Source organism: Vipera berus (assembly GCF_964194415.1).
Source record: "Vipera berus genome assembly, chromosome: 2".
In the NCBI taxonomy this organism is placed as follows: domain Eukaryota; kingdom Metazoa; phylum Chordata; class Lepidosauria; order Squamata; family Viperidae; genus Vipera; species Vipera berus.
The window spans coordinates 24,310,769-24,435,098 of record NC_138203.1 but is presented as its reverse complement, the minus strand read 5'-3'; the positions used below and the strand labels follow the sequence as shown (position 1 = coordinate 24,435,098).

Genomic DNA, 124,330 nt, shown 5'->3' with positions numbered 1-124,330 from the left:
GGGGGCTACAACCTGGTGACATGGTCTGGGCCAGGAACTATGGACCAGGACACTTGTGGGTTCCTGGGAAGGTGGTTGACAAATCAGGGCCCCTATCTTACACAGTAGGGGTGGAGGGAGGGTGTCTAGTAATACGGCACATGGATCAACTAAGAAAAAGATTTCCAGAATGGTCACTAAGTGAGAGTGAGGATAATAATTCCTCCCATAGTTCTCAAGCTGGCACACAGGCTAGCTCTTATTCACCCTACCAGCATTTTCAGCACTCAGTTGAGTTCGAGTCTGAGGAGGACCAAGAGGGCACAGAGATGCAACAGGAAACCCCTGATCAATCGGATCAGCCAATCTTCAGTGACCACTGTGCTAATTCTGCTTCAAGACCTGACTTTGGGGTGGGCCTACAGGACAGGGCCAGCCAGGGCAATTCTTTGGAGTCTCCAGCTGAGGAGAACACAGATTCTCAGGGCATGCCTAATAGGTTGGTAGACTACAAACTGAGCGAACCGCAGAGACATTCCTCATGGCCTCATAGGCCACCTGCACATCTCGCTGATTATGTGGTCAATTAAGAGAAAGAAGTATGTAATGAATCACCAAGTGGGGTGGCATGCCTCTTGTTTTTTGGATTTTGTTAATTTATATGTGCATAGCATATTGTAAGGGGACTTACAGGAGAAGTCTATTCATAGACACATACTAGGTCATTATGTACTACTTGGTAGTACAGGTTTACTGGCAGAACAGCAAAATGGGTCTGTCTTTAATCTTACTGGCAGCAACCCTTACATTGCACGACCGAGAAGGTCGCATTGGAAACTACTACCTTGAGTGGGGTCAATCACTGTAACTAAATATTGGAGGGTTGGAGCAAGAACATAATCCCTGAAAATGGGTTATAAGGATATTTACCTTGAGTGGGGTCAATCACTCAGAATCAAATGTTGGTGGTTGGGAGTGAGTTTTATAATCCTTGAATAAGGGTTATAGGAGTATATAACCTTGAATGGGGTCAATCATTCAACTATGTATTGGAAGTTAGGAGTGAAAAAATGTAAGCTGTAATGTTATAAGAGTATACTGTCTGTTCCTTAAAAGGGGAAGGGGTGTTATGTATTGAGGTTTAGGAAACATCTATTCACATGTATACTGGGAACTAACAGCTCCCCTGCACTTGTATTGAACTCTAACAGTTCTGGCGGGAGCCAAAGTGGCAGGATTGTTGGGTTCAATCTGATTGGTTATATGAAGGTATATAAGAATGCATGTACACCCTAACGCCTCAGTACAGATATGATTGCCAATAAAGCAACTGTTCATTTGTACTCATCTGCCTGGCGTCTTCACTACGCTTCAGAACCCGATACACAATAATCAGGACAAAGAACTCAATAGAACTTAGAACAAAAATTAAAGTAATATTTTTAATTATTTGATCTTAAATAGGATTTAGATTGGTTAATTTTAAAGGACCAGCTGAGATTGGCTAGATGCTTCCCCAAGCCTTCCTAATATAAATTATATTTAATTTAGTCTAATTTTTAGGCAGCACAAAAAATAAGGCATGCCAAGTTAAAGTGATATGTGACATTTCCTTAAATAAACATTGAAAGTGCTTGTTCATATGATGACTGAGAGCATTTCATGCTAGCTATTCACAAACTGTGTGATGGAGTGCTGGGTGGAAAGGAAGTCTAAAATATAATAAAAGCAATTTCTTTATATGGCAGTTCTTGTTTGAGAATTCTGCAATATTTATGTTACCACATTGGAATAAGTGGATTCTACTTTTTGAGGGCATAAATTTATTTTCTCACTGACATCATGAGGTTTCCAAATAAGTTTTGAGTCCTTGTATTTGTTATTATGAACACTCAATGGTTTGTATAAATGTTGAAGAATTTTCCTGCCTGCTAATTAATAAAAAAACTGTGTGTCCTGAAGGGACAGGATGTTTCTGTCATAATTTCTCATCTGATAAAGCCAACCCCTGTTTGTATGTCAGATTGCTAATCTATTTGTGCATTTACACAAAATGTCGTATTTCCTGCATTCCTCAGGATGGTTGTTAGCTGCGTGGGAGAAACCTCTGAGTCATTTAGAAAAGCTACAGGGGAGGGAGAAGTTGGAGTGGTGAAAATTAGAAATAACTTAGCCAAATTCATTCTACAGTTCTTAGGCTGCACCGGAGAGGTGGTGACATTTTAACAATGTAGTTGTTGTTGGAAGATTTCCTCCTACTTCAGGAGCAGGGTAAGGCTGTAGTATGTAAACACTTGCCAAGTTTAACATTATGCTAAGGCATCATATCATTTGTCTGATTTTAGCTAGTGCAATATAAACCCATTGTGTGGGTACAATTGTGGTTTACAGATTAGTGTTGTGTGCAAGCTAGACCTCCATGGCTTTTTCAAAAAGCCAAAATTTTAAAACCCCAACCCTTACCACAATGTGTGAAATCTGCTACAAACCTTTTTAAAGAGATGCACACATACAGTGTGTTTAATAGTAAAATGCTAAGAACTGTGTACGTGCAAATCAAAGCAGACAACTATACAAAAATATGTTCTTTTCCTTACTAGTCTGTTTTTTTTTTAAAAAGAGACATCTTATATGAATACCAATGTTATACCTTAGTATTTATTTCTCTTTATTTTTACGGGTAGTGGATAACAGTTTTTATACTTACCAAGTTAGAAATAAAGAGAAATTTCTGTCAGTTAGAACAATTAATCAGTGAAATGCCTTGCCTTAGGAGGTTGTGGGTGCTCCATCACTGGAGGTTTTTAAGAAAAGATTGGACAACCATTTGTTTGAAATAGTATCGGGTCTCTTGCTTTAGCTGTGGGTTGGCTTTAGATGATCTCCAAAATCCCTTCCAAATCTGTTATTCTGTTACTTTGTGTTTCCTAATCATGGATATGACTAAATATTTGTTTTACTTCCATTAAACCAAGTGTGGATTCTTTTTCCCCATCTGTCTGTGTGCAGCAAGTTTACTTTGTGTAAGTGAAGCAAAATTCCCTTTGACTTGGCTGCTCCAAGCAAACATCCCAGAAGACAAACTCAGGATCCAAAAGATCTTGACAAACTTGAACAATAGGCCCTATCTAACAAAATGAGTTTTTATGTGGAGAAAAGCAAAGTTTTACATTTAGGCAGGAAAAATCAAAGTTACAAGTACAGATTGGGTGAAACCTGGCTTAAAAAGTGTAACTGTGAGAGTGACCTCGGAGTCCTGTGGATGATGACTTGACTATGAGCCAGCAGTGTACAACAGCAGCCAAAAAAGCTAATACAATCCTGGGTTGTATAAACAGAGGCATAGAATCAAGATCATGTGATGTATTAGTACCACTTTATAAAACTTTAGTAAGACCACACCTGGAATACTGCAGCCAGTTTTGGTCACCATATCACAAAAAAATGTTGAGAGTTTGGAAAAATTTCAGAGAAGAGCAACTAGGATGATTAAAGGCCTGGAGACTAAACCATATGAAGAAGAGCTGCAGGACTTGGGTTTGGCTAGTTTAAAGAAAAGAAGAAATAGGGAAGACAGAGCAATATTCCAGTATTTGAGGGGCTGCCACCAAGAAGAGGAGATCACATTATTCACCAAAGCTCCAGAAGGCAAGACAAACAATAGTTGGAAACTGATCAAAGAGAGAAGCAACCTGGAATTAAGGAGAAATTCCTGACAGTAAGAACAATTAAGCAGTGGAACAGCTTGCCTCCAAAAATCGTAGGTGCTCCAACACTGGAGATGGTATATAGGTCCTCCTACTTGAGCAGGGGGCTGGAGTAGAAGACTTCCAAGATCCCTTCCAGCTCTATTCATATTCAGTTTGATGTAGTGGTGCCAGGCACCAGACTTGTAATGAAACCATTGAGTTGTAGTTGTGCTTTAGATATGAAACCAGATGGATGACTTTGAGTCAGTTAATTTCTGTCAGCCCTAGGAAGAAAACCAAGAACAAACCACTTCTGAAAAAGTTGCCCAAAAAATTGTATTGACAAATCTCACAAGACATTATTAGTCAGAGTTGAAATATTGGAAGATTTAGGGATCTGAGATTTTGCTGACTGCAAAGGTTGCATGTGGTGATCATGAGACCAGGATGCTGCAAATATAACAAATGCAAGCCTGTTGCCAAGCAGCTGGATCACAATTACATGAATGTGGGGACATTGAGACACTCATAAGCGTGAGCATCTGTCATTACTTTTTAGTGGCATTGTAACTTTAAAGGGTCGCTAAAAAAATGGCCATAAGTTGAGGACTAACTGTAGTAGCTGTTGTTATATAGGGCCATGTAGCTGTCCAAAGGTAATAGAAAGATCAAGCAGCCTACTCTTGCTATAGCAGAGCTATAGCAGCAGCTAAAAAAACTGATTTAAGAGTATTGATTGAAAACATATTTTATGTTTTTTTTCTATTGAGTTTGAGATTGTTTACATGGTCATCAGAGTGTATGCCAATAACCTTCTAAATAATTTTATCCTTCTAAATAACAGGTGAAGTAAGCTGGGCTAAAAAAGGAAATGGCCCAAATCATCCAGTGAGAATCATAATCAAGTGGGGTTATGAACAAGGACTTCTAATGGTATCGAACTGAGTTCCTAACCTTACACCAGACTACACCAAATTAAAATGCCCCTAATGCAAATCTTACTTTTATCACATCTAAGGCCATTTAACACCAACCTTGTGCTTTAGTTATCCATCTGCAATATGGGGTTTGTTAGTGATTTACCTTCTAGAATTGTTAGAAAGAATATTGTAATAAGATTTAGTTTATACACTGCACTAAGCCATAATGTGGTTTGTTGCCATAATAGTTATAACTGTGGCTTAACGTGGTATATAAATGGAAATATATAGTTAATTTTTGGTTCCCCAGTTTGTTTGTTTGTTTTCTCCTTTTTAATCCTCTAGCCAATTATGTTTATGTAAGGAAGAAGCAGGTAATAAAGGAGGGAAAGGATACTAACCAAGAATTAGCTAACAAACTATGATTACTTTTCCTGCAAAACTTAGTTTGGCTTGTTATAGTCCCTTTTAAGAAATTGAGGTACCATGGCATAGAGTGATGTCTGTTAGTGGGCTCACCAGCCAAAAATAAACCACATTACAGCTTGCCATTCCATGAGTGATGCTAATTTGTCAGTAAAGTTAAATTACAGTTCACTTGTTCTTTATCTAACACAAAATAAGATGAATACCTCTCATAAATATACAAATCTGGGTCTAATAAAATTTCAAACTGTAAAGGAAGGAAATTAAGGCTTCTTTGTGATCCTATCCATACATGGATAGAATTAATAGAAAGTAGTAAATGTTTAATCAGCCTATCCTGAGGGACTTTTTCAAATGTTGGTCACCTACAGTCATTATTATTCATAGATCTTAAGTTGTATATCTTCATGTAGTGTCTGCTAAATTATGACTAAGCAAAGAGTTTTATTCACAATTTCAGACAGGATTGTGTAATTATATTAGTAACACACATATACATTCATATAATCTCCCCCACACAAATAATATTTACAGAAAAAATGGAAATGAATACATGGCATGTTACTTCTATCGATGCTGCAAGGCAGGAATCAGGCCTTTACCTCAACATGATATAATGGACAGATTATTTTTTTAAGCTCTGTATAAAATGGCATTTCACCGGGAGTTTTTGAAACAATTTGATGATGACTTTTTTTAAATACACAAGGAGAAGATTATTTTAGTGAAATTTTCTTGCATGGCATACAATATTCAGGAGCATATAGAGTTCCATGCTGAGCAAAAATCTTGTATGAATGTTCTGTCTTTATATAATGTCTGCTTTCCCCCCCCTTTTTCCAAATTATGAATTGAAAATTGTATTTTGAACCCAATTTTGCATGGATAAAAGTCAAGTTGGCAGCTGCAAAGTCCACATGTTTATGTCCTCCCCCCCCTACAAAAGTGGAGCTTTGATTATATTGTTATGTCCATCATCTTGATTTTTTTTAAATTGTGCCTTGTAGTCACTTCTGTGTCCAACACAGATTAGGGTTTCCCAGTTTGACTGCCAGTAATGGGGCAAAATTGGTTCTTAATACATCAGAAGAAAATTTATAATCCCAGTTCAAAACTAAATACTGTGCCCTAGAGATCCTTGATGTGCGTGGAGGTAATAATTATAGACACATAGATGAAACATTCCACATGAAAAGAAAATTAAATAGTGAAATTTCTATTTCAAAATCATGCATTTATCCATATGCTGCTCTTGAAATGACAGTTGCATGACAGTTTATTATACACAAAAATGACACAAGTGGGAGAAAAGGTATTTTTCACATTGTGTGGCATTGTACTCACAATTTATGACCTACTTTCTCTAGGGCATTTGAACAGTCTTTAACCAGAATATTTAAAAATATTGAATGCAATTGCTTCTAGGCCATGTTCCTATGAATATTTGAAACTAAATTACTTTAAAATAAGTACAGTGGCTACACCCTGCAATCACTATCTAAATAAAATCAGCTGTACCTTCAAATTAGCTGTGCCAGTAATATTTGCACAGCTAACATTGGACTTTTAAACTGGACTTTGTCACTCTTGGTTAAGTTCAAGTAGATTTAGACCATAGTGTTTAGTAGTGGTTATTAGTATTCTAAACTGCTTAAAATATTTTATCTAGCCCAGAATACTTTATCTATACACTGTAGTATGTACAGTACAAATTAATATTTAAGACATTAAATTTAGCCACTTAAATAATTCCTCAATTTATAAGTAGCAATTTAAAGTCCATTTGACAGTATAGCAGTGTTTCTCAACCTTGCAATTAAAAGAACAGTGGACTTCAACTCCCAGAATTCCATAGCCAGCCTTGATATGGGAAGACTGTACAACTCACAACGAAGTCACAAAATTTAAGGGCATCAATATGAAATACAAACATCCCTGTAATGCTTGAAAAGGGAAATACAATTTTGTTTACTTTTCAGTAGGGAAAACACTTTGTGCAAACAGTCTGGATCAGTGGTCCCCAACCTTTTTGGCACAAGGGACTGGTTTAGCAGAAGACAATTTTTCCACAGACCAAGAAGGGTGGGGGGGTGGTTTTGGTTTTGCTCACTGACTCGCTACTCACCTCCAACTGTGTGACCCGGTTCCTAACAGGTCACAGACCTGTTGTAGATAAAACTAAAACAGTTCCCTCGGTGGCTGGGGAATTCTGGGAACTGAAGTCCATACATCTAAAAATAGTTCTACAGGATACCTTGTTTTATTTCAATCCTGATCTGAATTCTTATTGTTTGTAATGCATTTAAATTGGAATTTTGTTGCATGCATGACTCAAAACCTCATCGCTGCTTTTCACACGTATTCAAACGGTTTTAATTCACGCTTGGGAAACATGTAAAAATAGAACTGAAATATTTGAAATAAAAGCTCTAGAAGCTCTAGTAGGAAATATATATGTATCCAAATGAAACTGTACTTCTGAGGAAATCCTGCTCTATCAATTTCATGATTTGCAGAATTTCCAATGTGGGCCATTTTTTATTGCCTTTGCTATGTAATTCTCCAATAATAAGTCTTCAGATATATTTCAGATTTGGATATTTTTTTTAAAAAAATCATAATGGTCTGTTTATGTACAAGAATTATTCAGCATAACATTTCCAAAATTCCAGTGGATTGATAAAATGTTAATATTTAACATAAATAACTAAGTATTCTAAAAGGCTATTTGAACAAATATTTAAATTACATCTATTGGCAGATCGATATGGGAAGATTGTACAATTCACAATAGAATTTATGAGCACCAGTATAAATTTCAAACATTCCTGTAATATTTGAAAAGGGAAATACAAAACTGATCACCTTTTCAGTAAGAAAAAGCATGGTGGCTAAAATAGCAACAAAAAGCATCTGAGGAAAATAGTGAAAATAAACCATTATGTGAATGCATAAATAACATCTGTGATGGTCATGCCATGTTGATTTTTTGTCAAAAACATTTATTGCCTTATTATAGTGTTTCATATTACAGTGGTCTGCTGGTTAAAAAAATGGAGCAGGGGATATTGAATTCTAGTCTTGCCTAGGACCCTGAAGCCAGCTGGGCTAGTCATTCCCTCTCAGCCTTGGGAAGAAGGCTATAAACCTTTGTCTAGAAAACTGCATGGACTTCTACACATAGTCACTGATATGAAGGCAAAAAAAAAGTATCTTATTTTTCTGCTAACAAATCTTCAGGGAAATTTATCATTAGTGACTTGCACGAAGATCCATGTTCTCGGTGTAATAAAGCACTATGATTTAACTTTTTCAGGAAAACAAAAATCATTCTTCATATTTTCCACTAAATATGAAGCAATGTATTTTCAAGGATTCATCATTAGTAATGAGAAAGCAGTGAAATCATCTGTGCAGATAGTTATTCTTAGTCTATTAGATTGAACACCAGGATTTTTTTCTTTATTAGAAAACCAGTATTGTACTGCCTCCTGGTGGTCAATATATACAGTACCTGAAAACATTGCCAAGGATATACACTATGGAGGAATAACAGCTGGTTCAGAGTTATGCATGATTGTAGTCTTACGACCTATTTCATAAGGGGAGGCTAATTTCCCCCTATATGAAGGAATGGCACTGCTTTCAAATTCATCCCTTCACTATAAATGAAGTCCTTTCTTCATTTTTTTACATGCACAAAATAGTTAAAAGTTTATATTTCTAGAAGTAAACTAAATATAGGACCCTGTATAGACTTTTCTCCACACACTTTTAATTTATGAGAAATATAACCTTTCTGGTATTAAATCATAACACATAGCATTAACTAATTCAGAGTGATGTATAACAGGTTTTCTGTTTTCTGAATGTGCATTTTTCCTTCTCAAATTGGAGATACCAAGGAATGTACTTGAGATGCTCTGCATACAAATATGACCTTAGTCATTAAGTAATAATTCTTCTACAGTTATACAAAAGGCAGGGAATTCCATCTGATGCTTGAAATTTTATGGTGTGCAGTTGCTAATTTCTGAGGGGTGTTTTTCCTCCTGGATAAATGTTTTCCAAAACAGTAGCATGCCCATCTTTGAATATAGGCTTCTTCCCCATTTAAGAATGATGATAAACCAAAGTTGCAGATGTTTCTTATGCATGTCAGACCTTGTCTGAAACCCTCAAATTCAATTCAGTAGGATGTATGCCCCTGTGCAGACATTAGAGATACAAAGCTGTGGGTTGTGTTCTAAAAATAAGTGACAATATTAAAAATAATGGGTAAAATCTGAGGAGTAAATTGTCTGTCTGGTATCCCTAGTTTTGAATACATTTTGGCTTCAGAGTTGCTTGTATATCCATGAAGAAAAAGTTATCTGAAAAAAAGTTCCAAGGTCAGAACAGTCGTACAGATTTTTCTCTTCTGTTCGCCTGTAAAAAAAGGAAAAGAAAGTTTCCTTTCAGGATTATTTTTTTCTATCTTTGGTTTGTTCGTTTTCGTTTTCTTTTTGCTTCCTTTATGGCTCAGCATATGATGTTGCCTGAAATAAAACCTCTGTGACCTTTCCTACATTAAACCAAGGATTTGATTTATAGTCATGTCTCAGAAGTCCACCTGAAGGCAGATCATTGTAGAACTGTTAAAAGAGGTTTTTTCCCTCCTTGTTCTGGAGTTTGTTCTCATTTCTCCATTTTCTTCCTTAAGGGCCTGTTGAAAAATCCAGCCTGCAAGGAAAGTAATGGAAAAAAAACATAGCTCAGATTAAAATTCACTGCATTAGACACAAAGGAGATAAGTGCAAAATCTTATAATGCAACATGTATAAATTCAGACTATGAGCTAATGACAGATTCCAGTTGTCAATTATTCCAATGCTCACCCCAATGCAAAAATGATTTTTTTTCCACATTTTTTCCCCAAAAGTCGTAAAAACAATATTAGGACAAATATAAATTGTGAAAAATCCATCAGTTAATTTGATAATATATACTAGATTTATTCTGATGGAAATATATAAAATAACACGCATGCTGCTTGGAATTAAAAACATTGTTTTTTAAAATTGTACTAGTGCCATTTATTTTTCTACCTTTTTCTACTATCCTCTACCTTTTATTTCTAATATCATTTAATATTCCATATCCTCCACTTGTCTGTTACTAAGGCGCTATCTTAATATTTTCTCTCTTCTCTCTCCATTTTATTATACTGATGCAAACTTGACTATGTTGTTGTTGTTGTTGTTAGCTATGATAAATGGGTCACTTTGTGGTTACATTAATAGCAGTTGAAACAAGTAATGAAACTACAGTGTATCTCCTAAGACACTAAAAGATGTTTCAAGTTGTGAAGATCTTATTTTCTTAGCTTTGACAAGGCTACCATTTATGGACAGATGACTAATAACACTTAGCTGTTTTAACTGTTTTAGACTACATCACTCTGTGCACTGTGTTTCAAACCTGATGAGATGAATTTATTAATATGACAGCAATAAAGTGTTTTACAGGGACGCGGTGGCTCAGTGGGTTAGGACGCTGAGCTTGTCGATCAGAAGGTCGGCAGTTTGGCAGGTCGAATCCCGAGTGCCACGTAGCAGAGTGAGCGCCTGTTACTGGTCCCAGCTTCTGCCAACCTAGCAGTTCGAAAGCACGTAAAAAATGCGAGTAGAAAAATAGGGACCACTACGGTGGGAAGGTAACAGCGTTCCGTGCGCCTTTGGCGTCTAGTCATGCCGGCCACATGACCACGGAGACGTCCTCGGACAAACGCTGGCTCTTCGGCTTTGAAACGGAGATGAGCACTGGCCCCTAGAGTCGGAAACGACTAGCATGCCTGTGCGGGGGAACCTTTACCTTTACCTAATAAAGTGTTTTATATGAAACACTGGGAAGAAATGAAAAAATTTCCAGTAGAAGAAATTTGTAAAAATATATTTATGAAAATTGAAAACAGAAAGCTAAATAGTTAGCTTTCATGAAAAAAAAGACACATGTGAGAAATAGTATTTAGGAAAAGCCAACTTTATAAGGAAGTGCAAGTTGAGATGAAAAGTTTAGCCTTATGTATTGTGTTATCTACTGTAATTCAGAGCACTGTTTTTCTCTTTTGGATTATCTTTCCATCAAAACAGATAATTCCATGATAACAATACCAATCTGAACAGCCACTAATCTAAGTCCAAAATATTTTGTATGTTTTTTATAACATTCAGAATCTGATTGTATAAATATTAATTGAAGACCATTTAATAAGAATATATACTCCAGCTTTCAAAATCTTGGCATACAAAAACTGTCTTCTGAACCAGTTTGTTTTCATTTGTAAGACAGAAAGCATTGATTTTTTTTTTAAATTCATGGGTGGCTCATCATTTAAGTGGCATTGCTTAAGCAGTAATCAGAAAGATTTTCCCCTTCTTGCCTTTGGCAACTCACCAAGGCTTCAGAAAAGGGAAATGTGGAAAAATGCATCATACCTTCCATAATGCAAATATAAGCAAGGTAAGAATCAGGAGCCCAGCAAAAACACTTAGCAGAATGACCCATAATGGCACACGGCCAGGAAGAAGCTCCTTTGAGATTTGAATTATTGTCTGAAAGATATTAAATCAACACAAGCATTCATGATTTCTCTAAAATAGAAACTGAGGCATCAAGACAAATAGAAATTACTTTTTTATTCATTAGAAACTCAAATTCTTTTGTTATCAAATACAACTTGGGATTGATTCAAGGGTTCCTGTTAGTGAGACAGGACCAATTATTTTTATCCCAGCAACTTTCCACTTGTCTTCAAAATCTGCTGCAGATGTTGGATGAGAAACAGCCACTGGAACTATAGATCTCCCTTAACTCTGACTCTAACATAGCTTTTTTAATAAATAAACCTGTTTAGGAAAAAGTTAAAAAGTGTAAATGTAAGTGTACAAATGCTAATGTTAGGAATATTTTAACTCTGATTCTCTCCATTCTATAGATAAATATTTGTGCCTTGGAAATAAAAGTGTGATAAGTCACATGTATCAACTGTTCATCATTTCAGGCATATTAATGCTCCAATTCTATACCTACATTATAGCTATAGTTCTAGACTTGCTGATTTGCAAGTTGATACCTAACTCTTAATCCTAATAGAGGGTTTAGATTTTTTCCAAATGAAAATAGGTTTTATTGACTTATTGATTAAATTTATATGCCACCCATCTCTGTATTGAGCAAGGCAATTATATTTTAGTCCTGTTTAATATGATGCATCACATACATAACACATACATGAAAAAGACGGATCTTCAGTTGTCCAATTGTGCCTGACAGTTTGACTCCTGAATTTAATGAAACTTTTTAATGTCAGTGAAATAGTAGCGAAAAATATAATAGGCAAGAAGTAATTTTATTTTATTTGTATGCCAAATAAAAATGAATACTTTCTGAGTATCTATCAAATCATAAATATTCACCGAAGTAATATAATGCATGGTTGTAAAGTTATTTTTTTAAAAAATGCATAATTTTAAAAAGCAACTAAACAGATAACTGCATGATATGGGCTGACATCTTACACATTGTACATCTTATGCATTATACCAATTATACATATCTAAATATTTATTGCCCTGTTCACCGCCCTGAGTCCTTTGGGAGAAGGGCGGTATACAAATTAAATTAAATAAATAAATAAAAATAAAATAAATATTATTTCTAGAAGGGCACTCACAAATATTTATTAATTTGTATAATGCCAACTGCTGTATTAAGGTTCGAGTAAAAATGCTAACTGAGTTGCTAGCAAATATATAGCTAATGGTCTGAATGGTTACTTATAAGTAATTTTTCTATATTTGTTGGGATTTTCCACCTAATTACAGGCAGATAATTTTTTCTGGCTAAATTGGCATGCAAATTGAATTTATGATATGCGAAATAAACTGCTAGAACTCACCTCTATTTTTTCATTTTCTTTCTTCAGGATCATTAATGAGTTTTCAGTCCTTAGACTTGCTTTCACAATGAGTTCTACACTGTGAATTTTTGCCTAGAATAAAATGGATTTGATAATGTTTATGCTTACGTTGATGGTTCCAAATTCAAAAGATGACTCAGAGAAGAAAATGATATTTATTGCTTATAAGAAATTGCAGGGGAAGGGCACATAAAGGAATTTGCCGTGATGACAAATAATTTGCTATTACACTCCTTTAATGGCCTTCATCAGGAAAATAAGCAGTATTTTGGCTTATTTAAGAAAATCTTTTCTTCTAGAGGTTGACACAAGAAGGGCCAAGGGAAAAACTATTGGCATCAAAATATTTGTGTCCCTCAGTGGACGCTGCAGTTTCAATTCATCTCAAACTCCACGATAGTCATCAAGGCATACCAGAGTTGGGAAACAAAATCTAGACTTTAGACAAATGTTGCCTACCATCTGGACTCACTTATTGTCCAGTGTTTTTAGTTGTTCCTCTCCTACAATTTCATGAGATGAAACTTTGGACCAAGGAGAAAAAAAATGCTTGCAAGCTGAAGCCAATGATAGAACATGGAGAGATTTTTCCCCCCTTTCTACACAGCTTGTAAGGCAATATCTTTGTTGTAAAAATGCTTACAGGAAACCAGAAACATATGGTTTATAGGCTGCATATAAAGATTTGAGTATGTGCCATCAAGCTATTTTCCACTCCTTAGCAACCAAATAGATTTTTTTTGCAAGATGATCTGCCCCTAACCTATTCTTCCATGTCTCCCAAGATTGTACTCATGACCTTGTAACTGAATCTATCTACTTTGCTGCTGCTCTCCTTCTCTTTCTTTCTAACCTATCCAGCATTAGAGCTTTCCCAGAGAGCTGGATCTTTACATAATGTGTCCAAAGTAGGATAATTTGAGCTTGGTCATTTGTGCCTTAATGGAGAACTATGTTTAATGATTCTCAGTAGTCTTTTCCAACCTTAAATTTCAAAGGCGTCAGTACTTTTCCTATCCTGCTTCTTTAAAGTCCAACTTTCACTTCCATAACATGTCACAGGAAATATCATGGCTTACAATATAATTCTGTTTGTAGATATAGAGACGTTGGAGCATTTCAATATTTTTCCCAAGACCTTCATGGCTGTTCTGTCAGACGGTAGCCTTAACTGATTGATCCTTTACTGTTGATGGTTGATCCTAAACAGCAGAAGCTCCTCATCACTTTGATACTTTCATTATCAATTTAAAGCTGTTGTTCTACCTGTTTGGTCTTCCTAATATGTAATTTTAGTCTTTTTTTTTTTACTGTACCCTTTGATTTTTTTTAGTCCTATCACACGTCTGAATACTGAGACAACATTCCTTCTTTTCAATGGTATATTCTCTTTTTAGCTTTAGCTCCCTGGAAAATTTCCCTGATGAATCAGTGCTCTAGTTTTGTCTTATATCACCTCTTGGCCTTGCTGGAAGAGGCTCCCTTATGGTGAAATGGGAAATCCTAGCCACGATGGAACAAATGGTTGCATTTCTGTTTAGGTCAGTCTCTGTTTCTTTGAATGTTAACAATATTAACTTTTACTGAAAAATAGTTAACTTAAATAGTTAATATAAAGACAATTTTGGTCTGGTTTCAAAATCAAGAATCCACCAACATCCATGAAAACTTTTAAGCGCTATCAATATTTTTCTTTTAGAGGAAAGAAGGCAATTTTTCTTTTCACTCTACTCTCTGTCTTAGTGAAAGGAAATTAATTACTACCTGGCTTTCAATAGAAAGAAAACTCTAAAGGTTATTGTTTTACGACATTACATGCTGTAATGTTTGATTGGCCTCAAACATATGTAGATGGGTGATATGTTGCTCATTGCTTTAGCAGGAAGAAAGGAAACAAGGATATAAGAGGAGAATTTAACACATTACTTTTCTTAAGTCACAACAGTATACAGGTAGTCCTCGACTTATGACAACAATTGAGCCCACAATTTCTGTTGCTAAGTGAGACAGTTGTTAAGTGAACTTTGCTATTTTATGACCTTTCTTGCCACAGTGGCTCAGTTTATAATTTTTTATTTTATTTTATTTTATTTTAATCCCATTGTTATCCCGCCCTTATCCAAAGACTCAGGGCGGCTTACAATCTAAGCACAAATTAATGTGCTTAGCAATAGCCTTCATTCTATGTATATGCCTGCTTATTAGGGCTTTCAGCCCCACCCCCCAAGCGGCATTATTACAAAGTCAGCTTATTGCCCCCAACAATCTGAGTCCTCATTTTACCTACCTCGGAAGGATGGAAGGCTGAGTCAACCTTGAGCCTGGTGGGATGCGAACCCATAATTGCAGTTGTTAAGTTACTAACACGGCTGTTAAGTGAATCTGGCTTCCCCATTGACTTGGCTTGTCATAAGGTCACAAAAGGAGATCAAATGACCCGGGACACTGCAACTGTCATAAATATGAGTCAGTTGCCAAGAGTATGAACTTTAATTATGTGACCATGGAGATGCTGCAATGGACGTAAATGTGAAAACTGGTCATAAGTCACTTTATTCAGTGCCATTGAAACTTCAAATGGTCACTACATGAACTGTTGTAAGTTGAGTACTACCTGCCGTTGTACACTCTGTGAAACTCAGTATAGTTTACTCTTCTATCTGTTACCATCGAGAGTTATTGAGCTTGAATTTCCAGACTCTCAGTATGGCTAACACCTGGGAATTCTGAGCATAAATGAAAATCAGTAACTCCATCAATTCCTCAAAAGTTGTACCCATATGCTCCGTTCAAATTTGGCTTACAGCAACTACAATAGCAATAAAATTACATGAAATTGAATATACATCAAGAAATAACTGTAAAAACATTTGCATCACAATAAAAAAAAACTTGCCGCCTGAACACATTATGTATTAATATAACAGCATAACAGTTCTTTCAGTAGAAGCTTCCTAGCCAGTATCAAGCAAGTAGCATGATGCATGTACCTATAATATGTATGTGTTTTTGACAAGATATCATTTAAAATTCCTAATAAATGGTAGCTCACTTACCTTTATGAAAGTAGGCTTCCAGAGTCTGAATGAAATATTCACATGAGTAATATTTGATGGGGCTATAGTGCAGTTAATGGATGCACAATCATATCTATCACAATTCTGTATAAAAGACCATAGACACATCTCATTAATATATTTGCAAACTATAACTACCCAAAATAGCAAAATTGTAGATAACCTGACACATTCTCCATGTCATGCTGAAATAAGTATGAAATGTTCTGATAATAACAATGGTGACACCAGTAAAGTTCAGTCAGTGTTTAGAAAACTCATCATTTTGCATTCAGGAAGGCCCTCACTGCAAGCTATAATAAATAAAATAAAAATATGTTTCTAAACCTAGTAAGGATCATTCTGCTAATGTTATTTGTTTAAATATACTGTATATGGCTGCACATCTGGGTGCCACTTACAACATATTAAAACAATTAGAAGAAATATTAGCAAAGAAGAAAAACTACAATGGTCACTGAGGATAAAGCGAAACAAAACAAATAACAAACAATACTCAACAGGCCATATAACTCATTGTTTCTCAACCTTAACAATGTTAAGATGATTTCCCATGCTGGCTAAGGAATGACAACAGTTAAACTCCACACATCTTAAAGTTGTTGACGTTGAGAAAAACTGATTTAATCTTCCAACCCTAGCCTCCCAATACCTAGGCCTTGGAACACATCCAGGTCTTCAATGCTTTATAAAAGCATTGTTAGGACCACCACCCAAAATCACTCCTGTACATAATCTGGTTCCAAGACATGAAGAACTTTGTAGGTGACAACCAGCATCTTAAATTGAATCCAGAACCATTGCAACTAATGGAAAAGCGATGTAACATGGGCATACCAAAATGCTTACACTATTCCTTTGTAGCTTTTGGATGGTGAAGGGCAGACTGCAAAAATCCAAGTGGGAGACGACTAAGGCATGAATAGTACTTCAGGTCCAGGAAGGTGCGCTCTTAGAATGAATTATTTTTCTCTGACAATGAAAATCTTTTGCATAGCCATGGCAGCCTTATTAACAGGCATCCACCAACATTTTCATGATAGGTAATTGTTCTAATTCAGACATGTCAAACACAAGGCCCGGGGGCTGGATGCGCCCGCGAAGTGGTTTCATGTGGCCCACGAAGCCATCCTGGAAACAGTGAGGGAACGGCCCCCACTGCCTTGGCCCTGGCCCAGGAACCCTCCTTCTGCGAGAGACCCTCAGATCTGTCCCACTCCTGCCCAGGCCCCCATAGGCACCCTTGATGCGAACGATGTAGAGCTGGCCATGCCCATCCAATAGGCCATACGCACTCTAGGCACGCCCACCCAGTAGGCCACGCCCACCCTGGCTATACCCACCCGGCCCCCTGAGGGCAACCGCAATGCTGATGCGGCCTTCAATGAAATTGAGTTTGACACGCCTGTTCTAACTGATGATTAACTGAAAGTTGTTTTTTAACCTCCTCATGTGGAGAGATGGTGAAAATCAAATTTCCAAAGCTAAACATTTTAAAAGTCTATGTTATAGATTTAAAAACATTATTTACAATTACATTTCTGGCAATAAGAATATTATAGCAGTAAGAATATTACGGTTGCATATAATTGCTCTTAGCAAAAGAAAAATATACATATGATGATCAGTTCAATCCCAACTTAATGTTGAATACTAAAATGCATTATTAACTATTAAAAAACCCATAAAATCAGGTATACATACTATGTTGGGATCTTTTAGAGGTTCTTGTATTCTTGATGTTGTGAATGGATTACCCATATCAATCTTTAACAAATCATTTGGGTGGCTGGATTGGCATTTTGCATTCTATCACAAGAAGAAAAATGTAATTTTATAAGTATTTTGCAATAATTTTAACAGAGAACTCTAAGTCTTTCCCAAAGATAATATCACCTGACTATTTTCTGGCCAGAATGCTTTAACTGCTAGAAAAAAAGGCATGATTGTCACCAAAGTTACTGTCCTCCAGCTGTTCTTAGAGTCACTTTTTCTAATGAGCCAGAAGGCCACTCAAAATATTGAGAAACACAGGAGCTGTGGGGGAGAACAAATCACTAGTTCCTTCTACCTTCATTTTTACAGATCAGAGTATATAAATTCTTAACCTCTGCTAGCAGCTTGGGGCTACTTTAGCAATTATTGTTTTCTTTTAGCATTACAATTTCTGGTGCTTATATATTTAATTTTGCAATTAATAAGAAAGCTTTATATAAAGTATACAAAAGGATATATTGAGCATAATATGTAACTTTAGAACACAGTTTAAAACTTGACCAAAATTAAAATATATCAGAAATATTTCAGTTTTTCCAGTTGTTATATTCATACAATTTCTTTTTTTGGAGTTGACGTTTGTGCATATTGAGGGATGTCCTTTATTTTTTATCACTGTTAAGTAGTTTGGACTGAAAGGTAATGACTGAGCCTGTTATCCAGTGAGCTCCATGTTTAAAACAGGAATGAACCTGGGTTCCTTATCTGCCAAATTGGCACCTTCATTACTATACCTTTTTGGCTCTCTGAAATGCCCAAGTGGGTTTGTATTCCTCAATTCAATGCCTAATTATTATACCAAAACTCCTTACTTGGTACGAGACCAAGATCTGAGCATTTGAGACATGAGCATTGTGCAATGGGGTGAGTGCCTGTCTTTGCCTAGCTCCTGCCCACCTTGCATGTTCGAAAGCATGCAAATATGAGTAGATAAATAGGTACCACTTTGGTGGCAAGATAACAGCACTCCATGACATCATGCGGGCCACATGACCATGGAAATGTTTTTGGATAGTGCTGGCTCATGGCCTTGAATCGAAGAACAGTGCCGCCCCCTATAGTCCTCAATGACTAGTGAAGTAAAATTTGCAGGGATTCCTTCTTTCCTTTCCTTTCCTTTCCTTTCCTTTCCTTTCCTTTCCTTTCCTTTCCTTTCCTTTCCTTTCCTTTCCTTTCCTTTCCTTTCCTTTCCTTTCCTTTCCTCCAGGTTATATCTCCAGTTATTCCAGACATGAGACCCGTAATTCCCAATCAGTAGGTTCAGCAGATCTCTTTTCTTTCAATGATAGTAGCTTGACATCTGGATGGAGTCAGTTTGCAGAAGCCTCTTTGATGTGGCAAACCATGCTTGAAACTAAAGGCAAATAGTAATTTGTATCATGGCACGTGTTTTCCATGGTTATGTCTTATGGATATAGATATTGTATCTCTTTGGATTTAGATTATATAGAAAAGGAGACAAATTGTTTACCTAAATTATAACATTAGATAAATGAAACATTTTTAGAAGTTAATTCCAGAGAACATTTCATATTTTATCTAATTTATTATAATAACCATTTCCCCCCATATAAATACCAATGGAAAGAAACACATGGAAGACTTACTCATTCAAAGACCTGTGTTGTGGAAATCAAAGTCTAATTTTGAACTGCAGAGCAGTGTTAGTTTATATATATATTGCCTATTTACCTCTGAATATGATATCTTGGTGAAGTAAAGGATTTGGTTTTCATCTGAAATATTCTTTGGAAATGAGATTTGCAGTGCAAGCTGTGGCTGTAAGAAATGTTCTCCTTTCTCAATCTAAAAAGATAAATGAAAGGCTAATTAAAAAATAACAATCCATAAATGTTTTTCCCCACTATTAACAGTTGCTATAGTCCCTACTAAACAAATAACCCAGTGTACAATTTTATTTCATAAAAGTAGATCTCCAACTTACCAAATTTGCATGCAAGGAAAATAATTAATTAAACATTATCTTAGAAATCGAAAGTCTATAAATTAAACCAGAACATATCTCTAAGGTATAGAAAATAAATGATCTATGGTATATTTCCAGTGGCCATGTTATACCGCACTGACACAATGACTTGTTCTGGTTGGTCGTAAATATGTTTAAATCTCAGTAAGATTCAAGATTCCTTCCCAATATGGGTTCAAGGGAAAAGATGAAGCAGGAAGAATAAGTGGCATTTATTTTTCAGTAAGGTGTCCATAACTGGCAAATGTTATAGTTGACTGGAAAGCTTCCAGATTTGAATGGATGAATTCTAGCTGTACCAAATGACTGTCACCGAGCTCCTGCCAGAAATGTGAATTCATTTTGACCTTCTATCGCAATGCCCACCACCCAAATCTGTCCTGAAAGTCTGGGTATCCTTTGCAGTAGATTTTTGGAGGCGTGCAGGAGAAAACACAGGATAGGAAAAATCTGTCAGGTAACCAGAAGCTCCATTTGCAGAAAGTTCTGTCAGGTTCATAGAAATTATTACAAACTGGCATAATAAAAATTCACCTGATTAAAAAAATACAGCACATAAATGTTAATTTTCAAAGTCCACAACCAGAAAAAGTGGCATTGTCTCTTACCAAGTAGTATATATTAATTTCTTCTCCAATACTATCAGTAGAATTAATTACTGTAGGTATTGTATCATTTGCAGCAATGATGATGTGATATGAACTAGGTTCTCTTAAAAAGAAATAAAATAATGTTCAGTGATTTAGAATCACAAAGAAGTCACATGTCTTATTTCAATTATCTATACAAAATGAAATGAAGCAATATGATAGTGTTATTCTTGTTCAATAAAATATGAATTTAATAAACCTGAGATTTTTTTTTCTGAATAATGCATAATTTTTCCCATTCGATTTATACAGTATGAAATTGTTAGAGTAATCCAGTTTAAACCAGATAGCGAAACACAATAATCTAATTCCATTCTCTTTAAATAGCAGTTTTCCCCCAGATTATTAAGAAATAAAATATTGATTAATTGAATATGTTTTCAGTGATGGAACAAGCCAGATAATACAGTATGCAATTTTTTTGTCATATATACAACAGGGGTCCCCAACCCCCAGTCCATAGACCAGTACTGGGCTATGGTATGCCAGCAACCGGTTTGCACAAACAAGCAAAGCTCCATCCACGAGATGCAGGAAGCACACAAAGCCACGCACTCTCTGGTCCACGGAAAAACCTTTCTCCATGGAACTGGTTCCTGGTGCCTAAAATGTTGGGGACCTCTGATATACAACATGTGGAACAGTTTGATTGCTCTATTGACTTATGATTGGTTGCAGCATTTTGATTGCTCCATTTACTTATGATTGGTTAATTATTATAACATATGTAGGGTGTTTTATGGACTGGTCATTAAGATACTGCGGTGAAGATACTTCTTTCTTCTTTTCTGTGAAAGAATCTGAAAAATGACAACACTGTATTTCAAGATCTTTCACAGAATAAAAACAAAAGCCAACTTTAGCACCATGCTTTGGACGTGAAATATCAGAAACAATAGAGTTTTTGTTTGTGTTTCTCTGTGTTTGTGTTCACGTGTTACATTAATGGATTCTGTATAAAATCAGGACTGGGAATAAAAAAAAGTATGTGCACTACCAGAATGGTACCATGGCCAAGGTTCAGCATCAGTCAGAATCAAGAGCCGTTAGTAATCCATGGTCAAGAGAACTAAGGAGCAAATTAGGAAGTGATGCTACCACATGACTCTTGTTTTGGGGAAGAGGGAATTTTTCCACCTACAGAACAGAAAAAAACCCTAGATGATCAGTATAAAAATAATTAAAATCTAGTTATACCTTTTAAATATTAATCCACTTTCATATTTTACTGGAATTGAAATAGTTCCTCTGTTATCTCCAAGAGTCTCATCAAGTTCATCACTATCACTAAAACAAAACATATTTTAAAAGTTGCTTTAGACCACAATCTATTTTAACTGACAAGCTATTATAATCAAAACACCCACCCATGCTTTGCCTTATTGTTATGTTATAAAATTATTTGATTTTTATTTGTAAAGAAAAGAACACCTGAAGTGGAAAAATGTGTAACTTAAGAATCAACTTACCGGTAATTTCTGAGAGGGAAGCCCAGATTTAAAATAGCCAATTAAGTATGGAATCCAAAAGAAATGTTTTTGGTGCAACAATTTTGGCATATAAGTCCCAATAATTAATAAATAAATAAATAAATAAATAAATAAATAAATAAATAAATAAATAAATAAATAATAAATAAATAAATAATAAATAAATAAATAAATAAATAAATAAATAAATAAATAAATAAATAAATAAATAAATAAGTATCTATGCTGGTTTATCATGATTTGTAGATGTAATCAGCTACCATTGTGAATTCAGACATGTAATGACCAATGGAATTTAAGGGTAACTTAAGAATGTCAGCAGCCAATCAGATATAATATAATATTTGCCATTGGTGAAACTTTGATTAATTTCAAATTTACCCTTTATTAATCCCTTTTAACCATTTATATTACCATTGCTTTATGTATTATTTTACTATATTGCCATTAATTCTCTTATTACATTTTAATCATTCAATGAAATTTTTTATTCCATTTTACTCTTTTTATATATCACCAGTTAGCCTTTTATTCCAATAAATTATAAACTAATTTTTCTTCTGTGCAATCTTGATTCAGTGGAAACCTTCCATAAATTCACTGGAGGAACCCAAAATACAGTGGGCCTTGATTCAATCTAAAGTTGTGTAGATATTACTGGAACCAACCTTGTAACAGAAAAGTGAATTATAGTATTTTCCAGGAGGTGGGACACATTGAACTGGAATCCTATTTCAAAGAAAATCTAAATAAAAAGTACATAAAACGTCAGTGATTATAATTAAATTAAATAAAACTGCAATTATATTTTCAACAAAAATTGAATACAAATCATCATTACATTTTCCCTTAGTAAAAGAAATGTTTTATTTTTATCTATACTGAGCAATAAAATGAAGAGGTGTCAACCATCTGACTTGTTGTTGTTGTTAGTTACAAAGTCATATCCGACCCATTGCGACCCCATGGACAATATTCCTCCAGGCCTTCCTGTCCTCTACCATCTTCTGGAGTCCATTTAGGCTCAAGCCTACTGCTTCAGTGACTCCATCCAGCCACTTCGTTCTCTGTCATCCCCTTCTTCTCTTGCCCTCAACCTTTCCCAGCATTAGGCTCTTCTCCAGTGAGTCCTTCCTTCTCATTAGGTGGCCAAAGTATTTGAGTTTCAACTTCAGGATCTGGCCTTCTAAAGAGCAGTCAGGGTTGATCTCCTCTAGGACTGACCATCTGACTAGCAAACTCAAATTCAAGGAATCTTCAAAGCTTTGAAATACCATAAAAGATAACATTTTATTGAGTACACATCTGATAACTGAAGTAGTAAAACCAGCTCTGATTTTCCCATGCAAAAATCTGCCTAATTAACAATAGCTTCCCTTAACCCCCACCCAGTGTTCACATTACCCAATCATATGTCTTTGGTTTGTTATGAGAACAGTCACCTCTCCATCAGACACCTGGGCTAGGGACCTTGGCATTTTTATAGGTTCTCATGGTCTGTGGACAGCTTCTTAGAATCCCGTTTCCTCCCAATGCTTTCTATCCCCTCTCCCATGTTTCTATGGCAAGTTAAGTGGTGATAGAAGTTATCAGGCATCTTAGCAATTCAACCTTGACTAGATGAGAATGTAAAGTCTGGAGTGTGTGTGTACACACACGCACATTATGAAGTTCTCATACACATTTGTAATGATTCTATGGAAATACAGATATATTTATATAAAGTCTGTGCATATGAAAAAGAAAGGCAAAATAATCCCAGTGCTATAATTCATTTGAAATTTCTGTTTTAATTTAGAAATATTACATGCAGGTATGAACATGGACTTAACATTTGAACATTGTTGCTTAAAATATTTTTATAATGCCCGTCACATAGACTACCTCCAACATATTATTAATTTAAAAATGTGGGCTATTAAGACTAAACTCTTTTTTGAATATTCCCCTGAAATGGTAGAGACACATCACCTTTGTTAGGCATATGGTGTTAGCCTACAATGTTGGGTTGAAAATATATTAACCATGATGTTATGTCTTTAAGAAGTTAATTGGCCAATGGGTGTGTAAGTGTTCTCATGGACATAAGAGGGAGCTAGTAACGTAGTTTCTCTCTCTCTCTGAATTCACTGCTCTCTACTATTACTGTTTTTGCTCTGTTACTGTGATAAACCTGAACTGTGTATTGACCTCTGGACCGGTAAGAAGACTTTGTATTTTGGATTACTCCTTGGACTGTTGCTATTGTGTATGACCTGGACTGTTTATTTTTGACTGTGCATTTTTGTTTTTACACCACCTTAAAGTAAACTACTTTTTGCTTTTACAACTCAGTGTACTCTTGTGGTTACTGTGTGACTCTTACTGCTCTCAGTACCCTTCCTTGTCTGTGCAACTCTTTGGTAGCACAAGGAGACCTCTGCACAACAAATTCCTTTAACAATCTTTATAAAATAACACAGGCACCAAAAGAAGGAAATATGCATGGATTAGAGGGTGTCCCTGAAACTTGAGTATAGAGATGTGAGATCTGAAGGAAATATTTTAAAGAATAAGGAAGACAACTTTAACAGAAATATGCAAGAACTGTTACCTAGGCAAATGATACAATACAAACAAGCTTGCAAGGTTCTATTACTATAGCCAATCTCCACAAAAAGCAATTTTAGCTTTCCTATGGGGTTGATTTCTTGGTCTGGTCTACCTTATGGCCAATCTTGCAAGTCTGATAATGTTGTGGACCCTCCCGTTCACTAAATAAGGTTGGCATCTGCCTGAGTCACTTCCAAATGTTAGATTATTACTGTTGATTTTAAAAAATGTTTCACTCCCCTTCTGAAAGCTCTTACATGTTTCTGACAAGCTTATGTCTCTTCCTGTCTACACATAAGAGTTAATTTTCCTCTGTTGCTTTAACACCAAGCAAACCAATTGTTTCTCTGTTCTATTCCACTGGGTTTCACTAGCAGGTTTTTAGCTTTCTTTAGAGGGTTTATATTGCATTAAACAGAAGGACAGCTTTGTATAAATATACTTCATGAACAATGCAGCAAAAAGCTGCAAGTAGTAAAGGTATTTTGCTTATAAGGCAGTGGAGAAGATATTGTGGGAAAGTTTATTTTTAGCCAAGTTCCTGTTGAGACAACTAAGCCAGATGACAGAATATGACAATCTGGTAAAAAGAACAGAATTCCACATAAATTATTTTTCTAACGTCTCAGTCATACAGAAAGACTAAGAAGAATGGCTGGATGATACCAGAACAGCTGTTCTGTCTTCACTGGTCAATGTGAGTGAAGGTAAGAAGTATATTTTAACATGAAGCATCTTTCATCCCATCATCCTAAAATGTTACAGCTGTTTTGGGCCTTGCTTTGCCTAAAGCAGGGGTGTCAAACTGCTGGTCCACGGGCTGGATGCGTCATGGTGAGACCACACCCACCCCATTGCTGGCAATGGAAAGAAAGTCACGATACGTCACGACATGTCATGTGACATTGCAAGTTTGACACCCCGGGCCTAAAGCATAACTAGTGGAACTCTGACTCATTCATTTGATGGCATCCAATCAAAAAGGATGTCTGTTCCAGAGCATCAGGGCATTTCTAGAGTGGTCCTTGGTGGTCTCTGAGCTTGCTTGTTTTCTTGCAGACGTTTCATTATCCAAATTAGGTAACATCATCAGTGCCAGTCATGATGTTTCCTAGTTTGGATAATGAAATATATGCAAGAAAACAAGCAAGCTCAGAGACCACCAAGTATCCCTATTGTCCTTTATCATCTCTAGAGTATTTGAAGCAGGTGGTATAAAATTGAAATAAGTATAATGCACATATAAATAAAGTACAAGGGTTTTTCTTATACTGGAAATATAGGTAATGGAGGCTCACATTTAATATTTCTATGAGTACAATTAATATGCAATTTTTAAAATTGTAACTAGCAGTGACTGGAGAGTAGGAAGGACTGGGGCTGAATGAGATGGAGAAGGGAAGATTCATTATTTTCTTTGGAAGAGAGAAAGTTCTGTTGATGATGATGATGATAAGTTGGAAGGGACCTTGGAGGTCATCTAGTCCAACCACCTGCTCAGGCAGGAAACCCTAAACCATTTCAGATAAATGGTTGTCTAGTCTCTTCTTAAAAACTTCCAGTGTTGGACCATTCACAACTTCTGGAGGCAGGTTGTTCCGCTAATTAATTTTTCTAACTGTCAGGAAATTTCTCCTTAGTTCTAGGTTGCTTCTCTCTTTGATTAGTTTCCATCCATTGCTTCTTGTGCTTTGGAGAATAGTTTGACTCCCTCTTCTTTGTGGCAACCCTTGAAATATTGGAAGACTGCCCTCATGTCCCCCCTCGTCCTTCTCTTTATTAAACTAGACATACCCAATTCCAGCAACTATTCCTTATATGTTTTAGTCTCCAGTCCCCCAATCATCTTTGTTGCTCTTCTCTGTACTCTTTCTAGAGCAGGGGTGTCAAACTGCCAGCCCGCGGGCCGGAGCGTCACGGAGAAACCACGCCCATCCCATTTTCGCCAATGGGAAAAAGTTCCGATACGTCGCGCGACATTACGTGATGTCGTGAGTTTGACATGCCTGTTCTAGAGTCTCAACATCTTTTTTACATCACAGTGACCATCTTTCTGTGTATCTCTCTCTCTCTCTCTCTCTCTCTCTCTCTCTCTCTCTCTCTCTCTCTCTGTGTGTGTGTGTGTGTGTGTGTGTGTGTGTGAGTGAGAGCAACCAGAAAGAGAATGAATCATAGTTCATATATTTTAAATAATGATTTGTTGAATAAACTAACATTAGTTAAGTTCACACAAGAAGTTAAACCAGAAGGTGGACAGCTCTGGTCAAAAATTCTGTTACATTATTTCTCATCATTTTGAAATGGGAAATTAAAAATTTGTGTAAATGTGTTTTTAATTTTAAAGACAATGGGTTTTTTATAGTTTTAATTTCAGCTATAATTTTATAAGATTTGGAGAGCTGGACCTGAAGATCAGGGTGGTTTTAAAGGTGGAGGAAGGAACACCAATATACTATTTGGTTAATATTTAAATTAGCTGAAAATGCAAGTAGTGCAATGTCTAATAATGAAATTCAATAACCCTGAAGGTGAAGACTAAGATTAAATATACAGAAGAGCAAGCTATGACAGAAAGTACATCCACCAGCCTTAGAACTGACAGTGAAGATACTGAAGTGGTGGATAGCTATTGGGATTGTCTACCTATTGGGATTGTCTATCAAACGTAAATGAACAGCAGTCAAAAATATGTTGCAAACTAGGACTTAGTAAACAGTAACAGCCTTGGAAAAGATATTCTAATACTGTGATATGCTTATGCCTACAAAGATCAGAATTGTTCAAGAAATGATTTTCTCTGAGACACTCTATGGAATAAAAGTTGGATTTTTAAGAAGGTAGGAAGAATGTCAGCTTTTTGGTGTTGCTTAAGATTCCTGAGAATACTACAGGTAGTTAAGGAACAAATAAATAGATTATACCACAAATCCATCTCAAATTCTCATCCAAGGCATGAGAGAGCGGGCCTAAATTATAATATTTTGGCCCCATTGTGAGAAGACCTAACTCTTTTGATAAGTCCACTGTATAGTGCTGGGAAAAGAAGAATGAAAAAGAAAAAGACGATGACTACCAGCAAAGTGGATGGACTCAATTACAGGGTTGGGGACAGATCAGTCTAAAGGAAATATGTCTATCTAGTTGCTAAGAGTCAACATCTACTTGATGACCTATGTGAACTTCATTATTATTTTAAGCATAATAGTTCTTCCCTTTCAGCTTTTATGGAACTCTGCATAAAAAATTGCAAAATAAAACAAAATATGCACATGCTTTAATTTCCTGAATTATGAAGAATCTTTACAAAGTTGCAGTATACATTGGTATTTTTTTCTAATGTTTTTAGTAGAGAGTAGTACTATACTACTTGGCTATTCCACTCTCCTGTTTTTCCCTTAAGGAAGTAGAATATTTATGGGAAGTTCACATGATCTCACACATAGGCCAGAGGCCAGGCTTCCCACATATCCTGTCACATAAACTTCAATTCTCAGAGGAAGATCTGAATCAACAGTCTTGTTGCCTGAACTTTGTCTAACTGAAGATAAACGTAACTTTGGTCACAAGCGCTAAGGAAGCAATTGCTCTTACGATCACAAAACCATTAAGGCATGCTTGACTGATTTCTGTAACCAGGTCCATTTTGCATCTGGGAGTTAATGATATATAAATACATATTACCCACAAAATGCAGCTTGGGGGCACTTTGACCTCTTGGAAAATTATTTATGTTCCCATATAGATTCCAGTCTGCTTTTATGATTTTCAGAATTCATATAAGATAAACCCTGTGCAAGCCATTTGATGTTATTGGAAAGGGACTTTCCGGAACTTTTGTATTCTTAAACCAGCATTGTTGCAATTTCATAAGAAAATAGCCAAACGTGGGGAGTTCTGGTATATTATAATAGCATCTGGAATACCCAGACTTCCTACCCTTTTAAATATTCTGCAATTCAATAAATTATTCTTTTTTTAAAAAAAATCCTTCCCTCTTTTATCAATTTATGATTAGCAACAAATAATCTACTGTAACCAAGGTTAGATTGTTGTGAAAATCAATCAACTAGGTCTTTACTTGAGATGGTTAAGTATGTTTCAAGGCCAACCTTCTGTTCTTTTCAAGATCCAAACTAAAGTCCCTTCAACTCTGAACTGTTATTTTCCTGTTACTTTTATTGATATTTAACATTTGGACTAACATCATCTTCCTATCCCATTATAGAAACTAAATAAGAATGCAACAACTTTATCACATCTAACTATATCTCATCACATCATAATTAAGTGCACAACAAGGTTGGATTCTCAAATGATCGAATTAATTAAGAATCTTCCTCATTAGACTTCTGGTTTTGTGCCCATAGCACATGCTATGTGAGAGTGGACTTCTGCTCCCCATGGCTAGTTTCACCCTCCTTGGGGGACCCTAAATGGATCCAAAGTTGCCCTGAAGAGGTGACCATGAAGGAGGGGCGCCCTGTTGATCACGTAGTGACAACAATTGCTTTGTTGGATCCGGGAAAAGCCCTTCAAACCCGACAGGAGAAAGGCTAGTGTGAGATCAGTGTCTAGCCCAAGCTACTTGCAGCTGAAGTCCCAGAGCACGAACCTGAACATCAGTTTACAACATACTTGGAATTGGTGAGAGTACTGATCTTTTTTCTTCTATCTAATGTCTAAGTCTTTGAAAAGATCCCCAAAGCAAGAAAACCTCCAGAAGTGAAGGGAGGCGACTATATCCCCATTCCCTTACAGATGGAAACGGTGAATTACTATTAAAGGAGGAAAGAGATATACTAAAATTTGATTTAAAATACTACAGTCTGGACAAATCTAGAAACTAAAAAACTGTCAAGATTATACCCTAAGGAATTTTTGATGGAATTATAAAAATATATAACAAAAATAACTTTTTGATTGAAAAAAAAACTGAAAAAAGAAATTACTGACATCTAGTGGAGAATCAGAGAATAGAACACTAACAATAAGGACTCAGAATTTGGCAGAATGCCTAGAAACAAAGAAAAAGTTGTTTCTTTGAATTGCAAATAACCTTGAAGACAGCTGGGAACAAAGGAAGAGCCAGCTGTAAGATTAAAAAGTGTCTGAAAGAAAAGAAAAAACACCTGGACTGTTGCTTAAATCTAAGAACTGTTTATGGAAAAGAAAAACCTTGGCTTTTTGGCTAATCTTTTAGAGGAGAATCTACAGGAAGGATTTAAAGTGGCCTAACACACTGAATTATAATTGTGACTGACTGATAAATTGACTTTTGAATTAAAACATTGATGAAAGATTATTTGAAGGGGGGGAGACAACATGGATATTACATACATATCAAAAAATGACAGGATGCCATATTCAATATTTTCTCCTGAAGGACTTATCCTGGAAAATCAAGGGCCTCCAGAAGCAATACTTCAAGGCAAGATAAATGCTTTCCAGGAGGCAATATATGTAATGTTAGGACAAATACAAATGAATATAGACTCAAACCACAAGGAAATCCGAAACAACTTTGATGATTTAAATAAGCAGTGGGTTAGGACGCTGAGCTTGTCGATCAGAAGGTCGGCAGGTTGGTGGGTCGAATCCCGAGTGCCGCGTAACAGAGTGAGTGCCCGTTACTCGTCCCAGCTTCTGCCAACCTAGCAGTTCGAAAGCACGTAAAAATGCAAGTAGAAAAATAGGGACCACTACGGTGGGAAGGTAACAGCGTTCCGTGCACCTTTGGCGTCTAGTCATGCCGGCCACATGACCACGGAGACGTCCTCAGACAAGCGCTGGCTGTTCGGCTTTCAAAAGGAGATGAGCACCGGCCTCTAGAGTTGGAAACGACTAGCACGCATGTGCGGGGGAAACTTTACCTTTACCTTTACCTTTATTTCCAATCTAAATCTACAATTAAGAAACACCCAGGAAATAACAAATGAACAAATAAATCAGACAGCAGACTACAAATTAGAAGAGTATGATCAAACTGATGAAATAACAAAAGAAAAGAATTACAATTTGACACAAACAGGAAAAAATCTACAAGGTTCTGATACGAGAAAAATGGATTGGATTATAGAATTATCAGGAGAACCATAGAAGTTTGGGAGACAGAAAGCATTCATCTTACTTACTTCATCTTTTGTATTCCCAACAACATTTGTAAAAATACAGGAACTGCTGGGTAAGCAGATTACATCAACTTGGAAAATCACTCGGCAAGAGAAGAAGACCAGAGACAGATACAAGAGATTTGATTCGCCCTACCAGATGGTCTATTATGTGAATAAACATTTGTTTGAATATGGCTATAAAAGAATAGAGAATTTTGAACATAAAGGGGCCTTATAACAAAAGGGTAAGAGATTTAAGTAATATAGTATGTTTTATAATATACGGGTTTGTTGTCACTGTGAGTTGTGGTGGTGGTGGGGCATGAAGGGAGGCTCAGCCAATCTCAATGTATACATGGTTGTACTTTGACAATAAAAGTTCATTCGTTCAAATGTTAAAATAGCAGGTTGATGCAACTTTTATTAATATAAATGAAACATAAACTGATTAAAAAGGATGCTATATCTAGATACTATAAGATAGATAAAAAGGATAGTATTTTTATAATGCGTGACATAAAATATTGGGGTGATGTACCTAAATGCGAAAATTTGGACAGTTATATGACTAATATGAAGAAATTATGACTGATAAGAATTGGATTGACTATAAGAGAATTTAAGCGAACAAAAATTATAAAAATAGGATGCATGCTGAACTAATGAGATGAAGGTTATGAGAATAATATAAGCTGAAAAAAATGTTATGTAGAGAGATTATTATTATATCTAATCATTTATATATTGAAAATATTAAGAATTATATTTTGGCTAAGGTTGAAGAAGGAGAATACAAATGGGAGAAAGGAAGATAAAAGAAATATATCATTAATTAATAAATGATATGATATTATATATTATATAATAATATAATATTAATTATGGAATTATCAAGTTTAATTATTATTGTCCTTTTTTCTTGTTAAAATATAAACCAAGACAACACACTCTGCACTAGGCACTGGAGATTGTTATAATTAAAAACCAAAAAAAATATTCATATAAAAAGAATCTTCCTCATTTGAGAAGGTGCTTGAAGCCAAAGTTCTAAATATGCATTCTATTTGTTGCTTCTCTATTTATTTCCTCTTTACTTTTAGTTTTTTTACATTCTTGTTTTGTTTCCTGTGGGTTTGAATTGAAAACATGAGATATATTAATGTTTTGCCAACTAGTAATCTCTGTTCATTGTAGGATAGCAGTTGAAGAAATGTTGAAATATACACTTTTAATTCAGACACACAGACATGTATGCATGCATCTGCTTACATATAAATTCATACATACTATGAATTCTTAAAAAAATGGCAATATGGAACTTTGAATGTTGGGCACTAGAGGGAAGCAGAAGGAACCAAATAATACAATTAAGGAGAAGAACACTTTAATTTGACTTACTAATGCAGAATGGAACATCATAGTGGAACACTGGACATATTGAAAGATATTTGTGAATAGTGGACTTAGAAGTTAATTTAAGAGTGCTTACCATTATAGATGATTATGTTTAAAAGACTGTGACTGATCTGAATGTGGATTTAAAAATGACAGGCTACCAGAATGACATAGAAAAAGATCCTACACTGGACAAATAAATGGACATACACATCACTTTTGGCTCAAGGTCTAAGCACCTCAAATTAAGTAGTGGTGGGAGGAGAACAGATATGTTCAAACATTATTTGTATTTGTTTATATTTACATATTTATAATATGTATACATCCCCACACATTTATTGATGACCTTACCTCCTCCTTGGGAGACAGGAAGGGATAGCCTACTTTACAAGTGATGTTATGCCCTGTATCACAGCTGTCTTTTGGTATTTTCTGTATATAAAATGATAAGAAATCAATTATTTAAAAATAGTGATAACAAAAAAATCAGTGCAACACATACCCCCCCCCCCAAATATTTGCACATTAATCCCATCATTTCTGGACCATATACTGTAGTCCCAAACTTTGTGAACCAAAACTGAATTTATCTCCCTGTGCAGCTTCATGCCTGAGCAGGAATTGAAATTCCTATCATGTAGGGTCTAGTCAAGCCCTATCTACTAATCCACCTTGCTCTGTCCTCTGTCCTACCCCAAACTCACAATTTCTTAAAGTGCTATTTATTTTAGAAACTTTCGTCAACACTAACAAGAGCTTCCTTATTGGAAGAGTAATAGCTGGGGATGATTTTAATTAGGACTCAAGGGTTCAGGAAAAGTTTGAAGGTCTCTCTTCATCTCCCATGGCCCTGATAGGGATTTATTCCTCATGTTCCTTATTCTTAAATAGAAATACAAATATTCACACATTTAACACGCAGGTCTTGATTTACTCTTAATCACTATAAGACAGTTTTAAAGAAAATAAAATCCTGCATGAGATTCAGTGCAGTTTTATACATAACAGAGGAACATTTCCCCTGAAAAGTGTGCACAAAGTGACAAAAAATGGGAGAGAAAAGTAAATTGTATTAATTAAATGCAACGGACAGGATAGCTCTTTATGTACTGCATTCTATGGTCTTCCCCTTAACATTAACACTAAACTATGGGTTCAAATTCAAGACTTTTTGGCTACCTATATCTGCTTCATATATCTGCTCAAAACTAGGTGTCAACTGGATTAAATAAGGTTTGCTGCCATGAATAGAACTCTGGCTTCAATCAATTATTTTTTTAATCAACATTTTCCTCTCCTGATAATGGTTACCAAACTTTGAAATCTCCACAGGATTGTTTGCAAAGAAACGACATATTGTCACATTTTGTACGTGTAGTATTATATTCATAGAATGGTTATTTTGTGAAGGGACTGTCTCCCATATGCCTCCTGGGGCTTCCTGAGAAAATATGTGGTATAAATATATAATAAATAAAAGTCAGTGTAAACCTGGAATGCAGGAAAATGAATTATGGACATCCCAGGAACTAATCCTAATTTCTCTAAAGCTATTCTAAGCAAATGAGTTTTGCATTACTTTTCTCCCTGTCACTGCCTTTTTTTTAAATTTAATTTAATTTTAAGTTTTAAGTTTTACAATAGAATATGCCTCGGATTTTCTTTCTTTGATATTCACCATACAAATGAACCACGGTCCATCCTCCTCTGGTTGGAATGTTAATTATTCCGCGACACTCCCCTCCCAGCAAGATGATAATTTAAAAATATCTACCTCAATTCCAGAAAAAATAATATTTGGAGAATGTTGCACATAGACTCTTGTATTGTAAGCACTATCTTTTTTATTTCTGACCAACATATGGACCCAGAACTTCAAATTATTCAATCTGATGATGAATGGAGATAAACTAAAAAATGTAAAAGATAAAGATAGCAGATCATAAACAAGTGTAAAACAGCTCTGGATTTTTATGTCTTCAACTATATCTTTTATTAAGTCAGCAGTATCCAAGAAAGTGATAGTTGGCTCCCATGTAACTTCTCAAGATTATGCCTAGTTAACCCATGTCTTGCAGATCACATGTGTAACTCTCAGCTGTTCTTTGTGACTACGCAGTTCTTAGGGCTACTGCTGCCCATTCCTGGTCGCAACCCAGATATCAGTGAGCACCTAAGTATGAATACATCTGTCCTATTCAGTTTGGCTGAATTTACCTTATCCCAAACATAAATCATGTTTATTTTTTTAATCACATTTATACAGCTGCCCATCTCAGTGACTCTGGATGGCATACATAGTAATAATCAAGAATATACAGAGACCACTAAAACAACCAATTTAAAATAAAATTAAAAAAACAAATTCATGTGTCAGAAAAAGTTGTCATAAATACTGGCTTGTACTTTCCTTATGCACTTTTATTATGTGAACACTGATTGTAAGTAACAGGGAAATGTATTTTGTACATACTTCTGATATGTACATTTTTAAGCAATTATTTTAAATGAATTGCTTTGCCACATTGTGAGACACAAATTTTGGCATGCATCTGCAATCCATTAGTGGCTCAAATATGAAAATTATGAATGGAATGATGGGATGGGAGGGAGCATAACCTCCCTAATGTCACAACGTTGCTAATTACATCCACAGAAGTACTATTGGAGAGAGGAGAATTTTTATCTTTTCCCAAGAGAGCCTAATGTAATTGAGATAACGGGAAGGAATTCTTTAATATTGCCCCACTAATGACCCCATATTTAGATCCATGAAATTAATTCCATATTTCAAAAATGGGTGTTCCTGCTACAGCAGTCTGGCTTTCTCAATGATAGCATGGAGAACTCTTAATTTTGCATGCATTCCCAATATGGAGATCTCTAGATAAAATTTTGCTTATGTTCAGCTTTTGTTCTACCTTCTGACTGGAAAATGTGCACCCCACTTCTAAAATAGGAATATGGTCGCCTCCAGCCTTCAATGCATAATTCTTGAAAATTTAGGAGCTGCAAATAATGGTAAGGAGGACTAAAGCTCCAAGTGACAGAATAACAGAATAATAGTTGGAAGGGAGGTCTTCTAATCCAACCCGCTACTCAGACAGGAAACCCTATACCATTTCAGACAAATCATTGTCCAATCTCTTGTGAAAAACTTCCAGTGTTGGAGCATCCACAACTTCTGGAGGCAAGTCATTCCACTGATTAATTGTTCTGTCAGGAAATTTCTCCTTAGTTCTAGGTCGCATATCTCCTTGATTAGTTTCCATCCATTGCATCTTGTCCTGCCTTCAGATGCTTTACAGAATAGGTTGACTTCCTCTTCTTTGTGGTAGCCCCTTAGATATTGGAACACTGCTATCATGTTACTTATAGTCCTTCTTTTCATTTAACTAGAGCAGGGGTAGGCAATCTTGGCTCTTTTATGACTCGTGGACTTCAACTCCCAGAATTCCTGAGCCAGCCATGCTGAGGGGAAAGGGAGAGGTTTCCAAGCTGAACCATGCTGGCTCAGGAATTCTGGGAGTTGAAGTCCACGAGTCATAAAAGAGCCAAGGTTGCCTACCCCTGAACTAGACATATCCAATTCCAGCAAACATTCTTTATATGTTTTAGTGTCCAGTCCTCTAATGACCTTGCAAGAGTACATAGCCTGCATGATCTGTGTCATCCCAACTGTTTCTTTCTCTCTCTCTCTCTCTTCCCCTCTCACCCCTCCCCCCATTCCTTTTGGAGACTCAGTGCTCATATGAGTTATCACATGATAAGAAAAAAGGGACAGATGTAAGGGTCTCCTATTTTAGGCAACCACCAAGCAATTTCCATAATGTCTAGTTTAGTCTACTTTAGAGTTTCAATATTTTTTATAGATTTATCATTATTTTTATTTCTATTTTTGTTATATTTAACTCTTTAAATCATATTTTAAAAGAACATTATATTAGAAATCATATTTTAAAAGAACATTATATTAGAAAATAGAGAGAGGCAGAGAGATAGAGATAGAATTTATGTTTTCTTTGACTTACCTGTTTCCTCCTATGGTTGCGTTAGCAGTCAGATGTAGATCTGTGATACATTTGTTCTTGTTTCCACAGTCTTTTGTGAAATGTATCTGCAAAGAATTCTTGATCAGCAATGAAATGATTGCACATTATCCAATCTCATTTCTCCTTTCCCTCTGGTCTTTGTCCTGAGTTCTGGAAAGTCCTGCCTAGTTTTTAATAGTGTCATCATATTTACAGAAGAGCTGGGCTCCAATATTTCCATAAAGTATCTAATAGCAAGCCCAAGCTATGTATACATGCCTTCATAGCCATATACCTATTAACAGTATGCTGAGAAAGAATGTAGCTAAAATGTCTTTTTCTTCCCCTGTCACAGAAAGACATTGATTGTGTTAAAGAATGGAGAAAACAAATAGAAATGTATAATTATAGAATAGGCACATGGCCATGTTCAGCCAAGCTTATAATAGCTGCCTGTCTTATTTTACTAAGGATAGGACCCAACTTGAGATGACCCAACTTGACAGGACCCAACTTATTTCTTCATTTTGGGAAAATGTAAGTGATCTCTCTAATCAGTCCTTATGTTTGAATGTTGCATTTCTGCTATGGCCCTTCTCACCTTTGGAACAAGTTGACTTAAAGAGAGGACAGAAATGAGTGGGAGCAGATGGAGTGAGTCAACTCACATGTAGAGGATCAAATTTCATGTATAACACTATACTGTAACACAAAAGTTAAACTTTTCCACATTGTAGTGACTTACATATTCAACTACTGAATTGGGCAGCTCACTATCAAGGATTGGTCCACTCTCTGGATCAGAAAAATTAAACTCCAGCAAAACCTTTATTGGGTCACGAAAGTCAGGCTTGCCCTGGAAAAAAAAATCCAAAGCAAATCAAGCATTAGAATTTGCTCTTTCTTCAAGAACAAGAATACTGTTTGTATTAGAAACTGACAATCCGAATCTATACATTTAATAAGGCTCCATTCTAAGCAGGATTCCTCCTTACTTTTCACTTAAATACAAGTTGCTATATGAAGGAAGGGGACCCCATCTAGTCTATAATTTAAAATGGCATGAAATATAAAGCTACTAAAAGAAAAGAAAGAAAAAGAAATATATGTTTACAACAATGAAATCTATCTCACACTGAAAATTATCTAGGAAGCATGGGACATGTTCCTGACAGTTACATTCTATTGCTAGGCAATCTTGGTTGTCAAACACAATAGATTTTAAAGATCTAGTTCCTGAAAATTGGCACAGAACAAAGTTTTCCATTTTGGCCTGATCCAAGGATGTCTAGAAACCATGGTAAATGATTGCCTGCTGCTACCTCCTCAAAATGTTAAAAAGAGCAACTATTGCAAGGTAAAAGTTCCAAATGAGGAGCTTCTTCATCATCTTTGGCAGGTGAAGGTCAAAGATCCTGCTGTGCTGCTGGGGGTCACTGGGAAGTCAGGGACAGTGAGGGCAAACCATATGAAAAGCAAAATGGTCATAGCATGGATTAAAGTTGATTTGGATGCAGATGTTTAAGTACTATCATGGAAAGCCCCTCTGGATGGTATGAGATTTACTGTCTGGATGAAAGAAAATAAGCCAACTAGCATGATTTTTCATATTAGGAGGGTGATACCCAAACAAGATTACTGTTTTTCTTGCAAGTTATAAGCTTCACTAAAAATTCATGTTTTCAGGTCTAATTCAGGTCTAATTCATGCCCACATTTATTTATTTATTTATTTAGTTAGTTAGATTTATATACCGCCCTTTCCCGAAGGACTCAGTTAACAAGCATTAAAAAGAATGATGATGATACTGATGACAACAGTGACAGCAGAAGGAATTGTCTCTAGATCCTAGTGCTTGATAAAAATTAAGATATTTCCTTTCCAAGTTTTTATTTGTAACTAATGAGATATTGCTGTGTCTCGTAAATAGTCTTGGTAAAGACTTTACCTGGAACCACAAACATTTATGCAAACACAAAATGACATGTGTTAATTTTCTGGGTTGGCAATGGCCTTTCCTTAAATACAGGTCTGTTCAATTATTCTTTAATTGCATCTGTGCTCAGTTGTGATCATAATTGAGGGTTATGTATGTTGCTTTCTTGGCAAAATATGGAACTGTTCATGATTTTTTCCAGGAATGTTGGGAATGCTACCTATTTCCTAGTGATTTTGATGGAGGATGTTGTTTGGTTTTTTTTACAAGACTAACCATGTTTAGCTAAGTGCTGACACCCTTATAGGCAGTGGTGGGATTCAAACATTTGAACAAACAGTTGTCTATGTGGATCCACATCTGGAAGTCCATTCTGGGCCTGGGCAACAAAAAATTAGCTACCACTTCTGCCGAAGTGGTGCAAACTGGCTAAATCCCACCACTGCTTATAGGTAAGTATGTGGGAAGTACACAATAAGTTGGGATAGAGGACATGGCCTGACACAAATCATCCATTTGTCATAACCAGGGCCCTCAAGTTGTGTTTTACCATCTCAACATGTGACATATTTCCAAAGTTTTGAGCTTCAGCCATCCACCATATTTAACCGTCTATAAATGCATATGGAAAATGGAAAAATAATGCATATGGAAAATGGAAAAAGAAAGATGGGAAAGAGATTCAGGTGATTATGGCTTGGGTCCGGGCTATCTAAGGGAACACCTGCTGCCGGCATCATCTTCCCATCGTCCTGTGTGCCCCCACAGGGAGGGCCTTCTCAGGGTACCGCCGGTTAATGAATGCCGGCGGGTTATTCCCAGGGGAAGGGCGTTCTCTGTGGGTGCACCTGCCCTATGGAACCAACTGCCTACGGAACTTAGGACTGCCCCCGACCTTCGCTCATTTTGCCGGGACCTGAAAACTTGGCTCTTTGAGCTGTTTGGCCCAGACTGAGGGGTTTTTAATTTTAATTGGGTTTTAGATTTACTTTTGGGGCTTGAATTTAATTAATTGTTTTACTTGATTTTAATTTTTGTATTTCATGGTTTTAACTGCCCTGTAAACCACCCTGAGTCCTACGGGAATAGGGCGGTATACAAATTCAATAAATAAATAAATAATAAATTATATATACATATATTTAAACTGTATATTTTAAGGTATTTTCTCCATGTAAATATCAGTATGCTGTAATCAGTCTGTGATAATGGAAGTGCATATACAACAGTTTATTGTGTCATTTTGAACTTAATAGTGAGAGCATAGTGAGTTACAAGGCTATTGTCCCCAATGAGATCAATATTAACTTCCTACAGTAGACCAAAAGAATAGAAACAAGCTATTTAAAATTGTTTAATAATGAGATAAAGGCAATTATAGCAATAAACAAAAGAGACAGCCACTTTATATGATTTACTTGCCAACATGTAGAAGTTGTGCTTAATACATTCTGAACCTCTAACTGTGATGTTGTTTTGAATCTTCCGTTCATTTGTTTCAGCAAACAGTGTTCGAGATACCTTTCTTTGTGAATCAAGGGTAAGCCAGTACTGTATATCTAGGAACAACAATAGGAGCAATTAATTCCGTATGTAAAACTTTTCTAAGGTAGCTCTGTATGAAAGCTGCTCATCTGTTTCCCTTCATTAGTTCTATCACTTTTAAAGACTATGTTAATACAATGTGAGGGTATCAACTATAATATGTGTAGCTTAGAGCTGTCATGTTGCATTTCTGGAATTCTGTTAGTTAGGCTTTGGGGTTGAAGATCTTTACATTGATTGATCATGTAGCTTTCTTGATAGTTGCATGGAAACAACTTTCTAGTTCCTGCTCTGCTCCAGGTTATGTTTCAGTTCTTTCAGGTTAACTTTCTGAAGGTCCCTCCCTCTAAGCTTGTAAGCCGCCCTGAGTCTTCAGAGAAGGGCGGGATATAAATGGAATAAAAATAAAAAATAAAAATAAAATAAATAAGTCCTAACCAGTCCTGATGCTACTAAGCTTCCAAATCTAGACAGGTCAAGGCTGCTATCTGCTGAGGCAGACCAGTTCAGCAAAACTAAAGGCAATGGGCCAAAATTTTAACAAAGGATATACATTTCCTATCCTACCATTTGTGCAAAAATATTCATTGTCGATGGACAGAATGTGTATCTAATTGTGAGACACAATATGTGGTTGCTCACATACACTGAAACAATTATTTATTCTCCTCTTAATTAGAGTTTAGTTTCCATTTCATTCTCAATTCTAGGATAAACCTCTGAGGATCATCATTGGGGTTTTTCCTAGCATTCTGTATCCTGCATAATCATCTAAATAAATAGCTATGATTATCCTTTGAATCCTGAATACTGTTGTTAAGGTCCAGGGGATTTGGAAAGGGAAAACTTTAATTATTAATGAATCTTCTGTTTCTTTAGGTCAGGCATGTCAAACTGCTGGCCCACAGGCCGGATGTGTTACGCCAAAACTGCGCCCACCCCATTGCAGGCAATGGGGAAAAAGTTGCGATACGTTGCGATGTTGCGAGTTTGACATGCCTGCTTTAGGTCATTTGAATTGGTTATTTATTTGTTCCCTTTATTCCTCATTAGTAAAGTTCTAAGTAATGTGATCTTTCAATCCCTACTTCAACTTCTAGCCAGTATGAAATACAATATTATAAAACCATTTAAAAACTTCAGTTCTGTTTTATTTTTATGCAACAAAGGTATGCCCAAAGTGATGGCCTAGGATTTAAATCTTTCAGCAGACTACCAAAGAACCGTTTAGAAGTCAGTGTTTTTTTTATTACTGCTGTGTTTTGAACAATAAACACAGAAGCATCCTCAGGAGAGTTGTCAAAACAGTCAAGGTAGCAGCTTTTTTTTATGTGTGTTGTATGCATGACACACATAAAAAGAAAAGGCATGGAGATTAGTGGTCACCATCTTGATATTTGACACCTCCTCCTCCCAGCAGAAGTTTCTGGTAGAAAACATCTGTGCAGAGTTCAGAAATCTGGATGTCCACCTACCTGTTTCATTAATTGTGATGTCTTTTGACTTTAATCTGACTTCAAAACAAATTGTGGAGTTAATATACACCTTTTGTTTTTGTATGTCACTGCTTAACTTCTGAATATCAATTTTTTTTGGTATGAATTTCATGGAACCATTTACTTGGGCAACATCTCGAGACCTAAAACCATTCAAGAAAACAATTAAGGAATATTGCAAAATGTTCAGCATGTTATAATATTTAGTGGCATGTGTGCTTGCTTGCTCTGAGCTGAATATAAGAACTGTCTGACAGTATGCTGAGGGCAAACTAATCTGGAAATTTCTTCAGTAACTTTCTAAGACTTTCATGCATAGAAGAGGGTTTCCTATGCTTGTATAAAGCCCCAAACATTAATATTAGACAGTCCTAATATTATTATGAACTTGATTTCCTCTCTCTCTACTTAACATTTTCCCCCAATGTTTCTTAAAAAAGAGTCTATTTTTGTGTCCACACTATGACATATTTTTGCTCAAGATGCCAGCCTGCCACCCAGTTATGCTATTTTCCTAGATTCTGCATTCCAGTTTTCAAGAGTCGTTTTAATTCAATCACTCAACATTTTATGCAAAACACAATCAGCTGATTTAGGGTTCTCAGAAACTTCTGAAAATCATGCCAAGTTCTCCAACCATGCCAGTACCTCCAACTCTTCCTTAAGAATGGACATTATTCCCTCAGTTACATTCACATATGACAAAGAATTTAGTTAGGGAATACAACTGATGTATTACTGATAACAAGGTTGAAGTTAAACTTAAATTTGAATACACCTACCAGAAAAGGGCTGCTCCTCCTAAGCCTCCAATAGTGACATCTGTAAGTCCATCTCCATTTAAGTCCATTTCACCATGTATTGACTGTCCAAAAAATTTCATCTTTTCCCCATCTCCACCAGAAGCAATACGCTTTGAAGAAGCACAGTTTTATTATATCCAACCAGAAAATATATTTAAGCAAATTACAAATAGATAATTGTGTGTGATTCCAGATCTTGCTCCTTTATAACTCTCCCAAATCCCTACTATTGCCGAAAATAAGTAATGTTGAATAAACAATGACATTTATGTAGGAATGATGTCCTGCCTAAATAACAGAAGGATACCTGTATGATACTTCTTCATGGGATTTACAAAGGAAGGTGGTGAGTGCTTTAGATTCTTCTTAAATGCCAAAGATTGATGAAAGATTTTGAACAGCAAGAAGAAGAAATATAAATTTGGACTATTTGATCAGGAATAAAGTATTTGTTTGATATTTGTGATAATTCCTAATGCACTGAAAAGTGATAATTTGTGGATTGTGCATGGATAAAAAAGCTATGGGAAAAAGAGCTTTTTTATTTGTAATTTTAAAAGAGGGTGAAAATTAATATATTAGCATATACTCAGGTTGATAAGGGATGGAAGTCAATTTTTTATTATTGTCTTTGTTTCTTTTTTCTTTTACTGTTCTTTTCTACTTTTTTCCATGTTTCCTTGCACTTTCTGAACTTCTCTTTAGTTTTTTTCCTGTTTAGTTTGTATTAGTTTTTATTATGTTTACTAAAACCTTTAATAAAATTATTTTTTTAAAAACCCTGGAGGATAGCTATAAACTTTGAACATAGATTAATTCATATACACAGCAACTGTATTGTATTTTATGCTACTTCTTCCTTTCTGCAAAAAGGGAATACTTTCCAGAGGCTAAGAATGCCATAATTAAACTACTCTTGGTTTTGGAATGAGACAATTGATTCTGAGCCATACCTGGGCATATTCTTTCTTTATACTCTTCCCATTTCCATGATAAACATACACAGCCCCTCGATGATCATCTTCTAGAGGAGCACCTATGACTATATCATTAAAACCATCAAGATTGAGATCCTTTATGGGAGCAATTGATGTCCCAAAACGAGCTCCGCATGGTTCATTTTTGTTGTGATTTGTGCAATCCTTCTCCTTGTGTACCAAACAGCAAGTCTGCTTTACAGGCTCAAGTGTCATCTGATATTCAAAGGTTTTCTGTTAAGGCAGAAATAATGAACAAAAAGATCCATCTGATTTGTATTACAAGTTATTTTGATAGCCTAGACATGCAATCAATTGATGTTAGACTCTCACTTGAATTCCCAATCCATATGATTTTTTTAGAATCATTACCTGGTTCAAAGAATAAATGTACACCTTGCCTTGTTCTTCTTTCTCGGTCCCCATGTACATAGGTGCTCCCACCAGAAGAAGATCTGTATATGTATCCTTGTCAATATCAATTGTTGTGATAACACTTCCAAAATACGATCCGATCTGTGATTTTAAAAATAGCACCCCATTGATACATGTTAATGTATAACAACATTGGCATTATAAAAGCCACAGGTCCTCAAACATCATGGTATCATGAGCCTGAAAATGATATTTTTTGTGTGTGATTTCCCCTACCAGTGAATAAAATAATGATTTCATTCGGATTAAGATTGGATAGGAATTAAACAATCAAATTAAAACCATCTTTTTTTTAATGGCAAGGGTGAGATTACTTAGTTTTTCACAGTTTTTGTGTGTGCATGTGTGTGTGTGTAGATGCACAAAGAAAAAGAAAGAAAGAAATCAAGCTTATTTCAGGTTGAGAAAATAAAATTAACAGGTGGCCACTAAGGAAAGAAAATTATGCATTACATAATCCCCCTGTCTCCCCACTTTGCTAAGTAATATAATTCATAACTTGTATGGGTTGTGTATAACTTTTAATATTGGAAAATATATGAATATGAAGTGGGGGTGGGGGTGAGGACTAGATAAACTATTTTGAGGCCCTTGGTTTGAGATTGAAAAATGTGACTTAGAACACTAAGAATTATTAAAAATATAAAGTTATTCTGCTCTAACACAACAGTGCAAAGAAACTAAGCTGGGAGCACGCCTCTATTTTAGTACCTAAGCAGAGGTTGGCTGTTACTAAAATCAGAATATTAAGAGAAATACAAAAGCATAATCCATAAATCACATAGGTGCAGAAGTGAAATTCAGCCTGTACATATTCTTGTTTCAGTGCTGCTACTCTTACATAAAAATTGTTGTTGTTGTTAGCTGCGAAGTCATGTCCGACCCACCGCAACCCTATGGACAATGTTCCTCCAGGCCTTCCTGTCCTCTACCATCTTTTGGAGTCCATTTAAGCTCACACCTACTGCTTCAGTGACTCCATCCATCCACCTCATTCTCTGTCCTCCCCTTCTTCTCTTGCCCTCAACCTTTCCCAGCATTAGGCTCTTCTCCAGTGAGTCCTTCCTTCTCATTAGGTGGCCAAAGTATTTGAGTTTTAGCTTCAGGATCTGGCCTTCTAAAGAGCAGTCAGGGTTGATCTCCTCTAGGACTGACCAGTTTGATTGCCTTGGAGTCCAAGGGACTCGCAGGAGTCTTCTCCAGCACCATAGTTCAAAGGCTTTAATTCTTTGGCGCTCAGCCTTTTTTATGGTCCAACTTTCACTGCCATGCATTGCAACTGGGAAGACCATAGCCTTGACTATGCGCACTTTTGTTGACAGGGTGATGTCTCTGCTTTTTAGTGTGCTGTCTAGATTTGCCATGGCTTTCCTCCCGAGGAGCAAGCATCTTTTAATTTCTTGGCTACAATCCCCATCTGCAGTGAACTTGGAGCCCATACATAAAAATGCCTTCCTTCAAACATGATATTCTGTAATTTGTTGTGTTACAAGTTGCTGCTGGATAATTGTATTTAGTTGTGCATGCAAGTTTTGCTATGCACGTGGGTTAGGACGCTGAGCTTGTTGATCAGAAAGTCAGCAGTTTGGCTGGTTGAATCCCGAGTGCTGCGTAACAGAGTGAGCGCCTGTTACTCATCCCAGCTTCTGCCAATCTAGCAGTTCGAAAGCACATAAAAATGCAAGTAGAAAAATAGGGACCACTACGGTGGGAAGGTAATAGCATTCTGTGTGCCTTTGGTGTCTAGTCATGACGGCCACATGACCACGGAGATGTCCTTGGACAAGCACTGGCTCTTCGGATTTGAAACAGAGATGAGCACTGCCCCCTAGAGTCGGAAACAACTAGCATGCATGTGAGGGGGAACCTTTACCTTTACCTATGTGAAACTTTCCTTAGTATAGACATTTTTAATACGGACATTTTGAACTGAGAATTGCATCATAAAGAGGTAGTTAGAAAGTGCAAATAAATTCAGTTTCTTTAAGAATGAAGATAAACTAAAAAAATCCTAATATTCCTATAAAAGAACTTAAAGCATGTACTGTATATTAGTAATTGTTAAAATAGATATACAGTCATTGACAATTGATGCAATAGTTTTGAATGAAATCATTACTTGTAATTCTTTTCTTGAGTGAATATGTGGTGCACATAACTTTATTATTATAAGTGCTATTAACTTTTGCATTAGTTAACATTAAAAATGGAAATATAGTGAGGATGTGCTTACTGATTTTTTTTAACTCCAGCAGTTGATTAGTGTCATAATACATACTTACTTGTTCACCACTTAATTTCTGAAGTATTTCTATTTCAGTGTCCTTCATTCTATATATGATAACTTGACCGGTGTGATTATAACGAGGTTGCCCTGCAATGTATAGCAGATCTCCAGGTACTGAAGCTGAACTGACTGTGTAACCTAAGGAATCAGAGAATAAGCACTTATTATAGTCATAGCATTTAATAGCTACTTTTGCTTTACATGCATACATTTGTCTTACAGCAAATTGCTTACATGCCCAACCTTTTTTGAGTCCCCATTCTACCCCACAAAATCTGAAAGGAATTTGTCAATATTGATTCTTCTTTACCAAAATGTCTCCTGTTTTTTATGCCTACCTGTAGAAATAGTTTACACCAACTTATAAAGAACAGGTATTTCTGGGTTTCCTAAGGATATCTATTTAAGAATCCCTGTTATGCCAGCCTTCCCCAATATGAGTGCCCTTCAAATATATGAATATCAGCTACCAGATTTCATTCCAAGCTAGCTGGTAGTATCTGAGAGTTGAAATTCAGATTGCAGAAAGATGCATTATCTGCATTTTAATTATCTGACTCAGAAGAAACATTTACCTTCTCCCAATAGCTTGTGCCTATCCACTAAAAGAAAGTTTGAATTGTCTCTGTTCTCTGAAATAACATCCCCTGGAATCAGTTTGTCATGTATACTTTTGGTGTTCCATAAGCCAATTAACTGAACACATCAGTAATTTTATATTTAAGTTAGTTAAGAACTGCTAGCTGAAGAATATGTAAACTCAGTTATTTGTTTGCTTCCAATTTGTGGACTTCATAAATTGAAGTCTTGTAGACTTCATAACTTCTTATTATTTAGGACAGAGAATCTGAGGGGTGACCTTGAGGAAATAGGCAAGAACTGTCATATAAACAAAGAGGGCTGAAGCATTCCTTAAATTCTGGGGAAAAAGATTGTGTTTGAAGAGCCCCAGACAGACTTCTCCATGGTTCAGGGAGGAGAGTTAAAGCACAATGGGGCTTGTTGTTATTATATCCTATCTCAATATAGCAGTGTACCAGTGGTATTTATTTTCTGATCTTGTTTATTCCAAAGGGCAGACATTAACTCTGATTTTCTTCCTCCAAATTAAATATGGTATCTGCATGGCTGTTTCTACAGAGAATAAAGCCACAAATAATTCATTCAGCTTCTTTGCAACACACACACACACACACACACACACACACAGAGAGAGAGAGAGAGAGAGAGAGAGAGAGAGAGAGAGAGAGAGAGAGAGAGAGAGAGAGAGAGAGAGAGAGAGAGAGAGAGAGAGAGAGAGAGAGAGAGAGAGAGAGAGAGAGAGAGAGAGAGAGAGAGAGAGAGAGAGAGAGAGAGAGAGAGAGAGAGAGAGAGAGAGAGAGAGAGAGAGTCCAAAGCCAATACATTAGGGTGCCTTGTTTTAGAAAGGATTAATCTGGGAAGTGAACCTTTCTATGGTCAAAAGAAGTCCATCTAGTGGAATAGATTTCCTATAATATATCCAGAGCACAATATGACTGTTGGAGTGAAATGGCCAGAATTTTAGGATTTAATTTTTAAATATGATTTTCTAAATTTAATTTGATTCATAAAAATAAAGAGAAGAAAGTATCTTCTAGTAGTAGATCTATTCTCTGGATCTAATGTACAATACAGCCATTGATATTGGGAAAGCCACTCTTGATTAAAACACTTTGGTATAAATTATTATAAGAGTAGGACAATCAGCAGTCAATTTTACTCACCTAAGTAAGCTGCAAGACTTTCATTTCTTTCTGAAAAGTTACCATCAAATGCATTACTTGTTGGTGTTAGAAAATTGCTGTCCTTTAACATGACAACAGTCCCATTCCAGTCATATGCCCCAACTGCTCCAAGCATGATCCAGTCCTTTACAAAAATAGCAGAGAAATCATTGCATTACTATATTCTTGGGGAGATTTATACTGGGGAATAAACCAAAAAAGGGGACTATGCTGGGCAGCCAGCTTATGGGTGGACAAAGTAGAGCAATTCAGTCATACATCAGTATTTGATATATTAGTATAACAAAACAAAACAAAAGAAAATATGAATTCAGAATTGGTATGCCAGCATGTATTTGTTTCAGATGTTTAGTAGGTTCATAATCAGCATCTTTAAATGGAAATCCATCAATATTTTTGGTAAATATGAGACATTACTAAACAGTTTTCCTGTTTTAATTTAATCTGATAAGTGAATATAGAACATAGAATAAAATCTTATAATTCAGCTCCTTGCTCATGCAAGAGACACTATACCATTCTGAATGAACAGTTATCTTTGAAAATCTCCAGTGATGGAGCATCTACAATTCTGAAGGTAAGCTGTTCCACTGATTAATTATCTCCGTTAGGAAATTTCTCTTGTATTTTATCTATGCTACATTAAGTTAGCATCTCAGATATCATCCTGTTTCATGCATCCTGTTCAAATTAATCCTAATATATGGAATCAATTTTTTTTTGCAAATTCAAATCAGCAAGAGTCATCCTGAATAGCCCGTTTCTGATGCCTGCATATTCCTACTGAATATTTTGAATAGCTGTGATATCCAATAAAATGCCATAGGAACATGTTTTATTGTTGTTGTTCAGTAGCTAAGGCATCTCTGACACTTTGTAACCCTATGGACCAAATGGCAACCCAGTATCCTTGCCAAAATAACCTATGGATAGTATCAAAAGGAGTAAGGTACTTTCAATAAATAAGTCAAAAGTTCTTGCAGTTCATAAAGATTATTTTTTTATAACATACCCAGTTTTTTTTCTTTCTAATTGAATTTAGTTACTTTACCTGAGAATAATGGGCACTGAAGCCAATTTGAGACATTTCCATTTCAAAAGAGGCTGCCTGTTGATCATTGGTAGCTGTAAAACAGGAAATATTTAGTGTTTTAGCATAGTTGGTTGAAAATGCTAGTATGACTGTAAGAAATTGGAAACAGGAAAAGACTAGATTAGGGGTTAGGAATGTCCAGACTGACCAACACATTAAATATTTAGACATGTATCTGAAGAAGTGAGTGTGGTATCCTGAATCCATATTTACCATAGAGATTGATACGGTGACATTTAGCTTTGAGGCCACAATTTATCACATGCACACAGTAGATAAAACAGTAGATAAAACATTTAATTCACCAGAAAAGCACAAATTTATGCCCAACTTTTCACTTGTTACAATACAGTATGTAATAAGTTTTATCATCCTTGAAATTTTTCTGCATTAACTTTGAAAGATTTGTTTTAGATGAAGTTTGTTATAGTTTTAACCTATGGCAGCTTCAGCCTCAGCCTTTTGGAAATTAGGACTCTCAAGAAGTAGATTCATGCTTTGGTTCAACATTTTTTTCAAAGAATTCCTGTGGAATTCTAATGACTGAAATGTGAAAAAAGCTATGTTTATAAAAATCATACAACTATCTCTCCAGAGTCCCAAGAGGGATGGGCCCTTTCTCAAGAGACCAAAAAGAAAGCAACACTTGGAATCATTGGTACAGTATGCAGGAAAAAGGCAAAGACAGAACTTCCCTAGCAATTCACAGAGTATATTTAATAGTTATGCAGATAGTTGCTTTAGCCTGGCAAGATTTCTATCAATAGGTGAATGTAATAAATAAACTAGTCAGAAGTAACTCCAGGTGTCGTTCTTGATTTCTTAAGCCTAACGTTAATCTTGCCATTTTCTGTACTCCTAAGAAGAAGGGAAATCTTGAGAATGGTGACAGACCTGCAGGAAGCACCAGTTTCTTTGCAGCAGCTAGCAGACACATTGCTAGGACATCATTAAAAAGTTGACACACAGATCCTAAATTATTTACAACCAACCAACCATTGTGCAAATTTTGCAACAGGTGGGACAGAGTTCTCTACAACCAGTGGGTGCAGCAGTGTCAGGCACAAAAGACTAGGGTCACATGTAAAGGTTCAATTAAACTGATTTATTGATAAAAGTCTGCGTAGAAGAATCTTTTCAACTTCAGCATCTGCTTAGAATTAGATAAGGGTTGGACTGCTACATAGGGATTCTAGGCTGATCCCTCTTTTCACTTGACCTACAGGTTTGGCCATCTGATCTCCTACAGATGTGCTGCCATCCTCCATGTCTGAGGAATTATCCCTGCCAGGTGACTCCTTGGACGAAGCTACTCTCCTGACTGCCCCTAGCTGCATCATCGCTTCTGCGTAAGTCTGGAAAAGCAGTAGTGTGGGAAGAGGGTCTCATGAAACTCGATTTAAACTGGGTTTATATATCCCTCCCTGACTCTGTTTCAACTTTTCTAGTCGGTCATCTATGACTATGCAACACTGATACAATCCCTCCAAGGCCTATGGAAAGTCCCATGTCATTAGTTCATACTGCTTAAAAAAATTGTGCCATTATTTAAATATACGTTTTTTTCTCTTCACACAGTATGAAAATTGCAAGGAAAACTGGGGCTACATGTGTTACTTTCTCTTTTGCACATATATAACTTCCTTGGAACGCGGCCCATGTTTATAAGCAAGACAGTGGCTACTTTTGCAGAAAACAGGAGCAATATATATCTCTTAATTGAGATAAACTAAAACACTGGAAGCCTTTAGATACAAACATGGTTTTCATAAAAAAAACTTTACCATTTGAATAAGGTTCATAACTCAATATTAGTAATGAAATGGCAATTCGTATATTTTGATGAGTGCATTTTTATATTTATTGTCTTCCTGGTCTTATGGTTGTGTTTTCCATAAAGAAGCTTAGTTTAATTACTCAAAAAAAGATCGACATAAAGTATAAATGTGAAGTATACACAGATGTTTTCCTTGCTGGGGAATATAATCACTTACACATTATTTGGATTTCTGCCTAACATTTTAAAGCATTAGTAGTGCATTAAGCACTGCAGAGAAGAACGGAAGCAATCTTCTTGCTGCCAAGATAGTTTATAAATGAAGAACAGGATATGGATAGGGATTGTAAAGGATTAAGAACAACCGAATGGAGGAAATTGACTAATATGGAACATGTCACAGTTTAAGTGACAGCAAACTCAGAATCTCAGATGAAAAGATATCAGTTCAGTTTTGTAAAGTTATGATTCCAGAAAAAGGGAGGGACGGAGAGATGGAGGGAGGAAGGTACAGTCCATCAATTCTCATGTATGAATTGGTATGATTAGGGCATTTATGTTACATGTTTTTTATCTGAATCTGAGATATCAATTATACAGTTTGGTCCTAATTGTGACACAGAGCAGCATGGAAGGAAAATAGACTAAGTGCATGGAAATACATTATCCAAGTTCAGATAGGCCACCATCTAGAGGTTATAAAGGCAGGTGATTCTCAATAAGAAGGTATGAGAAAAGATAAAGGCCTCATTCTTTCCCAGCACAGCACCTTTCCTAATCAGGATTGCAACTTCCAGAATTTCCAAATCTGCATGAACCTTAGAGGATTTAATATGTGTAATTCAACCATAAAAAGGTAAAAGGTAAAGCTTCCCCCGCACATGTGTGCTAGTCATTTCTGACTCTAGGGGCTGGTGCTCATCTCTGTTTCAAAGCCGAAGAGCCAGCGCTTGTCCGAGGACATCTCCGTGGTCATGTGGCCGGCATGACTAGAAACCAAAGGCACACGGAACGCTGTTACCTTCCCACCATAGTGGTCCCTATTTTTCTACTTGCATTTTTACGTGCTTTCGAACTGCTAGGTTGGCAGAAGCTGGGAGAGTAACAGGCGCTCACTCTGTTATGTGGCACTCGGGATTCGACCCGCCAAACTGCCGACCTTCTAATCGACAGGCTCAGCGTCCCAACCCACTGAGCCACTGCGTCCCTTAATTCAGCCATACAGTGTACTATATACAGAGGACAAGAAGAAGATTTAAACCCAATAACAAGTAACCATTTCAAGACATTAATATGCAGATAAATCTACACAACAGATTAAACAAGCCTCCCATTAATAGAACCCCTGGCTATGCAATCCCATCACAATTTCTGTAATGAAGTGCTGCTTCTCTTATTTATCTGTTCCCTAGGCAGCATCCCTTCAACTCTTCTCTCAAGGTCTTTCTCACATAACATCACAATTTCTGTTGTCACAGATCATCCCAGTTAAGTATCCATTTGAGTTCTAGAAGACTAGCATCAGAACTCACCACCAGAACCTACCTTCATGTCATAATTTTGGGAGAAAAGGAGAAGCATTTTTTTTTGGCCATCCCACTAATCTGCAGAGTACATGGCCGCTAAAAATAAAAATTACCATCACAAAAATACTAGAAAGTTTTACTTCCCAGAACGTCCAGTAATAAAGTACTTCTCCAGTCCAATCTTAACTCCTCTAGCCAATGGATTTTGAGTTAGACTAGGACTAGGTATCAGGCCTAATACGGCAATTATTATTTGCTTACAACAAACAGAAAATAAAAGTAGATTAATAAAACAAACAAAACAACAGAAGCAGAGGGGAAAAAAGCCCCCATACCTTCCAAGGCAAATATTCTTTCTCCAAGAGCTTCAACTATTGTAAGGAGAGCTACTTCATTTGAGACATTAAAGAAATGCTTTTCAGTTGGCCTGCTTGCGATGGACTTGATTTCCTCCACTAATTTCTCAGGGTTTCGATTTCCTCTGTTATAGGAGCCAAGAATCTGTGGTATGCAGAGAAAAAAGGAAGAAGCAATTTTAAAAAGTAATGGTCTGCATGTTACTAGTAGCTCACAATTGGTAACATGTAAGAAACATAACATGGCACAGTCAGCAACTCTGTCATAGACTTCAACCTCTAGAATAAATGTAGTGGAAGTGGTTGGCCCAGACTAACAGCATTCAGATCTGAACCAAGTGTGTGCGCATCAGAAATTTCCCACCAGAAGAACAATCTAGGATGACCTTCCCTAACCTGTTGCCTTTATTTAAGGATTAAAAGACTGAAAATTCCCAAACAATGTATTGTGGATTCTGGAGGTCACGTGTTATGCGTGTTATGAAAATTACATAGGCTAACCATGACCAGCTCTATATAGATAAAACACAGAATTATTATTTCCTGGTCGAACATCACCATATTTGAAAAATTCATTCTTCGAACACATTGATTCCATTTTATGTAGCTATAGCATAGTAACCTAAAAGTATTATTTTTAAGAGCAAGTATTAAGATTTTGGATTGGGATTGGGGATGCTCAGATTCTAAGCTACCCTGAAGCATGGAAACATGTATGATGATTTTGGGCCAGTTGCTTTCTTTTAGCCCAACCTATCTCACAGCATTGTTGTTATTTATTTATTTATTTATTTATTAAATTTTTATACCGCCCTTCTCCCGAAGGACTCAGGGCGGTGTACAGGGCAATAAATATCGAAATATAAATACAAAAGTTAAAAAAGATTAAATAATTATGCCCAATATAATACAACAATTAAAACTATGTTAAAACCAAATCCAAACCCCAAACCCATCAGACCAGGCCGGATTGTTCAAATAGATACGTTTTTAGATCGCGTCGGAAGGAGCAAAGGTCGGGGGCCATCCGGAGCTCAACCGGCAAGCGGTTCCACAGGTCTGGCGCGCCCACAGAGAACGCCCTCCCCCTGGGGGCCACCAATCAACATTCTCTGATCGGAGGCACCCTGAGGAGGCCCACTCTGTGGGAGCACACTGGACGAAGGGAGGTTGACGCCGGCAGCAGGTGCTGCCGTAGGTAATCTGGACCCATGCCATGTAGGGCTTTATAGGTCATTACCAGCACCTTGAATCTCACCTGGAGGGCAACTAGCAGCCAATGCAGCTCATGGAGCAGAGGTGTAACATGGGAGTATCAGGAGACCCCCAACACCACTCGCGCGGCTGCATTCTGCACCAGTTGAAGCCTCCGAGTGGTCCTCAAGGGCAGCCCCATGTAGAGAGCGTTGCAGTAGTCCAAACGAGAGGTCACGAGCGCATGAGTGACTGTACGCAAGGCATGCCGGTCTAGATAGGGCCGCAACTGGCGAACCTGGGCGAAGGCCCCCCTAGTCACAGCTCCTATATGATCTTCTAAAGAAAGCTGTGAATCTAGGAGGACCCCCAAGTTGCGAGCCCGATCTACGGGGGGTAATAACTCACCCCCCATATTAAGAGATGGAATAAAATGTGTTTCCCGAGATGCCAGCACGCACAGCCACTCAGTCTTGTCAGGGTTGAGCTGAAGCCTGTTCCTCCCCATCCAGACCCGGACCGCCTCCAGGCAACGGGACATCACGTCGAGGGCATCACTGGGGTGGTTTGGGGTTGAAATAAAAAGCTGGGTATCATCAGCATACTGATGATAACCAACTCCAAAAACACAAATGATCTCACCCAGAGGCTTCATATAGATATGGAAGTAAATAGGAGGATGTCTATTATATATTCAAGATACATAATGAGAGAGAGATACAGATAGATAGATAGATAGATAGATAGATAGATAGATAGATAGATAGATAGACAGACTATAGAAAAAGTGGGATATACATCTAAATAAAAAACATTTGTGTGAAACAATGAGTATTGACCTTAGTGATCTTGCAGCAACAGTTTTCCTGAAGCAGTTTATTTTCAGCAAAGAGAAATAGAAGAACATGTCATTACTAGTAGAGTCAACATGCACTTTAAACAAAAATATGAATCCAATGAGTAATGAATAAAAAATAGCATGTTGCTAATATTGGAAGAATACTAACTCATCAAAAAAGGATTCTTTCCTCAAGGCAAATGAAAGAAAGGGAAAGAACTATTTCTAGATATACAGTACAGTTTTTATACTAAACATCACTTACAGCAATAGAAAATCTCTTTATACTGTCTTTTTCACAATCATCAATCACTTTTTGTAATCGGTAATTGTCATGAGATTCTCCATCAGTCACAACTACCATGACTTTTTGTACCCCTGGGCGGGCCCCATGAGCTTCTGTAAATGCTTCATTCCTAAAATGAGAGTGAAAACCTGTAAATCTGCAGACTGTAGACAAGGACAAAACATAAATACCAAAATCAGCAGGAAAAATTAAAAAAATGGCATGGTGGGTGATTCTATAGGCCTTTGGTTTGAATTTTCAGGGCTCCCCTTATATTCTTAAAATCAAGTTGTACATGGACGAGTCTGTGGAAGATCAGAATAGTTCTTTATGTAGGTTGATACTTATTTATAAGGCTGTAGACACTTACCTTGCTGTTTCAATGCCAAGAGCTGTCATGGTCTCGAATCCTTCTCTCTGTTTAATTTTGCCTGCTGCTACAAGCACTTCTTCTGTGGTTGAATATGTGTTGAGATAAAATTCATGGGTTACATTTTCTCCATATTGAACGATCCCAACCTAGAATTACAAAATCTTCTGCTCAGGAAATCTTCACAATGATGCCATAATTCACAAGACAGCAACTGAAGAATTTACCTTTCAGTTAAAGACAGAAGACCACCCACACTATTAAGAGGTATTTTTTTGTTTTATATGGTAAACCAGAAATGTGGTTTACTAAGAATAAGCATTAGGCTGTTGGACAGAGTTCAAAGATACAGACTTGACTCTTCTTGCCACTTGAAGCATCTAAAGAGAGCACATGAAGTCTTGTCTCACTCCTTTGCAGACTTGGAGTCAGTCTGTTTCACCATGTTCCATTCAACTTGTATCTTATTGTCTTTGTACAAGTTTCTGAGAACATGAAACCTATAAACAATAAGAACTTCTGGGATTCTCATTTTCTTCAGAATATTTTACAGCTAAAATCAATCAATTCAATTGAAGGTCTTTCCAGAATCAATGAAGCACATGTTGATGGCTTTCTCAATTATCTAATGGCATTAACAATAATGTATGTTGCTCAATCTTTTCTAAAGTCTAAACATCTACTATTTCTATGTAGAACTCTAATTTGTATTGGATGATTATTTTGTTAATGTGTGAAATTAGACTGCATACTCTGTTAAATTTCCTTCCTTTGATATCAGTATGTAGATACCTTCACTATATTGGCTATTCTACAGAATTGCTGCATAGATTGGTTGGATCGTCTACTGATTCTTCCTCTGTAAATGTTCTTCAATTCCTATAACCTTCCAACATATTAATGACACAGTGCGTTCTTCTATTTCTTAGTCTGGCAGTGTCTTTCCACACCCAACTTTAACAATATGTTTGATTTCATTCTACAGTTCCTCTGATTTTTCCATCAATGAGTTCGGAACTTCAAAGTGATTCCTGATGTTTTCCTTGAAAATGATGGAAATCAAAATAATCAAAACTATATTGTGGAAATCTGTTGGCTTTTTATTTCACTTCAGCTTGACCTGCAACTTGCACATGATCTGTTGCCTAGCTGGTCCCAAATATCTTTCCTGTTATAATTGATTTGTTCTACCACATTGTAGTAATAATATAGTCAGTTTGATCTTTGAGTACTCCCTTTATATAAGCATCACAGCTTCTTTAGGCAACAGCAAACAGGTGGATTCCTATAATTGCTAATCAATTCTCTTTATAAAAGAAAGGTGACGTGTAACAAAATAATAGTGTTTTTCCCCCAAATACCCCTTTATTCATTTTCAGCTGCTTAATTTTATGAAAGGATCTGGTCTAAATGTGAGCTTCGTAATGTTCCACTAGTATATTTTAAATGTATGCTCTACATTGATATTTTGAATATGCTGCCTAGTCCAGCCATTGAATGCTAATATACTCTGTCTTGGCATGTTTACCTCTTATTCATCCATTATTAAAACTTTCATACTCTTAAAAGACTGAACATTAATACAACCTATCCAGACATATACTTTTATAGCTGGATCAGTTTACATTCTAGCTTTTAGTTTTCAGATGTGCTTCTCAATCTGTTTTATAGCTCATCCCTTTTAGTACAAACATCTTTGTTTACTGGCTGTCTTTGATGCAATTAAACTGAGGAATGTAAGGGTCATTAAGAGTCAGGAAGCTGATTAAGACCTGGCCTTTCCACAAAGCTTTTGGAGACTGAGATGCTTATATGTGAACTATTAAAATATTTCTCCTAAGTTGGGAAGGAGGTTGTTCTGTGTCATAAGGAATGTGAATATTAGTGAAATTCTATCAGTCTCTTTTCTACCAGTCCAGTGTGTATTTTTCCATATCTTCATTTTTTGATACTTTGTAGGCCACTTACAAACATTGTATAGAAGTGGCTTACAAAGTCTCAATATTGAGTAAAATATATAAAGAATTTGCATTTTACAAAAATGAGCAAAAGAAGAATGTTCTTTGAGTTTCTGATGATATATTTTCACCTGAAGAACAATAATGAAAAAAAAGGTTGCATTTCTCTTGTCTATGGATTCCTGCAGTTGGTGCTTGTTGATCATTAAGGAAACTGGGATGGACATCTGCTCTGTTGCAGCAACATTCTGTTTTCAGTCCTTAAATTTACTGGATACATTTAATGTATCTGATTCTACTGATCTTCTACTTGAGAAGATTGTGTTCTGTGCAGATTGGATAGATCTCTCCCATGCTTGTACAATATATAATGTTCCCCTTGAAATGTTTTGCTGACAGGTGGTTGTAGGGATGTATGCTCTATAGTGATGGCATCCCAAAGCAGGTTCCTGTTCTTAGCAGTTGATTTGGAAACGAGGGCATGCACACCCGTACTCACACAGAAAGAACTAAGATCATTTCAGCTTCTTCAAAATTCTATAGAGTTCTATCATAGGGAATAATGGGAAGTTGAAACAAAGTTATGACTTTCTTATTTTTGAACCTACGACTACAGAAATGGATGGCATGGCAATCCAATCCTTGATGACAATCTACATTTCTTCCATGGACATTCCAATAATATGTATTTATTTAATGCATTTTATGCATCTCTAAGGCCATTACCTTCATCCAAAAGATCAACACACACCCCCTTTTACTTCTCCAGTACACTGTCCACTTTTATCTATTCCGGAGCCTAAAACAACAAAACTTCACCTATACCTCTTCAACTCATCTATGAATTCACAAAACATGCTGGTTCATTTTATCTTTCTCTTCTTGATATTTAATATTAATCCATTTTTAATTTTCCATTTGTTGTTTTCGTAAGGCTTTTTACCTTTGTCTAACAGAACAATGTGATCTTCATATTTTAAACTGTTCTTGGTTTGACTTCCAATTTTGATTGCAGTTGTTATATATTCTGAAAGTGCCATTCTTGAATACATTCATTGTAAAAGCTAAGCAGATATGGGGACAATGGGTATCCTTGTCTGTTTATTGTGTTTCTCCTAACTCCACCCTTCATTGTAAAAGTTCTTCAAAATAATAATCAGAAGTTCTAGCATGATCTGCCTCTTAAAAACCTTAAATGCTCCCTTCAATATCATTTTGTGTTAGTTATCCGATCATGTATTCCTCTGCCTTTTCTGAAACCTTCCGGCTCATATGGCAATTTTCTGACCATATATGGCTTTATTCTTCTTTGTAAGATCTTAAGCAAGCCTTTGTTTGTGTAAGGAATGAGTGTAATATTTTGACAGTATGCGAATATACACCATTTTTCAATCTATGTCCCATGGTGTTGTTTCATATTTGTTGACATACAGCTGTTTGTACTTTAGATGTTTCTTTTCTGAAAACTTTCAACAGTTCAGTCAGTTCATCTCTGATGCTTTTTCTACAAATAATTTATTGCTCTCGTATATCACTTGTAAGTAGAGTCAGTTCCTAAATGCATTTTCTCTATATAAATTGATTTATGTTACTTATTTAAAAGATTTCTATGGCCGGACATCTTAAGACACAACTCTGAGTGGTCATGCAAATGTTTTTTTGTCATTCTATACTAATCCTAATTTCAAGAGATTTCAGTATAGCCTTTCAATTGTTCCGTAACCACATTTTCTTTCTCTATGTCCTGTCTCCCATATGCACATACTGTATATTCCCATCATGCTATTTCTTTCAAGGTAAGCAACATTATATAAAATATATAAATACAAAGTAACAAAGCTATGAGACAGGAGGAAACAAAAGGAAATCTAACTACATCTAGTTTACAGCTCCCCAATTCACTATATTTATCCATCCTTGCAAATCATCTTACTTTTAGTACATTCCCATGCTGATTCATACATTATTTTTTGGTCTTTGAACTTCTCATTTTCCTTTTTCTAAGATCTCATAGGCTTCTGCAACTTTTTCAGTCTTCTCCTTCCTCTCAATTGATATGCTTCTTTTATGCCTTAGCCCTAATTCATTCTGTAGTTATGATCAATCTACCTCAATAAACTTATTTTATTTAAAAAGGTGATATACTTTTAATCACCCACTCATTCTTGATCTTATCTCTTCTGCTTTTACCACACATACTTTTGAAGCACCCAACTCTTACTGCATGCAGCCACGGGCAGAAACACATTGTCACCGTGGCATTGTCTCCACCCAGTTTCATACTACAAAGGGCAACTGTTGGTACAATGGAAGAATAAAAAGCATGCAAAGAGCATCCACCCAGCAAAATTGCCTATCAGCCTCATGACTGGGAATTTGAAAACTCTCTTGAAACTATTAAAATGTCTCAGCAGGTGGCAGCACCTGGAAGATTTTGTTTTGTCTTAGATGCTTAACATCTTCTGATACATACAGGTGAAACTCGAAAAATTAGAATATCGTGCAAAAGTTCATTTATTTCAGTAATGCAACTTAAAAGGGGAAACTAATATATGAGATAGACTCATTACATGCAAAGCAAGATAGTTCAAGCCATGATTTGTCATAATTGTGATGATTATGGCATACAGCTCATGAAAACCCCAAATCCACAATCTCAGAAAATTAGAATATTACATGCAATCAATAAAACAAGGAGTGTACATAGAATAATATCGGACCTCTGAAAAGTATAAGTATGCATATGTACTCAGTACTTGGTTTGGGCCCCTTTTGCAGCAATTACTGCCTCAATGCGGCATGGAATGGAAGCTATCAGCCTGTGGCACTGCTGAGGTGTTATGGAAGACCAGGATGCTTCAATAGCGGCCTTCAACTCTTCTGCATTGTTCGGTCTCATGACTCTTATCTTTCTCTTGGCAATGCCCCATAGATTCTCTATGGGGTTCAGGTCAGGCGAGTTTGCTGGCCAATCAAGCACAGTAATCCCACGGTCACTGAACCAGGTTTTGGTGCTTTTGGTAGTGTGGGCAGGTGCCATGTCCTGCTGGAAAATGAAGTCAGCATCCCCATAAAGCTCGTCTGCGGAAGGAAGCATGAAGTGCTCCAAAATCTCCTGGCAGATGGTTGCATTGACCCTGGACTTAATGAAGCACAGTGGACCAACACCAGCAGATGACATGGCTCCCCAAATCAACACAGACTGTGGAAACTTCACGCTGGACTTCAAGCATCTTGCAGTGTGTGCCTCTCCATTCTTCCTCCAGACTCTGGGTCTTTGGTTTCCAAATGAGATGCAAAAGTTGCTCTCATCAGAAAAGAGGACTTTGGACCACTGAGCAACAGACCAGGTCTGTTTTTCTTTAGCCCAGGTAAGACGCTTCTGACATTGTTTGTCGTTCAGGAGCGGCTTGACAAGAGGAATACGACATTTGAAGCCCATGTCCAGGATCTGTCTGTGTGTGGTGGCTCTTGATACACTGACTCCAGCCTCAGTCCACTCCTTGTGAAAGTCCCCAACACTTTTGAATGGCCTTTTCCTGACAATCCTCTCCAGGCTGCGGTCATCCCTGCTGCTTGTGCACCTTTTTCTTCCACACTTTTCCCTTCCACATAACTTTCTATTAATGTGCTTTAATACAGCACTTTGGGAACATCCAACTTCTTTTGCAATTACCTTTTGAGGCTTTCCCTCCTTATGGAGGGTGTCAATGATGGTTTTCTGCACAACTATCAGGTCAGCAGTCTTCCCCATGATTGTGATTCCTACTGAACCAGACTGAGAGACCATTTAAAGGCTCAGGAACCCTTTGCAGGTGTTATGGCTTAATTAGCTGATTAGAGTGGGACACTTTGAGCCTAGAATATTGCACCTTTTCACAATATTCTAATTTTCTGAGATTGTGGATTTGGGGTTTTCATGAGCTGTACGCCATAATCATCACAATTGTGACAAATCACGGCTTGAACTATCTTGCTTTGCATGTAATGAGTCTATCTCATATATTAGTTTTCCCTTTTAAGTTGCATTACTGAAATAAATTAACTTTTGCACGATATTCTAATTTTCCGAGTTTCACCTGTATTTTGAAAGAAAACCTTCAGGAAACAGCAGGGCTGAAAGCTGTGGTGGGCAGTAGGGGAAAAACATTATGGAAGAAGGTAATAGCATATATTACTTCAAATATAATTTCAATATTTTATAGCTTTGCACTGGCCATAGATAAAGCAATGAAACAAATGAAAGGAGAAGTTTCTCCATACATCTGTACAGAACCAATATGATTTTCCCCATAGACGTAGCATTTAACACATGGTTCTTTCATTGCCATGTCTGTGTTTTATGCAAATATGCATGTGCCTTTGGTATCTAAATGCATTTATTTGTTTGTTTGTTTGTCCTATTTGTAAACTGCTCATCTCTCTCAGACATATTTTGTTCATTTACAATAGGGTTCACTTTTTTATTGGAATTACAGCATAAATGTTTCTTAGCTTTGTACAATGCTTGAAGTGGTTTTGGAAAGTTACTCCTAACTTACTCCTTCTGTTGATGGCTGAGAATGTCTGACTCAACCTCTGACAAGTTGATTATTTGTAATACAGGTTTTTTTTACAGATGATATGGTACCCTTAACCATTCCCTTTGATAGCTATGCATTAACTGACAAGCTATAAGAATTTTCTCATCTATTGCAGAACCACTGCTAGGATTGGTAAATTAGAAAGGTTTATATTATTGCAGGTATCCTTGATTGTATAGCTATGCTATAGATAAAATCAAATGAAATATAAAACATTTGCCTTAATTACCTGTGTATCATAGGGGCCTATACTCATATTTTGCAGTATTCGTTTCAAAAAGTTGGTGACATCTTTCCATTCAAAAATACTGTTAGATCCATCAAGAACAAAGACAATATCGAGCTGGGACTTGCATTCTGCAACAGGAAACATAAAATAAGGAAACGATAGAAGCACACAGTGGTTTTTCTGTTAAATTGACACTCTTCTACTCCTTTAATTCCAAAATAAATTACTCATAAGAGATATGATGTATCTCAGATACAATTAATATGCAACATGAACTGCTCTGAGTTTCTACATTCCATTGCACTATTATCTATTTTTCTAGTATAGTTTATACAGTAGAGACATACACAATGAAGCACATCCAAGCAGAAGTTCAAGGATGAAGTTTTTGAGTTGCTATAATTTGAATCAGTGCCTTTGGAAAATGTGCATAATGAAGTTCTGCTTGGTGAATGGAAATGGAGGTTCATCTTCTATGGTTATTATGAAATTCGTTGCTATTTTGGACCAGTCATTCTCTCTCTGCCCAGCCTGAAACTCAGCCTATTTTGCTTCTAGAGGAAATGTTGGACTCATTGCTTGCACTGATATCGTGATGCTTTGGTTCTGAAGCTTGTTGCAAATGGATGGTGATAAGTCATCAGTGCAGGAGATGGAGCTATTGATCCAGTCTAGAAGGTTTCAGATTAAAAAGCTACTAGCATCTTGAGATGTTCCGACATGGCCTAGAGTAGCTTTGTAGACAGGGGAGAGCATGTTCTGGTTAATGGGTATTTCATGAATACTGGACCTTTGCCCAGCTACATGGAGATCAAGAAATATCTCAAGAATAAAGAATGTTTTCAATTTTCAATTATTCATACCTATGTTTAAAATGTGATTTTAAAATATAAACAGTTTTGTTAAGATTGCTGTATAGACATTATATCTATTGTACTTGAAATGTTTCTTTGGTGAGTGTTTTGTGTCCACTGCTAACCATTTTAGCTATTTCAAAATGCATAATTATAGAAACAAGCTCTTCATACAGCTTGTCACACACTGTAGTGATTGTCTTGAAGAAATCACAGATGCCTCTAATATTTAGAACTTATTAAGTCTAACTACATGAATGGTTTGCTGGCTCTGCAGGGGACTTGAATAGAAAAGAAAAGTAAAAGTATTGGGAAAGGACATTTGTTGCAATTGTCCTCAACCAAGGAGCAAATTAAAGAAAGGAAGAAGGAAGATGGTAGGTTAACAATCATATCCTCCAAGAAGGGCTTCACAAAGTATTTTTGAAAATAATGTTTTTAATATGATTAAAATGTCATCTCTGCTTCTGGGAATCAGCACAAAGAATGGAGCCTTGTGTGTCACAAAAACCAATGCAAGGACAAGTATTTCATCTTCTTAAATTAAAGAGGCATTCAGCTTTCTGTGATGGCTTGAGGATTATTTTTAGACTGATTTTCATTTGTGAATAATGCTAGGAACCTGTTTATACTAAAACTAAATTTCAGGGACAGTAAGCATTTAAGTAATGTACAAACAAGGATACCATTTACCTAACTTGGTCATGCCAGTTGCCTTGAAAATTAGTTTATAATTCTGATATAACTCTGTGTATATATTAGACGTTTTTCAAGCTCCATCTGCGTTCAACAGACAGAAAAACAATTTTCATATATACATACCTCGCAATGGAGCAATGGAATTTACAACTTCAAAATTGGAGCTAACGTTGGAACAGATGCCTGTTGTATAATAGGAATGTCCACATTTATAAGCATAAAGAGGCCCGCATGCCTTTGATAAAGAAAAAAAATACTTTTTACTGTTTAAATAATTCACCATATTTTATAGTAGCTATTTTGATATCCACAATGGTTGGAAATATGCTTACTGAAGTCCTAAATGAAAACTATAGAACAATGCAACAACAATATGATGGCACAGCCACAATAGAACCAACCAAAGGGATCTGATCCAGTTTTGGAATTCTGTGCAGTACAAACTTGTTCTTATCATACTTTGGTGTTAAACAAGGAAGTTTTAAAAAAACCCAAGAACCCAACAATTCAACCGTTAGCATTTATTCTCTATCACAGAAACAAAATTATTGCTGTCAATATATCTGATAAATATATATCTGATAAATACACACATTGTATATAAGATAAACAGGTATATGTAATTCTAGATTGTGTCCCGTCCTAGGTCATTCCAATATCACAATAGAGACATGTGTTACTCTGCTTTCATTAGAGACACATTTGCCAGCAATGCGCCTCTGGATTTTACACAGAACAAACCAGTCAGTCGTTGTGAATAATAATAGTAATAACACTTTTTAGCACATTATAATTGCTATTGGAAAAGGTACTTGTAAATCTGTCTCAATGCAACCAGCATCTCCATAACCTCCCTATTTTTCTCCTTGGCTCATCCCAATTTAAATCTTGTATCAGTTTAGCTAATTCAAGCATCTGAGGATATAAGTTTTGATTCATGAAAGCTTAAACCTTATAAATTAATTTATTTGAAAATATGCTACCAAATTCTGATTTTTTTTAATTCATAGGCTAATACAGTTCTCCTCCTTCAATAATTACTCCTTGGCATGGAATATAAAGTACCTCTTGGTAGTTCCAAGAATCTGTGCTGGTTATCTATGCATCAGAGAGGCCTTTCTCTCTATTTTATTAACAGTGGTTGAGTCCATTTTTAAGGAGCAGAATTCAATTCACGGATCTTGGAGATCTTACTTCCCACTAATCCTGCAATTCTCTGCACTACCTGAACATTTGTAGCCATGCTGGCTGGTAATTCTGGCAGTTGAAGTCCACATGTCTTAATGTTGCCAAGGCTGAGAAACATTGCTTTAGAGCATCACTAAGCATGCCATGAGAAGTGGGAGAAGGAGTGGAAGAAAGATGGCAGCACTGGCTAAAAGTCGGTCTCCTCATTTCCATCTGTAGAATCATTGCTGGATCTAGTGCACAGCCACGTCACGTGACATGTTGCGACGTAATGCGACTCTTTTTGCATTGCCGACAATGGGGTGGGTGTGGCTTCGGTATGAGGAAACCAGCCCGTGGGCCAGCAGTTTGACACCCCTGATCCAGTGTGTCACATGGATGATGATGATGTCATCCATTCACTCATGTTTGACTCTTGGCATTTCTACAGGCCAGGTTTCTCAAACTCTTCCAGTCCTACTCTACTTCCTTAAGTTGTTCTATGCTCTGGCTGGTGTCAGCTTTGATGGTGTCCAACTACCATGTTCTTTGGCGGTCTGGGTTCCTTTTACTACTAACTCTTCCCAACATAATTGCTTTCTCCAGTGAATTCCCCAGCATGACATGGCCAAAATGAGTGAGATATAGTTTTGTGATTTTGCCTTCCTTATGTGGATAGAAATAGTCTTCCATTATTGTGTATAATTTCCCAAAAGTATTTAGATTCCAACCTTGTCAGACCAAATCACCAAGTTTAATATTCAAGAGTGATAGAAACAATATCCGGGCAAGTTCTGTATTCCTTCTATAAATGGAAAAAAATATTCATATGTGGAAGCCTTTCAGGGTAAATATTATAGTATTGATTATAGTAAATATGCATATTGTTTTTTTATTTTCCCCAAGATGTATATGCTCACCAAAAACCCTCCTTTGGGATTCGTCACTAAGGTTGACCCAAGAGTCATATTCTCCTTTACTTCTGTAACTTGAGGAATTGAAGTGTCAGCTATAGATAGATTAAAAATAAAGTTAATTATGGGAATATATGCAAATGAGATATTAAATCATGTGGTGTTCAAAATGCCAAATTTGTATGCAAAACATGGATCTTTTCGGCTTCTTTTCCTTTGTTCTCCCTGTTCCCTCTTGGTTAAAACTATGAAATACAAGTCAAATGCCTGGCTTTCATCCCAGAATCTTTTGTCTGGGATAATGGTTCACATAGTTTTCCCGAACCTCAAACAGAATGTCAAAATAGCAACAGGGTGACAGTAGAAGATATGAATCCATTTAAAATTGAAAATTAGGAACAAATAAACTTTTTTCATTTTCTGTATAGCTCTACTGTTGGATCAGTAAATTATCAGCTGTATACATAATATGTCAGTGGGCAATAAAGGTTATGGGAACGGCAATGTAGCAGAACACACACTAGTTGCTTTGTTAGCAAAAACTGTACAACTGATATTGGAGGAAGTTTTTGGACCTTTGGTAAAAGATTCCGAGAAGTAGCAAATATAGCTGAAAGACCCATTACAAAAAGGGGAAATGAATGGAAAGAGAATATTGGAATTTACAGATGGTCCTCAACTTACGATCATTGTAACATGTCATGCTGTACACATCCCAATCATTTAACTGAATTTTGGATGCTTGGGAATTGGCTACAATAGGTAGCAGCATCCTGCAGTCATGTGATCATGGTCTGTTTCCAGCATTTTTTTGCTGGAAAATGACTTTGGAGTTATGACTACAGATTTGCTTAACAACAGCTATGAAAATCTTGTAAAATAGGGTCTGTCATGTGGGTGCCTCAACTTATGATGGTAATGACTTATAGCAGGGGTGTCAAACTGCTGTCCCGCAGGCCGGACACGTCATTGGGAAACCACGCCCACCCCATTGCCGGCAGTGGCGAAAAAGCTCCGATATGTTGCGCGACGTCAGAAGTTTGACATGTCTGACTTATAGTGTAGTCAGAAATACTGTTCCAGTCATGATTGTAAGTTGAGAACTACTTATATACCATTTATATAAAAAAGCTGTCTTGTAGCACCCTCCTCCTCTTTGCAGAGGACTAATTTCTTTTTATCACCTCACCTGTTTAGTGAACGTCCTTTGATTATGATGCTTGTTATCTGCCCCCGACCTTCGTTCATTTCGCCGGGATCTGAAGACCTGGCTCTTTGAGCTCTCCGGCCTGGCTGAGAATTTTTAACTGGGGTTTTTATTTTTAGGGATGATTTAATCTTTTTTTAAATTGTTTTTAACTTTTGTACTAGTTTGGTTTTAAATACCCTGTAAACCGCCCTGAGTCCTTCGGGAAAGGGCGGTATATAAATCTAATAAAATAAAATAAATAAAAATAAATAAATATCTCTGGCCTTTTAGTTAAACAAGTTTTGGCTTCTAACTTGATTTTGTTAGGGTAAGTGAAATTGCATTTTTTTTCATTGACTTTCTTACCTGGCAGGTTTAATTTTACACATGGTAAACCATTACCCTGTCCTACAGGGCACTTATAGACATCACCTGTTTTCTTTTGGGGCTGACCAGCCAAAGGCGAACCAATAAGCACCCTGCAGAATGATAATATATATACTGTCAGTGCAGTACATAATATTTGCTTTGGAACATTAAATAAATGTAACAATTTACTATCTAATATAAGTTGCATGTAAAAAAGCTAGTGGGATAAAAATGTGTTTACAATAGCAGATAGGAGTATCAAGTTAGAGCAGCTTCTCTAGTTAGTTATTCTTTGTCTGAAAACCCCATAAGGTGTTCATTATGGCCTATGAAATCCTAAATGACTTAAGGAATCATTAAGTTATAGAGGTTTGGGAAGGGATGAAAGGAGGAGACAATAATTAACTAATTAATAATCTCACCATTTTCCCTCTTCATTTTCAAATTGCTGCACACTATATCCAAACATGTCTTCCACAGGACCACTAAAAGTCATTGTATCTTTCACATCAACGTTGAATGACAAAGAGAGATGCAGCAGAACTGTTTTTGGAAAAAAAAAGGGAAAGAATGGAGAAGATTGAACCAGTCTCAATGACGAAGTTTACATGCTGTCTAAAGGCCATCAGAAATTTGAAACTGAAATACATTCTCAGCAACAGTGATCTGGAAGACACATGACACCACATTATAATAGATACATTGAAGGCTTCCTATTGGACTGTTGTGTGTTACATTTGCTACTTAAGTGTACTGTTAAATAATAAAGCTTTTTTCGAATCAAATATTCTATTGTTGCAACAGCATCTGGTCAGTTTTGTGTAATAGATAAAGGATGGGATTTTTATTGGGATGGAATATAGAAGATGGAATATGGGATTTGATCTGAAAGCTATCTGCTGGAAGATTAGTGGGCTTCCTTCTGCAGTTGGTTGGCCACGGTGAAAACAGATTGGTGGATTAGATGGGCCAAGGGTATGATCAAACAAGTCACTGCAGATGATTGCCAAAACAATATTCATATCTTTCCTCAGCTGTAATACAATTTGTCATGATGTCATATTGTCAACAACTGTGATTGAAGGAAAGGAAAAAAGGTAAAGGTAAAGGTTCCCCCGCACACGCGTGCTAGTCGTTTCCGACTCTAGGGGCCGGTGCTCATCTCCGTTTCAAAGCCGAAGAGCCAGCGCTTGTCCGAGGACGTCTCCGTGGTCATGTGGCCGGCATGACTAGACACCAAAGGCGCACGGAACGCTGTTACCTTCCCACCGTAGTGGTCCCTATTCTTCTACTTGCATTTTTACGTGCTTTCGAACTGCTAGGTTGGCAGAAGCTGGGACGAGTAACAGGCGCTCACTCTGTTACGCGGCACTCGGGATTCGACCCGCCAAGCTGCCGACCTTCTGATCGACAAGCTCAGCGTCCTAACCCACTGAGCCACCGTGTCCCTTGAAGGAAAGGAAACAAAGGCAGAAATAACATAAAGAGACTATCTTACACTATTCAGTGATGAAAGAAAAAATTCAAAGCATTGTTGTCTAAAAGACAGACTATTTTGTCTTTAGTATAACCTCTCCACAAAGGCATTAGAGACTGTTATCTAAACATTACGTACTTGGTGACTCATAGTGTTATTTTTCTTTTTCCTAGAGGATTTAGTTTGATTTACTATCAAAAACATTTTGCTTTAATGTAGGATAAATAAACCTGATCACACACCATGATTGCACATTAAATATACAACAGCGAAGTTCAGAAATTAATATTTCACAGCATTGTTCCCCGATATGCAACTCACTCTGCATTAGGCGCAAATGAAGAAATTCCAGGGCAATGTGTTTTGATAAGGGAAAACAGAAAACTGAACTTGGCTCCCGGCAGCTGCAAGGAAATTAGGCAGTTTCCTGGAAAGTGGATTATCTTTGCCATATTCCAGGATTTTTTTAAAATATATTTTTGAGTTTAGCGTTACTTTCCGTCTTAGTTTACAGGCTTGAGTGTCTCCTATTCAAGGATTAATCAGATCAGTCTCTTGTTGTTGTTAGCTGCGAAGTCGTGTCCGATCCATCGCGACCCCATGGACAACATTCCTCCAGGCCTTCCTGTCCTCTAAAGTGTTTAAATTCATAAAGTTCTATGATGCAGAACATTAATGGCAAAAGAAAACAGAAAGCACCCCAAATTTATGTTAAAAATTTACATGAGCAGATATTGCTTAAGCTGGCCCTGAAAGTTATAGTTTCAGTTCTAACCACAAATGAACTAGGAAGGAATTCCACAAATCAGGTTCTAGTACAATGAATGTCCTCTTTGAGGTCACCACGCTGGGAAGCAAAGCAAACATGACACCTTCAAGGTGGCTTCTCTGCTAGATTTTAAATCACAGGCACTTAGGGAAAAAGTGCTCTGCCAGGCTCCTGAGTGTGTTCAGTCCCGTGTCAGTTGGAAAGAGAACACAGTGATCTTTTGTGCATTCTATTTCTTTAATGTATTTGGCACGGAAGACATTTCTTGTGGATTATGTGCTCAGGAACATAAAACATTGTAAGAAGTTGTTGATGTTTAAGTGATGCTAGGATTCATCATGCCTTTTATGACTGCCTGATCGAATTGCTCAGGGCCATTTATAGTAATAGAAGTTGGGGGAAAAAAGACTGCCCATTTCCATTAGTATTCTTTTGACTCATGAAAAAATAGCAAATACTGCCGAGGCAAAACAGTTTTTTTTTTAAAAAAAAAGAAATCCTGGATAGTCAGAGAAGATAAAGAAGCACTTTTTTTGGCTTTGCTGTTATGAAAAGTATGCAGAAGTTTTAAGAGGAAGTCCACTACAAGCGGGAAGGAAAATCCAAAACTTGTATACGTGAACAATTATTGCTATTTAATGGAAGACTAATGTGGAGGTGTCCCTTCTGTGTATGCATGCATGTCTTTGCATGTCCACTTTATTCCCCTCTTCCCAATATGATCAGATTTTGATATATCCGCAGGACCATGCAAACAGACTAGAAAGGGTTTACAATACTCAGGAATATGCTAAAATTTGCAGTAGTTCGAAACACTTTTTAAAAATACACCTTCCTATCTGGGTTGCAAGTATCTACACGACTGCTAGTGGACAGCAAACAGACAGAAAAAATGCTTCTGATGTACTCTAGTTCTCTTCTGTATTTTTAGTTAGATGTTGTAGGCCTATTTCAAACACAGTTGTTTATTTACAACCATTCATTTTGCAACCGTTTAAAAAAGTGACTTATAACCAGTCCTTATAATGAGCATCCCATCATGTGATCAAAATTCAGGTATTTGGCAACCAGCATGTATTTATGATGCTTATATTGTCCTGGGATCATGTAATCACCATTTGCAATCTTCCCAGCTGGCTTCTGACAAGCAAAGTCAATGGGAGGAAGCTGGATAATGTCTGCATGATTCACATAAACTGGAATGATTTGCCCAAGAACTGTGACAAAAAAAGTTCAGAAAATTGGACACGACCCACAACCACCTTACTTAGCAATGGAAATTCTGGTACCAATTGAGGTTGTAAGTTGAGGACTATCTGTCAACAGAAAACACCACACAATAAAGCGGGCATTCTCATTGGCCCAAACTCTTAACTAAATGTTGAGAAGGGAAAAATTTGAAAAGTGAAAAAAAAGAAAATGAAGCAAAGGGGCATTCTGGATGGCCAGATCCTGAATAAACATTCAATACTGCAATATTTTGTTGCAGATCCCATTGGATCCAAGCATTCTCTCATGCTCTTCATCTAAGCCAACGTTTTTCAAATTTGGCAACTTTAAGATGTATGGACCTCAGTTTGGCAACTTTTAAGATGTATGGACCTCAGCATGTTCCTTGAGAAATTCTGGAAGTTGAAGTTCACATATTTTAAAAGTTACAAGTTTGAGAAACATTGATGTGAGGCAACCAAGAAATGCAGAATGGAAGAACTATGCAAGTAATAATGCTTAATTAAGGATAATTGGGACTGAGCAGGTGAATTGTTTGCTTTTGACAGATTAAATGAACTGTTCAAATCAATTAATATAGAAAGAAAAACAGCACAATCATGTCCTTAGTGTATGCTTGTATAGCCAGTGCACATTTTATTCATAAGCTCACCATTTTTGCTCTAATACTAAATATATATTGTAGTAAATAATATTTTTCCCATCTTCTCTTTGAACCAAACAGTTATTTGAATACCAGCCATAGTATGCAGCCTTCTGGTAAAAAGTCAGACAGTAGAAAACCTTATCTTGGTCCACTATTCAATAATCCTCTAACAAATGCTTCTAATTTCCTTTCAGATTTTTGCTGCTAAGGCTATTTCAGTATTATAAAGCTAGCATGTTTAGAATCCTCTGCCATCTGAAAAATATGCTTTTTGGCATTCATTGTGGAATTTTCCTCAAGCCCTATTGACCAACTTCAATCTGAACTATTTAAAGGCTACATCAGAAATGTATATTGCTATTAATTTCACACTTGGCTAAAAATCAGAATTTTTGATAAAACCTTACACAAAGCTTTCTATTTATCAGTGAAACATGCCTATTTATTCCTATAACCATAAAAGAACTTTTGTTTCAAGTTCTCTTCTAGTTTTTCTGTCTACATTTTTAACCTTTGCTAAAGAAGAAACTGAGATTTGCAACTATTACTCATAAGCAATATACATTAAAATACTGTTCTATTTATTAAATGCAGGCAACAAGTAAAACACAATTAAATATTTTGCAGAAAGCTTCCTTGGATTTAATAGACCATTAAAATCTAGCATGTAAGATTGCTCTCTTCACAGTAACATATACATTAGAAGTAATTTATTCAGACTGCATTTAAATGGACATAAATCAGTTATCTTTCTAAGTGGATAAAGCTGAGGAATCTGGGGGGAAGCTCTGATGCATAAAAATGGAACTTGTATAATTATACAACCCAAGGCAATATAACATGGTAGACTTGAATTTGATCATGTTGCTATGAGATATACCACTATGTCGTTTTAACTGTGGGTGGCTCCAGACAATACAGCAAAGTGAGCAAATATATATATATAGGTAAAGATTCCCCCGCACATGCGTGCTAGTCGTTTCCGACTCTAGGGGCCGGTGCTCATCTCCGTTTCAAAGCCGAAGAGCCAGCGCTTGTCCGAGGACGTCTCCGTGGTCATGTGGCCGGCATGACTAGACGCCAAAGGCGCACGGAACACTGTTACCTTCCCACTGTAGCGGTCCCTATTTTTCTACTTGCATTTTTTACATGCTTTCAAACTGCTACGTTGGCAGAAGCTGGGACAAGTAACAGGCGCTCACTCTGTTACGTGGCACTCGGGATTCGACCCGCCAAACTGCCGACCTTCTGATCGACAAGCTCAGCGTCCTAACCCACTGAGCCACCGCGCCCCATATTTTATATATATATATATATATACACACACACACATATATACATATATATATATATATATATATATATATATATATATATATATATATATATATACATATATGTTTAAGTATTTGTCAAGGTTTTTTGAATGGACCTTGCTAATTAACTCTTTCATTCCTGTTTTGGCCCGGCTCAGGGCTTATCCACAGGAACTAGTCAACTTATGACAGCTCATTATTTGTGCAAATTATTCAAATTGCTAATAAAGAATTTGGGAGGCTAAGATGATCATTTCGAACTATTTATGTTCTCATCAGTTAGTCATACCCTTTATCTGAGATTCGAACCCGGGCTGATTATATATCAGGCAGTGTTTTAACCTCCTGAGCCCGGGTTCGAATCTCAGATAAAGGGTATGACTAACTGATGAGAACATAAATAGTTCGAAATGATCATCTTAGCCTCCCAAATTCTTTATTAGCAATTTGAATAATTTGCACAAATAATGAGCTGTCATAAGTTGACTAGTTCCTGTGGATAAGCCCTGAGCCGGGCCAAAACAGGAATGAAAGAGTTAATTAGCAAGGTCCATTCAAAAAACCTTGACAAATACTTAAACATACATTTGCCTTGCCTTCCAGCTAATATAAGAGAGAAGGAACCCGTGGCTCAGGAGGTTAAAACACTGTCTGATATATAATCAGCCCGGGTTCGAATCTCAGATAAAGGGTATGACTAACTGATGAGAACATAAATAGTTCGAAATGATCATCTTAGCCTCCCAAATTCTTTATTAGCAATTTGAATAATATACATATATACATATATACATATATACATATATACATATACAAATACATATACATATACATATACATATATATATATATATATATATATATATATATATATATATATATATATATATATATATATATATATATATATATATATATTATTATATATGTATATATAAATTTAAAAATCTGTATCTCTCTCTGTTTACTTATTCTTTGGAAGAGAATTTGCCTTACAATTTCTTATAGATGGAATGTGTAATGAATTTCCAACAGCTATTTACTGTATTTAGCCAAAAGGTAGATAACTCTAAATTTAAAATACTATCCTCACCCCCCCAAAATAGTATTTTGTGTGTATGTATACATACACACACACACAAACACAGATGACAAAATTTCTGTATAATCCCAATTTCTGTTCTTTCAACCCTGTTGAAACCAATTCTAAGTATTTCTCTCCCCTCTGCACATGTACTCACAATATATTTATACATGCAAGTGTGTACAGATAATTTTAAAAAGTCATGTTCTTTAAAAGGTGGGATAAGGACAAGAATACATTCATATTAATTGAATTAATAGTTTAATAAAAAAATTATTTGGTTCCAAAATTAGGGACTGCAACTTCCTCACTGTTTCTCACAGAAATGACAAGAAAGAAAAAAAGATAATCAGGAAATGGGATCGGTGAGGTAAAAGGGTAGCTACCCTGGGAAAGGATGAAAAGAGAAAGAGAGGGGCAAATCTGGATGGTGATGAGACCATGGAAAGAAATAACTGGCCAGCGATGGAAAGAAAAGGGAAAGAAGTCTTGTTATGAAGGTTAAATTAACCAGGTAGGCAGTCCTATCAAACAAGAGGATACAGGGAAATCTTCACAGACACCATGCTTTTCACCTACATGTACAGCTGTTCCTGCCTTTCCTTCCCAACAGTCCTTTTATTCTTTCCACCAAAGGGTTCCTCTTCTATTCACAGGAAATTCCAGGAAAACCTGAACCACTACAGACAGAATCAGGCATCCCCATTTCAGTTCTTAGGAGCCCTTAAGCTATGACAGAAATGGATAATCTTTTAGAGACTGAGGTGCACACTTAACGTTTAGGAAAAACCATAAATAAAGTACTGATGTACATAGGTTGAATTGGGATTTTTGTTCTTCTAAGCTTTGGGAAAGCTCGCAATACAATTAATGTGTTTTTCTCAAAAAAACCACTCAGAAAACCACACTAGCCAATCAAAGGAAGCTTAGGAACTGCATCTGGACAGTTTTGTCCTGATGATCATGGTGGGGTGTGTGGAGAAAGGCACATTAGAAAAAGGTTCTACTTCTGATTCTAGATGCTTCTGTTTCCCAAAGACTGAGAATTCCATTTCCCTAGTTTTATTCTATCAGCTACAAAATATAATGTGTCCTAAATCAGGGATCCCCAACCTCCAGTCTGTGGACCGGAATCAGTCCGCAGCATGCCAGAAACCGGTCAGCACAAACAAGCGAAGCCCCATCCACAGGATGCAGGCAGCACATGAAACCACACCCCTTATAGGCTGTAGAAAAACCTCTCTCCACAGAACTGGTCCCTGGTGCCCAAAAAGTTGGGGGCTGCTGCCCTAGAAGTTAACTAATCCAAAGCAGTTCTGTGGTTTGAATATATAAATATGTCATAGCTGCAAGCCTCATTGTACAAGTATAAATACAAATAATTAGGTACAGTGTTTATGTTAAGTATGTTAACTGGAACTCAGCTATTTGGTTAGGTTTGCCAGAGCAGCTAACAAATGTTTCCATTGGAATTGAATCTCCTCTCAACTCTTAAAAAATAGTGTACACTCAAGTTATTTAATAATATATTGTTAGATCTTATGTGATCTCTTATCCCATTAGCTATGTCAATATAGTTTCATTTAAAACTATGAATTTAAAATTTCATTTATAATAAAAAAAATGTTTGAATAGTCAGTTGCTAAAATGGAAACATCTGATGTCCCCCCCAATAAGTACGTAAGTTAATAACTTTCAGAGTTAAAATTATGACAGATTTATACTTGCCACATATCTTTCTGACTGTTTGTACTGAGTGAAAATTTTGTCTTTTCAACATAGTCTTTATCAGAGCAAAAGGTTATACAAATAAGCATGTTATTCTTCTTGCCTGATACCAGTTTATTGTTTTTGCATGTTCCACAAAGCACCATAATTATTTGCCAATTAGTTAGGTCACCCCAGTTTTGCTGGGGGAAATCCATTAGCACTATTACCACAGCAACAAAAATGCATACATATCAAGTAAACAAAATGACAATGCGGCTAGTCATTTTAAAAAATATCATTCTCTATTTTGTTTTGTTTGGTAAGCCATTTACTATTGGGGACAAAATATTACAAAGGAAGAAGTCTCATACAGTAGGATAAGAAGGGTAAATATTTTTCCATCGTCAATCATCTTCAGAACTAGATTCATCTTCCTCGTCAGAAAGTTCTGCAACAGGAAAACGCAGAATAGCAGCTACACCTGTCAGTTGTCCAAGCTGTTCCCCAGATACATGAAGGCTAGAGAAGATGCGAACTGTGCCCATATTCTCACGCACACTATCTACGAGCCGGACATATCGACTACGAGTAGGCACATCCTGATGCCTAAAAAGTTCATCACTGATCAACAGAGTATCAATAGCCATCGCTTCATTAGCCTGTTCCACATGTTTGAGACCATAAAAGGCCCGATCAGGCTCATGTTGTAGCATTTTGTAGAAATCATCTAAAGCTTTGACTTCACCAGCTGCTTTGGTATCAGCAAGTCGACTAGTCACAGCTGGGTCACAAAGAGCTTCTTTCAGTGCGTATTTATGTCCTGATGATGAATGCACCTAGAATATGAAAAATAAAAAAAAAATATGTAGCATCTACTGTGATAATGATTAGTTTCTTTTGGAAACTGAATTCCCAGGAACAAGTACAGGAACAACAAGAACAAGTTGACTTACAATTAGTCATTTAGTAATCATTCAAAGTTACAATGGCCCTGAAAAAAGTGACTTACTACCATTCCTTGCACTTACGACTGTCACGGGATCCCTGATGGGCACATGATCAAAATGTGGGTGTTTGGCAACTGGCATGTATTTATGATGGTTACATTGGGGCCATGTGATCATCATCTGCAACCTTCCCAGCCAGCTTACAACAAGCAAAGTCAATGGGAGAAGTCAGATTCACTTAACAATCATGTGATTTACTTAATAATTGCAGTAATTTTGCTTAACAAAGGCTATAAAACTGGTCATCACTCACTTAACAACTGTGTTGCTTAGCAATGGAAATTTGGTGCCAATTGTGCTTATCAATCAAAGGCTACCTGTAAAGGTTTTTAAAATATATGGAAAACATTCTTATATATTTTTCTTACCTGGGGAAAACAATTTATCAATCTGAAAAAAACCTGTCAGATCATTCAAAAAGACAGTCCAAGTATCCTCAACTTACAACCACAAGTGAGCCCAAAATTTCTGTTGCTAAGTAAGACAGTTGTTAAGTGAGTTTTGCCCCATTCTATGATCTTTCTTGCCACAGTGGTTAAGTGAATCACTGCACTTGGTAAGTTAGTAACATGGCTGTTAAATGAATCTGGCTTCCCCATTGAGTTTTGTTGTCAGAAGGTTGTAAAAGGTGATCACATGCTAAATGGACACTGCAACCATCATAAATACATGCCAGTTGTCAAGTGTCCTAATTTTGATCATGTGGCCATAGGGATGCTGTGGTTGTAAGTGTGAAAAATGTTCATCAGTTTTTCAGTGCCGTTGTAACTCTGAGCAGTCACTAAATGAATGGTTATACGTCAAGGACTACCTGTATATACAACTGCTGAAAAACTACAAGAATACAATGTCCTATTCGGATTTTGCTCTGAGGTTACCTTTGTCAGCCAGGAGTATTGTATTAAGTATATTAACTGGGAAATATGCCCAGTTGAATAGGTGTACTTTTGCATAGATAAGAATCAAGCTCCATATTCCTTCATAAACTACATACTCATCTCAAACCAGTTCTTATTTGTTTTATAATGAACTTGCTTACAACCGTTGCAGCAACCCCATGGTGATGTGATCAAAATTCAGATGCTTGGCAACCGGCTCATATTTATGACGGTTGCAGTGTCCTGGGATCATGTGATCATTGTCCTGGGATCATGTGATCAGCTTTTGCAACCTTCTGACAAGCAAAGTCAGTGGGGAAGCCAGGTTCACCTAACAACCATGTTACTATCTTAACAACTGCAATGATTGACTTAACAATTGTGGCAAGGAAAGTCGTAAAATGGGGCAAAACTCACTTAACAAATGTTTCATTTAGCAACATAAATGTTGGGCTCAGTTGTAGTCGTAAAGTGAGGACCACCCACACATCGTAGTTTAAATCAGAGCAAACACATTTAATTAAACATACAGATTAGGGCTTCACTGTAAAATTGTTTCAGTTAGCTTAAGTAACACCAGCTGCCTGCAATTAGTGCAGGTTCGAGTCCCACCAGGCTCAAGGTTGACTCAGCCTTCCATCCTTCCGAGGTAGGTAAAATGAGGACCCAGATTGTTGGGGGCAATTAAGCTGACTTTGTAATAATGCCGCTTGGGGGTGTGTGTGAAAGCCCTAATAAGCAGGCATATACATAGAATGAAGGCTACTGCTAAGCTTGTAAGCCGCCCTGAGTCTTCGGAGAAGGGCGGGATATAAATGGGATTAAAAAATAAAAATAAAATAAATATTAGACCATTCTTTTCATAAATCTATATTTATAGATTGGGGATTATGACCTAGGAGAGACAGCAAGCCCCTCCCTTTCAGTAAAAAAGCAATCAGAAATAAACACAGGTAGGCCTCTCACAGATAGATTTCATAAACCTGACTGCAGTAACAATATTTATAGGCCCATTCATCCTTCTAAAGCAGGGGTGTCAAACTCAATTTCATTGAGGGCCACATCAGCATTGCAGTTGCCCTCAGGGGGCCGGGTGGGTATGGCCTGGGTGGGCGTGGCCTACTGGGTGGGCGTGGCTAGAGTGTGTATGGCCTACTGGGTGGGCGTGGCCAGCTCTACATCATTGGCATCAAGGGTGCCTATAGGGGCCTGGGCAGGAGTGGGACAGATCTGAGGGTCTCTGGCAGAAGGAGATGGGACCGAGGCAAGTGCCAAGGCAGTGGGGGCCGTTCCCTCACTGTTTCCAGGATGGCTTCACGGGCCACATGAAACCGCGGGCCGGATCTGGCCCCCGGGCCTTGTGTTTGACATGTCTGTTCTAAAGGGTCTTTTTTTTTTAGTTTATATACAAATTATGGGCGATTTAGGTGATCCAAATTTCAGTATGTCATTAAAATTACATAGAATTTTTTTTTTAAAAAAATTACATGGTTAGGTATTTTACATCTCCCTTTTCTATATACCACACAGCTCCAGTGCACGGCTAAAGATGATATGAAGCACCTTAATTTCTAATTACCTGTAAGAATTTGGAGCGATTCTCCAACAACAACTTGTTGTCGGTCTTGACAGCCTGCTGGAACATGTAGTCGCAGAACTGCTCTCTCACGAACCCCGGGCTGGCCACCAGGACACACTTGACCACATCGAAGTTAAGGTGGCGCTGAATGGCCTGCATCACTTGCTCGTAGAACCTCTCCAGGGCCCGGTCGTGCTGGGAGCAGTTCCCCCGGCGCTTTCGAGGGATGTTGACCTCGATCTTGGCCCGGGTCAGCGTCATACTGGGGGTGACGAGGCAGACGTGAGCCAGCCCTTCCTGCATCACCACGGCGGCCAGGTCGGCGCTCCAGGCCGGGTCGCAAGCTTGCTCGATCCGCTCCAGCACCACGCTGTCCCACTGCTTCTTGGCCAGCGTGAACTGCCGGTTGGGCTCCAACTCGATGGTGTGATAGGCGCCCATCTTGACGTACTCGTTCTCCTGGATGTTGGTGCCTTTGACGCGCAACTGGCAGGCCTGCGAGTCGAAGTCGATGGTCTCCACGCAGAGGGTGAGCGTGGTGCGGATACGGTTGCTGCCCACGCTGCCCGTCGACGACTCCGTCTGAACCTTTCGGATGGTGGAGGCCCGCAGGCTGTCGCCCACCTGCAGCAGGTTGTAGGCGTGCCATATATCCTCGGGGTCCTCGGGGATGAGCGTCACTTGCCCGGCGTTATCCTTCTCGATGTCCTTCCGCACCAGCTTCATCGTGGCTTCAGCGGCCGCAGCCCGGGATCAGCCAAAGACACGCTCTTATGCCGGCCTCTTCTTCTCTCCTCGGCCTGCAGAAGCCGGCGCTCGGCCCTGCCGATCGACCCAGCGACCAGCCTCGGGACTCAGCAACCACCGACCCGGGCCCCGGCAATGCGGCGGGAGGGCGGGCGGGCGGAGCGCTAACAAGCCGCGGGCTTGGATTGCTTCTGGGCGCTCCGGCCAAGCTCCTCTCAGCCCCTCGTTGAATGGCTGGCGTGGAGAGAAGCCATAGCCAAGAGATGGGAAGCGTCGAGGAGGAGGAACAGGCCGGGTCCCGGACGGAGCGTACACGTGACAAGAGTCCTGAAGGGGAGTGGCGGGACACAAGGCAAAGGCTGGTTGGCTGCCGGCGTGCTCCGCTGCTGGGACAGCTGCGGGAGGGAAGAGCTTCCCTTCGTCCGCTGACGTGATTAAGCCGTATTCCGTTAAGGCAGGGGTAGGCAACCTCGGCTCTTTTATGACTCATGGACTTCAACTCCCAGAATTCCTGAGCCAGCTTGGCTGGCTCAGGAATTCTGGGAGTTGAAGTCCATGAGTCATAAAAGAGCCGAGGTTGCCTACCCCTGCGTTAAGGAGAGAGGCTGGGGCTTTGAATGGCGGTGGAGGCGTAACTGCCGGTGACTTCCCGCCCAAGTAACGTTTAAAAGCTCGCGTCGTAACGTGGATTTGATGCATCTTGCGCTTTGTTGTCTCTGCGAGCCTTTGATTTCAAACCCAAAAGAGGCTTTGGGGACGTCAAGATAAGCAAATGAATCGGTTTTAATCCCACAACACGGTTACGCAGGTCTGCTGAAGCCTGGTTTGCTTAACTGCCCCGTTTTCCGTTGCTCGCTTCTACTAATACAGTAACGGGCTTCTTTTAAGGGGTACTTAACCAGGTTGGGAGTTAGTGTGATCCGTGAACAGCCATTCTGGCCCAGGGTTTTAGGGAGTTTTTGTGCACTTGAGGTTCATTTCTGTTTTCCATATGAGGTGCGGAAGATCAGAAGGCAGAGAGAGGCTCAGTACAATAAAAACAATCTTTTAAAATGCAACATAGAATTATTTTAATATTCTAAGCATCTTTCCCCACCCTTTTTCATTAATTGGACTCAAGTGCTTTGAGGAGCAATATACACGTTGGCATGGGATTCAGTGAGAAATGTTGAATGGGTGTGAGATTAAATGATCGTTTGCCATGCTCGGGGAACTTAGTTTAATAATAAAGCATGTTTCCTTATTGATCAAGGCACAGTACTGCCTAAGGCCCAAATGGAAGTTAGTAGGTAAATCATTTGAAGGAACATATTTCTAGGAAAATGATTTTAAAATAAACATTCCATCACGTAACTCAAGTCTCCCGCTATGCTCAGATGGAAATTGAGAGTCATCTTCTCCACTACAGCATAAGGATGGTACATATTTTATGCATTACTTTTAAACTGGAAAACTAGTCTTTAAAAGCAAATGAGGATTTTCTATGAAAATCCTTACTGATATTCAACATTATTCATTATGTATGTACAGGAAGAAAAGTCATTACAAAGGAAACATCCACAACTTTTTAATTTGAGCAAATTTAAGAGGGAAAAAAAGCCTTTATGCCATAAGAATAATGGAATGCATTGAATTTCTAAGTATATATAAATTGCTTTTATGTGGTTCTGTTGGTTTTGGTTTCAGACTTCCACAAGAAATTAATGGTGATTCATTGCCCTTCCCCTTTATGTAATAGAGCAAGATCCAAAATTAAAACCTATAATTAATAGTGTCCATGCCAATGCAGTGTATATATTTTTCCAGTTAATGCAAACAGGTAATCTCTGATGGGAGCATGATAACTGAGTATAGAAATATATGAAAAAGAAATATATTTCTTAACTATATAGAAATACTGTTTGCATGTAAATTTTCATGTTAGTTTGTTAAGATGAATGAACCTATTGAAAACCTTTGAATTCTGTATGAATTTAGCAATCTAATCACTTGTCCTTTTCATATTGTTGTTCAGTTTTTACTGGTCTTTGTATAAAGGGATGGTGCAAACACGGTGCCAGGAAAAACTTCTGGCATTGACTACTTTCAGGATGTTTCGTGACAGTACATGCCTTATTCCAAATAGCATCTGGTCAGACAGCTATTTGAACTATTCTATTGTTACAATTTTAATATTTACCCAACATTTGAAAAAGATGTATCAACAGCTTTATGTAAGGGCAGCACATCATATGAAATCAACTAGATACTGTTCTTATTACCGTACTTTGGCCAGTTGCTACCAATGTGTTTAGTGCTTATGTATGTAAGTTATGTATCTAGCTTGTTGACCTTGTTTCCTTACATAGTTCTAATATTCCAGAGATGATTTACAATACCAGTATTTATTGAAAGCTTTAACCAGAGTGTATATATTATGGGAAATGTACTGAGCATTATTTCTGTGACTTTATTTACCAAATGAATGATACATAATGACAGTGATGTTTAGATTTACTTTTGCTATCGTTGGGGATTCAAACTTTTCATTGGTTGCTTCGTCTTTCCAACTTTCTGTTTTATGAATTTGGATTGCTTCAGAACAGTCAGAAACAAGAAATATATCTGAATTCCCACTCAGTCTCTAGAAGCAGGAAGTTGAAAAGGTCCAAGAACAGACAATTCCTGAAATCTGATACCATATTACAGGAAGAAAGCTTTGTTAGAAAGCTACAAGCCTATTTATTCTTCTGTAGTGTAATTTAATTATTCAGGAAGTTAGGGATATAGAGGAAAGGTGTGCTCTTGAGTCTGTTTGTATGAAGAGGAAAAGAGAGAAAAGCAGCCAGAACTTCTATTGTATAAGTCTTTGAGGAAGCAGAGTTAAGATCAGTATTGCTGTGCAGGTCCAAATCATGCCTGTGATAGAAAACCTCCAGAGCATTAGCTGTTACTAAATATTCTTGAGCTCTGGCGTGATCGCTTTTTATGTGCTGTGCATTTTCAGACGGGTCTTTTTTGTCACAAGTAAGCATTTAGCATTAGTATTAATACTTTTACTACTTACTACACATGCTTGTCTTTATAGTGTGTCTTTATATATTAGATTCTAGGCATATGGTGCCAATTGGCACTAGTGCAATTGTGGTACCTAATTTCATAACAGCTGAATTTCCATGGTTTCCTGTTTTTTATTTTTTAATTCTTTTAAATAAACCTAAACATGTGGAAAGTAGCATACTGCAAATCAAAGCATCAACCTTCAGTATTATGTAGAAGAATGTTTGTGGGCCCTATATATACTCTAAAGGCCTTCTGAGAATATAGAAATAGTGAATGGCGATAACCCAGTGATTTTGGGGTAAAACAAAGAATTGTTTTTCCCCAAAAGAATGAGAAAAAAAATCACATAAAAGCTCAGAAAATAAAGGGCATTCTGGGAGTTAGACTGGGTGCTGGGAACAACCTTCAAAAATTGTTTTCTATGCACTGAGTGTTTACCACTGATTCCATGTATCATAGAACAAGTTTTTGAAATTTCAGATGTTCCCACCTCCCCTTGTGGTGGAATGAAAAGTTAGCATATGCACATTATATCATATCTTTCATTCTCAGACTTTGGGGCTACTGTTAACTGCATTTGATAGATTTTTTGTGAATCCTAGTGCAAAGTATCATTCATTTATACAGATTGGTTGCTCTAGGAGCATTCATTTGGCAAAGACCACTGAATTTAATTTGTAAGCCCACTTGTTTAAGTGAAGAGAAAACAGTGAGGCTTCTTTCTAAATAAAATATCAGTGATCTAGATTATATATAATTCAGCATTTATTTTCTTTTAATAAGTGTGTTGAAATCTGCTCAGAAAACAGTTTGGAAATCATTTAATGCAAACAGGGTTTCTCAACCACCCCAGTTATGCAAAAAGATGTAAAGAGAATGTCTTGCCAAGAATGAGTTACAAAATACATTAAAATCATTGTTATATTGCAATTTTATTATGAGAATGTTTAACTATAGTAATACTTTTCTTATTACTACCTTATTGCTACCTTTGAAAAATGCATTAAAATATCTAAAATATAAATGTAGTTTTTGCTGGTTTAACATACTACATGGTATGTTTTCCCCCATGGTAAATTTCTGATAAATTTGGTGGATTTCATAGTAAATTTGAGAGCCAGTTTGGTACTGTGATCAGGCTAGAAACCAAGAGTTCTTATGCCTTAAACATAAGGCTGACTGAGAGACCTGGAATTAGTCACTTTCTCTCAGTCTTAGGAAGAAGCAATGGCAAGCCACTTCCAAAAAGCCTTGCCAAGGAAACTGCAGGGACCTGTCCAGGTAGTTGCTTGGAGACCAGATTGACTCAAAGGCACCAAATAAATGCATTTTTTTAGTTGATTAATATTTTTTCAATCCATCATAAAGATTGTTCTACATGTACAAACCTATAATTTTTCATTCTTAACATAGTAAAAAAGGGAGCAGTGTTTTTCACTAAGAAAATACTGACTGAGTTAAGTTTCCAAGAATAATAAAAACACTTAAGCTAATTATAATCTTCCATCGTTTGGAGTATATGAAAGGCCAAATTTGATGATGTACGTATAGGACACACACTATTTCCTTTGCTAGAGAGACTGGTATTAATTTAGATAGACTTTTTATTCTGATTTTTTGGAGGGTGGTCCAAAGCTATTATTTACTTTGGCAATGAAACAGAAATTATTTGATTAATAGGGAAAAAAGAGTTCTTAGTAGCATGTTTAGAAGAGATGGTGACATTTCCTAGAAATCTGTTATGTGTAGTGTAGTTCACAGTGAGACAGATTAACCACAACATTTTTAATGTATTATTTCTGTAAAGAGCATTGACCATCAGGCTGCTTCTTAACTAAGTGAAATAACTTCTGAGATAGATATTATTTGGGATGGTAAGTCTAGGGTAAAACTGAAAACAACAGAGAATTTGAATGACTGGGAATGCCTGCACAAAGTAGTTGTTTTAGAATCATGTTGACCTTATAAAAATGACAGTGGATTATGCTTGGAAGCAGAATTTGGTCACGTATATAGGTTCAATTATAAATTATATTGGCTTAATCACGTCTCAATATGTTAACATTTCATAATGTCTTGCTTTAGTTCAAAAGTTGCAATGGAAAAGATAAGAGTATTTGATTCTTCACATGTATAGTCAAATGTTTAATTTGAGGAAGGAAAGTTTGGAATGCAGGGTGTATTTCAGGACTATACTTGGTCATTAAACTTGTTTATTCAGCTTTCTACAAATATGCTTGACCCTTGGTTCCAGAGACAAGAATACATTTGCAAATGCACACTTTGAGAAACAGATGATTTACAGCAGTGGTTTCTCCTTGTTTAGAACATATTTAGAATATTGTAAGGTGCAGTTTGTAAGACTGTTGAAGATCTTCCAGAAATTTAAGTTACTACAGTATGTAGGAATCAATTTTTGTTACCCATCTGGGTTTTATATACGTTCATATTTTTCTGGTATTGAAAGGTTTGCATAAATTGGCATCTTTTTCCAGGTTTGATGCAAGATATTACTTTTAATTTTTAGATAGCCTTTACGTAAGAGATGATCAACCTACTTTTGGGTTTGGGACTACACTTTTTTCTAGTCAGTCTTTGAGGTTGCAGGAGGTGTAAGCTGTAATGAAGTGAAATAAGGAGATGAAGTCTCCTTTTGGTCCAACTAGGAAGGGATATAAACACAATTTATATTGTTGGTATATTGGTATATATATTTTTTTAAATCTTTGGAAAAAATCATATCTCTGAAATTAAATGTTGGGGATGGCAGGAATGGTAAAGTTGATTCTGAGAGGATGATTTCAGCACAAGAGTTGCAAGTGAGCCATTTCTATTCTAAAGTGATGGGTGTTTAAGGTGCTTCCAGGTACATTGTTTACTTTGATTTATTTTATTTAGCAAATTTATATGATTTCCTATCTCATTTAACTGACCCAGGGCAATGTGCAACAATGGATTATTCTACGTTATTGAGATCCAAAGTGGTCCTTTTGAGAGTATCACCACATTTAGATACCTATTTGTTAGGTTCTAAAGATAGAATATAGTCTGAGTTAATTCCTAGAAATGGGAATGTGCTAAGTTTGGAATTTTAATATTAGGAATATGCGTTAATACATATCGCAAAAAATAGTTTTTTTTATTTTCTAGTGCTTTTTAAAAAATTGATACCGCTCCATTTAATACATTTCCTTGAATAATATTTTAATTTTTTCTTTATATTAATTTTATTATCAAACATGCAGCATACTTTAGAGAACTGCAACTTTTCAGGAGTTTCACATGGGCATTATCATGGAGGCAGATCACTGGAGATAGAAAGTATTTCAGTGATATAATAATTTATACATGTATGCAAGCTAAGGAGAAGATTCCACCCATACAATTTCTTTTGGAATCTGCAGTGCTCCATTGGTAGCAGAATCAGTTCTGTTATCATGCTTCACCCAAATCAATGCTGGATCTAGCCAGGAATTCTAGCACATTCCTGGAAAGGAAACCAGGTCCTGCAGACTTCAGCATTTAAGTTTCTATATAGCAGTCCCCAGCTTCAAATTGTATGTCTCTTTTGGCTTTACATTGTAATGTGAGAACTTCTTTCTCAACAGCTAGAGTACCGTAGTTTAAATTGTTACTGGTATTTGTTACAGGAATGGAAAGATGACTTAGGTCAGGGGTAGGCAACCTCGGCTCTTTTATGACTCATGGACTTCAACTCCCAGAATTCCTGAGTCAGCTGACTCAGGAATTCTGGGAGTTGAAGTCCATGAGTCATAAAAGAACCGAGGTTACCTACCTCTGACTTAGGTCATTTCCTTCTGAGCTTGTTAGCTTTAGTTCTCCTACCTGCCTTCCTTCTTGCCTGAACTGGCTGTGAGAAATTTATTTCCAATTGACTACATGTGGTTATGGAATAAGATTTAGAGTGTGGAGTTTAAGATGCATGTAATTATCTTCAGGATCTGATAAGGGATGGAATAGGGAGGAGGGGAAGGAGTTGTAGCTATCCAGGTCATGAGAGGAGGGAGTTTCTGAAAAGCTAAAGTTAGTTAGACTAAAGCTAGATAGGACAAGCTTTAGCATGGCTCCTAATGCTTTTTAATCATGACATTCTTTTTTTTAGTAAAAGGAGGTTTCTTAGTGTATGCAAGTATATTCTTATAATTAAAATTGTTCTTCTGTAAGCATCCTAAGTAAAAAAAACCAAAACAGCAACAACAACCAAAAATAAAAAATACCAGTAACAATTTCAAACTGAGCATACAGGGGGACCTCCCAGTTACTGCTTCTGGTCACACAAAAACAGGAAATCTAATAAAGTTAACATATAGTCTTGAACTGTCAACTTAAAAAAAATATCTGCTTGAACAAGAGTTACTTGAAAGACAAACTGCAGAGCAGATCTAAACATTCATACTACCCTGGACTCTTTCTTTGCCTCAACCTGCTCTAAGGAAATCACATAAGGATCAAGATTTTGGACTTCTGGGGGAAAAAATGGCCAACTGAATTTGGTTCTGCTGAGAGGAGAACTGATGATTGTGGTGGAAAAAGTTAGTGATGGACCATTAGCTTCCAGCTCTTCAGGATTCATCTCTTGCAAGGAGAGGACTTGTAATTGCCCACAAGTGCTCCACACAGTTGCTCCTCCCGAAGAGACCACAAGACAGCAGTCCCTGGCGTTTAGAGCCCTGCAAGACAAGGGAATGCCACCTTTGCCCAAACTGCACTTTGTACCTTTATTTACACCTTTACACAGGATGCATATGCTTAATCATTTTTGGAAATAGCTCATTAACTGCTTTTCAGTTATTAGGAACCTGGAACAAGATTTTTTTTACAGCACTGGATGAATTTCCTTTAATCCTTTCTAAAATAATTTTTAACACAAATTTAAGGACTTTAAAAATCTTTTTTGGAATAAACAGCAAAAGGGCGATTATAACATTGATTTTGGAAAGTTATAAATGGACTAGGAGTCCAGATGGAGTTAAGATTTTGAAATTAATTATAAGAATCCTTCACATGGGCAAAGGTTGGTTTGAATTCTTTTAAAATATGATATGGGTATTTGAAGATTGGACACCAGAGGGAACCAGAAAGAACTATAGATTCCAGGAGAAAAACACTTGACTTACTAATACAGAATGGAGCAAAAATACTTTTAACATTGGCCATAGTGAAGGATATTTGTAAACAATGGATTCAGGAGTTAATTTTAAGAGTGTCTTTCACTATAGACAGACTGTATTTAAAAGGTCTTACGGAAAAGAAACAAGCTTTCCCAGATATGCCTGAGATTGATCTGAAAGTGGATTTAAAAATGATAGGCTGCAAGAACAATATGGAAATCAGATAATACTGTAAGAGATGACAGGCTGAGCCTGAGGGGAGGGTGTCAAATGCATCATCAGTCAAGAGTCATTTTGCACCCACGAGACATCTAAGCCCAGCCCACCTTGAATTCCTTTCACTCTTACCTACCCTCAATTTGCTTTTTGCAGTATTTAATTGCAGTATCTCATTTATCCAAATAAAAAAACTTTAAATTGGCCTGATTCTTAATCTTTAACGTTCACAGTTATGCAAAGCAATATATGAAGAACAAGGTGTATTTTTACATTGTGGGCACAATTATTAGGCAAGTTGTAATTTGGAGGATTAATTTTCTTATTGAACAATTATAGTGCTCTTGGTCAATCCAAAATGCTAATAAACCTCAAACCTGAATATTTAAGAAAGTAAAATGAGGTTTTGGCTTTCTTAGATGAATATGTGTGCACAATTATTGGGCAATTATAAGTGTGCAGAATTATCATACAAATAAATGAAAAATAAAAATTTGCCCATCTCATTTACTTGCATCTGTTAAAGTGAGAATAATAAACAACTCAAAATGTACAAATAAACATTTCTAACATTAAAAAAAAAATCAGTGACCAATATAACCACATTCCTTTTCAATAACAGTCATAAGCCTTCCATTCATGGAGTCTTGTCAGTTTCTTGATCTGTTGACGATCAACAGTTTGTTCAGCAGCAACCACAGCCTCCCGGACACTGTTCAGAGAAGTGTACTGTTTTCCTTCACCATAAGTCTCCCATTTAAGGAGGGCTCACAAATTCTCAATAGGGTTTAGGTCAGGTGAGGAAGGGGGGCATGTCGTTATTCTTTTATCTTTAAGGCCTTTACTGGCTAGCCACACAGTGGAGTACTTCGATGCAATGCGATGGAGCATTGCCCTACATAAAAATCATGGTCTTCCTGAAAGATTCAGACTTTTCCTTACTACTGCTTTAAAAAAAGTGTCTTCTAAAAACTGACAGTAGGTTTGGGAATTGATTTTCAGTCCATCTTCAATCTGAAAAGGTCCAACTAGCTCATCTTTAATAAGCCTTCCTTACTTTGGTACTGAACAACTTGTGCTTCTGGGCACTCCAGGTAGGCTGCAGTTCTGGAATATGACAGCACTAGAGGATAATGGGTTTCTGGTAGCTTCACGTTTGATTCTTCTCAAATCTTTGGCAGTTAATGTGCATCTTTTTTTCTCAACATGTTTCTTGTGATACTACTGTTGACTATTTGCAACAAAACATTTGATGGTTCTGTGATCATGCTCCAATATCTTAGCAATTTCAAGAGTGCTGAATCCCTCTGGAAGACTTTTTACAATGTCTGAGCCGTGGTGGTGCAGTGGCACAGTGGTTGGAATGCAATACTGCAGACTAAGTCACTGTTCACTCCAGGAGTTCAATTCCGAGCAAGGTTGACTCAGCCTTCCATCCTTCTAAGGCCGGTAAAATGAGGACCCAGATTGTTGGGGGCAATATGCTGACTCTGTAAACGACTTAGGGCTGTAAAGCACTGTGAAGCGGTATATAAGTCTTAAGTGCTATTGCTATTGACTTTTCAGAGTCAGTTAAATATCTTTTTGGTCCATTTTGCCTGAGGAAAAGAAGCTGCCTAATAATTATGCACACCCTGATATAGAATGTTGATCTCCCTAGGCCACACCCTCATTACACATATACACATCACCTGATACGCTTATATCCACTAAGCATTCAAGTTTATACATGAAAATGATGATATGATCAAAATATTCACTTGCACACAGTATAGCATAGTGCATAGTTTGAGACAGATGAGTGAGAAGGGAAAAAGAAATAAATGCAGAATAACTGGGTGGAGGTGTTCCTAAAGTTGAAGACTGACAAGTCCAGCTGCTAAATGTTGGTAGTCCAAAGGGACAACCACAGTGTAGCCTACTGATGGGCGCCACTGGTAAATATGAGTAACCCAAAGAAGTGACCCCAGAAGGTAACTACTGACAACGTAGTTAAATCAGGAAAAATATTTCTAGAGTATAGGATTGACTAATTATGTCTATTATGTAGTATACTGGTACTATTAACTATGACTAACAGACTCATAGTTAATATAGGTTGTGTAGAAAAAGGGTTTACTACAGGATGACTGTAGTAGCAATAAGAAGAGAGATTGTATTAAAGACAATCCAGCTCCAAGTAATACATGTCAAGGCCATATACGAACCCTGGCAAAACAGTGGCTGGATAAGTAGAAGAAAAAAACACCTGAAAATGAATCTTCATAATTCACAATTTTATTCATAATTATCCTTGTAGTTTCGAATAGTGAATTTTTAGGAATGGTTGAAATGTTCCAGATCATGCAGCAGTTAAAATGTATATATTATGTCATGTCAAATGCAGCTTCTTGAGAAGTTAGTTTGAATTAGGAATATATAATCTCTTTGGGATCAATATTTCACTGACAAAACTAATATTTTGAGAAGATAAACATTGAGGTTGTTCCCTGGTCTTTAAAGTCCCTTGTGATCCTCTAATCACCCCAGCTTACTTTTGTCTTCTGCCTGGGTGGATGGGCATCTTCCCATAGCCACCCATCATACCTATTTTCTTACAAGCTATACAACATTTATTTGTGGTCCAGAAATTAAATAAATATGGTACACAATGGTGTAGCATGTCATGTTATTAGATAGATAGATAGATAGAGATAGAGATAGAGATAAATTGATGAGACATCCAAGACAACATTTGCAAGCACACTGGGAATGACTGCTGCCTAGTTCTGATTCAGACAATCAGCTGCAGTAATGCATAGATTAGTTAACTAAAAATCAATAAAACAAGGCATCTCTCTTTCTACTCTATCATATCATACACTCTATCTATTCTCTACTATATATATAGCAATAGCCTATATGAATGCTACACAGGAGAGGATTGTAACTATCCAGAAAAAGTGGAATATTCCATGCTTTGCTTATTGCTATCTTTCAGGAACTTGGAGAGGTATATGATAATCAACAATGCATTTAACTCATTAAGAACTTGCAGATTCAAGCTTTTTGTCCTTTCAGTTCATCTGCTTTTGTATATACTTATTTTCTCAAGCTAAAGTTTAACAGTAATTTATTCAACTCGGCGTGGGTGGTACAAAATCACATTTTCCAAAGGTCTAGAAATGGAAAACCATAATGACATAAAACCAACTTTACCACAAATACCATACCAACAAGAGTGTACCATCACCATATAATTTTGAAAGTTAGAATAGTGCGATATATGCATGCAGCATATTATAATTACTTGGGAAAACTGAATTACTGTAATTAAGCATTAATAAAAAAGAAATAAAGACCTCAATTGAAACATTAATCTGCTTACCGTATACTGAGCTCATTAAAATCAATAAAGTATCTAGAGGTTTATGAAAACAAATTATAAAGGATATGAGCAAAAAAAAAAAGCTCTTTACCCTTTAGGAAGAAATCTGCAAGTTACTCACTGCCTTTGGAAACATTATTATCCAACACCTCCCCCCACACACCCTCTTGCCCTCTTTGCCCATGCATTTCAGTAGAATTACTCTTCAGACCACAACATTCTAAATAATTATGACTATTTTAATTTCCTCTCTTCCAGGTACAACTTGAATTTCACCACACTGCTTGCTTTAAGAAATCCTCAAGAACATAACATCCGTAAATGGAAAGACCACATGTTTTCTTGGCAATTTACCCAGTGACAATGCACTATTTTACTCCTGGGCACTTTAACTAGGCACAGTTCACCTCTCCCTTTAGCTTGGCTTAGTAATAGAGTTGAAATCAACCAAGTTTACCTTGATGCACACTGCAACCTCATCTGTCTAGAGAGCATTCACTTGCAAATCAGTCTTCCCTCTCTTCCTTTTTTTTCTGTTACTTTTTTAGTGTAACCACAGGTGTTAGTATTAAAAGCATATAGGTTGTAAAGGCAGCTTAAGTCTCTGAGCACTGACTCCAAAAGAGACAAACAGGAAGAAGTCAGAGCATGAAATGCATAGTTCTGGGAAAATCCTAAAAGGGGAGATATTGTTCACAACTTGGCTTCAGTGAAAGCTTCATAAGTTAGAAAATAACATACCTGTTATTCCCACACAAGGGATGGAGACTTGTGTGATGCTGGAGGTTGCAGTGAAGGAGTCAAATCCCATGGCTGAAGTGTAACAGGAAACCTTGTGGGAAAACACAAGCTGAAGCTGGAATAGAAGTTATGTTGCTCACAAGACTGCTGCTGCTTCTGGTCCCCTTCTGTATCAGCGGCCGCTGCAATTGAACCAGGCATTTCCTGTTTGTTGTCCAAGTCCCCCCCCAACACATGAAGATGAATGGTTCCCTCCTCTAATAAGCCCCCCCTCCTTCCGTTGTCCCAAGTAAGTGCTGAGCCTTTGAAACCCCCATGAGGCAAGAACTCAGTCAGGAGACATGTACAAATAAAGTCAGATATTTTAACAGCCAGTGTTTAGGCTAAAGTCTGCAGGCTAGCAAAGCAAACCTTAAACGGATATCTGTGTGCTTATAATTAATGGGCGTCTTTAGCTACTAGGCAACCTCTGAAAATACTGAAAGTTAAAAGGCAGGTTTAGGGACCCCACCTTTTTTTGCTTCAGACTTCCTTTTTAATTTTTTTAAAAAATGCATTTCTAAATGTTCTTTTTCACAAGAAACAAAGCTGTACTATATGAGTAAAGTGTGGTAAAACTTCAAGATGCATTCAAATGTCAGACTGCCTTTGGTTGAATTTTATTCCACTTACATCATTCTTTAAAAATGTCCCTGTTCAACCTAAAGCAAGGCTTTGTGCAGGAGTTGTGGGTGTGGTTGACTTCATGAACATTTTCTCAAGACACTAATTTTGCCGGGTGATAACTGCAATTTTGGTGTGCTTTTTATTTAGGATAATTAGATCATAGTTCAGTATTTTTCAACCTTGGCAACTTGAAGATGTCTGGATTTCAATTCCCCAGCCAGCCAGGTCAGCTGGGCAATTCTGGGAGTTGAAGTCTGGACATCTTCAAGGTGCTATAAGGTTGAGAAACACAGCCATATTCAGGTTAGTATAAATTGCTTTATTTTCTCTTCTCATCCAGTCCTCAATCCATAGTCAGTAACTATCTTTCACTTTCAGTTAACTGACCAATAGGAAAATCGTGGCAAGATAAAATGACACACTGATAATGAAGATATCTAGATACTTATTTTCTCATCTTTTTTTTCCTATTCTAAACAGAGAAATGGAAATGACCAGAAATATTGGAATTATACAGCAAGAATTTTGTGAGTATGCAAAGAGATTCCTTCCCTCCAATTTTTCACTAAGTTATCTAAATTTTAGATCAAGTAAGATTTATAGAAGGACATGCTTGTTGAAAGAGTCCTTTGTTTATAAATCAATGTAGTGAAATCACAAATATATTTTGATAAACATACAGGTAGTCATTGACACATAAAGGTCACAGAATTTGCCCAGTACAATTACAAGTTGAGAAGGTTGTTACATGAGATGTCCATGTGATCACCTCATTTAATGACCCCCAGTTTTGCTCTCCCCGACATGGTCATTAAGTAGAGCACAGGGTGCCTCAAGGGTCAGGGTGACCCTGCCCCAGGTTCGCCTGCCCTGAACCTCCAAGGCCTCTCCCATCCCTGGAGGCACCCGATGCTCCATTTCCCACACCTTGGGACTCCACAGGCCTAAGTCCTGATTTTCCCTTCCACTGGGTCCCTGCAGGCCTTACAACTTTTGAAACCAGTTGTAAGTCAAGGAGTAGCTGTATTATTCCTTATGTAAAAGTTTTTATTATTTTTTTCCCATACATACAGTAATACTGGTAATGGTGTTTAAGGCCCTACATGGCATAGGTCCGGGGTACCTTAGGGAGCACCTGCTGCCGGCATCAACTTCCCTCCGCCCTGTGCGCTCCCACAGAGAGGGCCTCCTCAGGGTGCCACCGATCAGAGAATGTCGATTGGTGGCCCCCAGGGGGAGGTCCTTCTCTGTGGGCGCCCCGGAGCTATGGAATCGGTTGCCGGTTGAGCTCCGGATGGCGCCCGACCTTCGCTCCTTCCATCGCGATCTGAAGACACTCTTATTTGAACAAGCCGGCCTGGCCTGATGGGGGATGGGTTGGGTTTTTATTGTTATTTTTAATATATGTATTTACTGTTTTTAGTTGGGCATATGTTTAATTTTCTTTTAACTTTTGTATTTTTGTATTTTTTATATATCTGCCCTGTTCACAGCCCTGAGTCCTTCGGGAGAAGGGCGGTATATAAATAAAATTATTATTAATAATAATAATAATAATAATAATAATAATAATAATAATAATAATAATAATAATAATTTTTCAACCAATGTGCTGTCTGAGTTTACATTCGCTAATACATATTTAATTCCTAATCCTTTATTCTTTCCTCTAGCCATCGATAAAATAAGTCCCAAGTTTGATAATATTCCATTTCTTCTTTTTCTTTCAGTCTCATAGTCAATCTGTCCATCTCTGCGCTTTCTAATATTTTTTTTGATTATTTCTTCATCTGATGGTAGTCCTTCATTTTTCCAGTATTGCACAAATATAATTCTTGCTGCTGTTGTGACATGCAAAATCAAATATAAGCTTTCTTTGTTAGTCTTTCTGGCATTATACCTAATAAAAAAAGTTCAGGTTTAAAATCTATGTGTTCTCCCAACATCTTTTCTAGCCAGGTATGTATCTTTTTCCAATAATTCTTTACTTTGTCATATGTCCACCAAACATGATAATATGTTCCTGACTTACATTTCCAACATCTATCTGACAGCTGTATTATTCCACTTAGAAGTAGGATGCCCACACAAACACTGGTGAGTAGCTCATTCACAAGTACAATGCAGAACTTTTACAGAGGGTCAAACTCTAGTACATACAAAGGCTTATCTTCTGAATTCAAGGCCTGATAGATTAGGGGTTAGGTTGCTAAACAATGCATACACAGCTATACATGCAAAGGTTTCTCAGATGCAGACGTTGCATGAAATTTGTGGATGACTAAAGTCCTAGTGTGATGTTACAAGAAGCAGGGGCCATTTACCACTGCTTGTGTGCTAAATTCTAAATGTGCCTTATTTGTTGGGGAAACAAATGATTGATTGTCTTAAAAGTCACAGTCTGTCCTGGGCTACTAAGGACTTACTCTGCCCACAAACATTTATTGTCATTGTGCAAATAGAAGCTGCTATTAGTTGGCCTACCATGTTAAAATGATTAGAGGTTTCCTATACTGTTTTTGATGATAGCTAGAGAACTAATGTTTTTGGTAGCTTAGAATCCTTGTGTAAATTGGAATGCAGTGTTGAGAAGTCTCTACTTATTGTGTGACAGTAGAAAGTAGAGAGCTGTAAACTAGCTTCACCTGAATTTTTTCTCTTGCATTCAGTCATGTATGATTCTTGGAGACTAGCTGAACAAGTCCATGCAGTTCTCTTGGCAAGATTTTTCAAAGTGGTTGTTGCCATTGCCTTATTCCTAGGGCTGAGAGAAGTGACTGGCCCAAGGTCACTCAGCTGCCTTTACTCAAATGAATTCCTGTTGTTATCTCCAGATTTTATCTCCGGTCACCACTTTTCAGACTATTGCAGGAATTTGCTTCTCTCTCTGTATGTATGCAAATATTTACAAGCAATGCCTAATCTTTGAAGACAGATAATATACTAAATCTCCAGTGTTCTCTCATTCAAATGAGCTAACATATGGACATATACAGTATTCTAGACTTCTCATCTTTGAGAAAAATAAGGATTATGGAAAAGAAAATTGAGATGGAATATAATTTTTTTTGAGATGATCTCTCTGTGTGAGCCAAAGTGGAAGAATAATAGGAAGCTTAAAAAAAATCTGAACATTTTAGAAATGGAGACAATTGTTGGCCTTTTCCCTGAACAGAAAACTGTACAATATGACAAAATCTGTTCCAAAGCCATTTGGAAAACCATTAGGCAAAATGTTTGAAATTAGCTTCTTCACTACCTATCACATCGCAGTTACTGTTAAAGTGCTATAAATTGTCAGGAAAACATCAATCAAAATTTCATACATGTTTTTAGTGTTCTTTCAGTTTTCTTCCTTTAAAAAATATGTTGATCAACTAGTAAACAAATCTTGGGATAATCTAGATTAGAATCATTAGCAGTTTTCGCATTCTGAATGATTGATATGCTTGCTTTGGCAAGTAAGGTGCCAGGGTTGCAATTTTTTTTGGAGGCCTTGATGATTTTTTTGCTTCCCATTTTTTTCTAGTTACTTTCTTTCCAAAGCTTAGATCTTATAGTTAGTCTTTGATCTTACTAGTATGTTATGTTATTGTTTGTGAAACAGTGGGAGCTAAGATGACATCTTGCTGTAGTGCTACATACGAATATAGTGCAAACCAGATTGATCTCAAGTGTTTGAATAAACTTTGTTTGCCCACACCCTTCTGCTCTGGAGCTAGAAATTTGGCAAATGAAAGTTTATGGAATTTTCCTCTTGTTCCTTTGAGGATAATAAAATGCATCTGCTAAGGGTCACTAACACAAATTAACTGTGGTTACTATTTCTGTTTTGGATTTTATGAGAACATTTGAGCTACTTTTTCTATATTTCAGAAGGGGCCATTTTCAGCAAATTATAATATTTAAAACTGTGTCTAACAGCATGCAAGAATTCATACCCTACATCTGTAATACAAATACATCTATTTAGTTAATCAAGCTAATAAGAGAGAAAATATATAAATAGTAGTTAACAATATAAGAAATTTATTCCCCCCTCCCCCTCCGAAATACGTACAAAAAGGGAAGAAAGGAAAATATTTTAGAAACAAAGCAATACCCTCCGAATTGAGCAAATGCTATATTTCTACATGTTCATGTATGATTGACAGTTCAGTCCAAGGCAAGAAAAAGTGGTTATTGTTAATCTTTTTACAATCTATTTAAAAAGAAAAAACTGGTATCAAGCATTAAATCCACATGGAGCTCCATTTCCATCTGTCCTGTTTGCCATTGTTTGCTCCCTAGAGACTAAAATGGATGTTCTGGCCACGAACAAGGAGTGTATATTGGAGGTGGTGGCCTTTTTGAGAGCTGTATACAATGAAATTTCATTTTGATGTATGCCGATTGGTGTACATTCAAAGTGACAATAAAGTTGTTGTTGTTATTATTATTAAACATCCTTCTGCAGAAATTTCTAATTCATTTTCCGAAAGCTTGTGTGATTATTTGATCTTGATTCTGCTGGGATAGCATAAAAGAACTTCAAGAGAGAAGACAAATAAAATAAATAACAGTTAAGAACTAGCAGGTAAAGCAGGCTTGGCTGTATGACTGCTGTGCCTTTTTGTAATGAAGGAATAAATAAATCCAAAAGTGGCATTGTTAAGTGGGGATGTTGTCTCACTCTTCATGTTATGACAGATAATAACCCTTTGTTTTCCTGTTTTCTGATGGTTGTAGACATACATTTTCTTAATTAAAATTGGCAGCCTATTTCACTATTCACATCCACTAAGTTTATTTCTGTATAATGAATAAGAAGGAAATGCAAAATACACTTCTGTTCAATGTAAATCGTTGTTCAGGGTATTCTTGTCTTTCAGAGAAACACAGGATTGCACTGAGATCGCTGATTAAACTTTCTCCTCATCACAAGGACCCATTGTTTGTTCATTCTATTTTATTTGTATGTAGTGGATTCCCAAAGGCTCTGGTCAGTTGACAGTCTTATCACTTAATATGAAGTAACATCTGCAATCAAAAATGACACTCAAATATGCGTAAAAATAATAGTACAATGTAGAAGTCATGTACAACCTCCACTTTCAGTCATTATCTCTTCTCCTCCAGTTCTAGATGGAACAGGTATGTCTTGACCACTTTCCTAAAGCTCTAAGAGGACATTGCTGACAAAATCTCCATAGGGAGGGAGTTACAAAGTGTGGGAGTGGCAATCAGAAAAATCTCTTTCTGAGGCCCCATCATACATCAGTCTTATAAAAAACAAGCCCTGAAGGAAGGTGAGTCTATTCAATCAGATTGAATGGGCATAATAATAATAATAATAATAATAATAATAATAATAATAATAATAATAATAATAATAATAATAATAATAATAATTTATTTATATACCGCCCTTCTCCTGAGGGACTCAGGGCGGTGAACAGGGCAAACATATAAAGATACAAAGATACAAAAGTTAAAAAGAATTAAACACAATGCCCAGCTAAAACAATAAATAAATATATTAAAAACAACAGTAAAATCCCAACCCATCCCCCATCAGGCCAGGCCGGCTTGTTCAAATAAGTGAGTCTTCAGATTGCGTCGGAAGGAGCGAAGGTCGGGCGCCATCCGGAGCTCGACCGGCAACCGATTCCATAAATCTGGGGCGCCCACAGAGAAGGACCTCCCTCTGGGGGCCACCAGACATTCTCTGACCGGTGGCACCCTGAGGAGACCCTCTCTGTGGGAACGCACAGGGCGGAGGGAAGTTGATGCCGGCAGAGAAAAGGCAAAAGAGAATTCACTGTATCACAATTAGTTTCACTGTAAAATAATTCTTATTGTTTGGAAGGTTTTAAACATTCAACCAAACTCTGTTTCCCTGTAACTTAAACCCATTATTTCATATCCTGTCCTTTGGAATAACCTTCTTCAATGCACCATTCTTTCAAGTATATGAAGGACATTATCTTCATTGTCTTCATTTCAGATAAATACATTATTTATTTTTGCTAACCTTCTTGGAGCTATCTGGGTATGTATACTTCAATTCTCCCAAATCTCAGAAAATGGCTAGTTCTAAGAATTCTGACAATTGGTTCTGGGTGGATGGTTCCAACTGATGTTGGTGGAGGAGGAGAGTTCATGCCCTTAGCATCACAATGTGTGGTACCTCAGGGGTCAGTTTATTTGCCTGGATATCGTCTTCATGAAAATACAGGGAGAAATCATACTTTGGTTAAGTTATCACCAGGATGCAGTGGTGGAATTTAGCTGGTTCGCACCATTTTGGCAGAACCAGTAGTTAATTTTTTGTTGCCCAGGCCCAGAATAGATTTCTGGAAGCGGCATCCACACAGAGAACTGGTTGTTTACATATTTGAATCCCACCACTGCCAGGATGTTAATGATACATGTATACATTTCCATCCCAGGCCAAAGAGGAAGTACATTGGAAATCTTGACTCAGGATCTGGAAGCTGTAAGGGATAGAATGGGGGGGGGGAGAGGAGAGGGAGAGACAGGCTCAAACTGAAAGCCAACAGGCAGTCATAGTACAGGAGTCCTACCTGCTCCTTATGGATTTTGCTTCTCTTGAAAGAGAAATGTAGAATCTAGGGATTCTCAGGATCTTACAACCCCTTTTAGTGCAGCAGGTAGAAATCATGTCCAGGAAAGCCTTCTGATGGTTTGGGCAGATCTGGTTGTGATCCTTCTTGAATAGAAGACAGTGATTTATGCCCTCATTAAACTACTACTATAATTCAGTCTACATGGGACTGCCATTGAAGATGACTGATAAACTACAGGTGGCACAAAATGCTGCTATCTACAAACAGTGCTAATCAATAAACCCTATAATGCAGGGGTCCTCAACCTTGGCCACTTTAGTCTTAAAGTGGCCAAGGTTGGAGACTGCTGCTATGATGCATAAGCCAGGGGTGTCAAACTCAATTTCATTGAGGACCACATCAGCATTGTGGTTGCCCTTGGGTGTGTGTGTGGCTGGGATGGGTGTGGCCTACTGGGTGGGTGTGGCTGGGTTGGGCGTGGCCTACTGGATGGGCATGGCCAGCTCAACATCACTTGCTTCAGGGGTGCCTGGGTAGGACTGGGACAAATCAGGGTGTCTGGCCGAGGAGGATGGGACTGGCGCAAGCACCGGGACATGGTCCTTCCCACCCTCCCTCCCTTCCTCTGTTCCTTCCTCCCTCCCACCCGCCATTCCTCCCTCCCTCTGTTCCTTCCTTCCTTCCTCTGTTCCTTCTTCCCTCCCACTCTCCATTCCTTCCTCCCTGTTCCTTCCTCCCTCCCTTTTTACCTCCCTCCCACTCTCCCTTCCTTCCTCCCTCTGTTCCTTCTTTCCTTCCCCCATTTTCCCTCCCTCCCATCCTCCCTCCCTTTTTCCCTCTCTCCCACTCTCTCTTCCTTCCTCCCTCTGTTCCTTCTTTCCTTCCTCCATTTTCCCTCCCTCCAATCCTCCCTCCCTCCCTCCCTCTATTCCTTCCTTCACCTTCTCCTCTCTTCGTCCCCCACACTCAGGAAGGGGTGATGGAAGGGGGAGAGATTGCCAGCACCAATATGCTGCTGCTGGCCATTCCTATACCATCTGGGTGGGTGGGGGCACTCCCATTGAAAGGGATGCCTTGTGGCTGCAAGGCTGGAGGTGCTGGTGGGGTGGCGCTGATCTACAACCTGGTTTTGTTCATCAAAGCCAGAATGCACGCAGCCTAAGATCCTCTGTCCTGCACCCCGTGTGTGCGCACAGGAGACGGCCAATGCTGGCATCCTGGCTGAGGTCAACCTGCAGGGCAAGACAGTCAGCAGGGAGGCCAGCCTCTACATGCGCACGTACCCAGGAGATGGGGTGGGGCCACCCCGTGGATTTAACGCTGAGTGCATTCTGGCTTTGATTTGTACAAATTCACATATAGCAACCAAAGAAACGCAAGCAAATTAGGGAAAAGAATTCTACTTACCGTGTTTCCCCGAAAATAAGATCGGGTGTTATTTTTTGTTGTTGTTTTGCCTCCAAAAGAGGCACCAGGTCTTATTTTGGGGGGGTTTCTTTTCCACTCATCTCCGGCACCGACAGCCCCTCCCAGCCAGCCCACTTCTTCTGCGGCTGAAGGAGCAGCTTTATTCTGCAGCTCAGAATGGAGCTTGGGCCTGCATTTTGCAGTGAGGCCTTTCCGGAAGGCCTCTGCAGCCGATAACTGAGCAATGGATTCAATCCATAGCTTGGTTCTTGGCAGGAGAGGCCTTGCAGAACTGAGCTAAGGATTGAATTCATAGTTCAGTTCTCGGCTGCAGAGGCCTTTTGGAAAGGTCTGACTGAAATACAGGCCTGTGGACACTGGAGAAGAAGTGGACAGGCAGGTAAGTGGGTCCAGGGTGCGTGGAACAGCTCCACTCCCACCCCCACCCTAGCTTGATTTTTTGGTGTGTGACTCGCCCCAAAACTAGGGGCTTATTTTTGGGGTAGGCCTTATATCAGGTTCACCCCAAAAATCAAGCTAGGACTTATTTTGGGGGTAGGTCTTACTTTCGGGGAAACACGATAATAAGAGCAGATACATCCTTAATTCTGACAAACTCTGCATTTAAGAAGGCCAGAGCCATCCTTAATATAATAATGTCATTATAGTGAATAGTTACTAATAATTTGTTACTCATATTTGTTACTAATAATTTGTTACTCATATGGCGGGTAACACCCAGGGGTAGGGCCTTCTCAGTGGGCGCACCTGCCCTTTGGAACCAGCTGCCCGCGGAGCTTAGGACTGCCCCTGACCTCCGTTCATTCCGCCGGGACCTGAAGACCTGGCTCTTCGAGCTCTCTGGCCCAGGCTGAGAATTTTTAATTTTAATTTTAACTGGGTTTTTTTATTTTCTCTCAGGGTTTCATTTAATCTTTTTAAATTTGTTTTAACTTTTGTATTGATTTTCTTTTAATATCCTGTAAACCCCCCTGAGTCCTTCGGGAAAGGGCGGTATATAAATCTAAATAAATAAATAAATATTTGTTATTGAGACCAAGTTGTCTTTCCAAATACAGTTGTTTTCATCTGGAGAAAATAAGTCAATTGATTAGAATTTCTGTGCCTCTCTTTTCCTTAAGGCTATGGATGATAAACAGCCTTCAAGAAAAAAATTAAAAGCATAAAAGAATGCCAACCAAATAAAGTTGTTCTTGTTTTACGATCGCATGAATTTTGTGACAGTAGAGCTATCTGTTTAGCAATGAGTCAAAAGCTCTTTTTACAGTTTTTTCAAAACTGTTGTTTCCTGAATGTCTCTGGTTACAGTGGTTGGGATGTCCTGGATTAGTTTTGTGAAAATGTTCCACTTCTTGAGCTTCAGATTTATTTATTTTTATTGTTATTTCACCTCATTTAAAGGAGAGGGCAAAAATGCAATAATTTTCCTAGATAGTCCAGTTGGAAGTGAACATCATACTCCCTCCCAACAAAAGTGAAGTCAATCCACCTTGATGTACCTCAGATTTGGCAGGATGATTTCAGACATTTTCATATCCTCTAACCATTCCACGAAGATGCCTGCATATCCCTTTTCACTGATATGCCTTGACATGCCTTCATGACATTGTGATGGTTGTTTTGGAATAAGAAATCAGGCACAAATAGATTTTTGTGGCTGCTTTTTCAGATATTTATTAGTTTAATATCTTTCAAATACAGGCCCTGGCCCCTTTCTTTTAGCTTAATGTCATTCACATCATTCAGTTACGGTTACTAGACTTAGCCATTTAGCTATGTCTTTTGGCCTTTGCTTTAGAATTTAATTAGCCCTTTCTGGGCCTCTTAAATTCTTGAAAACTTGTGTGGGCTAGGGAACCTGTCCTTTCTTCGTTTTGGTTTGCACAGTCTTTATTCAGCCTTATTGTCACTTAGCCTTCTGTTTTGGGTTGAAGGGATTGCTGGAATAATTAAGAGAGAGGGAGGTTAATGGGTTTGTCCATCTATTGAAAAGAAGTTTGGAATTCATTTGTTTTAATTTCTTTGTTTCTTTCTGTTTGGTTTTTATATTTTTCTTTGCTCCTTCCTTCCCTTCCTTCCCTCCCTCCCTCCCTCCCTTTTTTATTAGATCATTTTTTTTACTTATAAAAATATTTAATAAAAAACATTTTTTAAAAAGTTAGACCTTGCCCCATTGGTGCAATAGCAGCGAGTTCTCCTACTGTTGCCTCTAGTTCTTTTATCATCACTTAATTCATCTCTTTCCTCTTCCTGTTCTGTTATGCCTTTCCTGCCAGCAAGTCCTTCCTTTGATCCCAAGAACTTTGGTGGGAGGATATGAGTCCAAGCGGCATTGATGTGGGGACATGGTCCCACCTCTTTGTCCAAATAGCTATTGATAACAGCTTGTGTAGACACAGGCAAGACAAGGCTGGTCTAATCTGATCAGGCTATTGCACTATGTCTTTACCTCTGGAGGCTAGTAAAATGGAGCCCTTATACTAAGCATTTAGATAATAGGCTCATGCTATCTTATCTTTTTGATTGCTCGATTTTAATATGATTTAATTTACCCCATGTGTATTTTGGTTAGCTTGGGCATTTTTATGATTATAAGAATAACAAGTCTTTGCAGATTTTGGCAATGTATCCAATGCAACAGAGTAAACTGCCTTCCAGAAAGTTAAAGAAAATTCTCAGATTTTTTTTTATATTTATTGTGATTCTTAAAAAAACAAAAAAAATGATACTCCAAACAGCAACTATTGTAGGGTAAGCTATGTTTCTGAAGGTTTTTGACAGAGAACCTCTCTTTCATGCTCATCCTATACTTTTTCATTATAGGACATACTTAAATTCTTTGGAAAAATACAGTGCTCTGCCATTACGAAGGTAGCAGACATTCCACCTTGAGATTCCTAGTGCAGGGCTTTTCAACCAGTGGTACGGGTACCACCTGTGGTACATTAGTACCTAGCAGGTAGTACGCGACCATCCTAGAAAAGTGGTAGCTGGGGAGGGGAATGAGCTGAACCGGTGGTAGCACTGCACAAGCCTGAGCAAGAGATGGCTGGAGCTGCAGGGCTGTCAGGGCTCAGAGGAAGCACCAGGATCAGCGCCAGGCTCCAGCTGGAGCTTGGTGCTGATCCTGCTGCTTCTGCTGAGCCCAGAAAAAGCGCCAATCAGCTGGATAAATGTTGATGGTAGATAAATGTTGATGGTGAGCATTAGACTTTATTCCTCCCATTCAGTCTTTGGAGGGCTGCTAGCAGACCAGACTGGTAGGTAAAGTCAAGACACTGTTGTCATTCATCCTTCTCTCCACTGTACAATTTAACAATAATATAAAAAGTGGCTGTCAGCAGTGCTGCTGAGATCTGGGTGTGCTAGCAGCCATTGTTTGAAGACTCTATGGTTAATTGTAACTTTCCATCTCAGCACTGCTAACATTCATAAAGTCATAAGCCAGTTTTAGCAGCTATTGGTTTAATTTTGAACTAGTCAACTGTTGGAGCCAAGTTACACCAGCAGCTTCTATGCAGCAAGTACGCCTATCTGGACCCTCCAGTGCATGATCTCTCAACTGGACATAGTATTTATTCTTTCTCCTGGAAAAGACACATGGAGGAGCCCAGACTTTCCATTCTTTGAAAGACCCTTTAATATGATTTCAGCTCAGAACATAACAATAGGCTTCTGACATGCTTCAATTCCTCTCCCTTTAATGATGTTTTATAACACATGCAAAACCTTTTGATGAGAATTTTTGCTGTCACTGTTTAATACTGGACTTAAGGAATAAACAGCATTAGAGCCCTGCTGAATAATACAATACTTATTTTTCCCAATTATATAGCGTTTCTGCTGCCTGAATTTCCCAAATGCTTTTAGTTCATAGAAACCAAATGTCAGTTTTATGGGAGCAGTGTATCAGCAGACTTGGTTCCCCTGATAGCTATTCTGACAACACGGCAAGCCCTCTAAAATGATTACAGCAAAGCATTGAAGTGCATTCAAACTGGCCTTGAAGGCTTGAAGAGTGGACTTAATGACGGCAATCATAGGTGTATGAAGGATTAGTTAAGGAACATGGGTACTCACACTGCATTATAATGAATGGATTCTCAAAACAAAGAGAAATAACAAGAGATTTGTTTTGATACTAAAACAGATAGGCCACCATAGAGCACATTTCCTCTTGATAATAAAAGAAGGATTTAGTTCAAGGAGAGCAGAATAATGAAAACAAAATTCATTTGATAAATACATATATACATACGTACATACATATGTACGTACGTACATACATACATCTTTGCTTCAACCATAAATTCTGTGTAGTTCTAGTATGAAAACAACCACTTGGGAGATGAAAGAGGATACAGGAGCAAAGATCTTTTTAATTATTTATAGATGTAAGTTCCAAAAGTATTGGTTATAGATGATTATGCGATTATGGGTGGTGCACAGGCAAATGACCTGTCTTGTTTTCCTCTTGTTAATAGCAACTCCCCAAACTGCAGCCCTAGCCTAGTATATTTTAATTCAAAATGAATTTTAAGACCTCATCTTCAGTGGGAAATAGTTGCATGAAATAGTCCAGAACCTCAGTTGCTTTGTCATTTGCTGAGGAAACCATGGGAAATGTTTCTGAAAGCTAATTCTTGGTGACAAGCAACAGGAGGTGGATATATTTTTAATGCCAATGTAAACAGAACAAGTATGCAAAGACTTACTTTTCTTTTTAATAATAGAAAAGATGGATGGCTTTTTCCAGGGCGCAAATAAGGTGATAACAAGGTTATTGAATTTTACTTTTCTTGGTGCCAAATCAACACAGAGGAAGTAAGAACTTCTATGACTATCATAGAATCATGACACATAAAGATTAGAAGGAATTTTGGGGATCATATGGTTTAATCCTCCGGCCAGTACTGGAATCTATTGTTACAGTATTTGTGATAAATGGCTATTTAACATGTTTAGATATGAAGGAGAAAAAGACTACACATAACTGTAAGGCAGAATAAAAGGCAGTGAGCATGGTTGTAAAATGGGAAATGAGGGGGCAGGGAAGACGTGGTTTGTGTAATAAGTGCTGGATTTTAGAAATGTACTCCATTCAATAGCTTAGTATTGTTGACAGTTCTGTTGTACCTGTGGATAATTGTTTATATCCTGTATGTGTTTCCTAATATATAACAGCTGCAAAAAATTAGAGTTACAATTAGAGGTGGAAATTCTTTTTGTAACTGGTTGCCACAGAAGGAAAGGAATCTACTCAGAGGTCTCACCGTGGGTGGAAAGCTTGGCAGATTTGATGAGAATAAATGCTATAGGAGCTGAAGGATTCTGCCTGGAAAATATTTGAAGGCAATCAACACTCCTGGTTATGATCAGTTCATGTATTATAACAGATGGAAGCTAGACAGTCATCAAATTCTATGTAATTACTTTTTGCTATACTAAAGTTGGAATAAGTCTAGGTGAGTTCTCTAAGAATTCCTTTAAATCCTTTGACTGTATTATTACTGGGCCAAATTTATACAGGATGAACTGTATACAAGATGGCCCTACAAGAGACTTCCGGTGGCGACGCGACGCCGAAGACAGCCGTCTCCGGGCTGCCCGCTCCGCAGCTGTGTTTTTTCCATCGTAAACAGCGCCGATCAGCTGTTTAGATGGATTTGAAGCCCCCTCCTCGGGAGAAGAGGAGGGGGTGAGGCCCCAGGTAGGGGTTGAGCTCTCCATGGCCGCCTGAGCTGAGAGTTTGGGCGGCTGAAGGATTGAGCCCCCCCGAAGCCTGGGTTGCTCCGAGCTGCGCAGCGTCTCTGCTCCGTGATTTTTGGAGCAGAGCCAGGCGTTAGCAACCACCCCTGCCAAAAGGAAATACTTTTGAGTATCAAGATGCAGGCAGAGCGGTACAGGAGGTCAAGGTGATGTGGACTTTTAGCTTTACTCTCTAGCTCAATGGATTTTATAGCTTTAAAGTGAAAGTGCGCAATAAGTGAAAGTGGGGAAAGATGGCGGCCAAGACTTCTAAAGCTCTTCGGAGTGCGGGGTCTTCCCCGGTGCAACAGACCTCGTTGCAAGCTCTGCTTCCTCCTGCATTTCCTCCGGCACTGACGCTTAAGGATTTACAAGATGCCCTTGAAAAGCATTCACGGTTAATGTCTGATATAATGGATGAAAAGTTGTAAAAGCTGGAGGAGAAATTGGAGAAGAAGATGGAAGAGAAGTTTAGAGCAATGAGGGTAGACATGTTGTCTATGATTGAAAGTGTAGCTGAATGTGTGCAACAGCTGGGTGAAAAAGTGGAGGATCTCAGTCAAAAGAACTCTATATTAGAAGCAAAGGTATTAGAGAATGAAAATATAAGGGACAAAATGGACGGAGAATTGAGTCTTGTTCAGTACCAACAGATGCAGTATGCTATTAGAATTAGGGGTTTAAAGGAGAATTCTAAAGAAGATTTAAAGCAGCTGATCTCTGAGGCTTTGGAACCGGTATTGGGCCAGCCAGCATCTGAAATTGAGGGAAGTATGGATAAAATTTTTCGTGTAAATTCATGGATTGCAAGACAGAGGAAGTTACCCAGAGATGTGGTGGTCTATTTTACAAAGAGAGTAATTAGAGATGAAGTCATTCAAGCTGCTTATGATACTAAATTGGTAGTTGCTGAGCAAGAAGTTTTGGTTTTAAAAGAGATTCCTCCAAAGATTTTAAGGAGAAGGAAAGATTTTGCATTTCTTGTACAGGAACTTAAGAAATGTGATGTCAAGTTTAGATGGGAGATTCCAGTTGGACTGGTGGTGATGCACGAAGGTAAAAGACATCGTTTGGTTACTGTGGCCCAGGCACGTGATTTTTATAGCAATGTGTTAAAAGCAACCCCCCTATTATTTCTGGAAGCTGCAAAGGGACAGGGTGAGGGAAAGCCTCAAGATGTTGCAGATAGACAGACAGAGGAGAACGGTGCTGGAGGGGATCAAGTTACAGCCTCATCGGTTGCTGCTGGAGAGCAGAGGATGACGCGTGCCGCCCTAAGACGAGCGAGACGAGAACAAGAGCAAGACAAGCAGAAAGTTATGGAACCTCCAAAGCGTACTTATAGTGAAGCTGTGGGAAGGGCGCGGTCCAAAGAAGATACAGGGGTCATTTCAGACGTGCTCCAAAAGCTTTGGAGCGTCAAGATTGGTGACTAAATCTCTAATTTAGAATGTCAATGGATTAAATTCATCATAAAGGAGAAAGAAAGTTTTTCAATATTTAAAATAATTCAAGACTGATGCTATTTGTTTGCAAGAAACGAATACTAGGGTTATGGACTAAAAGTATTTATTGAATTTAAGATTGGGTACACAAGCTCCAATCAATAACAAGTTGATTTTTCTTAACTTACTACATATAAAAGTTACTTAATTGGATTATAAATTTTTTAAATTTTTTATTTTATTTTCATTGGAGATTGGAATGGTGTCCTAGACGTATAGATGGATGATCTGGAACTGTGAGACATTTGGTGTGATATATGCAAGAACTATTTTTGATCATAGTTTAGTTTGGTTGGAGATTAACAAGGTTAATAGAGATAGGCGCTTTTGGCGCATAATTGAGAATTTGTTTAGAATTTAGAGAAATGTGGGAGAATGTAAATCGTAGATAAAATTTTTTTTTTCTTTTTTGAAATTAATATGAATAAGGATTGGGATTAAGAAATTTTATTTAGTATTTGAGTAAAGTTCCTTTTCTGTTTTCTTTCTTTTTTTTCTTATCTGTAATAGTAATATTGTTTGTAATCATTTTACATGAGCTAGAGGGTGATAGAATTAATAGGTTATTGTGATAGCATATGGATGCTTATGTTTGTTTTTCTTTTTTATACCCTGTATTTAGCTCTGGGAAGTCGGGGGGGGAGGAGGGAATGGGGGAGAGGGATAGGGAGGGTTAGATAGGGGTGGGGGAGGGGGGATTAAAGTTAAAATGTACTCTAAAACTTTTTAAATTAAAAAAAAAGATGGCCCTACAAGAAAATGTATCATTTTCCAGGGACATTTTCTACATGTAGTTTTTTTAATGCTTAACAGTTTATGAAAAGCTGCATACTTTTTTAAAAAAATAAAAAATCCCTCATCAGTTCACAAAGAGTTTTGAAAGTATGAAATTTGGAAATAGCATTGTGCCAAAATAGTGCAGGAAGCGTCAGAAAATGACAGACTTTTATTGTTTCTTGTATCATCAGCTCAGATACTGGAATCGTGTGTATGTTCCAGCCATATGTTGATTTTGGATCTGGATTGGTTTTAATATACTGTACTTCATAAAATTACCCAGGGACTGCTAAGCACACTAAAAGACAGTTAACCTTCATTTGAAGTGAGAAATAATTCTCAGAAAATGATAATCTTTTCCCAAGGATTTTCTGAGAAAGTTATTATGTAGTGAGCTGATTCCACAAGGGTGGACAGTCATTTATTTGGCAGCTGAGAACAGTACTTAATTTGGATTTTTTTTTGTAGGGGATGAGGATTGTATTATGCTGGGTGAAGATGATACAACAGAGGTTGGGCCGTGTGATGCATCTATTCAGGACCATATGTTCACATGCTTGTGACAATAATGTACTATATAATATTCTGGAAATCTCTTTTGGTATGGAAGGACGTGGAAGATTTTCTTTGTATAGCTGTATATGACTGTGCATACACTACAGTTTCTCTGTGCTTTCTGTCTAACAATGTCAGGAAAACATTATTCAGTGGTTCAGTCAGAAAATAGCCACAAAATGAAGGCCAGGATTCTATCCAATAGTTGACAGCAAAGCTGGCTGGGCAATTCTGGAAGTTGAAGTCCACGTGTCTTATAATTGTCTAGGTTGAGAAACACTGATTTACAGGATGATCTTGAAGACCCTTTCCAATCTTTGCATTCTGTTCTTCTATGATTAGTTTGCCTATCACTATTGCATATAGACACAACTTCCAGTGCAAAGTTTATGGCTGTATGTTCTATATCCTCATGTGGAACAAATGTATAGGTCCTTACTAGCTTCATGTATATTTTATGTTGAAATTTCTTACTTTAGCTTTTGGTGCTAAAATATAGTACAGAAGCATAGAAATTTCTTTTTCTCAACAAAGAGATATACTGCTAATTACTTATATGCTATATTTAAAACAATGGTTTATCAGAAGGCTTGTTAAAAAAATAAAGATAAAGGCCAGTGCTGAAATACAAAAATAGAAACAAACAGTGAAAAGAACAGAACCAATTATTATGGATTTGGAGAGATTAAAACATTTTTTTTTAAAAAATAAATAAATCCTGAAAATGGCAACACAGAAAGACTGCTACTGATATATCACTTTGTATTTTACAGAGTCATGCTATCACCCTTGAGAAGACTTAGTCCTAATACAGATTGTCCTCAGTGACCACTCAGTGATTATAATGGCACTGAACAAGGAGACTTACAATGGTTCCCCAAATTGAGGCCATCGCCTGTGGTCAAATGATCAAGATTTAGGTGCAACTGATATGCATTTATGACAGTTGTAGCATCCCATGGTTATGAGATTGCCATCTGTGACCTTCACTGCTGGCTTCTGAAAAACAAAGTCAATGGGGAAGTCAGCAGGAAGTTGCAAGTCTTGATCATGTGAAGTTGTGCTTAATGACCACAATCAGAACTGCTGTTGTAAGTTGTCACAGTCATGTGATATTTTGTTTTACTACCAAGTTGCTTAGCAGTGAAGTTTCTGTCCCAATAGCTGTTCTTAACTGGAGACTACCTGTACTCTCTAATCACTAAGTGCTGTGTGAATGGAGAACATATAAGGCAAGTTTATACAATGGGAGGATTATTTTCTCCCAATTTAAGTCTTTGGTGGCTGTCTAAACTGAAAATGATTCTTCTCCAAACATGGTTTTTATAGAGTTCTCTTTTACAAGATTTATCGCATTACAGTAATTCCAACAAGTGAACTATTTTCCACTTAGAATACACTAGACAACCAGTGACCCATTGGGTCATCTGTCTTTCCATATATACTGTAGGCTTGCATTAACTTCACAAACTTCAACAGAGCCTTAGTGAAACAGCTTCCTCCTCCTCCTCTCCCTGCCACATTGCTAACAGGAGAGGGAATTAAGGGAGCCATGGAACACAAAACTGCACCCCCACTTTCAATCCCAGCGTGTTCCCAGGGGCCCCATCCTTCCAGGGAGAATGTGGCTTATTTGTCGACACACTCCCCTACTTCTCCAGCAGGTATCCAAGTCACTCCCTCATCCTTCTCTCACTATCCACTGCTTTTAAGGGATTTCAAATTTTGGCCTTGGTTCCAAAGTAGAGACTCTCCACTCAGCCATCAGGCCTTGCCACCAGCACCCAGAAGGAAGTGACAAAGAGGGCGGGGAGGTCCTGGATTTTGGAAATATCCTGAACTTAGACCATTTGCGGTACCTTGGTTTAAAAATTGTTACCTGTTTTGCCCAGCTGAAGGTTACAAACAGACACAGGAGCATTAGTGTATAGATAAATGTATCTCTATATAACTTAGGGAGTTTCTAGCTTTCTCATTTTTTTTTGTCAGATAAGGAAACACACTCCACAGAAAGACCAGAAATATACCGAAAGCGCACTGAAGATGTCCCCCCCCCAATGGAGACGAAACATTTGCAGCCAAATAGCAAAGCTCAGAGATGAAACCTACAACTTTTCCTTCTAACAGCCTTCCTTTGAACCCGTGAAGAAGCAGATCTCCAATAATGTGGGAACTTGCAATTGCCTGTTTACATAACTGTTTTTTGTGACTTCATTAGTCTAAAAACTAATTCTTTCAGCTTAAATCTCTGAAACAGTAGTGAGTAGTGAGTGTCCTGATAGTTAAGGGGCATTCTAAGCATATCGGTAGTGTGTGGGGCTAAGGACTGCTATAGGTAGGAGCAATTATGTAAAGTGTGGGTGTAGTACCATATCACAAACATCTGAGAGCCAGTTTGTTGTAGTGGTTAAGGTATCTAGCTAGAAACTGGGAGTCTGTGAGTTTAAATCCCACTATAGGTACAAAGCCAATCTCACTGTACACATGTTGTACTTTGACAATAAATGTTCATTCATTCATTCAAAGCCAGCTGAGTGACTTGGACCAGTCACTTTCTCTCAGCCCTAGAAAGAAAATTCTCGTCAGGAAAAATTCAGGGACTTGTCCAGGCAGTCTTGGAGAATTGCACCCCACATTATATACATGGGTCAGGCAGAGATGATTTATGGTTTTTCCCCCTTTCCTTTGATAGAATGTTGAAGTTCAATACATGTGCTTGTTTTCATGTAGTTCCCTCACTACATCTGGCATAAAACATTTTAGTTGTTAGTAAATCAGGAATTAGAAAATGGGATTCAGCATCTGCATACTGCTCTCAGGCTTTTATTGCAACCCATATTACAGCTGAACAGAGGACTGTATCTGAGCCAGAGCTAGGGTTAGGGTTAGGGTTATATTCTGTTATTTATTTACTAGCTGTTAGTATACTATTGTATTTATTTGCCTCACTGTGTTTTTGTTTGTTTTGTTCATTTAAATTTTGCTAATTATTGACCAAATAAATATTACTGATATTGAACTGAGCCAGAAATAACTTATTAAGCAATATATTCTTTTCACAATTTTGATTACACCAGAAGAGGTGGACAGGATCATGAGGAGACTGAGTTCCACCACGTGTTTGTTGGACCCATGCCCCTCCTGGCTTGTGTATGCAGCTTGGGAGGGCTCCGGGCAGTAATAACTGCTTCTTTGAGGGAGGGTACCTTCCCTGCCGCCTTGAAGGAGGCGGTGGTGAGGCCCCTCCTCAAGAAGCCTGCCCTGTACCCGGCTATTTTGAACAACTATCTTCCGGTCTCCAACCTTCGCTTTCTTGCGAAGGTTTTTGAGAGCATGGTGGCGCATCAGCTCCCTCTGTTCCTGGAGGAAGCTGATTATCTGGACCCGTAACAATCGGGCTTTAGGCCCGGGTACAGCACAGAGATGGCATTGGTCGCGCTGGTGAATGATCTCTGGCGGGCTCGGGACAGGGGTTGTTCCTTTGTCCTAGTCCTATTAGACCTCTCAGTGGCTTTTGATACCATCGACCATCTTACTGTAACGCCTCAGGGGGTTGGGAGTGGGTGGCACTGTTCTACAGTGGTTCTCCTCCTACCTCCTGGGCCGCTCGCAGTCGGTGTTGACGGGAGGGCAGAGGTCCGCCCCGAGGCCTCTCGTTTGTGGAGTCCCTCAGGGGTTGGTCCTCTCTCCCCTCTTGTTCAATACCTATATGAAGCCACCGGGTGAGCTCATTCGTGGTTTTGGGGTGGGGTATCATCCACCCAGCTTTTTCTTTCCACCCCGAACCAACCCAGTGATGCCCTCAACATGATGTCCCGTTGCCTTGAGGCGGTCCGGGTTTGGATGGGGAGAAACAGGCTTCGACTCAATCCCGCCAAGACTGAGTGGCTGTACATACCGGCATCTCAGATTAACCAGTCTATTCCATCGTTAACTAAGGGGGGTGAGGTGTTACCCCCCGTAAATAGGGCCCGCAACTTGTGCGTCCTCCTGGACTCATGGCTTAGTTTGGAAGATCATATAGGAGCCAGGGGGGCTTTTGCGCAGGTTCGCCTGGTGCGCCAGTTGTGGCCCTATCTGGACCGAGACGTCCTATGTACAGTCACTCATGCGCTTGTGACCTCCTGGATAGACTACTGCAATGCTGTCTACATGGGGCTGCCCTTGAGGACCACTTGGAGGCTTCAGCTAGTGCAGAATGCGGCCGTGCGAGTTGTGATGGGGGTTTCCCAATACTCCCACGTAACGCCCCTTCTCCGTGAGCTGCATTGGCTTCCAGTTGCCCTCCGGGTGAGATTCAAGGTGCTGGTGATGACCTATAAAGCCCTAAATGGCATGGGTCCGGATTATCTTAGGGAGCACCTGCTGCCAGCATCCACTTCCCATTGTCTTGTGTGGTCCCACAGGGAGGGCCTCCTCAGGGTCCCGCTGGTCAGGGAGTGCCAGCGGGTGATCCCCAGGGGGAGAGCGTTCTCGGTGGGCGCACCTGCCCTATGGAATCAGCTGCCTTAGGAACTCTGGATCGCCCCCGACCTTCGTTCGTTTTGCCGGGACCTAAAAACTTGGCTATTTGACTTAGCCGGCCTGGACTGAGGGGGTTTTAAGGTTTTAAATTTTAAATTTTAAACTGTTTTGGGGCTATTAATTTAATTTTATTTTATTTGTACATTGCACTGTTTTAATTTGCCCTGTAAACCGCCCTGAGTCCTTCGGGAAAAGAGCGGTATATAAATCGAAACAAATAAAATAAATAAATAAATTTTGGATGCTGCATTTCCTACTACTTTTTCTTAGCTGAGCCTAGTTAGCACAGGCAGTAGAAGGAGGCTGGTTTTGTGAGACAAAGTGTTCCAGAGACAGCAGGCCACAGAGAAAGGGTAGGCATTGTAATGTATTGGGGTTTTTGCTTGTATTAATTCACGTGTCTGTTTAAATTCTGCATTAACGGTTGCTCATTGGTGTGTATGTATACTGACTTAGTACTGACTAAGCCAGACTTGTTGTCTCCAGGACTATCATTGGTAGATTTGGGGCTGGAATGGCTTCCTTCAAATCTATTGGCCGCCACCTAGTGGCCAACCGTATAAATAGCTGCGCAGCAGCCACTGTTTCAGTTCTGTTCTGCTTGACTTCAATAAAGCATGTTACTGTTTGGAACCTTCCGTCTCGCTCAATGCCTACCAAGAACTGGCTACACAACAGGCATAGTACAAGAGGCTTTGTAATTTTGGAATTCCTTATCCTTAATACAGTAAATATTTGGGCCAGTCCTCTCTCCGTTAGCCTGGTACTCAGTTCTTGTCAAATCATAAATCTTCCTAATCATGCCAAATTTAAAAGTAAAGTTTCATCCAGGATCAGAGTGGCCAGCCCTAAGCCCCTATTCAAAATGCTGAGCAATTAGTGAAACTGCCAGTTGTACTAGCAAAACCAGCAGAGAAATGCAGCATTCCATTAGCAGGCAAGAAAGAAAATGAAGCTAAGACCTGCACCCTTCCATATTTAAAAAAAAGATGGAAATTGAGAAAATGAAATAAGCTTAAAGCAATAGTAACTTTCTATCCCTTGCTTTCCTAGGATAATCTGAAATAATTTAATGAAATTACAAGAATTTACTGTCCAGTTCTTTGTGTCAAAGTCTAAGAACTGATTATTCTCACTCTGTTCCTAGCAGTCTCCATATATGGAAGTGAACTTATAGCACTTACGGTCTCTAACAACATACTTCAAAGGCAGCAAGATTTCTGTTGCGCCAATTTGTTATACACATCATGCCATAAAGACAACATTGCTTGTTATTATTCCTTACCAGCTAATTCTAAGCCTTTTTGTTTCCAGAGAAATCTAAATCTAATCAGTGGCTAATGGAATAGGAACTGATTGTTTGCCTAGCAAGGAAGAATCCAGAATGAACAGAAGCTGGAGTTTACTGGACAGGAAAACTACTAGAAAACTACTATCCAGCTGTAAGCAATTAATTGAACTACATAGTTGCTCTAAAAAAAATATTTTTTCAAAATCTCAGAAAAGTCCTAAAGACCTGAGGCTTACATTTACGTATGTGTATGGACAACTTATGTAATTAATTATCATAGGTTATTTCCTATATACCTAGACTGCATACATGACTGTTTTTACCAGAGTTACTGGCATTTGTTGCTTAAATAATGTAACAGCGAGTTGATATCTTGGGGAACCATAGCAACTAAATATATTACAGTCAAGAGAAAAATACAGGTAGTCCTTAGCTTACAACAGTTCATTTATTGACTGTTCAAAGTGACAAGGGCACTGAAAAAAGTGACTTGATCATTTTTCACAGTTGCAACCTTTGTAGCATCCCCATGATCATGTGATCAAAATTCAGATGCTTGGCAACTGGCTCATACTTATGAACATTGCTGTGTCCCAAGGTCATGTGATCACCTTTTTCAACCTTTTGACAAGCAAATGGGGAAGCCAGATTCACTTAATAACTAGGTTGCTAACTTAGTAACTGCAGTGATTCACTTAACAATAGTGGCAAGAAAGGTTGTAAAATGAGGCAAAAGTCAATTAAGAAATCCTTCTCTTAACAACAAAAACCTTCGGCCACAAAATTTATGGTCGTAAGTCGAGGACTAGTTATAGTTTTTGTAGTTACAGTTTTTGTAGAGACTTATCACTTCACTTACACTACAACCAGTTTATTGGACCCGTGCCCTTCCTGGCTGGTTTATGCAGTCCGGGAGGGGACACGAGGCTGGTTCCAGGCGGTTATAGCTGCTTCTTTGAGTGAGGGTAGTTTTCCCGCCGCCCTGAAAGAGGCGGTGGTGAGACCTCTCCTCAAGAAGCCTGCCTTGGATCCGGCTGTTTTGAATAACTTTCGTCCGGTCTCCAACCTTCGCTTCCTTGCGAAGGTTGTTGAGAGTGTGGTGGCGCACCAGCTCCCTCTGGTCCTGGATGAAGCGGATTATCTAGACCCGTACCAATCGGGCTTCAGGCCTGGGTACAGCACGGAGACGGCATTGGTCGCGCTGGTGAATGATCTCTGGAGGGCTCGGGACAGAGGATACTCCTCTGTTCTAGTCCTATTAGACCTCTCAGCGGCTTTCGATACCATCGACCATGGTATCTTGCTGCGGCGTCTCAGGGGATTGGGAGTGGGAGGCACGGTTCTTCAGTGGTTCTCCTCCTATCTCCTGGGACGCTCGCAGTCGGTGTTGACAGGGGGGCAGAGGTCGACCGCGAGGCCTCTCGCTTGTGGAGTCCCTCAGGGGTCGGTCCTCTCGCCCCTTCTGTTCAACATCTATATGAAACCGCTGGGCGAGATCATTCGTGGTTTTGGAGTTGGGTACCATCAGTATGCTGATGATACCCAACTTTTCATTTCGACCCCAAACCACCCCAGTGATGCCCTCGACGTGATGTCCCGGTGCCTGGAGGCGGTCCGGGTCTGGATGGGGAGGAACAGGCTTCGTCTCAACCCTGACAAGACGGAGTGGCTGTGCGTACCGGCATCTCGGGATATTCAGGATATCCCACCCCTCATTATGGGGGGTGAGTCATTATCTCCTGTAGATAGGGCTCGCAACTTGGGAGTCCTCCTAGATTCACAGCTCTCTTTAGAAGACCATATTGTAGCTGTAACTAGGGGGGCGTTCGCCCAGGTTCGCCTGGTGCGCCAGTTGCGGCCCTATCTAGACCGGGATGCCTTGCGCACGGTCACTCATGTGCTCGTGACCTCTCGTCTTGATTACTGCAACGCTCTCTACATGGGGCTACCCTTGAAGACCACTCGGAGGCTCCAACTGGTACAGAATGCAGCCGCGAGAGTTGTATCGGGGGTCTCCCGATACTCCCGTGTTACACCTTTGCTCCGCGAGCTGCATTGGTTACCAGTTGTCTTCCGGGTGAGGTTCAAGGTGTTGGTAATGACCTTCAAAGCCCTCCATGGCATGGGTCCAGAATACCTTGGGGAGCACCTGCAGCCGGCGTCATCTTCCCTCCGCCCAGTACGCTCCCACAGAGAGGGCCTGCTCAGGGTGCCGCCAGTCAAAGAATGCCGACTGGTGACCCCCAGGGGGAGAGCGTTCTCTGTGGGTGCACCGGATTTATGGAACCATCTTCCGGTAGAGCTCCGGATGGCGCCCGATCTCCGCTCCTTCCGGCGCGACCTTAAAACCCATCTCTTTAACGAAGCGGGCCTGGCCTGATGGGACGGGGTGGGATTGTTACTATGATTTTAATTTTAAATTTGTATTATTATGGGCACTGTTTAATCATGTTTTAATAATTTTAATTTTTTGTACCTGTTTTTATGTATTGCCCTGTTAACCGCCCTGAGTCTCTTGAGAGAAGGGCGGTATATAAATTAAATTAATAAATAATAAATAAATAAACCAGCCCCTATTATCCCTAAGCCTATGAGAAAAACAAACAGAATTGAATTCTAGTAGATGTTTCTTTAGCTTTACTAAACAGGACACCTTCCATTCATTCCCCTAAGTATAGCTTTGAATAACTAATCATAGGTTGGCAGATATACATCATAGTTCTAACCTTGGCATAAAGCCTACAGTCAGTTCTGATCTGCAGGATATTGGTGCATAAAATACAAAGGTAAAAGCAAACAACTCTACTTTAATAGCTATCATGGCATATACTGTATGCTTCCATGGATTATATCTGGAATTCTAAGTAAGCATTTAATTAGATGATCAGAAGGGATGGTCATAATCATTTCTTCATAAGCGGTTACGTGCTTCTTGATTCTATATTGTCAGGACTGACACAGGAATAAAAGAAAGCAGCAGTGCTTCCCAGATTGATATGATCTTTCAGTAAGTATTTCAGAAAGGATAACCATACTTCAGCTGTGAAATCTGTCACTTCTATAGGTACATTGTTCTAAAAGCTTTCATGTTACAGAGCAGTGGTGGTCACTCGATCTGTAAAAGGTTCACCATCACTGTTATAGAGATTACCTTGGGCAAAAAAATATATAGAGCTAAATGCTTCAGAGGTGACCAACATTCTATTCGTTACCTCAGAGCTAAACTTTGTGAACCTTTAATGTTTCTATTTCTAGATTTGTGATATACCCAAATAAAGGGAGGTGGGGAATGTAGTGCAATGTGATCCCAATAGGAATGAATAGGAAAGGGAGGAGCGGAGCCAATTTTTTATAATGAGAAATTAATACCCAAACAGAACAATTTAGTTAGGAGATGTGAAGTTTCTAGCAAGAGACAAAAGACTATGTGTTGGTTATATATTTATAAATAGTTATTGCTATTTAGCTTGAAAACTCTATTTTTCAGTATATATAATAAATTTGCTTTTAATTTTGCAGATTTATGAAAAAGCCTTTTTCTTCCAAAACTTTTCTTCTGATGGTTTTTTCTCACTGGACCTTAAATCAGTCACTTATTCCACAGTACATTTTCCCCCTATTGAATGTGAGATAAGGCAACAATAACAGCTGTATTTGTGGTCATCCTCGCTGATGGCAATAATATGGATTAATTTCAGGGCGACTGTTGCTTTTGGGTCTAGATGACACAGATTACTTGCTCAGCTTAGAATAAATACATAGGTCATGCTGATTTAATCAAAATTTGGTGCTTGGATTGGCTCAGGAAGATACCCTAGATTTATTTTAAGGTCTAGTCATGCCGGCCACATGACCACGGAGACGTCCTTGGACAAGCGCTGGCTCTTCGGCTTTGAAACGGAGATGAGCACCGGCCCCTAGAGTCGGAAACGACTAGCACGCATGTGCGGGGGAACCTTTACCTTTACCTTTACCTTTAGCTTAATATGTTATGCAAACTCTAGAGTATTTTAACATCTTACTTAGTCATACACAGATTTTGTAATACTTAAAAATACATGAAAAGTTTCTGCTTGCCTTAGAATTTGGCACAGTCTGTTCAATCCACTGAATGTACTGTACATTCTCTTCTGTTTAGTCTGCAGTTTGATAATCAATGCACAGTTTACAGCTTCCTAGGAATAGATAGTCATTGTCTGTTAATGAGTTCGGAGAAGCAGGAAACACGGAATCATTTTGATACTTCCTATGAAACGGAGCCAGTTCTGTTTCTAAATGAAGTAACAAAGCTGTTGTGCATTTGATTTCATCGGGTTTTCTTTGCTTCCTTTCTTTGGTATATTGAATCTGAGAAAGTTAACTTTTCCCATCAAATCACATGATTAAGCATCTGGGTTAACCCCTTTCTCCCTCTGGTCTCTTCCACATGGTGGACTTCAGCTGTTACTCTTGTATATAAACCAGTTGGAAATGAAGCTGGTTTTTCTGGATTTTAACTTTTTCCTCCACTTTGGTCACAACAATGCTCTGGTGTTCTGCCCAGTTCACGCTTATGAAGGTCATTCATAGTTGGATTCCCTTGTTTTTTTTATTCTCCTATTGGATGGGAAAAAATATTAATTGCTGCCTTTTCCTTAGGTACAAATAATTCTTGACTTACAACTATATTCATTTAATGACTGTTCAAAGTTACAACAGTGCTAAAAAGTGATTTAAGTCCTCACACTTAATGACCGTTACAGCATCCCTGCAGTCACATGATTAAAATTTGGACCTGGCATGGACTGATGATGTTGCACTTTCCGGGGTCATGTGATCACTATTTGTAACTTTCCCAGCTTATCTCGAACAAGCAGTCAGTGTCCATGGGAGAAGCCAGATTTGCTTAACAATCACATTCTTCACTTAAAGACTGGTGACTTTTTTTAGCAACCATGACAGAAAGGTTATAAAATAGGGTGCGACTCATTTAACAACTATTTTCCTTAGCAAGGAAAGTTTGGGTCCCAATTGTGGTCATAAGTTGAGAACTACTTGTATGTCTTTTGGGGATTGATTGGGAAAAAATTGCACCAAAGCTATAACATACTGTCGTTTCAATTTGAGAGGAAAATACCAAAGCTGTTATGGAGGAGAATCATGTTAGTGTATTTTTTTTCCTCTCTCTCTCTCTTTCTCTCTCTCTCTCCATCCATACTACACAATTACTGTTGTATTAATGAACCTGCAAATAGAAAACAAACAACCTTTCCCTGTGCAGTGCAATAACCAGAGGGTGGAGGGGAGAGGAAGGGGGATTTCTGGCACTGTGCCCCAGGAACCAATTGGAGTGGAGGCATTTGTCTGCAATGAAATGAAGCCCAATACTGTAGATGAACCAGACTTTTTAGTAAGTTCCAGGAGATGTATTATTCCAACTTTATTTTATTCAAGTTACTGTAAAAGTTATATTTTCTTTTTCCTTGCTTTTTTGGGCAGGAAATTCAGCTATATGAGATCACTCAATGACAACTCTTCTAAAACAATTAAACTAAAACAATACCGTGATCTAGAGGTAGCGATGACAGTCCTGACTGTGGTGTTATAGACCATAATTTATTTTTTTAATTAGGAAAATAGTAAAGAAAGTTCCCCTTCAGAATTTGAATAGGCACATACTGTAAAGGCAGTTATAGTAATGTTTAAAAAGCTTCAACTATTCCTTTATTGTAAAATAAAGGATACGAGATTGGACAACCACTTGTCTGAAATGGTATAGGGTTTCCTGCCTGAGCATGGGGATGGACTATAAGACCTCCAAAGTTCCTTCCAACTCTATTATTCTGTATTCGGTAAATGTTCTGGCAAATAGGACCAGTTAGCCTATCTACATTATCCAAGAAAAGAATGAACTATCTGTTTCTGAAAGTAGAACAATTTAGAGATCTTTGGGATAACCTTCGCCCAGGTTCGCCTGGTGCGCCAGTTGCGGCCCTATCTAGACCGGGATGCCTTACGCACAGTCACTCATGTGCTCGTGACCTCTCGTTTGGACTACTGCAATGCTCTCTACATGGGGCTGCCCTTGAGGACCACTCGGAGGCTTCAGCTGGTGCAGAATGCAGCCGCGCGAGTAGTGTTGGGGGTCTCCCAATACTCCCATGTTACACCTCTGCTCCGCGAGCTGCATTGGCTGCCAGTTGCCCTCCGGGTGAGATTCAAGGTGCTGGTAATGACCTAAAAAGCCCTACATGGCTTGGGTCTGGATTACCTACGGCAGCACCTGCTGCCGGCGTCAACCTCCCTCCGTCCAGTGTGCTCCCACAGAGTGGGCCTCCTCAGGGTGCCTCTGATCAGAGAATGTTTATTGGTGGCCCCCAGGGGGAGGGCGTTCTCTGTGGGCGCGCCAGACCTATGGAACCGCTTGCCGGTTGAGCTCCGGATGGCCCCCGACCTTCGCTCCTTCCGGCGCGATTTAAAAACCTATCTATTTGAAAGAGGAACTGCCGACCATAGAGGAGTGGACTTTAAAGGTTTCCGACCTGGCAGAGATGGCGAAGATTTCGGCCTATTTGAAAGATCATTCGCAAGAACGCTATATTATGGAATGGAGAAAATGGATTGATTTTATCCAGAACAAGTATAGGGTTAAGAAGTTTTATGTAGCATTTGAATAAGTCTTCTTTCGTTTTTTTTTCTTTTATTATCTTAGTTTCTTTTTATACATATTCAATATTATTATTATTTGTTTTATCTTATATAAGCTAGAGAGTGATGGATTTTAGAGTTTATAATTGTTAGTATATGATTGTTTATGATTGCTTTTTATATATATACCTTGTATTTAAAAACCTATCTATTTGAACAATCTGGCCTGGTCTGATGGGTTTGGGGTTTGGATTTGGTTTTAACATTGTTTTAATTATTGTTTTATATTGGGCATAATTATTTAATCTTTTTTTAACTTTTGTATGTATATTTTGATATTTATTGCCCTGTACACTGCCCTGAGTCCTTCGGGAGAAGGGCGGTATAAAAATTTAATAAATATAAATATAAATATAAATAATATAAATATAAATAAATATAAATATAAATATAAATATAAATATAAATATAAATAATATAAATATAAATATAAATTATAAATATAAATATAAATATAAATATAAATATAAATATAACCTTTTACGTAAGCTTCAGTAGTCCCCCGGTAGAGAATCTTGATTTTGGGAAGCCTTCAGTCATTCCATCTCATCAGAAGGTCAAACCAATCTACAGTGTTGTGTTGGAAGGCAACTCCCTTGTTTGTCTAATAGGGTAATTATGTTTTCATTCTGAACCTGTCTCTTCCAGGTTGTCTGAGTTTACTGTTTTTCATCTGGGATAATTGATTTGTGCCCCGTGTCATTGTTCTACCATCTCAAGATGCAGTTTTCATATGAAAATTTGTTCTTTTTTACTTCTTCCTAATACTCCCTCCCCCAAATGGTGACATATGCTAGAAAGTGATGAGAAGAGCGAATAAAGATAGTCCTTGAGATATGACCAATCACTTAACAGCTGTTTGAAGTTTTGACAGACCCCACCTTAAAAGGAGAGAGCAGTTGTAAATAAAAAAATGACAGAAAAGTGCTGCACAGCCCTGTTGCTCAGCAATAGTCAAGGTTGTCTTCACACAACACATTTGATTAAATTAGCCCATTGTCTTGGATTCCATAATACCTTGATCTATCACCCACCCAAAAGATCTCATTAGTACAAGATCAGAAACTAAAGGAAATTCAGCCTGTTGAAAAATGCAGACTCTGTCCGTACTTGATTCAAGTAAGTATGTTGTGTGAACCTAATTTAATATCTTATTAAAAATTCATTCTAGGAGGAATGTGCAAGAATTGTTATTAGGACATTTTTATCTTGCAGTTTGAGTTACGTTAGAAGTTAACAGAATTCAGTCTATGGTGTATAAATATTACCTTATAGAGAAAAGTTACTGTAGTGTTAACATTACTAAATATAAGATTTAAGAGTTTTTTTTAAAAAAAAATAAAGCAAGAATTTTCCCATCATTGCATTTCCAAACACAAAATGAACAAGTTGGCATGTGTGTCACACAGGAATGTCTGAAATTTGTTTTCATTTGCTTGGAGTTATTTTCAGACTTTTAAAGTATCAGATGTAGATCAAATTGAAGATCTTCTGCTATCTAGTGGCTGTATCTTGAACTGGCAAATGCAGACCAATTGCTTGAAAACATTTTTTTCTTTACTATCTTTGCATTTGTGTTTTACTCCTAGCAAATCTCTTGAGCATCAGGATTTCTGGTTTACATAAACTTATGAAACACTCGGTATTGAATGCATGTACATTACATTATTCATTAAAAATAGCATGGACAAACAGTGATTTAAGTATCACGAACTGCATAAGAATTTGGATGCTCCATTTAAAATGTCACCTGGACAAAATCTGAGTGGCTGAGTTCACACAATGAAGTATGCAAAACAAAAAAACAACAACATTTTTGTTAGAATCCTGCATGAACTAGGTCCTCACATTAAGATGCAGCATGCTCACTGAACATAAGATTTGTATTGCATTAACCAAATTTAGCTTTTACCATGTTGTATGATTGCAGCAATTCAGCACTCTCACAAAAACTCAGTTGCTAATTTTCTCATTATAGAAAAGGAGTCCAGGCCTTCCTCTTTAACCAGTTTTTCTGCAACAGTTTGAATTAGTTAATATTTGATTTTTTATCCTATTTTAATTGGTCATATTTTATCTTTTACCTATTGGACTTCTTAACATAAAGACTGGATAGAAATAAAACGAATGTTTTCTTTGAACCACAGCCATAATCAGTAAAATAAGTTTTTATAATAGTGAGTTTAGATCTAGACTACAGTCAAAATGGATATTAATTTGGTAGATAGATTGTTTGAATCAAATGTTTTGTAGATGTCTATGTATTTATGCTTATGTGAAAGCGAATGTGCAAGATAGAGAGATAGGCAGACATAACTGAGGATATATAAAAATAAAAAATGAAGGGATCAAGTTTCCATCCCAAATAATCTATAGAGGTGGGTAATACAAGATCAACATGGGATGTTGAGGGATAATTGAAAAAGAAAAAAAAATCTTGTTTGGAAAGAAAGAATGATTTAGCTGGCAGGTATCTGGGAGTACCATCCATCCATCCATCTATTTAAAAACCATCACAATTTAAATGATTGGCAGTGGGTGATTATAAGCACACAATGTAATTATGGAATCTGGTGCTAAAAATTTGCTGATGCTAGAAGAATCTACAAGGATTGGTACTGTGTGGTATAGGAAGGTGTCACAGCAGATCAGGATGACTTTTAATAATGATTAGTAAACTAGACATGGACATCAAAATTATGAATACTAAAATTACTGTTGTTATAAGGTCACAGTAACAGAATCTTGCAAATCTGAATGTGCCTCTCCCCTCCTGCATTTATCCTAAAAAGAACTAAAGATGAGTCAAGTCTAAGCTGTTTTCTCAAATACTTGGATTCACATTTCCTTTATTGTTCATTGTCTTGGCTGTGGCTGTTCCTTCTCTTCCTTATGGTTATTTTCACA

At 37.8% G+C, this 124,330-nt stretch overlaps 2 protein-coding genes and 1 long non-coding RNA gene across 3 annotated transcripts in view; 1 reads left to right on the top strand and 2 right to left on the bottom strand.

Moving 5' to 3' along the window:
- Positions 1–6,085: 6,085 nt before the first annotated feature.
- On the bottom strand, positions 6,086–91,775 carry ITGA1 (integrin subunit alpha 1). The gene is made up of 31 exons (XM_081316388.1): positions 91,674–91,775; positions 67,155–67,275; positions 66,730–66,842; positions 65,181–65,269; positions 63,217–63,328; positions 61,541–61,668; positions 54,771–54,919; positions 54,380–54,530; positions 52,062–52,227; positions 48,382–48,455; positions 47,310–47,454; positions 45,560–45,702; positions 43,215–43,358; positions 42,819–43,076; positions 41,845–41,975; positions 41,042–41,205; positions 39,444–39,580; positions 36,831–36,941; positions 36,086–36,171; positions 33,829–33,964; positions 32,406–32,486; positions 22,623–22,699; positions 21,662–21,751; positions 20,423–20,525; positions 19,520–19,633; positions 17,756–17,860; positions 16,339–16,344; positions 16,031–16,228; positions 12,954–13,046; positions 11,491–11,607; positions 6,086–9,736 (listed from the first exon to the last, which is right to left on the bottom strand). Exons 1-31 carry the CDS (start codon positions 91,741–91,743, stop codon positions 9,692–9,694), a joined length of 3,657 nt encoding a protein of 1,218 aa, XP_081172514.1. The 5' UTR covers positions 91,744–91,775; the 3' UTR covers positions 6,086–9,691.
- Positions 73,187–79,614, bottom strand: PELO (pelota mRNA surveillance and ribosome rescue factor). Its single transcript, XM_081317026.1, has 2 exons — positions 78,429–79,614; positions 73,187–75,800 (listed from the first exon to the last, which is right to left on the bottom strand). The coding sequence occupies exons 1-2, from the start codon at positions 79,152–79,154 to the stop codon at positions 75,369–75,371; spliced, it is 1,158 nt and encodes a 385-aa protein (XP_081173152.1). The 5' UTR covers positions 79,155–79,614; the 3' UTR covers positions 73,187–75,368.
- Positions 91,776–114,780: 23,005 nt separating the features above from the next.
- LOC308663651 overlaps positions 114,781–124,330 on the top strand; it is a 12,614-nt gene continuing 3,064 nt past the window's right edge. The window contains exon 1 of the long non-coding RNA XR_014025461.1: positions 114,781–114,887. This is a non-coding gene — a long non-coding RNA (uncharacterized lncRNA). The remainder of the gene's footprint in view (positions 114,888–124,330) is intronic.

Bases quoted from the DNA above. Each gene is read 5' to 3' on its own strand.
- ITGA1 (XM_081316388.1), bottom strand. From the start codon at position 91,743: ATGGGATTTGACTCCTTCACTGCAACCTCCAGCATCACACAAGTCTCC. The intron at 66,843-67,154 runs GTGAGATTATTA...ATCATTCTGCAG, and splicing joins GAAAATGAAGAGGGAAAATG to GGTGCTTATTGGTTCGCCTT. The intron at 9,737-11,490 runs GTATGATGCATT...CTTTCCTTGCAG, and splicing joins TTATATTTGCATTATGGAAG to GCTGGATTTTTCAACAGGCC.
- PELO (XM_081317026.1), bottom strand. From the start codon at position 79,154: ATGAAGCTGGTGCGGAAGGACATCGAGAAGGATAACGCCGGGCAAGTG. The intron at 75,801-78,428 runs GTAATTAGAAAT...TTCATATTCTAG, and splicing joins ATCGCTCCAAATTCTTACAG to GTGCATTCATCATCAGGACA.